Genomic DNA, 144,179 nt, shown 5'->3' on the forward strand with positions numbered 1-144,179 from the left:
AATGTAATGCTTGGGGTATACAATGTTTTTAGCTCACCTGGCCCAAAGGGCCAAGTGAGCTTTTCCTATCACTTTGCGTCCGTCGTCGTTAACTTTTACAAAAATCTTCTCCTCTGAAACTACTGGGCCAAATTAAACCAAACTTGGCCACAATCATCATTGGGGTATCTAGTTTAAAAAATGTGTCCGGTGACCCGGCCAACCAACCAAGATGGCCGCCATGGCTAAAAATAGAACATAGGGGTAAAATGCCGTTTTTGGCTTATAACTCAAAAACCAAAGCATTTAGAGCAAATCTGACAGGGTAAAATTGTTTATCAGGTCAAGATCTATCTGCCCTAAAATTTTCAGATGAATCGGACAACCCGTTGTTGGGTTGCTGCCCCTAAATTGGTAATTTTAAGGAAATTTTACTGTTTTGGGTTATTATCTTGAATATTATTATAGATAGAGATAAACTGTTTGCAGCAATAATGTTCAGAAAAGTTAGATTTACAAATAAGTCAACATGACCGAAATGGTCTGTTGACCCCTTTAGGAGTTATTGCCCTTTATAGTCAATTTTTTAACCATTTTTCGTAAATCTTAGTAATCTTTTACAAAAATCTTCTCCTCTGAAACTACTGGGCCAAATTAATCCAAACTTGGCCACAATCATCTTTGGGGTATCTAGTTTAAAAAATGTGTCCGATGACCCGGCCATCCAACGAAGATGGCCGCCATGGCTAAAAATAGAACATAGGGGTAAAATGCAGTTTTTGGCTTATAACTCAAAAACCAAAGCATTTAGAGCAAATCTGACAGTGGTAAAATTGTTTATTAGGTCAAAATCTATCAGCCCTGAAATTTTCAGATGAATCGGACAACCCGTTGTTGGGTTGCTGCCCCTGAATTGGTAATTTTAAGGAAATTTTACTGTTTTGGGTTATTATCTTGAATATTATTATAGATAGAGATAAACTTTAAACAGCAATAATGTACAGCAAAGTAAGATTTACAAATAAGTCAACATGACTGAAATGGTCAATTGACCCCCTAAGGAGTTATTGTCCTTTATAGTCAATTTTTAACAATTTTTATAAAATTTGTAAATTTTTACTAACATTTTCCACTGAAACTAATGGACCAAGTTCATTATAGATAGAGATAACTATAAGCAGCAAGAATGTTCAGTAAAATAAGACGTACAAACACATCACCATCACCAAAACACAATTTTGTCATGAATCCATCTGCTTCCTTTGTTTAATATTCACAGAGACCAAGGTGAGCGACACAGGCTCTTTAGAGCCTCTAGTTTTATACTTTCATCATAAATTATATTATGAACACGAGACAAACGACACATTTCAGTGTGTCCACTCTTGTTTTTGCTTTTGAAGAAGATATGACAGAATCGAAGAACCATTTATATAAATTGAAAACCCAAAATAATCATTTATGGAAGATTTAAGCAAAAAATTTAAGGTGAGCGATTCAGGCTCTTGAGAGCCTCTTGTTTTTATTTCTGTGAAAATAATTTAAGTTCTTGGATAATCCAGAAATGTCAAAGTTTTTATTTTACTAATATTTACAAAAATGTTCTCATACGACATTTTGGAAGCATGCATTTTGCCAAAATTTTCAAAGCCTGTTTGTGAAAATTTTTTTTCTTGAAAAATGTGTAATTTACAACATTTTAGAAGCCCAGCGACGATATATAGGTTCTTATTATGTTTGTCTTAATTTTTAGTGTAGCAGTCAGCCTATAATTTTTTTCATTTTTCATCAAAAGTTTTAAATGTGCATTGTATATATTATTTCTTGAATTACAAAAAAAAAATGTAGACCATAATGCAGCAGTCAAAAAACATTTGTGGAAAATAAGGGAGAATATTTCTGAAATATTACCAAAATATAGTAGAAAGTGACCATTTATTTAAAGAAGAGTTCTGTAATTTGTGTTAAAGGCCATATGGTTATAGATTATAATATGTTCCTTTTCCCTTTTGGTACTGGTAACATCCCCAGACTCAATCCTATATGCTAGCTAAAGACTTTATATGTTGAGGGCTGCTACCAGGGCCTATATGGAAGGAATTGCAATAATCTATCACACATTTAACATAATTTAACAAGTGGAGAATATAGGTTTTGTTGCAAGATACATGTATATACATGTTTATTTCATGTGCTGAAATATTTGCATTATCACAAAGCTCCAGACTGTAGTACTTGAATTTTATTATAAATGTAAGACTTTCTATAAGTGTTCGTGTTCTTATTCTCTTCTTGTTCTAATTCCGTTGTCATTTTGCTTGAAGTTAACATTATCGTCCTTTTCAGCCACTGTGTTTAGGAACACTTATGACATAATTAAGAACAGGCCACAAATAATCGCACAGTGGCTTTTTTATGTGCAATTAGCCAGACCTTATTGCTGTCAGAGAAAAATGCCCTTAAAAAGGGGCTTATTTGATTTATATACACTATATAACACATTGTTTGCTTTGTTTCAGAACACAAACCATTAATTGAACCAAAATCCCATGTTCCATCAGAGACAACTAAGAAAAAATCTGTTTCCCAGGAAGATCAAGAGAGTTTTAATCAACTTGTTCAAACAGCTAAACTATACACTGATGAAGGCAACTTAAAAGAAGCTTTAGAGTTATATCGAGAGGCCATGAAAATATATAGCAGTGAAAAGTTGGCAAAGAAAATAGAAAAGATTGAGGTAATTGTCTAAAAGTGGTTGAAAATGACATTACTACATGTTAACATAAGGGGTCTGAAGATTACAAGAATTTCACCAATAAAATGAACATCAGTTTTGAAATCGTTCATATGTAGAGTAGAGGGACTATGAGATGTCAAACATCTTATTTGAATATGATTTTATTCTCTCTTGACACCAGTATTTAGATATACATTAATCATTTACATACTTTAATTTCCAGGCTTATATCAAAGAAAATTATGAAAATGAAGCAGATGTAGATAGCAGAGGTAAGTGACAGAGTTATAAATAGATTGGACAAAAGATCACATAATCTTAATATTAAAAATGGAAAAGGGGAATGTGTTAAAGAGACATCAACCCCTCCAAAGGACAGAAAACAGCCTAAGGCCACTAATGGGTTTTCAACACAGTGAGAAATTCATGCTGTACTATGTTATTGATTGCTTATTTGACAATGGCATATAAGATATTACAAATGTACTGACAGATAAACTTCTTAGGGATAAATTTAAATTTTTTTCGATTAAAAATTTATAGTAATTTTTATATATTTTTTCTGGAAAAATGTATATCATTTTATTAACATGCTTAAATGTTCTTATTAAAGGATTTATTAGGGCCCCGCCAAAGGCGGGTCCCCTATAGTGATCAGTCTGTCCGTCCGTCCGTCCGTCCGTCCGTCCATCCGTCCGTCCGTCCGTCCGTCCGTCCATCCGTCCGTCCGTCCGTCCGTCCGTCCGTCCGTAACACTTTGTGTCCGCTCCATATCTAGAGAACCATTATGATTTCATACTTTATACTTTACATGTTTATTAACCACCACCAGAGGGTGTGTCATAATTTATGAACGACTGCCTAGGGCAAAGTTCAAGGTCAAAAACTTTGGTTTCAGTTGACAACCCCATGTCCTATGGTAAAGATTGTGTCCGCTCTATATCTTGAGAACCGTTATGATTTCAAAGTTTATATTTGACATGTATATGAACCAACACCAGAGGGTGTGTCATAATTTATGAACGACTGCCTAGGGCAAAGTTCAAGGTCAAAAACTTTGGTTTCAGTTGACAACCCCATGTCCTATGGTAAAGATTGTGTCCGCTCTATATCTTGAGAACCGTTATCATTTCAAAGTTTATACTTGACATGTATATAAACCAACACCAAAGGGTGTGTCATAATTTATGTGCAACTTCCCAGGTCAAAGGTCAAGGTCAAAAACTGGTTTCAGTTGACAACCCCATGTCCTATGGTAAAGATCGTGTCCGCTCTATATCTTGAGAACCGTTATCATTTCAAAGTTTATACTTGACATGTTTATAAACCAACACCAAAGGGTGTGTCATAATTTATTTACAACTTCCTAGGTCAAAGGTCAAGGTCAAAAACTTTGATTTCAGTTGACAAACCCATGTCCTATGGTAAAGATACAATTTTTTAATGCACATTATTCACAGCGGGGCCCACAGAGATGGCTCCCATCTCAATGATATCTAGTTGAATTTGAAAAGTTTGAGGGGAAAAAAATAGGATATGTTGTGGATGTACATAAGATAATATTTTCAGATAAATTGGGGAATGTTACTTCTTTATTGAGATCAAAATGTTTTTGACTTATTGTAGAACATGAATCAAATGAAGATGTTAAACCAAGTGCCCTGAAGACACCTGGAAAATCACAGAATAATCAGAATGACCAGGAGAAATTTAATAAACTAGTAATGGAGGCCAAACAGCTGATTGGTGATGGAAAAGTCAAAGCTGCTTTGGATTTAAATAGACAAGCTTTAACCATCTGTCACAGTGAAAAATTAGCAAAGAAAGTAGCTAAAATGGAGGTAAGATTGATTTTAAACAAAATATATCCACTATATTATAATATTCATAATGCAACCTTTACAGGATATTATTTAAATAAAGATATGAAAATAAAATTTGTACAAATCTTATCTTTCTTGTCATAATTTCCTGTCAATTCAACAAACATGAATTTACAGTAGTCATGTAATAAAAATCTAATGAAAACGATCTTACCACATTTAAGAAATGATGGTGATATCACAAGTGATATTTGAATATCTTTACACAGGACAAAATTCTTTTTCAAGTTATGTTTTTTTTTTTTAATTTAAATGTTTGGCTAATACAAATAAGTCTGCTTCTTTAACCTGTATTGACCTGAATATCATTGACAGACATATCATATCATCAGTATTCAAAGGTTTTGTTTTCAGTTGAGTAGCCTTATTTGTGTTCGAATTCTTACATTGTGTATACTCTTTTGATACACTGTTCGTATAGATTTTCAAGAAATTTGGACATGAAAATGATGTCCTGCACGAAAGACCACATTTTACATCAAATTTTATTTTTTGTATGTCACCATTTTCCCATGGTAATGAAAGTGATGGTAAAAACATTGTTGACAATTACCTGATTGTTAAACATTGCAACAAATCTAAGATGTAAAAAAGACAGTAAACCAGTCCTAAAATATAAAGTTTTTACACTTACTAAATTTTTCTTCTTTCAGCAATACCTGAAAGAACATGGCAATGAAGAAGAAGGAAATGATGAGGAGAATAATGGAATGGTGCATGTTGGGAATGGTTACTTCATGTACAAAGAGTTGTTTGAAAAGTTGTATGATCATCAGAAAGAGGCTGTATTATGGATGTGGGGTTTACATAAGAAACGAAAGGGAGGAATTCTTGGTGATGATATGGGGTATATTTGTTATGGGATTATTTTTATAGAAAAGATTTTTAAATTGAAATTTAATTTCCATTCTCAATTTTATTGATTAAGAGCAATGATAAACTTGTGTAATTAGAAGCAATGCAGATTTTCAGATTCCAATACAAATGAACACAAACAGATATTGAATGTGGAATTGTACACATACAAAATGTTACAAAAGATGTATACAAAGAGAAAATTTTACTGATGAAAACAAACAAATATGTTTGATATATTTGATGTGTTTTACTGAAATTTAGTTTTTGCCTGAATTTAATAAAAAAAAATCTTAAGAAAGTTACTAAATAATTACTTAATATAACCCGATGCATTTGAAAATTGCACAATTGTAAGGAGTGGTCTCAGTAATGTTTGTTATACAGAGTATCAATGCAATTTGTTTGTGAATTTTTGTTCGTTTACCTATTCCAATTAAATAAAAGTCTTTGGTTCAATGACTTTATGCAAATAATTTCATCTAAAAATAACCAGAAAAAAAAACAGAAAATATACACAGACAGGGATTTGTCACATAGTTCACTTTAATTAGAAGTCCACTGATGCTTACACAATGTAAAGAATGATTGTTTGTTTTTCAGACTTGGTAAGACTATACAAGTGATATCGTTCCTGTCAGGATTGTTTGATATGGACAAAGTCAAGTCAGTACTCATTGTGATGCCAGTCTCACTTATTGTTAACTGGGAAAAAGAATTCCAAAAATGGTAAAGTTTTAATAAAGGTTTTTCTAGGATTAATTGTAAGGGGGGGGGGGGGATCAGATGGCACTTTTATTAAAGTTTTATGGGTAGTGGTTATTGCTTTAACATTTAAAGTAAATGTCTAATTAAAAATTTATGCATGGTGGGGTCAATGAAAAGTGCCATCTGTCTGTCTGTCTGCTTCAGGTAAAAGGTTTTTGGTCAAGGTAGTTTTTCGATGAAGCTGAAGTCCAATCAGCTTGAAACTTGGTACACATGTTCCCTATGATATGATCTTTATAATTTTAAAGCTGAAATGTAAATGAATGCCAGATAGGCAATACTATAGGGTTATTGCATGAATATTGGGGAATATTGTCCTGAGTAGAATTTTATATTGCACGAGCTTGCGAGTGCAATATATGTTCTACGAGGGACAATATTCCCCAATATTCATGCAATAACCCTTTTATTGTATATCAATATAATATTTGAAAGTAAAAATTGGTTTAAACTAAGATTTTGTCGTTAATGACGTCATGAATTTTAAAGATTTATTGCACTAGTGCAATATTAGAATTTATTGCACGCTAACTTTTGGTTACGTTCTGTGGAAAATATCATATTGCTATACAATAAAATATTATTTTAACCCCTACATTTATTTTATTTAATTGATATTTTCATTATGCACTCTAGGCGACTTAGACCTTGTCATTTTGCTGAGGATCCTCTGTTGACCACTAGATTTCCACTCATATTTCTGTTGTTGAGTTGCTGCCTCTTTGAAATACGCATCTCCTTTTATTCATGTTAATAACTGTTTTAGGGCACCAGGTATAAGAGTAGAAGCTTACCATGGAAGCAGTAAGAAGGAGAAGGAACGAGCTCTTGGTAAAGTACAAAGAAGGGGAGGGGTTCTCCTGACATCTTATGGACTAGTAGTCACTAGCTCGGAAGTTATAGGAAAACAAGATGGAAGAGAATTTGTTTGGGTAAATACTCTGTTGATATCTTTAGAATTTTTTGTCTTGTCATCTAAAATAATAGAAAACCAAAGTATTATCTGCTATGGCATATCCATCCCTGACACAAAATCAGTAAATGCACAACTAAAAAACAACATACAAACAGGACATTAAATCAAATTCAGATGACTATAAATTCTTGTTTAAGAATAAGTATTCCAAATATTATTTACTCAGGTACTGTGGTTTTATTTATTTTCAAAGATTAATGAAAACTTACATATTCATGAATATTTAATTCTCGTTGTTTTGTCTAAGTCTGCATACAAGCCTATAGAAAATTTGTTATTAGTTGAAAATTTGATTTTTAGGGTTATCTTTTTATGTGTAATGTAAATAGATATAAGAAGATGTGGTATGAGTGCCAATGAGACAGCTCTCCATCCAGGTCTCAGTTTGTAACAGGAAACCATTATAGTTCAAAGTATGGTCTAACCTGTTTAAATAGAAACTTGTGTTTGTGTCATCTTAATGTTTAAAAAATTGTTTGATTGGCAGTTGAAATGAAAACAGCTGCTGGATTTTTTTCAGGACTATGTGGCCCTTGATGAAGGACACAAGATAAAGAATCCAACAAAAACTACTAAAGGTGTCCATGCAATCCCTGCCAGGAATAGAATTATACTAACAGGGACACCTATACAAAATAATCTTAAGGTCAGTTACTATCTTATAAGTTGTATATGATTTCAGTTCCTCATCAGTCAAAATTCACTTATGATGTAAAATTTTAACCTTTCCTCTAAATATCTCATTGTTAAGTTATGAAAAAAGCAAACATACTTGATGACATCACATATTAAGGGAACTTCTTTTAGTCAATAATTTTAAAAGAAGGGAGAAATCTAACGTTGTAGAATTTTTTTTTCTTAAAGTTATAACTTGTCAGTATCAAAGAATTTTTCATAACGACCCTCATACCTGAGTTATCCACCTTGGGGACACTTTCCGTCTACAGATTCATCAGGAGTTTGTTCACTTTCGTTTGTGAAGAATATTGTTGTTGTAAATATATAAATATTCCACACCTTGATTGTTTTGGTTTCCTCACTTCAAAAGTAGAAAATGAGTTTTATACATAAACTAAGCCAGTTTCACAGTCTGATAAACAGGAAGTTTATTTTCAGGAACTTTGGGCATTGTTTGATTTTGTACACCAAGGTGCATTGTTAGGAACAGCCAGAACATTTAAAATGGAGTATGAAAATCCCATTACAAGGGTAAGATTAACATGGTAGAAAATTTAAACAGAAATATAACATATTGCTCAAAAACATGATGACAAGTGCAACAGTAACATTTCATAGTATTTACAAGAAACATTAAAATTATCTGGGAGAGCAAATTGAATAGTCATAATCAATTTAAGTGATTCTTGCTTAATTGCAAGGAAATAAAAGTCATTTTGTTATAAAAGAAATTTGTATTTTAATGACCATGAATTTTCTTCAAATTTAGTGGTAATATTTTGCTGATTTTGATAAGACAGTGACAACGTAAATATTGTGTTCATGTGAGCTGATTGGCACTACTTTTACTTTATCAGGTGTAATATCACCATTGATTTTCCTGTATTAGTCGTTGTTAAATTTGCACTTTTCAAAAAAATGTGCAGAATTTATCTTTGTTTCAAATAAAGAAATACTTGCCATGAGTAAACTTTTATCCTGTCCAGTTTTATAGAAAAAAATTCACATAACATTTCATTGCATATAAGAAAATAACCATCACTGGAAGTTAACAAATCAAATTTCTCCCCCTATTTAAAATGTGTACAAGATTTAGTAACCATGTAACCTCAAGTTTACAAAATATTCTATGGAAACCCCAAATAAAAAAATAATGGTGCTTTGAAATACCCAAGACATATACATGTATTAAAGACACAGAAATGTTTTACTGCAATAAAATTGTCAAATTCAAGGGAATATTTTTTTTAGACCTATTTTCGTATACAACATGATTTGACGTACCATGATTTGGTGGTATTAAACCTAAATAATTTATCCAAGAAAGCTTATGCCAAAGTGAAAACAGGATGCGAAAAAAACACAGTGCTGGTTAACTTGAGCAATTTTTCTCTACAGTACTTAGTTTACTCTCATTGGAGAAATTAGATGGCATTCACAAAATTTATAGAATTAAGAATGGAAAGGAGAATATGTTAAAGAGACAACAACCCAACAAAAGAGCAAACAACAGCCGAAGGCCACCAATGGGTCTTCATCACAGCAAGAAAATCCTGCACCTGGAGGTGGTCCTCAACTGGCCCCTAAATAAATTTGTCTACTAGTTCAGTGAAAATGAAAGTCACACTAAAGACAAAGCATATAAATGAACTAGAATTAAAAAAACATACAAGACTAACATTTGTTTGTATGTAGATTTGAGTTTATAAGTTTGGTATCTATAATTAGGCCAGAGAAAGGGATGCTACTGTTGGTGAGAGAAAATTGGGTCAAGAAATGGCAATTAGTTTAAAGAAGATTATTGCTCCTTATTTTTTACGAAGAACTAAAGCGGAAGTGACAGATACCAAAGATGGTGTAAAAGTAGATAAATCTGAAGATGGTGTTGGGAAGTGAGTACTATTCATACTATCTATGGGAGACCAAAAAAGGATGTCATTTAAATGGTTTACATTGTGATTTCATCATATTTTTCATATAAAGGATGCCCTTATAACTTTTTGGTCTTGATAAAAAAAGATTTATACCAATCAATTTAGGGACCATCTCTGTTCGACTCAAATATTGAGTTTACCCTGAAATTTAAAAAAAGCCCCGAAATTACATGTATTTTTACATCGCTCAGATGTAGTGACTTTAAATGCCTTTTCAAACATCTTACTTTTAATGGGTATATTGCTGCAATTCCATTAACTCATGGCTTTTAATCCTAGCACACACAGTTTGTTTCATATTTTTATACCCCATTTAAGGGCATTATGTTTTCTGGTCTGAGCGTTTGTTCGTCCTTCTGTTTGTTCGTTCGTCCGTACATAATTTCGTCCTGCTTCAGGTTAAAGTTTTTGGTCGAGGTAGTTTTTGATGAAGTTAGTCCAATCAACTTGAAACTTAGTACACATGTTTCCTATGACATGATCTTTCTAATTTCAATGCCAAAGTAGAAATTTTACCCCATTTTCACGGTCCACTGAAGATAGAAAATGATAGTGCAGATAGGGTGTCCATGTTCTATGGATATATTCTTGTTTTTTAAAGTATGTAACCATTGAATGTAGGCTGGTTTATATTATTTAGGTACAAGAACAGGTAATGCATAATTTCTTGTTTTGCTTCAGTATTTATTCATCGTTTTATTATAGCTTTTTTCTTTTTTTTCTGCTTATGTATTTAGAATCTATAAAAGTTTTCCATGTTTCTCAGGTTTAAGGTGCAGTTTGGCCCAAATACAAACTTTTAAAATTGAAATCAGACAAAATTGTATTTCTGGAAGGATGGGCTTCCCTTCCGTATCTATGACTCGCATTACAGAGTAATACATCTCTCAAAGATCATGTGAACCAAGGGGCATATAATTAATGATCTGATCTTATTTATTATTGAAATATGCTTAGGGAGCAACTACTTCTGGTTGCAGGTTCTGATGAAACCAAAATTCAAGATAATCAGATTTTTTAAAGTTTTGGGTGGAAATGAACTTCTTTAGATATTTATATATTTATTGTGATAACTGGGGTCCGTTCTACATGCAGAAAACAATGAGATACATCTATCATTATCCCTCTGTCTTCCAGGTCATGGATAGGACTAACAAATTCATGAATTGTCAAAATTGATGCTTTTGGCACCTGATGTCAGAAGACCAACTATAGGAACTTTTCTCCCCTCACTTTTTTCTATTAAAAATATTTCAAAAACAGGGCAAAGTCGCTAGTACATGTACAATGAATATTAGTTAGTTTTCAAATATGTTGGAACATGATTTTTGTAACCAGATGGTAGGTAGCACAGTAAGCAACAGCATATAACTAACCTTCTTTGATACCCTCAAACAATAGCAAATTTAAATTTATTATAAATATAGTTTGGAGCTACTATGGAGCTTTGTTACAATACACAAATATTTTAGTATAAAAAATAACCATGCGTGTTGGGGCATTTTATAGCTTGCTTTGCGCTATGGGTTGTACTCATTGTTGAAGGTCATACGGCCAATATGGTGACCTATAGATAGACATCTACATTGTTTGGTCTGGTGCAGACTGTCTCATTGGCTACTGTGGAGTCATTTATTTTCGTGGGTACCAATTTTCGTTGATTAAACAAAACTTGCACTTTCGTGGACATTTAATTTCATGGTTCTTCCAAAGTCTGCATAGAAGCCTATAGAAAATTTGTAATTCGTTGAACATTTATATTTGTGGTTCACAAAATCAACGAAAATTGGTGTCCATGAAAAATAATGAATCCACAGTATCATACCACATATTCATATATGCTCAAGTATAGGTGGGAATGTAATGTGTGTTATTTTACAGCTTATACTCTATAGATTAATCATACCAAATGCTATATTTCATTAGTTTGAAAATTCAAGAAACATTTCTTAATCATCAGTAAAATGACTAGTTTGTATAATGCAAATACTGTCAATAGACAATATTGATATTAGATCGAACATTTCAGCTTAGATTAGATTAAATAAACTAATGAAAGTGGTGTTGAAAACTTCATACAGACTGGTATACCGTATAGCATTTTTTTTTGCAGGGTGTAAATTTTTGCTTATTTTCGCGGTAAGAACAAATTCGCCAAAATAAATTTCACCAATTTTAAAGTGCACATGCAAAGGTATTGATAAATGTTTAGAATCCGTGAAAATAATAACTGCCAAAATATTTCGTATACCTTATTTAATGAAAAATGTGAAAATAACCCGCTATACGGTATTTTATTACATGGACAATTGTTTTTCAATTCTGAAAATTCCATGGTGGATTAAATTTAATAAGTCAGAAATGATCTCCTAAAACCACAAAGATTTGTAATGATTTGTTATTTGTTAAGATTGAAACAATACAACTGATATCAATGACTTTTCCCCACCACTATAAAACATTACATCTTCATGATCTTTAACTTGCACTTATTTCGCAATTCATGCTACAATTCTAAAAGTTTTCAAAATTTTATTGTATTTATTAATTTAAAAAGAGAAGGGATCATTTGATGTAATGGATAATTTCATCTTGGAAAAAATAAAAAAGTAAACATATTATCTGCATTGTCATTATTATTATCAAGTCAAATATGCTCTTTTCTTTACAGAATGCCATCTTTAACCAGAAAGAATGATTTGATATTATGGGTATTCCTTACTCAGACACAACAGAAAATTTACCATGATTTCTTGTCTTTGGATACTGTAAAAGAGGTAAAGCTATTATGCCTTTCTATAAACGGCTTGTTGAAGGTCACAAGGTTACCTGTGATTGTTCACATCATTGTCCTTTGATCCTATGGATCAATTGCTTCATTGTTTAACTTACCACATCTCCTTTTAGCACTGTAGATTTGTTTAAGGATTTCTAAAAGAATAAATTAAGAAACAGTTATGTCCCCTTCGGTAATATAACATACTTTTGCAAATCCTCCTTTTAAAAAAAACTTTTATTTGAAACTTGTTTTTTTCAAATTATATTCTTTTTATGCCCCACCTAGGATAGTAGGGGGGCATTATGTTTTCTGGTCTGTGTGTCCGTCCGTCCGTCCGTCCTTCCGTCCATCCGTCCGTTCGTTCGTTCGTTCGTTCAGGTTAAAGTTTTTGGTCAAGGTAGTTTTTGATTAAGTTGAAGTCCAATCAACTTCAAACTTAGTAAACATGTTCCCTATGATATGATCTTTCTAATTTAATTGCCAAATTAGACTTTTGACCCCAATTTCACGGTCCACTGAACATAGAATATGATAGTGCAAGTTTCAGGTTAAAGTTTTTGGTCAAGGTAGTTTTTGATGAAGTTGAAGTCCAATCAACTTCAAACTTAGTACACATGTTCCCTATGATATGATCTTTCTAATTTAATTGCCAAATTAGACTTTTGACCCCAATTTCACGGTCCACTGAACATAGAAAATGATAGTGCAAGTTTCAGGTTAAAGTTTTCGGTCAAGGTAGTTTTTGATGAAGTTGAAGTCCAATCAACTTCAAACTTAGTACACATGTTCCCTATGATATGATCTTTCTAATTTAATTGCCAAATTAGACTTTTGACCCCAATTTTACGGTCCACTGAACATAGAAAAGGATATTGCAAGTTTCAGGTTAAAGTTTTCGGTCAAGGTAGTTTTTGATGAAGTTGAAGTCCAATCAACTTCAAACTTAGTACACATGTTCCTTATGATATGATCTTTCTAATTTAATTGCCAAATTAGACTTTTGACCCCAATTTCACGGTCCACTGAACATAGAAAATGATTATGCGAGTGGGGCATCCGTGTACTATGGACACATTCTTGTTTCTTTCAAATGTAATGTTAGTTTTCACCAGGATGATACCTGGGTTGATCAATGATATAAACTGATCAATTAGATTGGTCAATTGAGCTCCTTCAGAATGTTACAATGAATATTTATAATTTTCAGTTACTGATGACAAAGAAATCACCACTGGTTGCATTGACTGTTCTTAAGAAAATAACAGACCACCCAAGATTACTGTCTACGAGAGCTGTAGCTCAACTAGGACTAGAGGATCATGGGTAAAATCAAAACAATAGTTTCTGACAAAACAATTTAAATAATAATGAGCACAATGATTATTTAAGGATCCCAACTAACATTTTATGAAGAATTCTATAGCATTTCAAATTTTAAAGGATGTTGACTTTGATAAATGCATTGTCCCCCCCTTTCTTTCTAAGGAAAACACTGTTTCCTATAATAGTAATCAACTGTATCAATTTCTTTTATTTGCAGTCTTGATGAGGACCAGTTAGAATCAGAGGAGGCGTACCTTAGTGCTGTCAATCAAATTAAAAATGTTGATGATCAGATACTCATTAATGAATCTGGGAAACTCATAGTGCTGGTGGAGTTACTGGACAAATTAAAAGCAGAGGGGCATAGGACATTAGTATTCTCCCAGTCCAGGAAACTATTAGATATTATTTATAAAGTTATTTCAAATAGGGTATGTATAACTTAAATTGTCTGCATCACAATGTTAAGGGAGGGATGTATTGTTTTGAAATTATGGTCTTGTCTATATAAATCTTTTCCTTTGAATTTTACAAATTTATGTGCAGTTCATACTGAAATAATAGGGTTAAGAATATAGTATAACAATAATCAGTCTTGTATACTTTGTAAAGGTGTAAATGTTGGATGGCTTTAACATCCATTGGCAATTATTACATGCATATTCAGGATACCCTCCAGGTAGACCAAGGGGTAAAGAAATTGGTTCAAGTTTATGGTTCCTCCTCAAAGTGTGTTTAGTTTGACTGTGTGTGATGGATAAATACTCAGCCACTCAGTGGAATGGGCATGTTAAATCTAGTGCCTTTTGTAGGGAAAGTGTGACACCCTTCACTGTAAAGAACCCTTGTAACGAATAAGACATTCATCATTCCGTGTTTCTCCTGACAGCAACAATAGCTGGTGAGACACAGGGTTGTGTGAAACTCTTTATATCAGCTATTAACAGTTGATTTCAAGAGTTTCACAGAACCCTGTGTCTCACCAGCTATTGCTGCTGTCTGGGTAAACATTTGTTTTGGGACACATGGTGTTTAGATTGATGATAAGCAACACATGCATATTTTTTAATCCCGCCGCTTTGAAAAAAGGGGGTATACTGTTTTACCTCTGTCTGTCCTTCCGTCAGTCCGTCAGTCCCATGAATATTTTTCGTCGCATTTTTCTCAGGAACTACAATATAAGGATTTCTGAAATTTGGTTTCAGGGTTTATATAAGTCTGCTACACCGTTTGATGCCTTTTCAGATTCATCACTCGACAACTTCCTGTTTACCGAACACTTGTATTATTTTACACATGATAACCAAGTTGAAAATTTTCGTCACATTTTTCTCAGGAACTACAGTACAAGGATTTCTGAAATTTTGTTTCAAGGTTTATATAAGTATGCTATACCGTGTGATGCGTTTTCAGATTCATCACTCAACAACTTCCTGTTTACCGAACACTTGTACTATTTTACACATGATAACCAAGTTGAAAATTTCCGTCACATTTTTCCCAGGAACTACAATACAAGGATTTCTGAAATTTGGTTTCAGGATTTATACAAGTCAGCTATACCGTGTGATGCGTTTTCAGATTCATCACTCAACAACTTCGTGTTTACCGAACACTTGTATTATTTTACACATGATAACCAAGTTGAAAATTTCCGTCACATTTTTCTCAGGAACTACAATACAAGGATTTCTGAAATTTTGTTTCAAGGTTTATATAAGTATGCTATACTGTGTGATGCGTTTTCAGATTCATCACTCAACAACTTCCTGTTTACCGAACACTTGTACTATTTTACACATGATAACCAAGTTGAAAATTTCCATCACATTTTTCTCAGGAACTACAATACAAGGATTTCTGAACACTTGCATATTTTTACACTATTAAAATTATCCACTTGCGGCGGGGGTATCATCAGTGAGCAGTAGCTCACAGTTTCACTTGTTATTTTGGTAGGAACACATATTGTTGAGTTAAGATGGGACTTTACACATTTGTAATCTCTTCTCATTGTGAGGATACTTGGTATTGATAAAAGACATGACATTATATTGTAGGGTCAAATGGTGTTGAGATTATAGATCGGACAGTAACTCATGTGTAATCTTTGTTAATTGTAGGGAAACATGGTGTTGTGAGTAGATGAGACAGTAACTCATGTGTAATCTTTGTTCATTGTAGGGACACATGGTGTTGAGATTAGATGGGACAGTTACACATGTGTTATCTTTTCTCGTTGTAGGAACACATGGTGTTGAGATTAGATGGAACAGTTACACATTTGTAATCTTTGTTCATTGTAGGGACACATGGTGTTGAGATTAGATTGGACAGTTACATATGTGTAATTCTTGTTCACTGTAGGGACACATGGTGTTAAGATTAGATGGGACAGTTACACATTTGTAATCTTCGTTCATTGTAGGGACACATGGTGTTGAGATTAGATGAGACAGTTACATATGTGTAATTCTTGTTCATTGTAGGGACACATGGTGTTAAGATTAGATGGGACAGTTACACATTTGTCTGAGAGAGATCAAAGAATGCAGAAGTTTCAGACTGATGACAGATACTCTGTATTTCTATTGACAACACAAGTAAGATATAATGGATAAGGTTGCAACATGTCTTAAACTTAGAAAATCGAAAAGGGATTATTTTTTTACCAGAAAGTGAATATTTTATTTATTCATCTTTTTCCTTTTTTAACCACTTTGATAGAGTAATATAGATCTAAAGAAATAAATGAACATGCAACTTGATTCAGATTCTATTTAAAACAAAATCCCAATTGTATTCTGATATCATATTATTATGTGATGTCTGTCTTAAGTCATATCTCATTTTGTCACCATGAACAAGATTTTATATTTTTTTCTAACTCACAAATCCCACCTTGCAAGGACTAACGTATGACTAATTTTTGCCTGTTAATTTTTTTTAATAGGTTGGAGGTGTTGGGTTGACACTAACAGCAGCAGACAGAGTGGTTATTTGTGAGTAGATAGTACAGTTGTGACATTAAAATTGTCTCCCTTTGATACATTTTTATTTCATGTTCTGTTTAGAAAGAAAACTACTGTAACATTATAACAGTATGACTACATTAATAAATGGAGATGAAAGACAAATGTGTGGTCTATTTTTATCAATGACCGCCAATTTGTAAAGAGTGTTTATATAAATTCTAAATATAAAATAAGGAGGCGTGGTAGGACTGAGAATGAATCAACATGTCATGATACAGATGTTAGCAGATGTTAGCAACTGATCACTGTATGACCTTCAATAATGAATAAATCCAATACCATAAAGCAAACATAGCAAAATGTTAAATCAATTCAAAAAAGAAAACCAAAGGTCTGATTTTGGTCATAACATTATAAACAAATATAAAGTATGACAACCCCTAGATTAAAGGCTTCTGACTTGGGAAAGTAATAATGTGGAAGGGTTAAACAATTGTGGGTCCATCCCTTCCTCCAACCTGGTACAGTGGAGTATTTTTGAAAAAAACAGCAAAAGAATTATCTATAAAAATCAGTTGAAAAAAGGTTCGACACATCAAATGACTACAAAGCACATACCCCAATAAAAAAGAAAATGAGTACAGAACAAATATGATATCAGTATAAATTGAAAGCGACTTTTTTAAAAATCCAATAACAACATACAAAAAGTTAACGTGTGCATTTTTTAGATGACCCAAGTTGGAACCCTGCGACTGATGCACAAGCTGTAGACCGAGCCTTTAGAATAGGACAGGAGAAGAATGTGGTCATCTACAGGTTGATCACTTGTGGGACTGTAGAGGAGAAGATCTATAGAAGGCAGATATTCAAAGATTCCATCACTAGACAGACAACAGGAAACAGTACAAACCCATACAGGTATTACAAACCCTACTGATATTTAAGTCCCTTGCACCAAGGTGATGCTAAATGAAATTAGAGACCATGCATTTTTCATGTTTTTCAATAAAATATGAACTAAATGCTTAAAGATCCCCTCTTAAATTATTGAAAATTATCATTCAGCAAACAATAATGGATGTATCTTATTGGAATTAGAGACACTCCATCAGACTATGGATGCCTTATAGTGTATGTATCTTAGTGGAATTAGAGACACTCCATCAGACTATGGATGCCTTATAGTGTATGTATCTTAGTGGAATTAGAGACACTCCATCAGACTATGGATGCCTTATAGTGTATGTATCTTAGTGGAATTAGAGACATTCCATCAGACTATGGATGCCTTATAGTGTATGTAATACTTACAGGTACAATTTATAATGTGTGGACCTTGAATAGCTTGCTATGATAAGGGTTTTATGCTCTTTGATGATATATATAGTGTATGTAATACTTACAGGTACAAGTTATAATGTGTGGACCTTGAATAGCTGACTATGATAAGGGTTTTATGTTCTTTGATGTTATTATACCTTACATATATTTTAAACAATTCTATTGGGTGAAACGTTATCACGTGACATGGAATAATTCAGTTGTTTTTCATTCAATTGCTATGTGTTTTTTTTTATTAAATTAGACATCAACTTATGTCTTCAATTTAATGTAGCTTTAACAGAAGCTTTTGTTTTGCCTTGACGGAGTCAAAAAGCGAGACATAGGTATGCTATTTCCGGCGGCGATGGGGTCAATCAGCTGGGGTCAATAATGTATTAGTTTGTGATTAGGTCTAGTTTATGGTGACCACAAGTGGTAGGTCAATCATATTTGGTATGCAGTTGTATAAGCATTGGCACATCTCCTTTCCATGGAGATTATTTGGCCCTGCCCCCTCAGTCATGGTCTATTGACTTTGAAACTTTTGCTTATTTTACATGTATTAGTTTGTGATTAGGTCAGTTTATGGGGAACCACAAGTGGTAGGTCAATGATATTTGGTATGCAGTTGTATAAGTATTGGCATATCTCATTTCCATGTAGATAATTTGACTCCCCCCCCCCCCCCCCCCTTAGTCATGGTCTATTGACTGAAAATTTTTCTAAGTTATCATGTATTAGTTTGTGATTATGTCAGTTGAAGGGAAACCGTTAGTGGTAGGCCAATGCTAATAAGTATTCAGTTGTATAAGCATTGGCACATCTCATTTCCATGGAAAATATTTAGCCTTGCCCCTCAGTCACAGTCTTATGACTTTGAAACTTATCTTAGTTTACATGTATTAGTTTGTAATTAGATCAGTTTAAGATGAACTTCTAATGGAAAGTCAATGATATTTGGTATGCATTTTTTTTGAATTTGCAAGTATCGTTTCCATGGAGATTATATTGTCCAACCCCTCTTCATGGTTCATTCATTGACTTTGAAACTTTTACATAGTTAACAAGTTAATGTTTGTATTTAGGTTTGGGAACGACTTATAATAAGTCAATGGTATTTGGTATGCAATTGTATTAGCATTGGCACATCTCATTTACATGGAGATTGTTTAGCCATGTAACTCAGTCATGGTTCATTGACTTTGAATATTTGCATAACTTGTGTAAGACGTTAAAGTATTGCTATTTTGATTTCAACATTTGCACAATCAAAATTACAAAAAGGCGAGACATATCTTTGTGATAACAGTTTATTATGATTTATTAGAGAATTTCTAAAGCAATATTTTGAAAATGTTTTTTTTAATTTTTAGTATTTTTTGTTATTTAAGAGTCTGGGTTAATATTTTTTAGACAACATAAATTTGTGAGGTCTGTGAATATTTATGAGACATAGATTTCATTAAGTTCGTGAAATAGCATCAAAGGTCCTCTTCAAATTGTGTCAAACAAAACTGGCTAAGACATGGTCAAAGGTTATTTTTATGCCCCACCTACGATAGTAGAGGGGCATTATGTTTTCTGGTCTGTGCGTCCGTTCGTCCGTCCGTTCGTTCGTCCGTTCGTCCGTCTGTCCCGCTTCAGGTTAAAGTTTTTGGTCAAGGTAGTTTTTGATGAAGTTGAAGTCCAATCAACTTGAAACTTAGTACACATGTTCCTTATGATATGATCTTTCTAATTTTAAAGCCAAATTAAACTTTTGACCCCAATTTCACGGTCCACTGAACATAGAAAATGAAAGTGCATGTTTCAGGTTAAAGTTTTTGGTCAAGGTAGTTTTTGATGAAGTTTAAGTCCAATCAACTTGAAACTTAGTACACATGTTCCTTATGATATGATCTTTCTAATTTTAAAGACAAATTAAACTTTTGACCCCAATTTCACGGTCCACTGAACATAGAAAATGAAAGTGCATGTTTCAGGTTAAAGTTTTTGGTCAAGGTAGTTTTTGATGAAGTTGAAGTCCAATCAACTTGAAACTTAGTACACATGTTCCCTATGATATTAGCTTTCTAATTTTAATGCCTAATTATATTTTTTATCCAATTTCGTGGTCCATTAAACATGGAAAATGATAGTGCGAGTGGGGCATCCGTGTACTTTGGACACATTCTTGTTATACCTTATCTTAATTTAAAAAAGGTATTTGTTTTGATACCAGATATATTTGTGAGTTGTAATTATATAACATGTAAAACCTAGTAACTTCATTGTGTTTTATACATTGTGATTTACATTAATTTCACACACCTGCAGACTTTAATTATAGGACATTTAACTGATGTAAAGTTGTAATGTTACCTTCAAATTTTCACAGAATTTTATATTAAATTTAGAAAATGTAATAAAATTAATGTTTATGTCACTTAAAATAGATATGTAATTGAAGGACTTTAAAATAAAATATGATAAGACAGTCTTATAAAATGAAAATTAGATATCTGTTTTTTTCTCCTAACTTAAGAGGCTTGTGTTAAAAAAAATCAACAGCATTTTTTTCTGTTTTGGTAAGAAAAGTCTTGATAAAAAGATGAAATTACATTAATAGAAATGAAAAGCTTCACAGATCATTTTTTTTTAAATTAAAATTTGATCATGTCTTGATATTATGGCAGTGTTTTCCAAGATGGTTTTAACAATTATTACATTAATAAAAGGTCCATCCTTCAAAATTATGAATTCCCAATTGATAGAACTCGATCTTTCAAGAATCATCCACAAGATTGTGATTTAGTACCATTTGTGACTCGAATCTTAATTGACTAGGATTGTCAGTTTTCCTATTGAAGGTCTGTGGTTTTTTCCAGGCACTCCATCGTCCTCCACTAATAAAAACAGGCTGCCACGAAATAGCCAAAATACATTGCTTAAAAGTGGTGTTAAAACACCAAATATCAAACATCAAACATCATAACCAGAAGCCTTCAAGTCTGCTTTGTAGAAACAAAAGGACTGCAATGATATGCAACCAATAAATTTCCATTAGAAGCAATCTATGCATTTGATACTTTATTGATGTTAAGTCCAGTCTATCCCCAGCATTAGTAAGTGCTAGTTGATATTACACACCAGCACATTATAAATACTAGGAAAATTAGGACAACTCTTCTTTACACCAGCACATTACCATAGTAACTGGCCAGCTCTTCATAAATCCACCATAGGCTAATTAAAACATAAGCACAATTAAAACAAATATCTGGTTCCTGTGTGAATGATGTATATGGTATCCCTCTTCCCCAGCATCAACAAGTGCTAATTAATATTTGACACACCAGCACTGTATTGATACAGGAAAGAAAGATAACTCTTATTTCCCAAAAGACAACTGGCAAGGTTCACAAAAGAATTGAAAACAACTCCTAAACACTGAAATCTTAATTATCTTAGAGACATTTTTTGTGATAAGTTGAAAATATCAATAAACAACCAACATTAAAGAATTTAAGTTCAGAATAACAATTAAAAAATATAAACAAATTTCTTACCCTTATTACAGCAGTTTGTAAATGTTTAAATATGATTTTTTTTTAAATTATTTATTTTTCTTTAACTTTCAATGAATACAATGTTTTTTTTTTCTAAAATGTCAGCATTATAATAAGTATGAGAAACCAAAATGTATTGATTTTCCTTTTTCTAAAATTGAGAATGGAAATTTTCTAAGAAACTACTACTTAATAAACTATTATTTTGCAGGTGTCAAAGTTAATCCTGGATTACAAAGTGATAATCTCTAAGCAAAAGAAATGCCACTGTAACTTTATCTTAATTACCTCCCTTTATATCTATATCCTGCTGTTGTATAACTCTTATCTAAAGCTAATTGTCATTCACAATCTTTTGTTAATTGTAAAAAATCTTAATGGAATTTCACAAGTTTTTTTATTCTTTTCAAGGTATAAGGAGATCAATGGTGAGATAAAGGGGATCAAATAAAGTGGTTTTTTGATATCAATGGAAGTTTGCCTCCAGGTGTTAATTCATACCTTTGTTATAGAACCTGAGATCAAGGGAGACAACTTAACACATTTGTTTGAATTGATTACAAAGCAAACATGTCAAATACATTGTACAAACGACAATGTTTTTATCAAGAAAAAATATTTCCCCAAGGGCATTACAAGAAAGTAATTATTACATCAAAATAATCAATATTTGTATTCACATGATCTCTTTGAAGTGTTTTGATTAAATTAAAGATTAAATTCTTCAAATTTTTAAGTTTAAAAATTACTTTTACAGCATTATAGGTTTTTTTAATTTTATTTAACTTTTTCCTTCCTTTGCTTAGATTTCAAAAAAGGCAATAATAATATAGCTGTAACGATTCATACTATCATGACATTTTTCAAGAAAACTGGAACTTGTATTTTAGCATTTCTCGTTTTTTACCTAAACCCCATAAGAGAATCATAATAATTTCATGGATGCACAGTTTGAATTCAACATTTTTAGAGCTTTGATTAGAATAATGGTCAATTTAAAAATAAAATGAATACCGTTACTGGTAATTAAATGGAACTATAAATAGCAATCAAATTGAGACAAAAAAAATCTTTTAAAATTTAGAAATTTCAGGCTTTTTCAAATACAAAGTCAGAATGTGTTTTTAAAACCCTTTTGTAGCTTGCATCAAATATAAAATCTATTGATATTAAGTGATACCCCTTAGTACCTGACTTCAATGAAGGACTTAGTATATATTTTTGATTGCACCTTCTTGTACCAAATACAACTCTGGTGCTGTTTATTGATACCCCTTGGTACCTGGCATCAAATTGGTGCAGAAAGTTATATATCTCAGCACCGAACGTGATGTCAGGACTAATAGATATCTGTCTGTTCTTATAGTCGCAGAAGAGAATAAACTATAGAAAGGTAAAGAGAATATAATCATCAACTGGTTCCTCAAAAAGTCTTATTTAATTGACTTCAAAGAGCAAAATCCAATTACAACTCTCATGTTGAGCATTTTAAGATTTCAAAAGGAACATTGAAAAATTCAAGAAGGTAAACCATAAGAAAAATTCAAGATAGCAAAACATAAGAAAAATTTAAGATAGTAAAACATAAGAAAAATTTAAGGCAGCAAAACTTATGCAAATGGAAGAAAGCAAAGAAAAAATCCAAAATAGTAAACCAGAAGAAAAAACCAAAATAGCAACATAAGAAAATTGTCAATAGTTTACCACAAAAGAATCTAAAATACCAAAGCATAAAATTAATCATAGAAAGCAAAACATGAGAAAAAATCAATGATTACAAAACACAAGAAAACTGCTAGATAGCCGAAAAATAAACTGAAGATAAAAAAAGCATAAGAAAAATCCAACACAAAATAATGTAAGAAAATCCATGATAGCATTTAACTTTGTATTTATGCAATCATTCATGTTAGAAACAAAATCAACCTCCTGTGATTGTTCTCCAGAAGTAAACTGGTGTGTATCTGTGATGTTTATCTCAATCTGTCCCTCCCTCTGGCATCATATTGGTGCAGGCAGTAATTAGACCCTTCACACAACATGATACCAGGGAGGAACCAGATGGTTTCTCTCTGACAAACAGTCCACAACAAGAGGCTGACTATTGTTCAGGTTAATAAATAATGACAAATCATGTTCTAGAAGTATATACATGTTTTCCCCAGCATCAGTAAGTGCTTGTTGTCATGGTTACACATGCACATAACTGTTACTAGGAAATTAATGTACTTTATTTATGTTTTTTATTCTTAAAAATTACTAAAATAACATAAGTGTTGACACATTTCTGTTCATTTATGAATTAGTGATAAATTTCTTTGATAAAAAAATTCATGCAATTAAGGAAATTTTAGAGTGATCAAATATTAGAAGAACCAAATCATAAACTTAAATGAGATTCAAAATAATAAAATATTTAGTGCTTTAAATTTAAAATCAAAATGTTTACAAACTCACCAAACCATGTAGCTGTTATCAACACAAGTGTCCATGTCTAAATGAGTGTGTACAACAGTAGTGACCTATAACTGACCATTTAGTGGACACTTGTTAATTGTAATAACAACTGTGACATATGTCAGTCTGGTTACATGTTAATTACTGAATAAACATTGTCATGCCAAACATTTTAATTGTCAAAAAATTCAATGCATTTAAAAAAGTTTTTTTTTTAACTTCTATTTTTAACAAAGCATTTCTATTTTGAAAAAAAAAAGCATTTATTTCCATTTTTTCTCAAATACTAGTAAAGAAATGATGTTTTTCTACATGTGGATGGAATTAAACAATATGAAATTGTTTAAATTTTGTCTTTTCTTTTAACAAAGACATAACAGAGAATGATATATTATATTTAGACCTTCTGATTTAGACAATATTGTAAACTTTAAAGTATTTTAGAAAAGTTAAATTAAAAAATATATAACTTAAGTCCACTTACCTTAAGAGCTTCTATTCTGTTTGACTGTTTACCTTTCAACTGACCACTACATGTTGACCAACAAGAATGACCACTGGAACACCCTAGGGTGGGCTTTTTGTTATTACATAAATTTGCATGTCCAAACAACTGAGCCTCTTATCTTCTTATCTGAACAATACATCTAAATTGCTGTGGTCACCTCAGAACAAAGAAAAACAAATTAGTCACCTAGCCCTACAACCAACATTCCTGCACACACATGTAAACATTTAAAAATATAATTTGATTGAATTAACTAACTTGTTGTGACCAAATTAAGAAGAAAAACCTAATTAACTTACTATGTGGATGGATATAGAGGAAATTTATTACCCTAGAGCATGTGGATTTTTGTTGTTTACAAACAAACTTACTGGGTCACCATAAGGAGAAATTAATAATTTCATGTTGGTTATTAATAAAAATTAGCCTTCATTGCAAATAATTAATTCAGAAATAAACTTTATTAACTTAAAATTGTCATTTGAGCCACTAGAAGCAGAAACCAGATGCATGATTTGCATAATTTATTAGCATTTATTTTTTGTTAACCTTGTTGGATGTAAGCTCCGCCCACATCCCTGGCCAGTTTGTCACATGTCTGCTATTTTGTCATGTGACAATAAAGATGTCAGTATCAGTGCATTGTCCAACCACACTGGAAATTCAATTTCATCTCCTGTAGTGACAATACATATGTCAATTACATGTTTATTTATTTTTTTACTGTCAGGAATAATTCTAATTTTTATTTCAAATAATTTAAATCTTGAATTAAATTTTCTGGAATTTGAAAAGGTTTTGCATTATAAAAAACTTTATTAAATAGATATATTTGTGTTTTTATCAAGCATTTTAAGAATAGTAATGCAATTTTAAATTACATTTTTAATAATTAGAAAGTGGTTGATTCATGTATTTGTCCCAGTAACTATTAAAAAAGAGTTGCATATAAACGGTTATTATTTATGTCAATAAAAAAAACACAGACTAAGTCAAGCCATCTTATGTACAAAAATAATTGTTATATAAAAGCATATTTAAGCCATAGTTATGTAAGGTTTATTCCCATGTTAACCATTACTAACAATAAACCTATTGGTCGATATTTACATCTAGAGTAAATGGGAAAGACAAAAGTTAAAATTTTAAGCAAACAACATAATTTAGACATTGAGAAAGTTTTATGGAAAAAAGCTCATAAATAATTGATTATTATAGATTTTATATGACCTTTTTATTTCTTTGCACAATATAGTCAGTTTGACAGCCTTCTTATTAAAATTTTATCATTTACATAAAATTGTTGAATGATGTATTGAAGTTTTTTGTTTTGTTTTTTTTTTGGGGGGGGGGGGGGGTGAATTAATAATTGTTTATAAAACTTAATTGTGACTTATTGTCATTTGAGTTTCTGTGCTTCATTTGTTTATAAAAAAAAAGATTTTTGTATTTTTCTTGAACAATTATATGCAAAGTAACTTTTTAATTATTTTTTTAAAGGTTTGACAATGAGATAACGAGGCCATTTGATGTGAGAAGAATCTTTTTTACACAAGTCATCTTGTGGGGCCCTTTATAGCTTGCTGTTTCGGATAAGCCAAGGCTCTGTGTTGAAGGCCGTACTTTGACCTATAAGGGTTTACTTTTGCAAATTGTGATTTGGATGGAGAGTTGTCTTATTGGTACTCATACCACATCTTCCTATATCTATATATCTGAAATAAAAGTTTCAGGTAAAACTATATTTCCCAATCCTATTTTGAAAGCCAACAATTGTAAGGATATAAGGTAAAAGCAGTTACACAAATTCATTTTGATATAATGTTTATGGTTTATAATAAGTTCTATTTTTTTGGGAACATCTTATTAGCTTTTAGATTTTATTGAAGTTCATCATACAATTCAATTTATTTGAAATGTGTAAGTTACATAAAAAATGTTTTATATGAAAGTATGATGAGATGATTTGATTTAACAAAACTCCTTGCAATATTTAAACATTAAAAAAATACACACCAATGAAACCTTCAATTTGGACTGGGTAATCTGTAGGAATGTAGGACAGAAAGTCACAGGACAAAAAGTCACAGACAAAAAGTCACGGACAAAAAGTCACAGGACAAAAAGTCACAATACATTTTTTCTGAATATTTTCTTTGAATAAAAAACACTTATTTCTACAAAAATATTTATGCATTTTTCTTGAACTATTGTATATAAACCAACATTGTAAACAAAATTTACCAAAAAATATCAAAGATGATCAAATAATTGTTAAAAAAACAAAATGTCAACGTGGCTTTGCACTTAAATGGCTTCATGGTGCCAAGAAATATACCATTTGCATGATTAAAATTAAATAAATCTTCTTTTTTCAAGTATAATGACACATTTCCTACACTTTAATATGAATATTTGTATTAAACAGTAAAGATTTCAAGATATTTCTCTTATATATTCAAATAATTGTCAACAAACTATTTGTGACTTTTTGTCCTGTGACTTTTTGTCCTATCAAATTTGTGACTTTATGTCCTGTGACTTTTTGTCCTGTGACTTTCTGTCCGTTTACCATCTGTAAAACATTTTTCTACATTTTTTATGAACTATTTAGAGACAATTAATTTTAAATTATTTATTTGCCATATGATGCCAAATGAAAACTATATATGTGGTTATTATTTTATAAGCAAAAAAATGTTATAGAATAATTTAAGACAGACTATGTAATTGATTGTAGAATTTTGTCATATAAATTCAGTCAGGGGGTGGTATTTGTTTGTAGGAACATATTTATATTTAATCTTATTAATATATAAGTATTTTATCTTAATTAACATCATTGTATACAGGTAATTATCTAGGAATGTAGGGGATTTTTACAAAGATTATACCTGTATTAATGATGTAACAGATTAGCACCAAAAATCTTATTAATGGGGGTCTAGGATTAACTTATAAAATTGCTTTTTTGTTGTTGAGTGAAACACTTTGTTTAGCTTTGTTCTTATGGATTTTATGTATGAGAATAAAAGTTATCTGGAATTAACAACTAACCAACAATGCAATTACACACAATATGACCCAAACACTCAGATATATTATTTTTTAGACAATAAATGAAAATTTTAAAAATCCCAACAGTGCTTTCTCAATAATAGTCTTACAGTGTGATGTACTAATTTTTAACCAATTTATATCAAAATTATAGAACGTTCATCGAATGTAACTCAAAATATGGACAATTTTATGTTACTTAAGGAGAACTTGAGTTCTTTTCACTAATATTTAACCTTTTTCAGCTACTTCACTTCAAAATTCAGGACCAATTTCTTTTACAATGAAATTTAAGAATGTAGGACAGAAAGTCACAGACAAAAAGTCACGGACAAAAAATCACAGGACAAATAGTCACAATTATTTTTTTCTGACAATTTTCTTTCAGGTATCTAGCATTACTAACCTATATTGATACCACGATAATACATTGATAATACTGCCTTGTTAAATATATCTTAGAGTCAAAGAATGCAGCAATAGTTCTGTCGTCGACGGCCAAAGAAAAAAATCGTGATGATAAAGCATGCAATTCCAGAAATTGACCGTCTCCAAAAATATTTAATTCTAAAATTGAGTTATCGTCCTTTTCACGCCAGACAACTATTGAAAAGGCTACTCCTTGTTAAAGTAATTGCCTTTGAATGATAACTTTAACCCATTATTTGTATATTGGAAAAACACTAAATCTTAAACATAGAAATGTGATCAGCAATACTAGATCGACAATAAAGAGATCATAATACTGAATTATATTCTCGTCTTTAATGTAAGAGAGTGGTTATTGTTGAAAATGCACTTAGATACTGGTGAGCAACACAGGTTCTATATTTTTTAAGTTTTAATTGAAGTTGTAGAACTTGTTGCTAAATTGCATTTATTTCCATTTTAGAACAGGTTAAATGTGCATATAGAATGGTTATGTATTACAGTAAATTACACATTGGACATTTGAAAGCCAATTATTAAGTTTTATTTTTATTCTTAGATATTTCACCAAACAAGAATTAAAGGAGCTGTTTGAGCTAAATAATCCACGGGTATCATCAACACAACAACAGTTAGAAGAAATGCATAGTGGCTTCAGGAAGACAGACCAGTCGTTAGATGCTCATATAGCATATTTATACTCTCTAGGTTAGTATAATGGTACATTATGGGTTTATATAGACACAGGTTGATAGATGCTCATATAGCATATTTATACTCTCTAGGTAAATATTATGATACATTATGGGTTTATATAGACACATAGGTTGATAGGTGATCATATAGCATATCTATACTCTCTAGTTTAATAAAATGGTACATTGTGGGTTTATGCTCTCTTGGTAAAAATTACATATTTAAATGTTTAAAGTTATCATGTAATTTATATATAATTTTGTGCAAGTATATACTTTAACTTTACTTATTATTATCCCTAGATATATTTGGTATATCTGACCATGACCTTATGTTTGGTAAGGTCAAGGACAATGTAGATGACATTGATGAGGACAATCAAGAAGAAGTTCAAGGCAATGATTATATTCAAGCCAGGGTAAGATCAGTGTCATTTTGTTATATAGGAAAAACATCTTTATTTAAAAATATCTAAAGCCCATGGCCTTAGACACACTTAAGCACATTTAGTGCTTAGAGAAACAGGACAGCCCATTTAACTTTTTCTTTGTGTGTTTGAATCAAATCAAATCTGTGTGCAAAAGTTTTGTGTCAAACTTGCTTGTAATATTGTAATAAGTATTCATTTTTTGATATAACGGCCTCAGTGGCCAAGTGGTCTATATATGTAATTCTACTACTGTAATTACTGGTGAGTTAATACTCAGGTCAAACCCCACTCTTGTGGTTGCACTAAACTCCAATCTTTATTGACTGTGATTGTCAGTTTTCCTATAGAAGGTTGGTGGCTTTTTCTGGGCACACTGGCTTCCACAATTAAAAACTGGCTGCCACAAAATAGCCCAAAATTGGCACTAAATTTGGTGTTAAAATACCAAAAATCAATCAATCCTTCCTTTTTAAAAGTTTTCTTTTTATGAAAACTTTCCAGATTTACAAAAAAAGAGTCATTGTTTATTGAAATCATGTTCTTCTCTTGTTTAATTTTTTCCTTGTAATTTTTTAATTCTGGTATCAGATTTAAAAAAACATTTTTTTGTTTCAAAAATATTTTTTATTTTTTGAAGAAAGCTATCACTTATTGCAATTGCAGGTTCAGAAAGCTCAGGAGCTTTTAAAGATGGAGTCTGATCTGTCTCAGCCAATGTCACAATATCCATCAGAGGGCCAATCAAACAGACCCAGAGTACAAGCTGAATGGAACATGCCTACAGGTTTGTACATAAAAGGGTTAGTTTAACAGACACAACTACAAAGAAATAGAACCCCAAGGGTGACTGGGGTATAGAAATGAGGTCACTTGGTCTTCTCCCAACTGGCAGTAAAACGCTTGCTGAAGACCTGTTGGTGACCCTCTGCTGTTGTTTTTTATTTGGTCGGGTTGTTGTCTCTTTGACACATTCCCCATTTCCATTCTCAATTTTATGATATGCAGCAACCAACAAACAACTACTACTGAATTACAGACTTGGGACAGGCATGTATAGAATTTGGCAGGGTTTAATAAATCTGCCAAGGCCCAATCCTCTCTTAACCATAAGGGACATAATAAGGGACAAATCAAGCAAACTCAAGAAGACCCTGGAAGGTCAATCATCAGGTTGGTAGACATACTGGTATTTGTAATTAAGGGAAACATCATTTGTATGCAGAGATTGTGATAAAAGCACAAAATCCATTATCCATGAAAATGCATGAATCCACATAAACTGATACCCAGGAAAATAAATGAATCCACAGTTTTTGCATATCACAAATACAAAAAAGGCATATCAAAACTAAACATATCATATCAATATTTTTCAATATTTAAAGCACATGTAACCATTTTGTTTCTTCCAGCGACATCCCCAGTAACTTCTGTTCAAGATGGAGGTCCAGACGATGTTATTGACCTAAATGAAGAAGATGATGATACAGAGGATTCTGACACAGAAATGGTTGATCTGACAGAATCACCACAGAAAAAGGTGAAAATAAATCATTGTTTACATTAATAAAAGAAACAAGAAAGTAATTTATTGAGGGGAATATGCACCTGAAAGAACTATATAAAATTATAAAGTCTTAAGTTCAGCATGGAAGTATTATATTGACAGGAACTACAACGATTAATTAGCATTTATTTATAACCTGGGTAGCCCTGTAGAAAGTATATGGAGACTGTCTAATTAGTACGCTGTCGTTAATTTCTTTTGTGACTATCTGCGATGCCGCGGTCATAAATTGACCAGAGATACTTCTTATCAATCACATGGTTTTAATCAAGACAGCTTAACAATATTACCTGTCGGAAAACACCTTTACTTATTTCAATCTCGTCGGTAGACCTTTATTCCTGAACATCTTTTTTAAACAAATCGACTGATGCATAAAAAATTAAAATCGGCCCAGAATTAATTATTCTACAACGATTTGAAATAGTAAGTGACATTATTTTATTAGTTTGTGGGTGAGGTTTAAATCGTGATTAAGGTGTGTTCCGGTTACCGCCGGTTAACAATAAATATATTTGATAAATATATTAAAACTGTGAAGTTTAGAGTAATATATATGGTTAAGTTACTGGATAATCCTGGAAAGTGGAAATTTCCAGTTTACAATACGAAAATTGATCGAGCAAGTACCAATCAACAAAATACAGCAGAAGAAAACAGAGATCTAACTACGTTATATAGCTATTTATTTAATACATTTCTGTCCTCTAAAATATGTTATCACTATCCGACCAAATGATAGCGGTAAATATTATTGAACAGTCGCACAAGAATTTGTATAATGTCACTATACAAATCCTTGAGTCGCAGTACTAAAAAAATTCAACACATCGGGGTTCAGCTGAACATTCGTATATACCAACCACTGATCTTACCCTGGATTTAGAGCAAAGCTTAATAATTCCTACATTTATCTAAAATCTTTGATCTTTTGATTTTATCAGAATGATCATTTAAAATCGTCTTAAATATGCAGGAAATGTGTGCCACTCAGTGGAGTAAACAGTAGTTATTATATAATCACAACTTGCGATATATATTACATATAGTCCAATTTCTATAGAAAAATAAATCAATAAAAATGTGGCATTTATTCAATAAATTTGGTACTTTCCATCGTCGATGTGTTTTTCTATAGAATTAATGATGACTCGCATTAATCCATCAATCACTCAATCGGCACCCATATGCAGATGTAAGGTAACGGAATCTGCCAAGGTTTGCCGATTGCTGTTTCCTAAGAATTTATCTCAACTTTCGATTTCTCCGTTTATTTCCGTAATCCCGAAAGCAACCGAGAATGACAATATTGTAGGGTACCACACGCTGGTATGTAAATAACGTGCCATGTTTCAAGCTAATTAACAGTCATTAAATTGCGCGCGGCATCGCAGATGAAACGTTTGAAGTCGGGTCGTAGTAGTTCCTGTCAATATAATACTTCCATGAGTTCAGAGACTTCTTATTTTCATTTTTTTTGTGAAGACACTAAAGTCTCTGTCAAGAGTTTAGATTTTTAATCTTCACCACAACTGAAATTGTCCATCTTGGTTCTTACAATCTATAAGTCCAATGTCTTCTTACAATCTATAAGTCCAATGTCATACTTTACCAACTAAATCCATGAAATAAGTACCTCAATAACATGAATAATGGTGTGTTAACCATGAATAATGAATTTGTGTGTTAACCATGAATAATGAATTTGTGTGTTAACCATGAATAATGAATCTGTGTGTTAACCATGAATAATGAATCTGTGTGTTAACCATGAATAAAAAACTGTGCATTCTGTATGAATTATAAGATCATCTGGGTAGATTTGAACAATATTACACTGTTGTTGGGGAAGGATACACATATGTTGATCTGGATACAGATGATATTGTCCCATTGCTGTGGTAATAAGAAATGTTTCAGAGAAATTGCCATATTGGCATACATCTTGACAATCAGCTAATTCCATATGGTGACCACAACATTTCTGTCCCAATGACGAAAGAAAGTAAAAGTTTAAAATTATGCAATTTGTTACAAGTGAAAATAACTTTTAATAGATTAGTTGCATCCAAAGTTCTTTTCTGGATTTATTGTGGCCAGGGACACTCATAGCTTAAATTTGAAAGACAAGGATGTTAAATATTTGAAAACATCTTGGGTCAACTTTGACTTATAGGAGTCTATTGGAACCTAAGTTTTTTTTAACTTCTGTATTTTTTAACAGAATTAAAAAAAGGTATGTTATATGTGATGTCATCACCTGACTATAGAACTGATGATACCATCAGAGACTAACAGTCCACCAGAAGTGGTATTTACTCAGCTATTACATGTTGGTTTTTTCATTTTAGACTCCTAAAGAGGAAAGACAGATAGTGCCACCTGTTGGTCAAATCAAACAAGAAATTACTCAGGAGACAGATGATGATTTACCTACTCTAAGTTCCAGAAACACGAAAGAAGAAGAATCAAACCCAAGGATCAAAACAGAACCATCTGGTCCTACAGTAAAACAGGAACCAGAAAGTCCGGGAATAAAATCAGGAAATATTCACACTGAGTTTATTGAGGTAGAAATTAAGTCCGAACCCAGAAATGACTTACAGCAATCTGAACCTATTTGTTTGGACTCTGATGAAGAAATTCAAGACAGTAATGAAAAGAATGATAGTCTTTCGAAGGGAAATGACAAAATAGAAGAAATTCTTATTGAAAATAACCAAGAAAATAGTGTACATGAAAACCAGGAAAATATAAATATAAATATGGGAAATGAAATTGATATTCAGAATTTAGAAACCAGTTTGTCAAATATTCATTGTGATGATGATGTCATGATGACATCACCATCAAAAACACCAATGAAAAAGCAGCCTGTAGAAATGATGGTGGACTCTCCCATGAAAGTAGATTCAAGTGATATAAAGAATTTGTCTATACACAAATCACCTTTGAGAAGTATTGAAAATTTACCATTGAATTCTGAAGAGGATATGAATACCTCTGTACAAAAAACACCATTGAAAAGTAGGGTAAATTTAAATACTGAATCTGATGATGCAGAAATGGCATCTCCTGCACTGAAATCTCCTGTGAAAACAATTGAAAATATGACTAAGGGGTTAGGATCAGCTGTTAAATTGTTTGGAAGCCAGATTTCAAATACTGTTTCAAGCATTGTTAATATGGTGACTCCAGAGAAACAGAGAACACCTGCAAAGAATAAAAGAAGGAGTGTATGTGCAAGTCCATGGTTGGCTAAAACACCCAAAGCAGGAAAATCAAATGTTATTAATGAAGAACTGCTTATCTCCCCTGATGCAAATCGGCCATTGATGTCAGTTGGTAGAAAGTTTAATATCCCTTTAACATCACAAGCATTAACTGAAGCTAGAATGAACTCCACAATAATGTCAGCATTTGTTGATAGTCCTGCCCTTGACAATAGATCTGCAGACAGTTCACATAGTAGTAGTGGATCTCACAGTGAAAACTTTGTCGAGGAGTCACCATCACCAAAGAAACGACTACATGGAGCATTGGTTCAAGATTCTCCTTTCAATAGTTGTGATACTTCAAGGACAGATAACTCTGCCAGTATTGTTGTTGATTCTGAACAAAATACACCTGCTGTGATTGGTAACAAGTCTGTGATAAGTGACCTTGGCATTGAAAATACTCCAAAACGTCCTTTAAACTCTCCACAAAATACAGACTGTATTGATGATTCAATGAATAATGAATCAGATGAAAGTGGTAAGTCACCTGACATTAAATCAAGGGTTGATGAATCTAATTCAGATGAAAATGAGAACTCTAATCAAAATAGTGACAGTCCTCTCAGTGATAGGTCTAATGATAACATTAATGACAGTCCTATAGCTACTGTCAACAGGAAAAAGAGGAAAGCTGTCATTGACAGTTCTGATGAAGATGAAAGTGAGGAGGAAAATGTAGATGAAGAAGAAGAAGATTCAGAAAAAGGTGGGAAAGGTCAAAAACCTTCAAGGTCAAGAAACAATGTTGTAAGTGATGACAGTGATAGTGATTCTATAAATGGTGCTAAACAAACTTCTAAAGCAACAAAAAAGAATTTCGTTGAGGATGAAAGTGAATCAGAAAATGAGTATGATGATGATGACAGTTTTATTGATGATGATGATGAAATGTCAGACGAAGAAGTTTCTGAGAGTGAGGCAGATGAATCAGAGGAAGAAGGTAGGTCATTATAATGTATAGGCTTTATAAAAGAATCATGGTAGGTCAGATTATTGATGAACATCAATGAGTAATCCAGTGACAAGAATAACCAAAAACATTTACAACTTTTGTTAATTTCAAAAGTGTACAAATACTGCAAAAAAGGAAAGCCAAAATAGAACTTTATATATAATTCTAATGCAACAACGTTTGTTACGTTAATTTTGCTGGATAACGTCAGAAATTTTCCTGGCATCAATTGATGCTATGGAATGAACGCACAAGCGCAGATGATATATGACAGATTTTAAACAAATGTTTTAACGTTTTTTGTCAGTTTCATTAGAATGGAGATAACAAAATATTGCAATTTAAGCTCCGACAGCATCAATTTGTGATTTGATGGTCGCAAATACCCATTTACTGTCTCATCTAACGTGTCGCCAGTAAACTTAATTTGTGACCATCAAATCACCAATTGATGCAGTCGGAGCTTGAAATACAATACAGTTATCTCCTATTATTTTAAGATATGATTACCAGGATATTTTATCACCCAGCCAAACGAGTATAGTGGCAATGAAAATAAATATAAAATGGTGATTTCTAAGTCTTGAATGATCATTTTTGTACATCGGGTACAACATAAAATAAAATAAAAATGTTTCAAGCATAAGGAATTGATCCATAGATTACTATATCTGAAGCAAGAAATTGAAGAAATTCATCTTTCTCATGTTTCTGTAGATCTGCTATTTAATTTTTGTATTAAAGGAAGTTTGGGTTTACCATACAAAAACATCACTGTCATTTCTGTCTATCTAATTTGAAAACTAAAGGGTACAAATGTTCTCTGGACAAACTCACATGTTATTGTAAAAAAATGAATTTGTATTCAAGAGCAATACACACAGATGATGTTTTGATTTTTTTTTCTCGGAAGATATTTTTTTTTTTATCATAGGTAGTTTGTGTTACTCTTTATCATTCTAATATTTGTACAACTTCTGTTTTAGATTTTGACAGTCTTTCAGAAGATCTTCAGACAAAGTTTAGCAGCTTTGTAAAGAAAGGAAGGTAATAATTACTATGTAAACAAATATGAATAGGTAGGGACAGTCATCATCTTACATCCAATATCATGTACAAAGGAAAAAGTATAAAAAAACAAGTCCATAAGCAAGACATAAAAAAACTAAATATTGATGGTGAATCAATAAACAATCAGGGGTAAAGTATTACAAAAATACAGAAGCCAATTAAAACTGACAACAGAAAAAGAGAACAACATAAAAACAACTGTCTTATTCCTAACTTGGTACAGGCATTTTCAGAAAAAAATTATGGGATAAACCTAGTTTTATAGCTAGCTAAACCTCTCACTTGTTGACAGTTGTTTATAATTCCCTTATATTAACAAAATTAGTTGAGAAACAGGCATGATAGGTTAAAATGACAGTAAATAGAATTCACCAGTCAAAACTATGTAAACATACATTACAGACATACAACACAACTGAATAAATAATGCAAACTAACCTTTAATGGTTTACTTTTTATTCACAAATTGAGACTTGGATGGAGAGTTGTCTCATTGGCACTCATACCTCATCTTATATCTATAAAAAATAAATCTTAACAAAGACACAAGCCAAGTAAAAAGTAATGAATTTCCTAGTTTCACTATATTAGCCACACTGTAAACCTATGACAGTATAACCAATGGCATTAATGAACTCAATCTGAATTCTCAGCAAAAAACCCACCATTTAACTATTAAAAGAGGGACGAAAGATACCAAAGGGACAGTCAAACTCATAAATCCAAAACAAACTGACAACACCATGGCCAAAAATGAAAAAGACAAACAGAAAAACAATAGTACACATGACACAACATAAAAAACTAAAGAATAAACAACACGAACCCCTCCAAAAACTAGGGGTGATCTCAGGTGCTCCGGAAGGGTAAGCAGATCCTGCTCCACATGTGGCACCCGTCGTGTTGCTTATGTGATTACAAATCCGGTAAATTGTCTAATTCGGTAGGTCACATTCATGAAAGGGAAGGGGATTGTAGTTACGACGTAAGGAACATATCCGATATCATTTGTGAAACGGTTATTCCATAATGGTCAACCAACTCGTGATGGCGTCCGTAAAATTTACGAAGGGATGATTTCAACTTCACCATTGAACTCTTGGTTTAATTGCTTCCTTGTGAGCAGTAACCCTCTATCATGAAAATCATGATAGGAAATGCAAGCACGGGAATATCGTATCAATTGGGAGATATATACCCCGTATGCAGGTGCTGCTGGAATGTTGCTACTTAGAAATGGAAAGTTCACAATTGGAAAGCTGAAATCATCTCTTTTGTCGTAAAGTTTTGTTTTCAACCGACCCTCATTGTCAATTTCTAGATGTAAGTCATGATATGAAGCCGACTTAACTGTATCTGTAGTATCCTTTATTATTAAGCTGCAGCAAAAACATAAAAATTTTCAAATGTTTTTTTTTGTAAGCCGTTTGAATAGTTTGTATATAGTGTGTTCTCATATTTGTAATTATATTTTAGGTCAATGTACAAGAATGGTAATTATAATGAGGCTCTGATGAACATTCTACAAGCTCTGGAAATCTTTCCCCACAAGGAAGTTCAAGCTCTGGCTATTAAGATCAACAAGAAAATTGATGGATCATAAGTCAATGTAATCAGGAGAACAGTTGCTGTGCCAAAAAAATAAACTCAGACTAAATATTATCTTAGACATGTTAGCTGTCCTGGAATTGTACTAGATATATTTATGAACATATTGTAAAAGTAAAACGACATGATATATTTATAACTTTTCTTTTTTGGTACTACATATCTTTTGAAAAGATAATTATTTTGAGGAACTTCTGAAGATATATTATTGATCATTTGTTAGGTTAGATTTATGGTTTTTATTGAAATTTTTATAACGAAAATAACTTTTCTAATATCATGAGAATATTTTGTTCTACAATGGTCACTTTTGGACCATGGTGTCACAGTGCTATATTGTTCAACATGGTGCTATAAATACATTTTGTAACCTTTTGAATTTTTGTTCTGTGCCATGTTTAACATTAAAACAAAGCACAAGAGAAGAATCTGAAATATCTTATCCACAACATACATTTCAAGTTTTATCATTTATAGAAGATATAATGGTTTTTTTTTCACATATGAATATTTGTTTGTTGTTTATATTTAACAAGTGGTCATTTATTTCTATTTTGAAAAAGCCCAAATTTAAACTGATTTCACCAATTAAGTGGTCCAAGCAGATGATACATACCTCTCATAGGCTCTGATACATTTACACCAGATAAGGTTTGAAAACAGATATATAATTGAGCTTTGTCAGATGATACATACCTCTCATAGGCTCTGATACATTTACACCAGATAAGGTTTGAAAACAGATATATAATTGAGCTTTGTCAGATGATACATACCTCTCATAGGCTCTGATACATTTACACCAGATAAGGTTTGAAAACAGATATATAATTGAGCTTTGTCAGATGATACATACCTCTCATAGGCTCTGATACATTTACACCAGATAAGGTTAGAAAACAGATATATAATTGAGCTTTGTCAGATGATACATACCTCTCATAGGCTCTGATACATTTACACCAGATAAGGTTAGAAAACAGATATATAATTGAGCTTTGTCAGATGATACATACCTCTCATAGGCTCTGATACATTTACACCAGATAAGGTTTGAAAACAGATATATAATTGAGCTTTGTCAGATGATACATACCTCTCATAGGCTCTGATACATTTACACCAGATAAGGTTAGAAAACAGATATATAATTGAGCTTTGTCAGATGATACATACCTCTCATAGGCTCTGGTACATTTACACCAGATAAGGCTTGAAAACAGATATATAATTGAGCTTTATCAGACAGAAATCAACCTTATCAAGTGACTGTATACATGTATAAGACTTAGACAAATTTTTGTCTGTTTTGTATGGTTCTTGTAAAAACTTAATAACATTTTCAACCCCGAAAAAGCTTTTCATTTGCATAAGGTTGATTTTTTTTCCCCGAAGAAGGGTTTGAAAAGCGTTGGTTGTGCACACATTTTTATAATGAAACGCTTCAACGCTTATACTTGGGTCAACTTTTTTTCGCCCTAATGAATTTACAAAAAGAGGCATTCAATTCTTAATTGAAATTTGAACATGGATATAGTGGCATGTAATGTTAAAATTTCAAAACAATCTTGTCAGAAAAAACTTTTTATCACGTTATTAGCTTTTTGTTGTTCATGAATTGACTGTATTATAGAACACATCTTTTATATATTTACCTTTTTGATGGGTGACAATAAAGATTACTGGTAATTATAATAATGAATATTCAGGGTTAGTTGCTTCAATGACAATGAAATCAGATCTTTTTTTATACCTTTTGTTTTTTGTATAATAATGAATCTAATAACAATTGGTCATTTGTAATAAAAGAAATACAATCATGAAGTTTGACTTTTAATATAAAATTATTTTATGTACTGTTAATTCAGAAATTATTGCCAGCAACTGAGAGATGATTGCTATAATAAGAACATGTGTTTTGGTATTAGGTACATATATCTGTATGCAGACTTTCCAGAAATTGCAATAATTAATCTCGCATATTTGTCAATTTGAAATAATTATTGCACACAATATTTTCTAACTTTACAGTAATTATTGGAGGACAACATTTCAAATGGTAAAATAGCAACAAAAAATATATATTGAAATAAAAAATCCAACCATAGAATAAATTCTGTTTTTGTGTTATTGGGATGCTTATTAAGCAACATATCAGATGGCTGAAGAGATAGATTATCCATATCTTGTAAACAGATACCTGATAGTTTCTGTGAAATGTCTCTTGTCTTTGAGATCCTTTGTATTGTCATGTCTGGAAAACCTATGAGTGCCAATCAAGCCACATCTGGTTCAGAGACTGATTAAAAAAACATTTTTTATCACATAAATTTCTTGTTAATTAAACATACCGGTATATGTAATAGGATATAAACTATATTTGTTATACTCTATTCTGTCTAAGTCTGCTATGGTTGTCAGACATGGTTAACGGTGGTCTCATGAAAGCTTGTTTAGTTGAGTGCTGAAAGTCATGGTTTTTTTTTTAACCCTGGACAGGTCAAACCATAGACCAGATAATTTTTTGCTGAATTTCCGCTAAGCACTTGACATTAAGGATGTACTTAGGTGAGGTTTTGAAATGTGTGTCAAATGTTCGGACTCCTTGGTGTTTTTCCATACAATACAATGTAAAATATTTTGCCCCATAACACCCATTTATTTTTTCATATAAGACTAAATAGCTCATGAAAGGTCATTTACCAAAATTTTAGAAGATTCTTAATTTTTTTTCTTTTGTTTTGAGACCCAAAGAATACCAATGCAAATATAAGGTAAAAGTCCGAATCAGCCTTTTCCCGCCATATTTTAAATCTCAAATATCTCCAAAAGGAAGTCCATGACCTATCAATATTTTTAGCTTATCTTTATCCTTAATTGATGCTCTACCAGCTTATAGTATCCTTTTTAATTTCTTCATTTTTTCTTAACCTCACCTAAGTACATCCTTAAGATATCATAGCAAACACTAGTTGTTTTGGAGGTACAAATAGTTTGTCCAGGTTTCTAAGGACTGTTGCATTGTGAACTAGTACATTAAAAACAGGGTTAGTATTATATTGAAGTAACATCTCATTTCATAGGTCAGTGATCAAGGTATAGTTTTTGTTTGAAAGTTCATATCTCAGATACTTTAAGCAATAGATTAGCTATATTTATTGATTGTCTACTAATATATACTAAATGCAATAGGTCAACTATATTTGGTGAATAGAAATATATGACCATATGCATGAAAGTCTTGACAGATTTTATTTGTCTTTGACCTCATTGCTTTCCTGTTCAGTTTTTGTGTTGTCTGTTTTTCTTAAACTATAAGCAATAGGTCAGCTATATTTGGTGTACCAAATGATTGTAAGGTGTACATGTTCCAACTGGTAGGTGCTATCTGACCTTGACCTCATTTTCATATTTCAGTGGTTAAAAGTTAAGTTTTTTTGCCCCATTTATGGGCATTACATTTTCTGGTCTGTGGGTCCATTCGTTCGTCTATCCCGCTTCAGGTTAAAGTTTTTGGTCGAGGTAGTTTTTGATGAAGTTGAAGTCCAATCAACTTGAAACTCAGTACACATGTTATATATAATATAATCCTCATAATTTTAATGCCAAATTAGAGATTTTGCCCCATTTTCACGGTCCACTGAAAATAGAAAATGATAGTGCGAATGGGCCTCCGTGTACTGGGGACACATTTTTGGTCTTATTTTCTGATACTATTTGCAATAGGTCAACCATATTTAGCGGATAGAAATATTTGATGATGTACATGTTAGTCTGGCAGGTTTTATTTGACCTTTAACTCATTTTCCCAGTTCATTGCTCAGAGTGAAGTTTTTGTGTTTAGGTCTGTTTTTCTTGAAACTTTAAGCAATAAGTGAACTATATTTGATTGTAAGGTGTATATGTCTGTCTGGCAGGTATCATCTGACCTTGACCTCATATTACACTTCATGGTTCATTGGTCAATGTTAAATTTTCATGGTTAAGTTTGTTTCTTAGAAACTATAAGTATAAGATCAACTATATTTTGTGTATAGAATGGTTGTAAAGTATGCATATATTTCCTGTTTTGTTTATCTGTCCTTGGATCATGTTATGTTTATGTGATACTTGTATGGTCAGGAGCCTGTAAATTAGTGGTTGTCGTTTGTTTATGAGTTTAATACATTTTTTTTTTCATTCATTTTTGTCGAGCCTGCAACTTTTGTTGCAGAAAGCTTGACATAGGGATAGTGATCCGGCGGCGGCCGTTTTAGCTAACTTCTTAAAGGCTTTATTTTTTAGAAGGTGAAAGACCTGGGTGCTTCATACTTTGTATATAGATGCCTCATGTTACGAAGTTTCCGTCAGTCACATGTCCAATGTCTTTGACCTAATTTTCATGGTTCAGTGACCACTTGAAAAAAAGTTAAGATTTTTCGTAATGTTGAATTCTCTCTTATTATAAGTAATAGGATAACTATATTTGGTATGTGCGTACCTTGCAAGGTCCTCATGCCCGTCAGACAGTTTTCACTTGACCTCGACCTCATTTCATGGATCAGTGAACAAGGTTAAGTTTTGGTGGTCAAGTCCATATCTCAGATACTATAAGCAATAGGTCTAGTATATTCGGTGTATGGAAGGACTGTAAGGTGTACATGTCCAACTGGCAGGTGTCATCTGACCTTGACCTCATTTTCATGGTTCCATGGTTATAGTTAAGTTTTTGTGTTTTGGTCTGTTTTTCTCATACTTTATGCAATAGGTCTACTATATTTGTTGTATGGAACGATTGTAAGGTGTACATGTCTAGCGGGCAGATGTCATCTGACCTTGACCTCATTTTCATGGTTCAGTGGTCAAAGTTAAGTTTTTGTCTTTTTATCTAAAACTATATTTGGTGTATGGAAATATTTTATGATCTATATGTCAGTCGCACAGGTTTTATTTGACCATGACCTCATTTTCAAGGTTCATTGCTCAGTGTTTAGATTTTGTGTTTTGGTCTATTTTTCTTAAACTATAAGCAACTATATTTGTTGTATGGAAGCTTGTTAGATGTACATGTCTGCCTGACATGGTTCATCTGACCTTGACCTCATTTTCATGGTTCATTGGTCTTTGTTTAGTTATCTTGCTTAATGTTAAGTTTATGTGACAGTAAAGTAATAAAGCTTTATATTTAGGACTATCAACATAATATCAATGATTAGTAAAGAAGGCGAGACATTTCAGCGTGTGCACTCTTGTTTAACATAAATTAGGCCGTTAGTTTTCTCGTTTGAATTGTTTTACATTGTCATTTCGGGGCCTTTTATAGCAGACTATGCGTAATGGGCTTTGCTCATTGTTGAATGCCATATGGTGACCTAAAGTTGTTAATTTCTGTGTCATTTTGGTCTCTTGTGGAGAGTTGTATCATTGACAAACATAACACATCTTCTTATTTTATATAGCTTTATGTTTAAGACTATCAATATAAAATCGATGATCAGTAAAGGCATGTGTGCACTCTTGTCATGATTAAGGAGAAAACTAACAAGCTATGGATAAAACATATTCTAGTCAAACGCACCTGCCATGCGCTTGTTTTCAAACTCACAAATTCAGTGTTGACAGGCTGGTGATCCAAGTAGATATACTACTAAGACCACTTGACTTGAGGCCCGTCCATTCAATTTCAATGCAAAAGAGAATTTTACAGTAAATATTCTGATGAACAAATACCATATCAAGCAGACAAAAAAAATTAATGTTATGTTGAGGTATTCCTATAAGATATTGTCCTTGTTATTTGGTTTCTGGTGGAGTGTTGTCTCATTTGCAATCTTCTCTCATATCATTCTTATCTCAATGTGTTTTTGTAGTGGGTATTTAATGCTAAAATTGTGTAATGTGAATTACAGATTATAGGGAGCAACCATATAACTTCAAGGGGGAGTTATGAATTTTCCATCTGAGTCAGAATTAGTTTTTGTGCAAAGCGAAAGTGTGAAATTTTTTTTTCTACGCTATTATTTTTTTGTCCTCTGCTTGACTGCAACATTTTTTCTTCATCACAATCAGGATCTCCCCCCTTGAAGTTGAATGCTTGTTCTATAATGTTTAAACATCTCAAAATAAAATTGAAATTGAAATGACCAATTGCATGAATAGATTTTAATAAATGAAGGTATCACATGGTTTTAATAGATTTAATTTGTTTCAATGTTAACAGTAAAGTTTGATAAGTTCATCACTGACAGCTGACGGTGTTAATACTCCTAAGTCTGTAAATAACAACGTGATGTATGCTGGGGGAGTGTAGTCAACCAATGGATGTTCTCGAAATAAATCTGTTGTTGTTTTCAGGGTACTGGCTTTGTACTGAAATAAATAGGTATAGATATATATTCACTGGGGTAAAGCTGATGACCGTAACTGCATTCACGGTCATCCCAAGATGCATTCACGGTCATCCCAAGATGTTGGATGAAAAATTAGGTCAGTATTTGTATTGTCTGTTTATGTGTTTGTATATCATTTTCTTTACAAAGCATACATTGGTACTATGTAAAGTTATAAAAGAAAATGATATAGAAACACTTAAACAGACAATACAAATACTGACCTAATTATTCATTCAACATCTTGGGATGACCGTGAATGCAGTTACAGTCATCAGCTTTACCCCAGTGTATATTGATTTTGTTAATCAAGGTGTACCCATCATTGTTAACAATATCCAAACATACATCATATATTTACATTTAAGGTATTATGGTGTGAAAAATGAACATTCTCAAAGCATTCTCTAAAAGTTATATGCTCTTATCTTATTACACAATTCTATCATTTAGCTTAGCTTCTAATCACATAATGGTGTTTCGCTAATGCGGAGTAAAGCAAACAACAATCAATCAGCATAATGATGTTTTTTCCTGTATAATCCATACAAAATTTTTCAGCTTAAGAAAATGCTTGGTCACATTTATCTTTATTATATTTTTAATCATATCAAAATAAATACTACGTTTTGACAAAGTAAGAACAAATTCTATCATTTTTAATTCATACTCCCATACCATCTTAAATAATCATGTTCTTAAAAAGAAATAAAATGAAATTAACTATCAAATCCTAAAATCTCCCTTATTTGATGCCAATTTAATTTCATCATAATTTGTTCCCCTGGAAGTTGATATGAATGAACTTGATAACAACTATATCTGCCTTTTAGACGATGTTCAAGGTCATTTCCTACTGGTTAAGGGTAAAAGGCACAGAATTAACCACCAAGCTTTGACAAGTGACTGAAAAACATCATTGATTTTAGCTATGTACGTATTTTTTTTAATCTTTAGTTTTCTTCCTTGTGACTCTTTAATAGGGATTCTGAGAAAAAATGAAGATAAGAAGAGACTTCCAAAATTACTCAACAACCATCATACTTTCTAATACTGTGGATTCATTTATTTTCGTGGGTATCAATTTTCATGGATTGAGGAAAACTCGCAATTTCGTTGATATTTGATTTCGTGGTTTTGTCAATCTCTGCATGCAACACTTGTATAAAATTGGTATTTCGTTTAACATTTAAATTCATGGTTAATCTGTACCCATGAAAATTGATATCCAACGAATAATAATGAATCCACAGTAGTATTTTTCAAATATTTAAAAACATAAATTTGTATTACTACAGACCTTGAAATCATCAGGAAGGTCATGCTGGTTCAAAGGATATAATCTTGTAAACTTGAAGCTTTCTGCCACTACATAAAATGGTTTATTCATTGCTTTAGCTGATAATCCAATGGAAAATGTACCAATCTGAAAGGGAAACAAAATTGTAATAATCTTATCTAACTTTCAATTGGAATTCTACAATGGTGCTTTTTCAAAGTCATTTTTTGAAAGTAAATGATTTCAACTATACTTCTGACCTAAGGCACTAGTTTGGAAATGGAATAATCATTTTGTATTGGTTGTAACAAAAGTAAAACTCGATAACATTTAAACATTTTGGTGTGTATGAAAGATGATACATAATTTTTTGCACATGGTACTGTTTATGATTTTGTATATTAAATTTCTCTAATTCTTCGTCAAATTATCACTTTCTGCACCCATTGTATAAAAAAAATTTAATCAACGTGAAGTTTGTTTGATCTCAGTTCTTCATTGGTTAAAATCCGATTATGACGTTGAATTTTCTTGTTTTCCTCTGAATTTCCTATTGTGAGGGCATGAAAAAAGGCGACCATGCCTGATGACGTCACATAGAAAGAACACATCTTTTTGCAGATCAGTCGCAAAGAAGGAATAAGTTTGCCTCTTTATTGTTTGAAAATCATAAGAGAAACAGATTCCACCACCAAATCTTGTGTAATACGATATTTATCCACTCTCGACAGTTAAATTTTAAATATTTAAAACGCTCGGCGAGTCTTGCGGTTTAAATTTGAAAATTTAACTGTCTCGAGTGGATAAATATCGTATCACACTCGATGCAGTGGTAGAATCTATATATATCCAACACAAATCTTTAATTAATAACCTTTAGAGAAACATATTCCACCACCAAATCTTGTGCAATACCATATTTCTCCACTCTTGACATTTAAATTTTAAATATTAAAAAATTGGTAATTTAACTGTCTGGAGTGGTTACATATTGTATCACACTCGATGCAGTGGTAGAATCTATATTTTAATCAACCACAAAGTTCTAAGTAACTAACCTTATTAATGATGCCACCACTCTCGACCACACCTTCAGCGCCTACTAACACAAGATCTATTTTCTCCATCACATACCTACAAAATGTACAGTACATCTTTAGTGCAAAATCTCATAATTGAATACAAAACATATAATGTTAACTTCAGTAGAAATAATCAATGGGGAATGTGTCCATGGGACACAGATGATGCCCAGGCTAGCATATAACCTTATAAAGAGTCATAACTCAAGCACTGTAAAAGTGACGCTACTCAAATTTATACTTGATCTGAGTTTTGTGGTAATAAGCATTGTCTATAAATTTTATAATATTTAGTTGAGGCAAACTTGAGTAAGAGAACGGAAATGATAAATTCAGCATTTTTTCCATTTGTAAAGGGGCATAACCCTAGAACTGTAAAAATGATGCCACCAAAGTTCAAACTTGATCCAAGTTTAGTGGTATTAAACATTGTGTATAAGTTTCATAACATTTTGTTGAGGCAAACTAAAGGTAGAGAATGGAAACCAAAATTTCATCAATTTAATATTTGTAAAGGGGAATAACTCTATAATGGTGAAAGTGATGCCACCAAAATTCAATTTTGATCTGTGTATTGTTATCACCCCCAATAATTCAGTGTATACAAACACGTACAACACTTACCCAACAGCGGAGTCAAGTATAATGGTAGATGGTATACCAAGTTTTTGTAATTCTTCATGTGTTTTGTGTCTGAAAAAACAAACTGCTGCATTAATAACTTCTATGTATAATTCTAATAAACCCAACTTTATGTCTTATATATAGACATTTATCTGCTTCTCTGTAACATCTTTATCCCTTTGATAATAAAGAAATTGTCTGCAAACACTCCTGTTCTTTTTTAATAATCCATAACAATACTTCTTTATACTTTTTTCTACCATTAAATAATCAAGAATCATTTAAACCTGTTTTCTAAAAAATAGCTCAAAAGACTTATATACTGGATTTTGCTTTTTCCACCAGCCCACCCGTGCCCACTCCAGGTTTAATCTCTTTTTTGGTAAAAATATTGATTATAATTGCTTATCTGCTTTTTTCAATTGATTGTTCTTGCAAGTCTTTTGATTAAACAAAAGAAATTTGCATGCCCACTCCTATGGGTGGGCAGAGTGGACAAGCTAGAAATTTTGCCCACCCGGTGCCCACTCCCACTGTGGACGGGTGGACAAAGCAAAATCCACCTGAGCTGTAGTGTATTTTCCCGCATTCCTTAATTTTTGATACAATTTCAATACCTATGAAGGTACTGTAAATATAGCCCCAAAAAGAACCTTAAAATAAATCAAAATATTAATGAAATGTATAATATAGTTGTACCATGCATCAGGTACAACACAATCTACATTCTCACACAAGGGCTGTTCCAAATTTTAATGCTTAGTTGTGTGGTGGGGGTTAGGAGACAATTGTTTTAGACCTCAACCACCCATTAAATAAAATTTTCATTCAACTTACAAGTCTAACAAAATTATTTACAAAAATACAAACACCAGTACACAATTTATTATTTTGAGTGTCCCCCCCCCCCCCAAAAAAAAAAATGTGTTTATATTATGAACAGTCCTGACATGGAACAAGATAAATTATAGATACCCAGACTTGTTAGGCTGTGATTCAGCTACAAATACATTAAATCTTTTCTTGGCTTCTGCAGCCTCCTTCAGTACTTGTAATACAACCCTCGACTTGGAATTCGTTAAAATTGTCTACAATTGAAACAAATGTTATACAATAATGAGAAATTCTAAGCAAATGAAACGATGATGGTACTTGGAAAGTTTAAACTTGTTCCATTTAAAACTACCTTTAGCTGAAAATTGATTTTTAAATATCCCCCCCCCCCCCCCTGAAATTTTACATTCATGTTTTTGGTTATAATAACTGATACGACTTTTCTGCAATTTGTTGTATGTCTTATTGGTTAAAAATTAACCCCTAATAAAGTAATGAATTTTCTAGCTGTGTTAAGGACCTATTGGTGGCCTTTGGCTATTTTCTGCTTCATAGTCAGGTTGTTGTCTTTTCGACACATTTCCTGTTTCCATTCTCAATTTAATTTTTTCAGTCAGAGGAGACAAAAACCTTTAATGGAAGAAAAAATATTTTAGGGAGGTTACATAAATTGAAACCTACAGTTCCATCTCTGATGAATGGATGTGTCACTTTGCCAATCTTTTGTCTTGACCCTGCTACTTTATCCAAGAACAAATTTCCTCTTTCAACCAACAGCTTCTTTAATTCTTGAATATTCTGGAATAAAATCATATAAATTGAGAATAAACAAAAACAAAGTACAATTAACCAACTGATTTTTGTCAGAGATTTATTTTGTGACTAAAAAAATACAAATATATTGTGAATATATGCATATATGTATTTCAACACAAAAAAAAAATCAAACTTGGGTCATTTCTTAATACATTAAGAAAAAGAAAGAGAGTTGTCTCTTTAACAATCCTACCACATCTTCTTACTCTTATAGAAAAAATATTTTCAATTTTTTTTTAAATTAAATATGGGCAGGAATTCACTAATGCTACTTTAGTGTGACATTGTAAGAAAAAAATAAAAATCATTATAAACTTCTAAATTTTTTACAAATTATTGCTACAAATGGTGTCCTTCTATTTGTAACCAAAAAAATCATTTTTAAACTTGCGTCAGTTTGGAACCAAAGCAAATAATGAATTTGGAGCATGTAACATGGACTCTTTTTCCAAATTGAGATTAATGATTCCTTAACTTATTCAACATTCAATATCATATATATTGATCACAAAACATTGTCTATCATCAAAACTCTAAAATGTATATTTTCATTTCTTTCAGAAATTTTGTGAAAACAAGTTTCCTCTACTTTTCTGTCAATGTTACATGCAATGTTTAAGAGATAAATACAGTAAGAATCATTTTTTTTCTGAACATGTAAAGGCTCTTTTTCATTGTGTTACCCTCACATTAAAAAATTGTATTAATATTTTTGCAATTATCTCATTTCTGTCAAAAAATAGTGACTTAAATGTTGCATGTAACGTGGACACAAAAAATATGAATAATGAACCATGCCAGAATTGACCTTAAAAGATATAAAAAGCCTCCAAACAACCATCTGAATGTAAATTATACAATTATACTGCCACATTTCTCATATATGATATTATTTAAATAGTGGTTAATACCAAAACCATTCACCTAAATTTCAGACAGCAGACATATTTTTTAACTATACCAGTAGTTATGCTTGTTCATGGTGGTACACTATGGAAGGCTAAATTAAAAGATATTCAAATGTCAAAATAACCAGAAAAATAAAATTAAGACCAAAGATAGATCAATTGATGAAGGAGTCATCCAAAATTTCCACAACATGAAACATTTTTATATCAGTAAGTATTAAGCAACCCGTTTTTTTATGCACAGGGATGAGATTGATAAGAAGACAACCACACAACCATCAGCATCCACAAGTTTCTCACTCAATAACTAGTACTGACAAAGTAAGGGTACAAAATGATTACATGTATCCCTCATTCATGTGACACAGTTACACTTAAAACTAATAGTATGAAAAACCAAGACAAAATATGGACAAATCTACGAGAGGTTGATACAGCTGCATTTATTGAGAATCTCATTTTCAATCGTTTACATAACTTCTATAAAGAACAATTTGGGTTTCATCTTTGAGGTTGTTGTCTGATAGACATATTACCCCATATCTCGTTTTATTTCTGCTGGTTAATCTTACATTTATGATAACTTTTTAAGGTTTAAACAATAAATTTTATTTCAAACATTCAAAACAAGTTTCTTGTTTCTTGTTTTCTGTCTCCAACATCTTCAACTATCTATCTGAAAAAATAAAAAAACAAAACAACAATTAATCTACCCTCAATCAGAACCAAAATCCATGCATAGATTATAAAATCTACAATAATATTATAGAAACTCTCAAATATCTTGTTTCGATTTTTCAATGTCATTTCATCTTGAAAACTTGTTACCTAAACTACTGGAAGCCACAATTTAAAGGGCCCCATAATGACCAGTGTAAAACAATTCAGAAGAGAAAACCAACACCCACTAGACCATAGTCCTGTTTTCATCTTTATTTGGCCTTCTTTTACTTTTTTGTTTCATTAGCGTCACTGAAGAGTCTTTTGTAAACGAAAAGCGTTTCTGGCCTACAAAATTTCAATTCTGGTATCCATGATGAGTTTATTATTATTATTTTGAAATCAGAAGGAGCCTGAACCTCTTATAATGCAAAAGATATTCTGGAATGTCAATTATTGGCATAACAATTAAAAAAAAATGTTACAAATTGAATTCCTCATGATTTCTATAATGAGCATCAGTAAATACACATGATACATGTGTTGACTGGTGATTGAAAAGGGATAAATAAACAAGATTTTGAAATAACTATCTTCTACACTGCTGTAGAATGGTCAAATTGGAGATCACTAGTATGTCTGCATACACAGTCACCATCATCTGGTTTTCTGACACAGACAAACACTACTATCTGACTGGCTGAAAGGACCGTCACCACCTGACTCACTAACAGGGACCTTATCAGACTGGCTAACACAGACATCATAATCTGCCAGGCTGATAGGGTTATCACCATCTGACAGGCTGAAAGGGATATCACCATCTGACTGGCTGACAGGGACATCACCATCTGACTGGCTGACAGGGACATCACCATCTGACTGGCTGACAGGAACATCACCATATGACTGACTGACAGGAACATCACCAACTGACTGACTAATATGAACATCACCATCTGCCAGGCTGACTAGGACATCACCATCTGTTGGCTGACAGGGACATTAACCTCTGACTGGCTTACAAGAACATCACAGACTGACTGACTGACAGGAACATCACCAACTAACTGATTGACTGATATGTACATCACCATCTTCCAGGCTGACAGGGACATCACCATCTGTCTGGCTGCCAGGGACATCACCATCTGACTGGTTGACAGGGACAGTATCTTTTTGCAGCATCTTCCTGAGAGTTTTCTTCATCACATTTATTGCTGATCATCTTTTTCTTTCTTAGGTTTATATTGCCTGTAGATTTTTTTTTTTTTAAATTGCATGTAAATTTTCAAGACTGACACCAATTTTGTTGTCAATGAAGAAAACACACTTCTAAAAAGAATATCTATATTTAGAAATAAAGATGAAGTTTGATGGTGGTAAAACAAGTTAAATTATCAATAATCTCTTTATAGAGCAAAGGAGTTAGTAAATGTTATCAGTTCTGTTCATGCGTGTAACATTGACAGAAAGTAAAAGGTTGTGTGTCAATGTTACATACATGAAGACCAGAAGATGAAAGTGGTGTGCTTAATAGTCAACTTTGGAGAAATAATAAAATTGCTGCCCAGTAATATCTTATTAATCATTTAGGTTATAAAATGTTATATAAATGTCTGACTTTAAGGAAGTAATACCTTTGCATGTAACATAAAAAAATCTTGACACAAAATATTGTTGTCAATGTTACTAACTAGTGTTAAAAGAAAAATTAAACAGGAAAACATGAAAACGCTTTAATTTTGTAAAATAAAAATAAGATAATAGTTCCATATGGCAGTAAGTTTTGTTTACGCATGTAACACTGGCCTGAACATGTAAAAGTCTAAATAATAGACTCTGTCAATGTTACATACACAATTTCTTAATGAAAATAAAGTTTAATTTGGGTTTACTTTATACAATATTTTTTAAAATAAGTATCATAATAATAACTTTGAATATTAAAAATTAGATTAACTGTTGATTTCAACACAGTAAAATCTTCTCATGTAACACAAAAAAGACCTGATACAAAAATCGTAGTCCATGTTACTCATAAAGTTATCATAGGAGCATCAAAGAAATTGTGTGATGACAATATTTCAGATGTTAGTCATTTATAAACTCAGATAAACTCATTTTAAAGCTCATAACAGAGGTTTGGAAATCAATGCTTTTAAAACATTATAATTCTGGGTTATGTATGTAACATTGACAGGAACACCAACAAATGATGAGGAAAAATTGCTAGTCAATCAGGAAAAAAATAAACACAAATAATTAAAACTCATTTATTTCTTTAATATCATTTTAATGAAGCAAATTTAAATTTCAACAAGATTTTATTGATTGAATAATTGTATGCACATTTATTAGGTTGTAGCATGTAACCTGGACGCAGAAGATGTGTCAATGTTACATGCCTTTAAACGATAAGAATTACAAGTAAATATTGTAAAGTCTAGAAATCAAGAAAGATCAACAACTTCTCTGTTAAGAATTCAGCATAAATTTACATTTGATTTAATATTATGCACTGGCCAATTATGCTTTAAGTGTAATAAAGTAATATTGTTTTTATTCTGGTGTCAATGTTACATTTTATGTTTTCAAATTAAGTGGCCAGTTATCTTTATAATGCTGAGAATGAATACAAGTACTAGTTAATCAAATTGGCAATTAATCTGTGGTATTTCATGTAAAAAATTAGATTGATAAGGCAAACCGTACAAAAAAAAGCTTTTGCATGTATCATAGACACCTTTCCTTGGTAAATATTTTCGTGTCAATGTTATGTACAGAAATCTCTCCAGCAATAAAATGAATATCGTAAGGGTCAAACCTGTTTAAATACAAGATAAACTTATTTTTTTTGACAAAATTGCAAAGCAAGTCACACATCATTATCAAAGAACCTAATTTACACAAAAAGTGCATGTAACACTTCATTGTGAGGTCAAATTAACCTGGTCCCACTCTCTTATCATCTGCTTGATCACTGGTAGATGCCAAGTGTGAAAGATGACAAAGCCACATTTTAATGTAATTGTCAGTGGGTTGAAATGTGAAAAAAATAATTAGGTTAATGCTTACTATAAAAAGTATACAACTGTTATAAAAAGATGAGTATTATTGGGCAGTATTGACACGAAAATGAAATAAATTTTCTTACCTTCTATATTTTTCAAACTTCAGTTGATTGATAAAAATCATGAAATCCAAATTGTAACCATTGTTGACACCTTTCAAAATTTGCCATGCTGGACCAATAACTTGTTTCCAAAGCTAATCAGCTAATGAAAAGGTGCATGTAACATTTGTTGACGGGAAAAGTTACATGCACTTGTCCATTTTCAAACATATTTTATTTGCAGCAATATTCGGATTCTGTACAAAATGGGGTTTCTAAATGATAGACCGATCATTTTGCAGTTGATTTTGAACTATTATAGTAGCACAATTCTTCAGGCATATTCTAAATATGACTAGGGGTTTTGCCACTGCAGAAATGTCACACTTTTTGTCTACAGTTTTCAACTGCCAGCACATAACAAGTGCTGATTTTTTGTTGAATTTTTTAATTGGATCCATTTTTTTTGCATGTGGCAATAAAGACTAACCCACTTTGATATTTAAACAATGTTTATTCTCCATATTTGCATGATTTCTTTATTTTTTAATTGGATAAACACTATTGACACTAAAATTTCACTAGCGAATTCCTGCCCATATCCAATTAATTGAGAAAAAAAAATATAATGGCAAAGCTTCTGTTTAATTATTAAAAAAAACCACACATCACCTTTGAAGAAGTCCTAGTATATAGTTATTTGGTAGTGCATTTCTTTTAGACAATAAATGGAAATAATAAAAATCCCACCTGCACTTTCTCTATACTATTTTTAGTGTGGTGTACTACTTTTGAGACAAATTATATCAAAATTATAGAAAACTTCATCAGCTCTAACTCAAAATATGGACAATTTTATGTTCAGGGGGTCTTGAAATCTTTTGACAGCTTCCGAAATGCTTATTTTTAACCTTTTTCAGCTGGACCAAATCACTACTTTACTTTAAAATTCATGAATCAAATTTTTCCCCAGTGTAATTTTATCCCCCTACTTGCTATTTGAGGCATAAAACATGAAGAAATAAATTTGGAAGGGGTATACCAAAGATTGGCAAGTAACACACTGTCCACACTAGGGACTATATTTGTGGACAACGAAAATCAAGAAACGATAACTGTGTACTCATCAATTTTGCTCATTTTCTAATTTTACATGGGCATAACTTTTTGTATTTTTTTCTTAAAAAGATGAGAAACTGTGTATAGTTACATACTGAGTATTCTAGTGAAGTAAGTTTGAGTGATATAAATCTTAGGAAGAGTTCTCCAGCTGATGATATAGATGTTGTACTACTGTCGGTCTCAGTTAATATATTTATAGCTTCCTTCAAACTTTCTCTCATTTCCTGCACAGTTTCAACTGCAAAAGAAAACAAGAAGATAATGCAAATGTGTAATGTTATTACAGTAAAACAATGAGTCAGTGTTCTTGTTTTATTTAATTGAATAGATCAATTTGAAGTAAAATGTTTTAAAGATACACTTTTTTCAAAATTATATTTAACACATTGAAGTTTCTCTGCCATACTCATACATGGACATATTTATTCTGGAATGAGAACTGAACAAATTTCAGAGCAATTTTCAAAATCTTAGTGATCTGCATTTATTAAATATCATCTTCATATCCTGGGCATAAATTTGAATCCATAAAAGTTTTAAAAAAATATATAATTGGCTATTAATTTTCCATAATTGAATAATGTCTGTTTGTAAATTCTTATTCATGTTCAGTTCTTGTGATACTAATGTAACACACATTACCTTTATATAATTATGGTATGTCCATGCTTCATCAGATCTGAACACACTTTTAATTGACATAGAGGAAGTCCAGTGATTTCTTTAATTACATGTAAGTATGAAACTTTGGTGGATAGTTATCCATTGTCAATCAATCAAAAGAGGGTTTTTCAGGGAGCCTAGGCTCCCTCTTTTGTGGGAAAAAAATGGTTGATTATATAGAGAATCACTCAAGCATGACTGGAGTGGATCCCCTCTTAGGCAGTCAGTCCCCCCCCCCCCAAATATGAATGTGGTTTAATAAACTTTTCCCCTCCCCCACTAGAGTGCAAACCTAAATTCTCCTTCTACTTCGTTGGTAGGGGAAGGGGGACTAAAAACACACACAAAAGCAAAAGAACAGCTGTTGTATTGCAATTCATTTTCTCAGAGTCATTTATGTTCTTTTAACAAGATATGATTAAAACTTACCTTTACTGATTTCAAGGAGGTGAATTAATGTTTTGATTGCTGCTACAGCTGCTGCCAAATCTGGTTCATTATTAGTAAGATTGGTGAAATATGTCAGTATATCTGTAATATAACAGGTAAACAGTTAAAAATACAAATAAATCTTATATAGTGTTACTTAGGTTTGTAAATTATGTCAATATAGTCCACTTCCAACTTCCAAACAAGAATTATAATAGTCATTACTGCCTCTAAGTCTAAGTCTAGAGGCAGTAATGACAGTAAGGTTAAACTCAACCGCCGGTTACCATATCTATATAAATAGGGTGCAAACATTAATCCATCATTCTGCCTCTGATGAAGGTCCTTTTCGGACCGAAACCGGTCAGGCTATAAAACATCACCAGGCGCTGTTAATTATGTGTATTGGTATATATACTATATTTTTATGCCTCTAAGTCTACCAGACAAAAATCAATCTGACCTCATAATAATATGATGAATAATCATGATCAGATGATAATTACTGAAAATTTTGGTTATTACCGGAAGAATATTTTTAGGAAACAATACTAGAGATAAACGACAACAGGTGAAAAACATTTTTAATTATGAAATCCGTAATTATCAAACAACAATATCACTTTTATCCCTGGTAGATATTTTTCATTTCATAGATAAAGATTTCAGATATATATATAGCAGCTACATTGACTTTACATATGGGCCAGATCAACTAGGCTGGAATCCACTTGGAACAACATATAACCACTATAAACACCCATAATCTATGCAAACATATGCAGTCTCGAGCTCTTGACATACACGTATTATAACAGATTGTCAGAGTTACTTGTGTTCTGTGTTTTTAATATATTTTAGGCACTGGCTACGGTTACATGGAAATGTAACAATAATAAAAATATTATTGTTACATTGGAGACTAATTGCCGGAATGCATGGTTGTGTAAGGACCTGACTTATTACGAATGTAACAATAACTATTGAGGCTACGGTTACATTGCGTTATTGTTACATGAAAAACAGCAATATACGATGGGACTAGTAATATGTACTAAATAATAAAAGTTTAAGACATTTATTTTATATTTACAATACATACAGTTATAAATACAATTTCTTTATTTTTTTATTTACAATGACAGTTTCTACAAATGTATCCAGTGTTTACATTTTTGATGATCTTTGATGAACTAACTAACGTCCTCCATGGATACATGTATACAGAAGTTCCCAGTATTTAAGTTCACAGTTAGCAAACTTTGCTTTTGATGTATATATTTTTTTAGAACTGCGTTTGTATAGCTGTGTCAAAGATTTGTATAGTAAGAAGGCTTCTTACTATACAAATCCTTGGCTGTGTGAAGTTTGTGTCTTGGTATTGTTTTAGTTTCGTTTCAAACGCATCCCAAGTTTTTAATTTTTCACCCTAAACAAAATTGGTAATAGGAATTTCTTCATTCATTGCTAAAAGCTTAAGTATAATGACAGTAATAAGAGTATGTGTGCAGTTAAATACTTAAAAAGTGAAACCATTGCACTATAGTTTTTGCCTTTGGGCCCTCCTAATCTGGAGTAGTATCGTGAAGAACATCAAAACCATGAATACATAAAACTATTTACACACCATTTGTTGAATAATAATATTTATTATTTTTCATTATTTAATACCAGTATTATTTAGTACATATGAAAGAATTAAGCAATAAAACTATAGAAGATTTAAGTTTAACTCTAGCGTACATACATTGCTGTTTTTCATGTAACAATAACTCAATGTAACCGTAGCCTCAATAATTATTGTTACATTCGTAATTTATCAGTTCCTTACCCAACTTTGCATTCCGGCAATTAGACTCCAATGTAACAATAATATTTTTACTATTGTTACATTTCCATGTAACCGTAGCCAGTGCCTATATTTTAATTCATTTCTCATCAAATAAGGTTTCCCTGTGCCTGCCTGTCCGGTACACTTCAAATTGTGACCATCTCTGGCAAGGGAAAACCAAAATAATTAGAAATTAATTAAAAATATATAAACAACAACAAAGCACCTGTCATATAATTTTCATTACCATATGTACATCGAATATGGTAACAGTGAGTAGGAAAATATCGCCTCTGATACTTTAACTATAATGGGATTAGCACAATTGATACTTTTAGATTCTATATCATTAAAAAGAGGGTTTAGTCACAACCTTGTTTTTCCATCTTTTTCTGTTGCAATGATCTGTTCGGTACTTATAATTTTTTTGATCTTCAGAAGATGCGTCTAGAAATTTTCCGAAAGCTCAATTTCATCGGTACCAAACCCTCCTTTCATTGGTCAATTTTCTACTTTCATTTTAATTTTACCAAATCAAAATTATCGTTATGTTAGTGTCTTGGAATCTTTCATCAAATGGAAACATATCATTGATTTCTTTCCCCCTTACGTATGTTCTCCTGAAACAACATGTGAAAAAATTATCTTTGTCCAAGTGTATTTGAAATGGCAGGTAATTGTCTCATTGTCAACCCCTTGTTTTATTAACATGAAAAAAATGTTACCTGTGAAAAGAGACGAAATACGAATTAGTACATATTTCCAATGTGTCCCCCTGTTTACTAAACAAAGGCCAAAGGACAAAGCCATGTTCTATTAGACCTTATCCATATTTTGAAATATGTGACAATGAACTATTAACGTTTTACAACTATGTCTTCTCTTTTGTTGTGTCATTTTTAAATGCAGTAACAGATTAACTCCACACCCATCATTTTTCCCATACTAAAATATGAATATCCCCGAGGAACCAGTAATGACGCACCTAACGTTGTGTTTGTCTCTACATTTAATCTACCATTTAAAAGAATTAGAAAAACGGAACAGAATGAAAGATTGATCACTTGTTAAAATATTTCAATCATTAAACAGTTTATTTTTGAAACAGTAATAGCAATAAAAATCATGTTTGCTAACATTACAAACGGACTGTCAACCTTATGATGGGTACCAGTAATGACGCACTGTAAACAAACCAGTAAAAAACACTTGCACGTACCTGATGTTCGAATAAATGCTTCAATCCGGATAATTTAAAGTTAACACTATTAAAAAAAATCAATTTTATTAACAAATTTTGACATTTACAGTCACTTTTATGATCATGTTGATAGCAACACATTTTTTTACATTAATTTGATTGTAAGTTGTATTTTATTTCAAATCTTATATTAAATTGTTCAAAATTTATCAAAGTGACATATATATTCCAAATACTTGAAAATATGAAGTAATTGCATTCATAAATCAACATTGACAATAATACATTTATCAATGTATACTTCATACAATGAATGAAAAAAATCGATAAACCATAGAAAATTATATAAGCGATGATCATTTGTTTTACAGTGATTTGCGCTTAAATGTAAAACCATGTCTCATGACAGTCACATGGTTTGAAAAACACAAACTGGGGAAGCATGCGCCTACATACTTTTACCGATAAAAGTGGAGTTAGGACTGATAATCATTTGGGGAAGGGTAGATGGTTTTTGACCTTAATAAAATGGCGGAAATTGCACTATCTTTTATAATTCAAGCAATAATAACATTTCTGGACAGAGTTTTAGGCATCTATGTTGTAGTCATATGACCTTCACCATCATGTTATGAATAGTAATTATCAATGACGTCACAGCTTTTGTTTAGAAATATAAAACCCAAAACTAAATTGGTGCGTCATTTCTGGTCCGCGTCAAAACAGGTACCAAGACGATATATAAAATTGATTTATTATGTAATTTTCAGCTACTGTAAGTTTCAAATTAATTGGATAAAATTTATAGTAAAGTAAAAGTAAAGTAAAGTAATCTTTATTTAAAGTCGGGTTGCATATATACATAATAACAATGAACATGAGCTCTTAAGAGCTCTTTAACCGACTGATATTAATAAACAAAACATACATGTAATAACATCAGATACACATACAACACAAACATACAGACATCACATATATATATTAATACATAGATAGCACATGCAGAATAAAAGCTAAGCAAGATAGATTAGAACAAATGTCTAATATCAGCACATATACAGTAGCACATAGTATTTATATAACAGTAGCACATGCAAACTTAAACACTTTAAGCACAAACAAAAGACTGCATGCAGCTACAGCAAAGGTAATGCATAAGCAAAAGAAATAAATGGCTAAATAAAAAATAAAAATAACTGCAAAAAAATAAAACATAAAAAAAACCAAACAAACAGCAGGATTCATCAAAGCCAAAGGTCTGAGATAATTAGTAAGAACTTTATGAAGAACGTCACATTAGAGTCTCCTGTAATATTACATTTATAGACATTTGAAGATCTAAATCTGTGCAGCCCATTGCTTGTTGAAAAGGGTAGAAAAGCACTTTTTAAAATAAAAAAAATTAATTGCATACCTGTAAACCTGTGACAATTATGCAGGCCATGACCTGCATTGAAGAATCAAATCTCAGGTCATAACGCGTACAAACTTTTCCGAGCTGAATTTCAGTATTTATGGTACATTTTCTTATAATGTATATCAAAGATACCAAAACATCAATGCATGTTCAGTTTGTTAAGTCATTTTAAATCTTATTAAATAATATGAGGCAGGCATTACCTGTGAATGGGGACGAAGTTTGTTTAAATTATTTTTTTTGTAACTTTTAAAAATATTTGTTAAAAAAAAGAAATGGAAATACTGTAACGTTTCCGATTTTGGTTCTGTTGTTAGGGATTTTACTTGTGACGTTATTTAAGTTATGACGTCATGTTCAATGTAAACAAAGAAACGCAATGCATCAGGTAACGTTTATTCATAGACAAAGAATGATTAAAAATGAAATATTAGTATTGTGTTCCTTGAGTTCCTATATTTTACTAGACTAATCAAAGTCTCACGACAACAAGACCGGAAGAAGGAAGCAGAGTTATGTGTTCTGTGCAGATCCGGAAATTAAAAAACCTGACAAAAAAAAATTGAAAGATTTTGAGTTCATTAGTACAATGAAAAATTCGGGAAATTTTCCCGATTTTTTTTTTTTTTTTTTTTTTATTGGATTTTCTACTGTAATAGGGGACTTCGTCCCCATATTATTTCATTGCACTTTTAATGATTTATATAAATTTGTGTAACTCAGTCTTATGTGCTTTACTTTTTGAGAAAACACTAGAATTTAATGTAATTCTTAAATGTTTGAGACTATTGACTATGTAGCCTTGAACCTTAATATTTCTCACTTATTAAGGAAATTAGACTATGATAAAATATAGTAATACAGTTAAAGGAAGTATAAATGTAAAAATTAATTTTCAACTTTTTTTTAAAAATTGTATAAAGGTATAAAAATAATGAAGTCAAGTAAAGCCATGCACTTAATGGGTCACTTAATTTGACAGTTTACATAGCTAGATGAACTTCCTGTTCATGAAAGAATTACGAATTTTCCGGTATTTCAAAGGAATATTACTTATGAAATCAATCTCAAGGCTAAGAAATACGGGTGAAATCGGGTCATTTTCGGAATTCCCGGGTTAATTCAATGACCCGGCGGGTGTTCCGGGTGATCCCTCAGACATGTGAAAATCTCGGGTCACAACCGCAGAATACGGGTCAGTTGACAGGTATGTAATTGGACTGAATAACCAATGCAAGCTGTTAGAAAATTATTTGACTCCCTAGTTGTGCCTATTGCTCTATACGGTAGTGAAGTATGGGGAATAGGCAAACAACACAGGGATTCAGATCCCTTTGAACACTTGCAGTATAAATTTAGCCGAGCTGAATAGATTGCCTTTATCTACCAGAATAGAAATATTGGCTTCATATACTAGAGTTAAATAATTCACTTGCCCTAAAAATATATTTATAAAGCAACTGAAAAAATAACTCTTGGATAATAAATATGAAAAATCTTATTTCAAGACTTGGATTTCATTTTATTAATTAATCTAAATCCTATTGATATTAAAATGTATTTAAAACCCATTCAAGAGAGAATCAACAATATAGCCTTCAAGAAGCAAAAGACTGACATAACCATTTATTGTCAATGTTTTAGTGCAAATAAAGTTATCTTATCTTATTAAATGAAAACATTTTAGAAAATTAAAATGATGGTAAAGTGTATCAAGCAGATAGCAATTTCTAAAAACCATATCTTTACCTTAATTATCTTTATCAGTGTAATAATAAATGAGAGAGAAAAAAATTACAATGAAATTAGTCCAGAAAAAACAAATACATGAACTGTACATCACCTCTACAATATATAGGTATTACTGACAAAGAAAACATGTCTTCTAGTAAAACAATACTAGCTATTTACATGTAGTGCTGGAAATATATTATATAGACACATTAATAATATTAACATGATATATTTAAGCCTTATTAAAGCATATATCCTCTTTGGTTGTATGATATTGTCAGGTTGTTGTCTCTGACATTATACTGACATTTCATATGGTTTTCTTATGGGATAATAATTTATCAAAGAATGCATTGCTACAATATATAGTGTTTTTTTTGTGTTTTTTTATAACATAGAGTCAATTAAATATATATTTTGTATTAATAAAGTTTGACATCCAGATCGCATAAATTTATTTTTCAACTTCTTTTTTGTTTTTAGAAGAAACTGGAACATCCATAAGTAGTCAGTTGGTCATTATTTTGGACACCAATCCAGTATGGTGGGGCAAATGTGGATCTCTTGGAGATGGACAAGGTGTAAGTAAAACCTTAGAATATAGTCAGATGGACAAGGTGTAAGTAAAACCTTAGAATATAGTCAGATGGACAAGGTGTAAGTAAAACCTTAAGATATAGTAAAGAGCAATTATAACATTGTATAAAGTTATGTTGTCAATTTTATTAGTCCGAGATTACTCTGACCTCCAACAGCTGTTTTACCAGACAAGCTGGGGCCGAGGGACCATTGCAGCCCCAGCTTGTCTGGTGAAACAACCGTTGGACGTCAGAGTAATCTTGGACTAGAATTTTATATGTTAGTCAGTAAAAAGTATTTAGTTCAGAGTTACAAATAAAACATTTTGGTGAATGTTGGATGGTTCACTGACAAAGACTGATCTGTTCATGTGTATAAATCAAATTTTCTAACTAGATTGTCTTGTAATATTTTTGAAGACTGTATAGTCTTTAGCTTTGATAAAATACAGAATTCCAGACTTCCAGTATGGATGCAAAAGAGTCGTTTTACAGCAATAAAAAAAATCTGCCTTTGAAAATACAGATGTCAGACTCAGAAATGATACATTTTCACACATTGTTATTCATCATCTTTACTTCTTAAAGGGGTATTTCCCTTTTAAATTAGTTTACAATTAACTAGTTTTCACATTATGGGTGCAAAATAGTTTTCAAAAGTCTTCATTTTACATATATGTTTATCTCAGAAATCACACATATAAATCAAATATTTATTAATTCTGTGCAATTTTACACATTCATTGAATTTCTTACCATTTGAATTTTAGATAAGTCTAACAAAGTGTTTGGAAAGTGTTATGGTATTTGCCAACTCACATTTGATGATGAGCAGCTTGAATGATTTATCAGTTATTGCAGCACATACAAATAAAAGGTTGGAAAAAAATTCAGACACAGAATTATGTACAGGAAATATTGCAACGTATGCTTTTCCTTTGTTTCTCATATATGTTTTCAAACATATCAAAAACATATGGAAGCAAATTTTGTCTGGGTTTCTCAGTTAAGCTCTCTGTTGAGTGTCATTCCAGAGCACCTAAGTCTCCCCCACCCTAGACTTTGTCTGGCTGTTTGACAATCTCGGACTAATTTCCATTTACAATTGTTCTTAAATATTTCTGAATTAAAGAAAGTTTAAAAGAAATATACTCATGTAATTAAATGTATAAACACCAAATAAAGTACCGTACCTCACTCAGAATATTTACAGAAAATTAGGGAAAACAGTTATACAACTGTTGTTCTTTCGCTTTTAATTTTTCAAGTGGATTTTGCGTCATAACTAAAGGCAATAGTAGTATACTGCTGTTCGAAACTCATAAATCGATAGATAAAAAAACAAATCTGGGTTACAAACTAAAACTGAGGGAAACGCATCAAATATAAGAGGAGAACAACAACACAACATTAAAATGTAACACACATAGAATTGAACTACAACATAACAATGGCCATTTTCCTGACTTGGTACAGGACATTTTAAGAAAAAAATGGTGGGTTGCATAAAAAGTGATAAAAATTCACCTTATCTTTTTTTCCATCTCAGTTTCTGAATCTTATTTGATTATTAAATATAAAACTACTGAGGTTTGGTATGTATACCAATGAGAAAATTATCTACCAGAGACTAAGTTATGAGGATTTTAACAATTACAGTATTGACTTCAATTATAAAACCAAAGCAATTACAGATATTCATTATATATTGGCCGATTTTTCTTTGAAAATGATATCATTCAAAGTACATCCAAAATGATTGTATATGAATATATTATTAAAAGTTTCAAAAGGGAGATATGGTTCGATTTGGGAGAAATATGTTTAGAATGATAAATCAAATCTTACTTTTATGTTTCAGTGTTATGTTATACCCTAACAGAACTAATACATCAACAGAATCGTCATCAAATGATGGAAGATATGAATTATTCTGTAGAATGAATGAACAAATAAAAGACGAAGTGAAAACAATTGTATTACAAAATATGGAAGGAGCTTTTTATTCAGACTCATTAATAGCTGGTGCTATGGCCATTGGTCTTTGCTATTTAAATAGAATTGAAAAAGAAAATGAATTTAAAGAAGGGACTACATCTTCAAGGATATTGGTCATAAAAGGTTCGGAAGATAATCCTGAACAGTATATGAATCTTATGAATGCCGTATTTACAGCACAGAAACAAAATGTCGTTATAGACGCCTGTATATTAGACAATGACTCAGGACTGTTACAGCAGGCTTGTGATATTACTGGTGGTATATATCTAAAAATACCACAAATTACAGGATTACTGCAATATTTACTGGTAAGGTTAGATTTAGAAATACATGTAAAAGTGTTTTTATTTTTAAATTCTAAGCTTCTGAACTTTTTACATGTTTAAGGGGCACTAGCTGTCAAATTCATGTTCACCAATATGACTCAAATTCTAATATTTGATTTATAACAATGTTAAATATGTATCCAAATTATAAAAAAGTCTTAAAACAAACAATTTACAGGGCATGGGTTCGATAAAATGTAGCTTCAGTTTGTGTGTTTTTTAGTCTATACGCCATCTAATTAACTATCGAGGTGAATTCCAATGGCCAAATAAGCAATATAAACATAAACATAGATATAAATAGATATAGAAACTCGTGCAATTGGATTTTACTAGGTCTGTTTAATTTCATACAATAAAAATATATAGTAATCATCCTTTTTTTCCTATATAAGAATATTATTTTTTGTGGATCGAACCACTAAGTCATCAAATGATTTACCTTTGTTTCACTTTCAATGTTGACATTCTTTTCCTTTAAAAAACAGAACAAAGACAGTTCATGAGTTATTCTCCTGTAGCTAAGGGGTTAAATTGAAGTTCACATTAATACTGATTCCATGAGATTGAATTATTCACTTGCAAGTGAATAATTCATCATCAAAGTTTCTTAGCTTATTTTGACAAAATTGAACTGGCTGCTAAAAGCAAATGATTATTTCACTTTTTTACAATCATAAATGATTGAACAAAAAAAAAATGTATTTTCGATTTTTTCTATAACTCGTAGTTAGTGCCCCTTTAATGGTCATATGGTAGGTGCCTGAAAGTTTTAAATCATGATTTTGCAATAATGTTTATTGTTTAGGGTTATAAAGAAAATCTACATTAAATAAAATCAACTTAAAGAAAATTTAACTAAACCAAGCACTGATTTAAGAAAGAGCATACATGTATTGGTCTTCACAAACGTATCAGACAAACATTGATTTAAGGAAGAGCATACATGTATTGGTCTTGACAAATGTATCAGACAAGCATTGATTTAAGGAAGAGCATACATGTATTGGTCTTCACAAACGTATCAGACAAACATTGATTTAAGGAAGAGCATACATGTATTGGTCTTGACAAATGTATCAGACAAGCATTGATTTAAGGAAGAGCATACATGTATTGGTCTTCACAAACGTATCAGACAAACATTGATTTAAGGAAGAGCATACATGTATTGGTCTTGACAAACGTATCAGACATGTGTCTTTTAGTCATTCAATCAGATATTCCTTTGAAAAATGTAATCATCCTGGCCCTGCATGTACATGATGTTTAAGTACTGAGTATTTTTCCACCTTAAATTAGAATAAAAGAGCTCAAGTTTCTACAAGTATATTTTATTTGAAATTTGAAGCTTAAAAAATCATATTGCCCAGTATTACCCAGTATTACCCATTTCTGGGAGTATTGCCCAGCCCGGGAATACCCGGGTTTTTCCGCCCAGTAAAATCCAGGCGGGTAATACTTTGCCAACCCTGCAAATTTCCGTACCAATTAAATTCAATACATTTGTTTATGTATATTTTGAGAATTACATTTGATATCGAAGACGGATTATTTCAATAAGCTTCAGAAAACAACAAAGTAAACTCATTCAAAATGAAAGTAGATTAAATAATTGGTTGTAAAGTAAAGGTACAGTCAGAACTATAATATATTAGTCAACCAATTTAGCAAGTCCAATTCTTTTGAGCTTCTTTTACAGGAAACTATACATGGTATTTTAGAATATGTTTGGACTTTTTTTCAGTGGGTATTTTTACCAGACCCCCTAGAAAGACCAAAACTGTCATTGCCACCTAAAGTACAAGTGGACTATAGAGCAGCATGTTTCTGTCACAGGAATCTCATTGATATAGGCTATGTCTGCTCAGTATGCTTATCAAGTAAGTAAAATATGTCTGCTAAGTATGCTTATCAAGTAAGTAAAATATGTCTGCTCAGTATGTTTATCAAGTATGTAAAATATGTCTGCTCAGTATGCTCATCAAGTAAATAAAATATGTCTGCTCAGTATGTTTATCAAGTATGTAAAATATGTCTACTCAGTCTGTTTATCAAGTAAGTAAAATATGTCTGCTCAGTATGTTTATCAAGTATGTAAAATATGTCTGCTCAGTATGCTCATCAAGTAAATAAAATATGTCTGCTCAGTATGTTTATCAAGTAAGTAAAATATGTCTGCTCAGTATGTTTATCAAGTATGTAAAATATGTCTACTCAGTCTGTTTATCAAGTATGTAAAATATGTCTGCTCAGTATGTTTATCAAGTATGTAAAATGTGTCTGCTCAGTATGCTCATCAAGTATGTAAAATGTGTCTGCTCAGTATGCTTATCAAGTAAGTAAAATATGTCTGCTCAGTCTGTTTATCAAGTAAGTAAAATTTGTCTGCTCAGTCTGTTTATCAAGTATGTAAAATATGTCTGCTCAGTATGTTTATCAAGTATGTAAAATATGTCTGCTCAGTATGTTTATCAAGTATGTAAAATGTGTCTGCTCAGTATGCTTATCAAGTAAGTAAAATATGTCTGCTCAGTATGTTTATCAAGTATGTAAAATATGTCTGCTCAGTATGCTTATCAAGTAAGTAAAATATGTCTGCTAAGTATGCTTATCAAGTAAGTAAAATATGTCTGCTCAGTATGTTTATCAAGTATGTAAAATATGTCTGCTCAGTATGCTCATCAAGTAAATAAAATATGTCTGCTCAGTATGTTTATCAAGTATGTAAAATATGTCTGCTCAGTATGCTCATCAAGTAAATAAAATATGTCTGCTCAGTATGTTTATCAAGTATGTAAAATATGTCTACTCAGTCTGTTTATCAAGTAAGTAAAATATGTCTGCTCAGTATGTTTATCAAGTATGTAAAATATGTCTGCTCAGTATGCTCATCAAGTAAATAAAATATGTCTGCTCTGTATGTTTATCAAGTAAGTAAAATATGTCTGCTCAGTATGTTTATCAAGTATGTAAAATATGTCTACTCAGTCTGTTTATCAAGTATGTAAAATATGTCTGCTCAGTATGTTTATCAATTATGTAAAATGTGTCTGCTCAGTATGCTTATCAAGTAAGTAAAATGTGTCTGCTCAGTATGCTTATCAAGTAAGTAAAATATGTCTGCTCAGTCTGTTTATCAAGTAAGTAAAATATGTCTGCTCAGTCTGTTTATCAAGTATGTAAAATATGTCTGCTCAGTATGTTTATCAAGTATGTAAAATATGTCTGCTCAGTATGTTTATCAAGTATGTAAAATGTGTCTGCTCAGTATGCTTATCAAGTAAGTAAAATATGTCTGCTCAGTATGTTTATCAAGTATGTAAAATATGTCTGCTCAGTATGCTTATCAAGTAAGTAAAATATGTCTGCTAAGTATGCTTATCAAGTAAGTAAATTATGTCTGCTCAGTATGTTTATCAAGTATGTAAAATATGACTGCTCAGTATGCTCATCAAGTAATTAAAATATGTCTGCTCAGTATGTTTATCAAGTATGTAAAATATGTCTACTCAGTCTGTTAATCAAGTAAGTAAAATATGTCTGCTCAGTCTGTTTATCAAGTATGTAAAATATGTCTGCTCAGTATGTTTATCAAGTATGTAAAATATGTCTGCTCAGTATGTTTATCAAGTATGTAAAATGTGTTTGCTCAGTATGCTTATCAAGTAAGTAAAATATGTCTGCTCAGTATGTTTATCAAGTATGTAAAATATGTCTGCTCAGTCTGTCTATCAAGTATGTAAAATGTGTCTGCTCAGTATGTTTATCAAGTATGTAAAATATGTCTGCTCAATATGTTTATCAAGTAAGACAATATTTATGGCATTTATATAGACAGTGTACAGCATGTAAAGTGTTGGATTTCCTGTAAATAAAGCCATTTATGAAACAAGCAATTATAACAACCACTGTCAGAAAGAGTTGTTGCTTTTTTGAACCATGCTTAATTGAAGCATTCAAAAAGCCTAAAAATGTTATGTTTTTCAGCCTAAAGTGGAGTTATGTGAAGCCAAACTATTCAGGTGTGAAGGGCAAGAACAATGTTTTATAGAATTTTCTTGTTTATATTAACATAAAGATGATATTTACATTAATAAGAGTAATGGAAGAAACAACTTATTTGAATTAATTACCATATTGAAATTTTATTTCACAAATACCTAGACCTATAAGCATGATAAGTATCAACATTGAATTTATTATTTTATATTTCAGTATTCTGTACCTTTAGTCCAATCTGTCCGACATGCCAGTAAGTAACAGGTTTTTCTCTCTATCTGTTTTCCCTGTATCTTTATATAACTGTCATTAGATATTAGAAGATGTGGTATAAGTGCCAATGAGACAACTCTCCATCCATGTCACATTTGTAAAAAGAAACCATAATAGGTCAAAAAACAGTCTTCAACATGGAGTATTAACTCACACTGAACAGCAGGCTAATAAGGGCCCCAACAATGACAAGTGTAAAACCATTCAAAATGACTGTATCTGTTTGATGCTATGAAAACACCTTTATTGATTAGTTTATGCTCCTGATATAGGGTACCAGTAGGGATCACACCCTGGATTTCAAGTCTTCTATTTTAATAATACCTACTTTTCATATCAGAGGACAATAAAATTTGAAACAAATTAAGTGGGTGATTTATTATTTATACTGCAATTGTGCAATCTTTGCAGTCAAATTGCATTGACTTTTTATATTTGTGATGAACAGACACTGACTGTATAGTGCCTTGTTTTTGTCGAGCCTGCAACTTTTGTTGCAGAAAGCTCGACATAGGGATAGTGATCCGGCTGCTGCGGCTACGGCAGCGGTGTTAGCTAACTTCTTAAAAGGTTAATATTTTAGAAGGGGAAAGACCTGGATGCTTCATACTTTGTATATAGATGCCTCATGTTACGAAGTTTCCGTCAGTCACATGTCCAATGTCCTTGACCTCATTTTCATGGTTCAGTGACCACTTGAAAAAAAAGTTCAGAATTTTTGTTATGTTGAATTCTCTCTTATTATAAGTAATAGGATAACTATATTTGGTATGTGCGTACCTTGCAAGGTCCTCATTCCCGTCAGACAGTTTTCACTTGACCTCGACCTCATTTCATGGATCAGTGAACAAGGTTAAGTTTTGGTGGTCAAGTCCATATCTCAGATACTATAAGCAATAGGGCTAGTATATTTGGTGTATGGAAGGACTGGAAGGTGTACTTGTCCAACTGGCAGCTGTCATCTGACCTTGACCCCATTTTCATGGTTCAGTGGTTATACTCAACTGTTATAGTTAAGTTTTTGTGTTCTGGTCTGTTTTTCTCATACTTTATGCAATAGGTCTACTATATTTGTTGTATGAAATGATTGTAAGGTGTACATGTCTAGCGGGCAGATGTCATCTGACTTTGCCTCATTTTCATGGTTCAGTGGTCAAAGTTAAGTTTTTAAGTTTTGGTCTTTTTATCTAATATTATATGCCAAAGGTCAACTATATTTGGTGTATGGAAATATATTATGATCTATATGTCAGTCCGGCAGGTTTTATTTGACCATGACCTCAATTGCATGGTTCATTGCACAGTGTTAAGTTTTTGTGTTTTGGTCTATTTTTCTTAAACTATAAGTAATAGGTCAACTATATTTGTTGTATGGAAGCTTTGTTAGCTGTACATGTCTGCCTGGCATGGTTCATCTGACCTTGACCTCATTTTCATGGTTCATTGGTCTTTGTTTAGCTATCTTGGTTAATGTTAAGTTTATGTGACAGTTGTAATAAAGCTTTATACTTAGGACTATCAACATAATATCAATGATTAGTAAAGAAGGCGAGACATTTCAGTGTGTGCACTCTTGTGTTTATTACATATCATTAAGTGTAAGGTTTTCAGTTGTAAATACAAAGGAGTAGGTTCGGTAAGGGCCGATTTTGGCCTCAAATTTCAGGTTTATCTGACGAAAGATTTTGGACACTTTTTAAACTCTGAAGTGTCTATTTCAGTTGATTCAATTAGTTTATGTGAAAGATTTTAACTGATTTACTCATTAAAAACGCTCCGTTTCAAGCTTAAATATGAAAAATCTATCAAATATGCAAACCAATGGCACTTTTCAGATGGTTTTTGTCAAACATGAAAGTGGCCGAATCCGTGTTCATCTTCAATCTTTATATATGTAGTGTATTATCATCGAATACAACTGACATTTTAATATTAAAAATGAACACAATGTGGTCACTTTCATTTAATACGGAAAACGTCTTAAATTCAACTAAAATGTTAAACTGTGAAGATTTCAGTAATTTAGCATGACTTAATGATGCTAGTGCCCGATATATGTACATTGTATTGTCAAAAACAGCCCATATTTATGTAGCAGAAGCATTCTACTTTCCAATAAATAACTAAAAGTTTACATTTTAACAATTTTGTAAAACTGCTATATTTTGGGGCCAAAAAGGGGTCTTACTGGACCTACTCCTTTAAAACTCAAGTGTTAACTGCCAACTTCACAGTTCTGTTTGAAGATAAACAATTTCATCAATTTATTTAAATGAAGATTTCTGCACTTTTAAATTGATTGATATTTATTTTTCATTTTTTTATTTCAGAACATCATTTAAATTCCTTGCCCCACCAAAGATGTTAAAGAAAAGGAGTAAGAAACCACCAACCTAAGAAATCAAGATTAGACAGTTTATAACAGGACATGAAATCTTATTAACAAAACCAGATCTGAATCAATGAATAGTACTGATATTGTCTTGCCTAATAAAATTAAAATGACTCTTCATTAGTGTTTCTTTATTTAAGACTTATTTACATTACTGTATTGTAATTTACTTATGGCCCAATGCAATATCACTAGAAGGTACTTTTTTATAGAGTTTGCTTTCTTTTAAATACTTAAAATGCTATTAAAAATAGATACATTAGAGGCCGTCTCATCTAAAAGTACATGAGAGACACAAACAAGCAAAAGCTTTATTTCTGTCAGCAACACACTTACACTTTGTCTGATTTTTAGTGATCTCCTATTATATTCTCAAAATCTTTGAAATCATGGGAGTTATTTATTAATGCAAATGGGATTGCATTCCTGAGGTTTCTGTACAATTGATTGGATGACGAATCAGGTCTTGTAAACATATGCAGGTCACTGGGTCATATGCATTAATCAACTCCCAAAATTATATGCACAGAGAATGCAATAATGCAGTCACTTGAAAATTGTTTTAAGGTAGATCATAAGTATAGACTTTTTGAGACAGAATGTTATTACATTGTATAATTTGCCAAAATGAAGATTTTACTATGCTTTTTTCAAAAATATAATAAAAAGTATGGGTCACTGTGCTATTTTTCTAGCTAAGAGTCGTTGAAAATTGCCTAACTTTGATTAGATTGTTAATGAAAAAGCACATTTGTGTGCATAAAAAAATTCTATTAGATAGAATTTTGAAATAAAGTGTGAGAAGATAGGTTTTATTATGTGCATAAAAAAAATTTATTAGATAGAATTTTGAAATAAAGTGTGAGAAGATAGGTTTTATTATGTGCATAAAAAAAATTTATTAGATAGAATTTTGAAATAAAGTGTGAGAAGATAGGTTTTATTATATGTTTTAAAAAAAATAAAAATAAAAAATGGTGTCACCAAGTTTGTTTTCTTGCTACAAGTAAAAATAAAAAACATCCCTATTAGTCCATTATAACTTTTTTACTAAAAGAGTCATTTCCCCTTAAATGACTCATTTGAAAAAAATATTCGAAAAACAAGAAAAAATATGTTTTTTTTATATATTTTTGAAAAATACAACAAATCACCAAGTTTTGAAATATAAACAGTCTAAGCATTAAATTACAAATCTGTCTCCAAATTTGCAGTTTTGGGCTTATAACTAGACCGATTTTGTACTGCGACCGTACAATCAGAAATGGCGATATACCATCAATCATAGTTACTTTTAAGTGAAAGGATTTGAAAGAAGTAACAAAAAAAGAAGGTATGGGGGAAATAAAGTTTTCAATAATGTTACAGTGGGATTGTATGTAAAAGAAATCGTGGAGTAAAATTACAAAGAGGATAGGGATTAATATAAGTTACAAAACTTGTTTCACAATCCACTATAAATAAATATGTTTCAACTAAAAGGGAATCTATTGATTTTTATGATTTATCTTCTGAAAATCGACATATTAAGATACCTAAGCAAAAATATCTTTGACCCTAGTCTAAGTTAAGTAGTTATCAAAGGTACTAGGATCAAGGATATCCATGTTTTCTATATTGAGCTCATGTTCCACTACGCAGGCAGTCCTAAACGAGTCAGTCAGACGTCAGAACAATATCTAAATATCTAAAACTTTAAGTTAAAAGAAAGGTAAACAGTGCAAAGAGACCAGAGGAGTACAGAAAGAACATTATTACATACAAATTTAATGGATAAAAATTCCTCAAACCTTTCTGACCGTGCGAGTGATGTATATCCAGTCAAGGTCGTTAAACACCTCCATCATCAAACCTTTCTGATATATTATTTGGACATCATCAACATGAAATCAAAAGCCTTTCGTATGACCTTTACTGCTGTGGTGAATTTAGGAGCTTTTTTGTCAAAAGGAGCTAACACCAATATTTCCAGTTCCAAACAACTAGACAAACTGTCCTGGTGAAGTCATTTATTTGATTTCCAGTCAGTTTTTTAGGAGAATTTGTGAAACAAGATATGCTTCCTTTTGTAGACAGGACAAAAGGTTCATGTCAGACAAGATGTGGTGTGATTGTTAATGAGACAAAAGGTTCATGTCAGACAAGATGTGGTGTGATTGTTAATGAGACAAAAGGTTCATGTCAGACAAGATGTGGTGTGATTGTTAATGAGACAAAAGGTTCATGTCCGACAAGATGTGGTGTGATTGTTAATGAGACAAAAGGTTCATGTCCGACAAGATGTGGTGTGATTGTTAATGAGACAAAAGGTTCATGTCCGACAAGATGTGGTGTGATTGTTAATGAGACAAAAGGTTCATGTCAGACAAGATGTGGTGTGATTGTTAATGAGACAAAAGGTTCATGTCAGACAAGATGTGGTGTGATTGTTAATGAGACAAAAGGTTCATGTCCGACAAGATGTGGTGTGATTGTTAATGAGACAAAAGGTTCATGTCAGACAAGATGTGGTGTGATTGTTAATGAGACAAAAGGTTCATGTCAGACAAGATGTGGTGTGATTGTTAATGAGACAAAAGGTTCATGTCCGACAAGATGTGGTGTGATTGTTAATGAGACAAAAGGTTCATGTCAGACAAGATGTGGTGTGATTGTTAATGAGACAAAAGGTTCATGTCCGACAAGATGTGGTGTGATTGTTAATGAGACAAAAGGTTCATGTCAGACAAGATGTGGTGTGATTGTTAATGAGACAAAAGGTTCATGTCAGACAAGATGTGGTGTGATTGTTAATGAGACAAAAGGTTCATGTCCGACAAGATGTGGTGTGATTGTTAATGAGACAAAAGGTTCATGTCAGACAAGATGTGGTGTGATTGTTAATGAGACAAAAGGTTCATGTCAGACAAGATGTGGTGTGACTGTTAATGAGACAAAAGGTTCATGTCAGACAAGATGTGGTGTGACTGTTAATGAGACAAAAGGTTCATGTCAGACAAGATGTGGTGTGATTGTTAATGAGACAAAAGGTTCATGTCAGACAAGATGTGGTGTGACTGTTAATGAGACAAAAGGTTCATGTCAGACAAGATGTGGTGTGATTGTTAATGAGACAAAAGGTTCATGTCCGACAAGATGTGGTGTGACTGTTAATGAGACAAAAGGTTCATGTCAGACAAGATGTGGTGTGATTGTTAATGAGACAAAAGGTTCATGTCCGACAAGATGTGGTGTGATTGTTAATGAGACAAAAGGTTCATGTCAGACAAGATGTGGTGTGATTGTTAATGAGACAAAAGGTTCATGTCAGACAAGATGTGGTGTGATTGTTAATGAGACAAAAGGTTCATGTCCGACAAGATGTGGTGTGATTGTTAATGAGACAAAAGGTTCATGTCAGACAAGATGTGGTGTGATTGTTAATGAGACAAAAGGTTCATGTCAGACAAGATGTGGTGTGACTGTTAATGAGACAAAAGGTTCATGTCAGACAAGATGTGGTGTGACTGTTAATGAGACAAAAGGTTCATGTCAGACAAGATGTGGTGTGATTGTTAATGAGACAAAAGGTTCATGTCAGACAAGATGTGGTGTGACTGTTAATGAGACAAAAGGTTCATGTCAGACAAGATGTGGTGTGATTGTTAATGAGACAAAAGGTTCATGTCCGACAAGATGTGGTGTGACTGTTAATGAGACAAAAGGTTCATGTCAGACAAGATGTGGTGTGATTGTTAATGAGACAAAAGGTTCATGTCCGACAAGATGTGGTGTGATTGTTAATGAGACAAAAGGTTCATGTCAGACAAGATGTGGTGTGACTGTTAATGAGACAAAAGGTTCATGTCAGACAAGATGTGGTGTGATTGTTAATGAGACAACTACCAGTTAGAGTTCAAATGATGTGGATTGACAATGTGCACAACCCATGCCGTATAGTCCACCATAGAAGGCTTTAGCATGATAAAATGTTCAAACAATTCCAAAGAGGGCTAATAACAAAGTATGGATTTTGCCATTTTTAAACTTGTTTAGTTACAGCATCTTGCTTACACAATTGTAAGCTTTGTATCTATGATGAGTTCATATGTAGTTACTTAATTCCCCTTTGTTGATATGGCAAAGCCATTGAAAGCACATACATTCTTTGGACCAAGGTATAGAATAAGAGGTACAAGGTGCTCAAAGGCAATACTTAACAAATTTTCTATAAAAAGTATTCAGTTGATGGTCGAAGAGAAGTTCTGTTTAATATGAAACCCCTCAGTTCTCCCAGACATGACGAGAAAGACCAGATATACAAACAAATCAAATTTGGACGAAAAAGTTAGCAGACTTAAATAACGATTTTTAAAACTAAGAAACATCAAGAGAAACTGTAAAAGATATTTTTTTCATGCTTTTATTATTGTTTGTCTGCAATGTTTGGGAGTGTCCAATGTTGAAAATGAACAAGACCTATAAGAGCTTTGGATTTTCAAATATTTTAGGTCTCAACTGACAAGCATCACTGAAGAAATATTTACTGCAGAAATGCGGATCTGGTGCAGAAACATTAGTACCAATAGTGTGATTTATGGACAGACACAAAACTAATAGTTGGTTCAGTGGTTGTCTTCAGTCATTGTCTGCCACTATTATTTTTCTCTAATTTGAAACTAGGGTCAAATATGCTGGTTGTTACTTTTGAGTTGCTTCGTTTTTTTTTTGTTGGTCTTTGGTGTTATTTTAAGCATGCTGTATGACAAGGGTTTTGCTCATCTTTGGCTTTTATTTAGATGTTAAAACATCTGTTAATAGTTCTGTGATGGGTAGTTGTTTCATTGCATTGACAACCAAAATGTATTCAAATATATGTCTCGGAACATATGAGGAACGGATCAAGTCAAACGAATTTAAACATTCCAGGACCGTAATAAATCAGTAGGGAACTGCTGAAATGTTTCACGATATACTGAAAACATTTCCTCAAGTATTTAATTATTCTGAAATACATTTTGTAGTTCCGGGCGCTTTAAGGCAATGTTAAATATAACACTTAAATGACAACAATAAAGGACAGGACTACAGTTCAATAAATGTAAGATCATTCAGGACAGAGAAATATACAAATAAACAATACAATAGTACATTTAGACATACTAGTAGTTTTCAAAGGTACCAGGCTTATAACTCAATACGTCAGACGCGCGTTTCCTTCATATATGAAGCAGAAATTATTCAAGGGCTTGTACAAAAAGAGAAAAGAATTAAATTAGCCCGGTCTTTTAATTTCACCTTTCGGTATATTGATGATGCACTTTCTCTAAATAAAAATAGATTCAGTAATCACTTACATTTAATATATCCAAGTGAACTTGAAATTAAAGATACTACCGACACAGATAAATCTGCTTCATATTTAGACTTTTTTCTCGAAATGACTACTGATGGTAGGTTGAATTTCAAAATTTATGACAAACGTGATGATTTTTAATTTTCCATAGTCAACTTTCCATTTCTGTGTATACCAGTGGCACCAGCATATGGAGTATATGTGTCTCAATTGATACGTAACTCTAGAGCTAGCCAAAAGTACGTTGATTTTGTTGAACGAGGAATACTGCTTTCTCAAAAGTTGCTAAGACAGGGCTATGAAACAATCAAATTAAGGTTATCACTCAAGATATTTTACGGTCGCCATCATGAGCTGATTGGCCAATATGACAAAAGTGTGTCAGAAATCATATCTGATATTCTTCCTCAGTCATAATAACCTTCCATCATTACCGAACTGAAGAAATATTTACTGCAGAAATGCGGATCTGGTGCAGAAACATTAGTACCAATAGTGTGATTTATGGACAGACACAAAACTAATAGTTGGTTCAGTGGTTGTCTTCAGTCATTGTCTGCCACTATTATTTTTCTCTAATTTGAAACTAGGGTCAAATATGCTGGTTGTTACTTTTGAGTTGCTTCGTTTTTTTTTGTTGGTCTTTGGTGTTATTTTAAGCATGCTGTATGACAAGGGTTTTGCTCATCTTTGGCTTTTATTTAGATGTTAAAACATCTGTTAATAGTTCTGTGATGGGTAGTTGTTTCATTGCATTGACAACCAAAATGTATTCAAATATATGTCTCGGAACATATGAGGAACGGATCAAGTCAAACGAATTTAAACATTCCAGGACCGTAATAAATCAGTAGGGAACTGCTGAAATGTTTCACGATATACTGAAAACATTTCCTCAAGTATTTAATTATTCTGAAATACATTTTGTAGTTCCGGGCGCTTTAAGGCAATGTTAAATATAACACTTAAATGACAACAATAAAGGACAGGACTACAGTTCAATAAATGTAAGATCATTCAGGACAGAGAAATATACAAATAAACAATACAATAGTACATTTAGACATACTAGTAGTTTTCAAAGGTACCAGGCTTATAACTCAATACGTCAGACGCGCGTTTCCTTCATATATGAAGCAGAAATTATTCAAGGGCTTGTACAAAAAGAGAAAAGAATTAAATTAGCCCGGTCTTTTAATTTCACCTTTCGGTATATTGATGATGCACTTTCTCTAAATAAAAATAGATTCAGTAATCACTTACATTTAATATATCCAAGTGAACTTGAAATTAAAGATACTACCGACACAGATAAATCTGCTTCATATTTAGACTTTTTTCTCGAAATGACTACTGATGGTAGGTTGAATTTCAAAATTTATGACAAACGTGATGATTTTTAATTTTCCATAGTCAACTTTCCATTTCTGTGTATACCAGTGGCACCAGCATATGGAGTATATGTGTCTCAATTGATACGTAACTCTAGAGCTAGCCAAAAGTACGTTGATTTTGTTGAACGAGGAATACTGCTTTCTCAAAAGTTGCTAAGACAGGGCTATGAAACAATCAAATTAAGGTTATCACTCAAGATATTTTACGGTCGCCATCATGAGCTGATTGGCCAATATGACAAAAGTGTGTCAGAAATCATATCTGATATTCTTCCTCAGTCATAATAACCTTCCATCATTACCGAACTGAAGAAATATTTACTGCAGAAATGCGGATCTGGTGCAGAAACATTAGTACCAATAGTGTGATTTATGGACAGACACAAAACTAATAGTTGGTTCAGTGGTTGTCTTCAGTCATTGTCTGCCACTATTATTTTTCTCTAATTTGAAACTAGGGTCAAATATGCTGGTTGTTACTTTTGAGTTGCTTCGTTTTTTTTTGTTGGTCTTTGGTGTTATTTTAAGCATGCTGTATGACAAGGGTTTTGCTCATCTTTGGCTTTTATTTAGATGTTAAAACATCTGTTAATAGTTCTGTGATGGGTAGTTGTTTCATTGCATTGACAACCAAAATGTATTCAAATATATGTCTCGGAACATATGAGGAACGGATCAAGTCAAACGAATTTAAACATTCCAGGACCGTAATAAATCAGTAGGGAACTGCTGAAATGTTTCACGATATACTGAAAACATTTCCTCAAGTATTTAATTATTCTGAAATACATTTTGTAGTTCCGGGCGCTTTAAGGCAATGTTAAATATAACACTTAAATGACAACAATAAAGGACAGGACTACAGTTCAATAAATGTAAGATCATTCAGGACAGAGAAATATACAAATAAACAATACAATAGTACATTTAGACATACTAGTAGTTTTCAAAGGTACCAGGCTTATAACTCAATACGTCAGACGCGCGTTTCCTTCATATATGAAGCAGAAATTATTCAAGGGCTTGTACAAAAAGAGAAAAGAATTAAATTAGCCCGGTCTTTTAATTTCACCTTTCGGTATATTGATGATGCACTTTCTCTAAATAAAAATAGATTCAGTAATCACTTACATTTAATATATCCAAGTGAACTTGAAATTAAAGATACTACCGACACAGATAAATCTGCTTCATATTTAGACTTTTTTCTCGAAATGACTACTGATGGTAGGTTGAATTTCAAAATTTATGACAAACGTGATGATTTTTAATTTTCCTATAGTCAACTTTCCATTTCTGTGTATACCAGTGGCACCAGCATATGGAGTATATGTGTCTCAATTGATACGTAACTCTAGAGCTAGCCAAAAGTACGTTGATTTTGTTGAACGAGGAATACTGCTTTCTCAAAAGTTGCTAAGACAGGGCTATGAAACAATCAAATTAAGGTTATCACTCAAGATATTTTACGGTCGCCATCATGAGCTGATTGGCCAATATGACAAAAGTGTGTCAGAAATCATATCTGATATTCTTCCTCAGTCATAATAACCTTCCATCATTACCGAACTGAACAAAGAAATAACACGACGGGTGTCGTATACGGTGCAGGAAATGCTTACCCTTCCGGAGCATCTGATTTCACTCCCGGTTTTTAGTGGAGTTCGTGTTGTTTCTTATTTATTATTTATAACTGTTGAGGTAAATGTCCAAACTCTTAGATGGAAAACATGAAACAGCTTTTATTTCTAACTTGACTATTTTTAGCGTACCTTGAGCAAATAACATCTAAAGATAATTTTAATAGCAATAGTGTTCGATAATACAAGATCTATATATCTACATAAATCAACATGGTCTAAATCGTCTGAAGGATCTTGCGTCTTCCGCAAGACAAGATCTAAAGGGGTACAATTTTGCTGAAATCGTTTGAAGACCTTTAATTGCCTACAGAAAAAATATCAGCACTACAATATAAAAAAAATAAATCGTGATTTTATATTATATTTCAATTCTAGTCTACAATGTTGGATAGTGTCCATTATTGCACATGCAATTAGACATATGTGAGCGACACAAGCTACTCATGGAGCCCTTTATATATATATATATAATGAATAAAACATAAGTAGAGCAAAAAAAAAGATACAAAATTATTTTGATGTGTTTGAGCCTTTGATTTTGCCTTTTAATATATAAATTCTTTATTCCAAAAGCAATACTGCTTATAGGTTTCAAGTATAATAAATATAACTTTAAATATAATTAGCAACAAATATTACAATAAGGTAATTCATTAATATGCAATAAATACAATTAAAAACAAATGTAGGAGCATGATATTAATTAACATTATTTAACAATCTTAGTTAAAGTATGATATACACATTCAACGATTACGAATTTTTTCGGCAATACATAAAAGCTTTCCAAAATAAGGGACTCTGTGTTTTGAATTTATAAGTAGTTTTGTAATTTTCCTTTCAGGATTAGGTATTTTTGGTTTGTTTTCATTTTCATTCATCAGTTAAAAAGCAATAATCAAGATTTTTATCATTGCATACTGTTTTTTTTTATATTCAAGACAGCTATTTTACTTTTTTTTTTGAAAATTGATAAATTGATTTCTCAGTAAAAATTGATTTGATTTGAATTTTTGTGTTTTAATACCACTTTTAAGCTCCACTTTAGGGCTAATTCGTAGTTGCCAGTTTGTATTGATGGAGGAAGCTGGAGTGCCCGGAGAAAAACCACCGATCGTCGATAGGAAAACTGAGAATCCTATTCAATTAAGGTTGAAATCGAGTTCACTTGCACGAGCGGTGTTCAGACTCACAAACTCAGTGTTGACTTGCTAGAGATTACAGTAGTAACTACTTAGACCACTCTGCCACCGAGGTTCCCCAGTATAATTTAAAGTCATGGCTTAATAATAAATAAAAATTGTATACAATATGACATTAAATTACAGTTTAGCTGGTTGTTCTTTCATATTTGCATACATTTTACGTACTCCATATATAATCTTGTGGGCTTCGTCAAATTGGGGCTGTAAACTATCTTTCACTCTTTCCATCCAAGATTTTACAACCGGACTTTTTTCGTATAGTTTTTCTTCATACACAGCAGACAATTGAATTAATTCACAAACTCCAAGAATATCAGCAACAGAAATCTCTTTCCCACAGAGAAAAGGTCGGTCTTTTAACCAAACCTGCTCAAAATAATTGACAGTCTTTTCAACTTCTGCTCTCATTAGGTCAACTGTATCAGAATCTTCTGATTTATTATTCATTCTTCTAAATAACTATAAAACAAGAAATAACAATTGTAATTACAGCAAGGATATTTTAACAATTAATAAAACTGAACTGCTTATTACGTCTGTTACCCCACCGCATCATCATTAAGTAGTTTATCATCTTACTATCAAATGAATCGATGAACACAAATAAAAATAACACTGTATAATTTTGGTTCGTCCGAAGAGCTTTTTTTGTATTTACTTTTACCTGAAAGATTAAATACCAAATACCTATATCAAATGATGTTTAAATAAGAATACTTTTGGAGTTATATGACTAAACAGGGGCTGTTGTAGACAAATGTTTTTACTTATACTTATATAAGAGTTTATTTGTTTTGTACGCTCATACTCAGTTTAATGTAATATTATTACATTTCATACAAGAGCAGACTACATAAGATGGTGTCTGAATCTATTTTAATAATTGTTTGAATAAAAAGTAAAATCATTAAAACAATGAACTCCAAGGAAAATTCAAAACGAAAAGTCCCTAATCAAATTTCAAAATCAAAAGCTCAAGCACATCAAACGAATAGATAACAACTGTCATATTCCTATGGCGTATCATAAGAGTCAAAAGTATATTTTGTTGCAAATGCTATATCTTCAATTGCAAATGCTATATTAAATACTGCAAATGCTATATAATTAGTGCAAATACTATAATAAATACTGCAAATGCTGTAATTATTATAGCAAAAGGTAGTTTACCTTAATTTGTAGCAAATGCTGTATGCCTACGTATCAAAAGGCTCAAAAGTATATAATGGTGCATTTGCCATCACAAATGTAGCATTTGGACTAATAAGTATAGCATTTGCACCAATAGTTTTAGCATTTGCCATCATAAATGTAGCATTTGGACTAATAAGTATAGCATTTGCACTAATAGTTATAGCATTTGCACTAATTAAAATTCAGTTACCATTTCAAGTTATAAATAAAGCGTTTGCAATAGTTTAAATTATTTAAATTTTCAAGAATTATGGAAACGCCTTGTTATTTCTTTTTACTTGAGTCTCCACCCATTTCTAAAATTATTTCAACCACTTTTAACTACATGCTAGACATGGCAGAATAAGAACTCTTCTGACATTATTCCTGTAAACTTGGTAAACTTCTACAACATGTGCAGCGTTTTTCGTTAACTGTTTTCAAAATGGCGTATAACAATAATTTGCACGGATTTCTGAGCGTATTTCAAAACATTGTAAATGACAAAGAACGTGCTTTAAAAATGACGATGGTTCCTTTAATTTTATGGATGTTGCATTGAACCGGCTGAATGCATTGAAAATAAAATTTTCAAAACATCTGTTCGAGCAAGTAAAATACATACAAACTACTCATTGAAGTATAATTACTACGAAAATGAGTTATAACAGCTAGAATTTTTAAATTAAAAGGTCTATAGTAGGGGGTTCAATATGGGGGATTTTTTAAAATTTAACGTCCATAGTAGGGGGTTCAATGTAAAATACGGGGGTCGCCCCGATATGTTCCGATACCCCATTAGTCCGACACTCCAATAGTCCGACAAAGTTTAATAACTGCAGTAATTGAAAATCTACTTCATGAGGGTGTGGATGGGGTTTACAGAACAGAGAACATAATGGGCGAATATATACAGAATAGAGAAAAAAGGACCAAGAAATAAAGAAAAGCGTATAATAAGATGCTAAAATATAAATACATACAAATTAATGTATACAGAAATGTATGCCCCCCCTCAAATCCAGACCCTCCTTCGTAGAATCGTTGTTGACGTGGTATTTGAACTACTCTTTTTTTGTAAGTATATCACAGAACAGATAATACCATACCACCTATCTGGTATTACTATTAAAGAAATACCATGACTCGAAAACCTTGCAAGTTTTGGTAAACATATACAAAATGTGATCTATATGGGAACACGTTGTACTAAGAAGGACATGTCATCAGATGTGGAGATGTCTCTCATCATAAAGAATAATGTTCACATGATTAGGTCTCGGATACAGTCAAAACTGTAAAAACTTAAAGTGTCATTTTACCATAAAGTGGGACTATTGTATCGAAACATTATTATTTACATTCATCAGCTATACTGTACACGAAACAAAGATCAAAAACTTTTAAAACAAACAGAGAGTTATCGAATTGTTAATTGAAAATACACTCAAAAATTGGCGAGTTTAAGTTTAAACTGTGACATCGATAGTAAAATTGTTCAATCGGTGACAATTTTTCTATACAAACAAATGTGAACACAGATCAGTGTCAATAGTACGTTTTGATGTTTGACAGTGTTTTCTGACAAAAAGAGTTTTCTGGTTTTCTGCATAGGGTTCTATGTTGAACTGTTGTCCCCAGTGACAGTCAACCTGTACCACTGAAAATAACAGTCTTATATTCAATATTGTGTTTTACTGATCAATATATATAAGAAGATTTGGTATGAGTGTCAATGAGACAACTCTCCATCCAAGTCACACTTTGTAAAAGTAAACCATTATCAGGTAAATCAAGACTGGCATGAAGGAGACACTACTTTAAATCAGTGCTGACCGTTTATAGATTTTATTTAGCTAGACATTGCTTTGAATATTAAATCTACATATTTGGGAGAGATATATAGCTGCGTTTCTTCACGTTAGTCATTCGACAAAACTTCACAAATAGATATAGGAAAATGTGGTATGAGTGCCAATGAGACAACTCTCCATACAAGTAACAATTTGTAAAAGTAAACAGTTATAGCTCAAGGGACGGCCTTCAACACGGAGCCTTGGCTCACACCGAACAGCAAGCTATAAAGGGCCCCACAAATTACTAGTGTAAAACCAAAAACAAAAACCAGAAACGAGAAACACTTATGAACCACATAAAGAGACGACAACCATTGATTCACAGAGTATATTTAGTTTGACAAAATGTTCGCTACTCCGCGTCTCAATTATTCCAAATCATACTTTAAACGTTGTTTGGGTAAATATATCCCACTATTTTCACTAAAGCATATCTACCAACCAACCTTGATAAATTGCATTATCTGTTCTTAGTCATTCGATGGACAAGGTCGAGTGATTTTAATATATATTTACAATGCAAGTGGGTATAGAAATATGATCACTTTGGTCTTTTTCCGAATGGTAGTAAACCCTTGCCAAAGTTGGACGTCCGTTTGGTTGTGCGGGATGCAACAAATGTCATGCAGAGTGGTGACGTGGTATCCCATGCATTGTGTATATCTCTCACTGCAGGTTAAGAACCATTGCAACAACTCCTTGAGGGGCTGTCGGTGGCTTTTGTCTGAGCCCGTTGCAAGCCAATTTCCTGTCCATATTCAATATTCTGAGTGTCCAGTCGCAATCCAAGTTTTTATTGACCTTTTTTCATTGCGGATAGCATCTGTTACAGGACCTACCTATTCTATTTATTATTACATTGTTTTCAACCAGAGCATGCATGTGTTATATGGTACGTTATAGTGTTTATTACGTTATCAGACTAGATCGGTGATTAGTCAGGCCGGAAGTGAGAGATTGTCGTCAGGACGAAAGAGTGTGGCAGATTCTGGAGGAGTCCAGTCCTTAACAGCTTTGATTTTTGCTTCATCGGGTTCAATACCTTTTTCTGAAATTACATGACCTAAACAATTAATTCTTGATTTCAAAAGATGACATTTGGAAGGTTTTAACTTCAAGTTCGCTCCTCGAATTCTTTCGAATACCTCCTTGAGTCTGACTAAATGTTCATCGAAAGTGTGACTAAAGATGATGATGTCATCAAGGTAAACTAAACACAGGTCCCACTGTAATCCCGCCAGAACGGTTTCCATCAGTCTCTGAAAAGTGCTAGGTGCCCCACAGAGACCAAAAGGCATGACATTAAACTCGTAGAGTCCCCAGTTGGTTGTAAACGCACTCTTCTCTCTGCTTTGAGCATCTAATTCTATCTGCCAGTAACCACTAACTAAATCAAGAGAAGAGAATAATTTTGCCCCTGCAAGAGCATCCAACGTCTGGTCTATCCGTGGTAAGGGGTATGCATCCTTTTTAGTGACTGAATTTATCCGGCGATAATCAATACAAAACCTGGTACTACCATCCTTCTTAGGCACTAAAATCACAGGAGCTGCCCAAGGGCTACATGATGGCTGAATAATCCCTTCCTGTAACATGTTGTCGACGTGATCTTTGATTTCTTTCTGCTTGTGTATAGGTACACGTCTTACCCCTTGTCGCAGGGGACAACTACTCCCTGTCTCAATGTGGTGTTTCACCAACGAGGTTCGACCAAGATCAGCTGGTCCTTTTGAAAAAATGCTGCTATATTCCTCTAACAGGGAATTGAGTCTTCCTTTTTGTTCAAGATTTAATGAACAATCAACATGCATATTATCAATTGTGTTCCTGATGCCAGTACAAACCGTAGAACTGTTTACCGCACCACAAACACCCTTGTCTTTATCAAAGTCCTCATCAATCGTAGAGAAAATCCCTAGAGTAGTGTTTTTGTAGATTGTCACATCTTCACTTGAAAAATTCGCTACCCTTAATGGTACGGTCAAGTTTTGGGACGTTACAAGGCTTCGCGCTAACAGTACAGGTTTCTCATTTGTTTGCCTTAATTTTGATTCAATTATACCGACATAATTTGTCGTCATAATCTCTCCTCTGCCCTTAGCAACAAGTTTTCCGTCAATAATCTTTTCATGTCCAGCAGGAATTATTTCTGTTTTTGCAGATTTTATGTTACACGCAAGATTAGCGTTTCCTTTTTTTAAGCAAATATTTGTTGTTTTAGTTTTCAATGCCATGGTATCAAAATCAATTATCAATTTATGGGCCCTCATAAAATCAACCCCAAGGATGCACTCCTGTGCCAGGTCCCTAGCTACTAAAACTGACTGTATTCCCACTTCCTGTCCTATACAAATACTTAGTTGTGTTTTCCCTAGTATATCAATAGGTTCACCATTTGCTGATACGACCTTGTGCTGTTCCCTTACTAACTCGAGTGTACTAGGTACATTAGTGCTACTACCTGCTGCACACCTGTACCTATCACTCGTGCACAAGTTACTCCGTAAGGTCTCCCACAAAGCTTCGCTTATCAGTGTATAAACTGAGCCGGTATCGACTAACATATCCACAAGTCTTCCTTCAATCTTCCCACTACAAACAATTGACAGTCCCGTGCTAAAACAGTCAGTTTCTACCTTGTCTTCATCCAAAGGGTAATTTCTATCAGGGTCCAATATTTTGGCTGATGTGCGACCCTTCACATCAGCCTGTTTTAGTTTCCCGGATTCTGGCTGCAATCTCTGCTCATGTGCCCAGGTCTCCCACATGTCCAGCATACACCAGGTTTCCCGCGCTGTCCCGTCTGTCTATTTTTATGGCATTCTCTGCTTGTATGGCCAAAATCATTACAAGTCCAACATTGCAAGTCCTTTTGATTTCCTCCTAGCTGCCCTCGACCATAGCCTCCTCTTCCACGTGGCTGATATCTAGAAGAAACTGTTGTTCTTTCTTTATCCTCTTTCATCAGTTTCATCATTTCTGTCATCAGACCAATAAGCTCGTCTGTTTTAGACGGGTTGATACTTGCACATGCACCTGTTTCTTCTGTCATCGTTGCCAAAATTTTCTGTTCTGGTGCAGTATTTGTATCCTTAACGTCTTTCTCCACTGCTTCCCACTCTAACGTCATTCTTATAGCTTCATCAAGCGTTTTCGGATTGGCATGTCTTACTTTCAAAGCTAATTCTGTCTTATCTAGGCCCCTTAAAAACTGATCCTTGGCCAATTCGTCTCGGACATTATTTGACAAAGATGGATATGCCTTACGTGCCAGAGTTCTAATTGAATTACCCATTTCCAAATATGTTTCCGAAGGTTTCTTCCTTCTTCCCATAAACTCTGATTTATAAAGATCTGGCCTTGTAGTTGTGTCAAACCTTGCAGTTAGTTCTGCTTTTAATTTAGTCCAATCTTTCTTAGTGTCATCATCCAGATCGCTTAAAACCTTACCTGCCGTTCCTTTCAATCTAACTATAATGAATTTACATTTTAAGCCATCATTCCAGTCGTTCAATGATGAGCAGCTTTCAAACTGAAATAGCCAATCTGTCCATTCTTCTTCACCAGTAAAGACATCTGGCATAACAATTGGTCGTTTTGTTTTTGCGCCCTGCTGTACTTCGTCTCCATTCTCCGCCATTATTATAATGCTTCAAAAAATATCTAGGTTAAGTTTGTCTTTAGAACAATATAAAATAACAAATTATGGTTCAGATATATTTATAATGAAATTCTTTTTATATAAATATATATGTATAATCACAAGGTTCTATTCAACAAAACTTGACTACAATGCATGAGCTACCGCCTGCTGCTCAACATGTATCAAGAAAACAAACAATAATTCTTAATACCTTAACTGAACATAAAAACTTATTACCAAAAGGATACAAAATAGCATTTATAGTTTTACATTAATTGTCCTCTCTTAAAATCCCAGGAGTCTTCCCTGTCACTATCCTCTGACTGTGAATGTTCTACAACCGAGCTGCCAGCTATTATGTCATCTGACGATTGTGCAGCCTCCGCTTTTGTATAACCAATTTCAGCTCTGATAGCTATAATGAACTGTGAAAACCACTTTTGTTTAATAGCCGAAGTTCCATGTATTCCGTCATACAATTCTCGAAAATCGTTTTTATATACTTTTTGATACTTTTTACCTCGTTTTACTTTTCCAAGCCTGCAAACTGATCTGTGCCAAGAAATTGTGCGACAGCCTTTTAAATGTCCTGACTGTTTTTCACAATTTCCAAAAATTATTTTTTCATTTAATAGTTCAACTTCCTTTTCTAAATCCGTTTGAAACTTCAGCAGATCATCGTCCGATATCTCTGAAACTGTCAACTTCTTATTCTCAAAACAGTGTTCCTTATATTTCTTAAAACTTATTGGTGGCACAGTTATAAAACCAACTAGAGCATTTGGTATTTTCTCTTTAACAGCTGCTTTAAATTCTAATATCTTCTCGTATATTTCAAGACCTTTAGCACCTGAATATACTAGCTCACGTTCCCTGTTTTATTTTTAATAAATTTTGTGAAGTCGTTTATCCCAACTGCAACTTTTACGATTATTGGGAGACATCTATTTGTGTCCACACTATTTAGTCTTTGTAAGAAAACGTCCTTTAATTCATTTACTGTGGCTCCACGGACAATACAATATTCTATTTTAAAGTCAGGTGGCTGTTCAAATATTCTGTTACTGTCAAAATTGTTACCACGTGAATCAGTCACAATAAACGCTAGTGGCCCGATTGGCGCTCCATCCCACCGCTGCCACCACTGTAACACACAAGATGTAAACCAAGGCCGTAGCTAGGCATCTTATTTTAGTGAGGCAAAATAATTGAGCCGAGCGAAGCGAGGCGAAGCGAGGCGAAAATTTGTTTTGGAGGGTATGAAATGAATGGTGCAAAGTCCTGCATTCTAGGCATTTTTAGAGAGTTTGATAATGTTTTGAATTTGGACACTTTTTATATATATTTTTTTTATATTTTAAGACTTTTACTAACACCAAATGTTTAACAACTTTATTTAAATTTATATGTAAGATAATCATCCAAATATCACTGATTTGAGTCTGCTGCCAGAACAAACATCGATTCAGTAGAGTTTGGCAAATTTTTCTATGGCCGGTTCAGTCAACTCGTTTGTGAATCATAATTTGGTCTGCTGATATCCTTATCGCGAGGAACATGGCAAGCCCGCACAATCTCTCGCCACTCATGCATGCTCTTTTCCAAGTTTTCAGTCGTTTCAGGACAGTCTGTGTTTCTAAAGGAAGCACATTATCATCAACACAATGATCAATGTCTTCTTCCAATTCCTTCTCCATCAGCAATTTTGGTAGCAGCATCGGTTAACAGTTTTGTTTGCAAAAGGGAATTAAGCTTTCCTGTAAGCACCATCATACAGTTGCAGTTACAAAATATTAAACTCGCTTTTATGCTGACAAAGAGTAGACAAACTAGGGATAGAATGAGATAAGATAAATGTATATGATTCTATCTATAGAGTATATATGATATGGGTACAGTGGAATTGGAATGGAGTTTTTCGCATTTACATGTAGCCTGTAGGTCCATAATTTCAAATTATTTCTGGAAATAGTTGGTGGTATTTTAGTTCCAGAATCTATAAATTTAGGGGTTAGTGGTATGGGGTGTCCGATTCCGAAACCCCGAATATAAAGAAACGAAATTCCGTAGTCCCGAATAAGAAAAGACAAAATCCTGTGTTAAAGGTTCTACCATTCCTCAATAATATCAAATTGGAATATGGGATATTCTTTCAATTTATAAGGTTAAAGAAACATGGATAGAAACTAATCCATGCATGTTTCATATTATTTATATTTTATTTATCTGTAAAGAGAAAGATTAAAGTTCGTGAAATGAATACAAAGACAGGACTGCCCCCTTCCGATGACTTGATTTGTCAAAAGTTGGTTAAACGGATAAATGAATACGCAGACAGAACTGCCCCCTTCCGAATACCAGTACTTGATTTGTCAGTCTACTTATCGTTTTTAGATTTTTCTAATGAAGATATATACAATACTCAGACTCTGTTCACAAAAAAAAAATAGTTTACTAGAATTATTCCTTCTTTACCTTCAGTGTCGCTTTTCCTTTTCTGCAAGAGCCTGTTTTTAACTAGAGATCCATGATGATTATCATTACGTACTAGGTTAATGTTATCGAGAAACATCACCCGTTGAGATGCTGAGTTATATCCAGGAAGAATAGTTTAAAAGGAATGATGACAAGTTATATAGAAATTAAGGTTGAGACAGAACAACAAATGACTATTATATTGATATATATGTATTAAAAAAATAATCAGTGTCGAAATTTTAATTGCCTCACTTGCCTCAAGGGTAGCTACGGCCTTGTAAACGTATCAATCAGTTTATTATTTACATTGGTAATTGAATATGTACAACAAATAACAGTTCAGAATGTTAGTAAATGTTCAACTTAACTCATCTGGTTCAGTAACAACTAATCGTCCTTTTGAATCTGCCACACTCTTTCGTCCTGACGACAATCTCTCACTTCCGGCCTGACTAATCACCGATCTAGTCTGATAACGTAATAAACACTATAACGTACCATATAACATTGCCCTCCTCTACGTAAGACACGTCCTCGTGTCTATATGAATAAAACAATTTCTTGACACAACAAAAATATATACACATGTTCAAAATATTTCAATTGTCATAACATATAACTGTCCTTAAGTTAATCAATTCCATCGCCAAGCACAAAGTCTTCAAAGTATTTTGATTTTTTCCGATTCCTTGATGAACGTCGCAAAGCAGTTCCGGTTGTCTCTTCTGTATCATCCATATGAGTTTCTTCAACGATTGGTGTTGTTTCGTTTGCTAAATTCCCATTGTCTGTAACGGCGTCTTCCCTCTCCTCTTCGGATAAATCCTCAACCTGCTTTTCTCTTAAACTATTGTTTGTTTCATCCTCATCTTCTTTTGAAACATCTTCATCCAATCTTTCCTCCCTGTTGTTGGTAATCGGAGATGCTTGGGGAGTAGGTTGAAAGTTTATATCTAATCCTCTAAACGGCTGACGGTTTGCCGGTTGTTCTTCTTCGTCAACATCCGTACAGATATCATCTCCTGTTGTGGTTATCTCATCTTGGTTATTTCTCTTTTGTATTGCACACTTTTTCAGTTTGTTAAAATGAACAACTTTTCTCATTCTAGTGTTGTCTAACTGTATTCTATACACTAGGTCTGAAATCTTCTTTTTTATTGTATATGGACCTTTCCACGGACGATTTAACTTGGGCGATCGCCCCTTCTTAACTCGAGGATCATAGTACCAAACTTTGTCACCCACATCAAACGCTTCACCGAATGCCTTCCTGTCATAGTGATCTTTCATTGTTTTTTGTGACAGTCCTAGATTTTCCCTTACTACATCGTATGCCTGTAAAAATCTCTCCTTAGTCCTTGTTACATATTCACTGGCATTTTTTGCAGTGCTGCCATCAGGCAACTGATACTGCACATCCAGTGGAAGTCTTAGTTCCCTTCCAAAAAGAACATAAGCCGGGGAAAACTTTGTAGATTCATGTTCACTGGTTCTATACCCCATCATCACTTTTTGTAGGTGAACATCCCAGTCTCTTTGATTTTCTTTGACGTACTTGCTGAGCATAGAGAGCAGTGTTCTATTGAATCTCTCAACTTGACCGTCTGATTGAGGGTGGTAAGTAGTCGTCCTCGTTTTATCAATTCCTAGTAACTTACATAGTTCGGATATCAGTCGAGACTCAAATTCAGGCCCCTGGTCACTATGCAACTGGAATGGTGCACCAAATCTACTTATAAACTGATCAATGAGGATTTCGGCGATCACAGGAGCTGTGTGATTCTTTAAAGGGAAAGCCTCTGCCCACTTAGAGAAATAATCTCCAATTACCACAATAAATCTGTTCCCTTGATCCGACATAGGCACTTCCAATATGTCTATTGCTATTTTCTCAAATGGAGCTCCAGAATAATGTGGTTGTAACGGAGCTTTAGCTGTTCTACTCGGATTCTTCCTTGTTACACATATTTACATCTTGTGTGTTACACATGTAATATTTGCCACTGGACATAAAGCAAAATTTTGATATCTTAAATACTTATGAATATTTTATTATCATTTCAAGGGATTAGCTCTTAACTAATGGGGTTATTCTCTTGAAATAAAGATTATTTATATAAAATATTGTTCAATTATTCAATGTCGGACTACTGGGGTGTCGCACTAATGGAGCGTTGGACTATGTCGGACCAATGGTGTATCGGACTAATGGGGCGTCGGAATAACAGGGCTGCCCCATCATTCCGACAGCCCATTACTACAACAGACCATTATTCCGAAATCCCTTTATTCCGACAGCTCATTATTCCGACAATGCATCTTTCATAACATCTTTGCTTGCCAAGGTTTACGATCCATTCCCCTCTCTCTGGAGGGTACGATCCATTTCCCTCTCTCTGGAGAGGAGGGGAGTGGATCGTAACCCTTGGCTAGCGAAGATGGTTTCATAAGTGTATGGATAAATTTTTCTCTTAAAAGACCAACTCCGTTCTCTATAATATGTATGGTTGTCCGTTTAGATTCCGATTGTTCTTCTCATGCGGGGTATTTGTCTCAGCATATTGGAGTTGATACACATACTTATTGCAACTGCTCAGTTATCCTCGTTCTTCTTTCGTTGTTTGTGTGTCCACTGTCCTTCTGTGGTGTTCTAGTTCGCTGTTTTTTTTTTATCTTGATCTATTTTCTTTTTACTAGATCTTCGGTTTCCCCCTTTCGTTTCAACGGATTGATTCACCACTATTTACTACACAAATAAAAATATAAGAGTTTGATAACCCTATGTACCCGCCTTCTTTGGTCGTAACACTTTCTACCCCTTGTACATGTATCACTCATCTGAGTTTTATCTAATTTTGTAGCGAAAATTAGCGACTAATGTAACTCAGCGAAAAATGAGAAAATCAGGAGACAAATTCAAACCCAGGTCCTTAAAAAATAAGATGACAAATAGGATGAAATATGTGCTCCAAAAAGATGAGCAATTCCAGATTCTATCAATTTATTAAGACACCCAACCGTGCGATTTGATGAATATCGTGGTGACCAATCAGACATAGATGATGACACTCAATATAGGGGTACCGATTTTATATCGCGAGCTTATTTTAAAATCCCGAAAAACATGCTACTTTTATACTGGTTGGGGGAGGGGCAAGCATTATGAATTATAATAAAACAAGTTACGAAAAACAAATATGACAGCCATGAACCAACGACAACCACCTAACTACCAGATATACTGACTTGGGCAATTCCTGACTTGGGACAGGCACATTAAGAATGTGGCGGGGTTAAATATTTGAAGGCACCAACCCTCCCTAAACCTGGGACAATGGTGTAACAGCACAACAACCTGAAAAACAAACTATAACAAGAATGAGTCCATAGTACAAGGATGCCGAAATCGCACTATCACTTTTAACTTGATAAAAAAACTACCTTAACCAAAAACTTGAACCTGAAGCGGGACAGACGGACGGATGGACGGACAGAGGTAAAACAGTATACCCACACGGAGGGTATAGATTGGGTCAACATTAAGATATTACAATACTAGTACAATATAGTTATTATTATATCACCATAAGCCTCAGTCAGAGTCGGAGCCAAAACAAAATAGAAATAACAACTAACACATTGATATCAAATAACAGTATCAAGACCCGTTCTTTACATAAACCAAAAGAACAACCAATACAATCATCATTTTGTTTCCATTATAGTTAAGTTTTTTTGTGTTAATATCAAAACAAATTTTGAAGATTTAACATGTTTATCTTAATTCTTTAAATTTTAACAATATACACGGCCTTTTCATAAAATCAATGATATCAAAATAATTCTCTTCATGGAACCAATCTTTGAATGAAAAATAAGTGTGTATTTGTGTTAAAAGTTTGTGTGCTTTTTATCGATATGATGAGTTCAGTCCTTTTCGACCTATTTTTATGCCCCATTTGTGGGTATAATGGTTTTTTGGTCTGTGCGTCCGTTCGTACAGCAGCACAGAAGTACGGATGGATGAACGGACGCACAGACCGGGAAACATAATGTCCCTCTACTATTGTAGGTGGGGCATACTTTCTTTGTTCAGTGGACCGTGATATTGGGGTCAAAAATAAAGGAGACACATCTGACCCGAACAGCTCTTATAGACCCATTACGCTAGTTTCGCTGTACTTTTGTAGACTTTTCTAAGGTTTTGGCACTCTATCACGGTCCGAATTGTGGATCAAATTACGAACATCAGAAACCACAGGTAAAGTGTTTAAAATCACCCATAATTTGTATAGCGATGTCAAATCTTGAATCAAAGACGGTGACGAAATGTCATCATTTTTTAATTGCGATAATGGAGTTCGGCAAGGAGAACACATTTTACCCTTTCTTTTTGCAGTGTACTTAAATGATCTTGAAGACTTCGTCTTAGAGGACGATGTTTCCCACTTGCAAAGCCTCGAGATCAAATGTCATAAGCATTTGTCTATGATCTATCAAAGCTCTGTTAGCGTTTGAAAAGTTTTGTCTACAATGGAAATTAAAAATAAATCAGTTGAAAACGAAGGTTGTTACCTTTTGTAAGAGGAAAACCGAATTATTTGCCATTATCATAAACTTTCTTCCATTTTGTACCATACAATGTTCAAATCGAACGAATCCGAATTGCATAAGTTTAAATGGATTGAACATATTTAATCCATATTTGACGGTAAACGGACAGAAAGTCACAGGACAAAAAGTCACAGGACATAAAGTCACAAATTTGATAGGACAAAAAGTCACAGGACAAAAAGTCACAAATAGTTTGTTGACAATTATTTGAATATATAAGAGAAATATCTTGAAATATTTACTTTTTAATACATATATTCATATTAAAGTGTAGGAAATGTGTCAATATACTTGAAAAATGAAGGTTAATTTAATTTTAATCATGAAAAGGGTATATTTTTTTGCACCATGAAGCCATTTACGTGCAAAGCCACGTTGACATTTTGTTTTTTTAACAATTATTTGATAATCTTTGATATTTTTTGGATAAATTTTGTTTACAATGTTGGTTTATATACAATAGTTCAAGAAAAATACAAAAATATTTTTTTAGAAACAAGTGTTTTTTATTCAAAGAAAATATTCAGAAAAAATGTATTGTGACTTTTTGTCCTGTGACTTTTTGTCCGTGACTTTTTGTCTGTGACTTTTTGTCCTGTGACTTTCTGTCCTACATTCTATTTGACAACACTGGATTTAGATTTATATGGAATATTCAATCAATTTTGTAAAGTTTTGACGGCCGTTGTTCTTATAACTTGAAAAAAATACATCATTTTAAACTGAAAACTATCCCCTTTTTGTAAAGTCGCATACGTGTAGTCGAAAAAACTCATTTAATGATCTAATAGATTTCCACTTTGTAGATGAAAATTGAATAAGGAAGAAAATAGATTCAATTTGTCGATCGTTCTTCTGTAAAAAGGGTATTTATTCAAATTGGCATTAGATATTCAATTTTGTTTTTCCTTGAAAACGGCATGCGACCTTTGACCTTGATTTTTGAAATACTGCACCATATTTTCTATTGACGACCAAAATAATCTCAAAGTGTTTTTATTATCAGATGTAAATATGGTACGTGTGTGCGCCAAAACCGCGGTCATTTGATTTTAAAAAGGCGTAAAACTTTATATATTAATGGAATTGCGAAAATAAAGTACATTGGTCAATAATTATATATATTGATATATCTAGGGCTATATGTATCATAAATATATGAACCATAAGATTTATCGTTGACTATTTATTCAGTCATTTTATATATATATAATTATTTTTTATTATCAACTTTAATAATCATGTATTGTATGTTTCTTGTTATTAAAGATTTTCTTTATATATTGTAAATATTATTTTATTTCATATTATTTAGTATAATTTTTTATTTTAAATTTTAAAATGTTTAAAAGTGAGTTCTCACTCAAAAAATGTCTTATCGTCTCGACTAAAATCAATATTTGTCAAAAGAATATTTTCAAATAACTACACGACTGATTTATAATATCTTATGGTACTTATTTCATATAATATAAATAAATACCATAAGATGTAGAAATGTTTAAAGTTTAATTGACCTGACGGGTTAAAATGCAAACATAATATACACATGTTACAAGAAACATAAATACATGTACATGTTAAAATGATTATATCGTTGTGAATCTTCAGTTAAAATAGATAATAAACAATCTGAATTTTTTGAAATAAATAAAGGGGTCAAACAAGGGGACAGTTTGAGCCCCACATTGTTTAATTGTTTTATTAATGATCTCCATTCAATTTTTGATGGGACATGTGATCCTGTGTCCTTAGATAAAACAACAATAAGTAGTCTTAGTTTTGCTGATGATCTTTTAATATTATCAAAATCACAAAACGGTTTACCATCTGCTTTGAATAAACTGGAAAAATATTGCTAAAAATGGCAACTGACTGTAAATACAAATGAAACAAAAATTATGATTTTTCATTCTAGAAATTCTTTTGAGTCAAATTTTTTTTATAAACAAAATCAGTTAACTGAAGTTTAAGAGTATAATTTTCTTGGGAACATTATTGATAATAAAGGAAAATTTAAGAGATCTACACATGAACTATCCAAGAAAGCGCTTAAAGCGTTATTTTCATTAAAAAAATATATGTCTAATTTTCATCATGTCCCTGTTGATTTATCATGTAAATTATTTGATTCACTAATTAAACCCATAATTTTATATAATAGCGAGATCTGGTTTATGGAAGATTATTACTCAATTTTTAGAGCCATAAATAAAGCCACTTTGCATGGAACTAACTGTGATATTTTATCATTGACAGATAGATTCAGCTTTGAGAAAGTGCATCATAAATTTTGTAAAACTGTTCTTGGAATTAAAAAAACCTCATGTAATATAGCTGCAAAGTCTGAGTTAGGACGATTTCCACTCGACTCCTTTATTAAAACTCAAGTTTTATTATATTTTTGTAGAATAAACTGCCATGAAATAAACCCTCTTGTTAAAGAAGCTTTTGCAGTAAATAAGTCTATGTCTGAAGATGGAATATATACTTGGTACACTTTTGCCAAGCATATTTTTAAAGAATTTAATATTGATGAAGAAGAATATGTTGATTTTGATAAACCTTTTAAACTTATAAAAAATTCACTCAAAAAAACTTTCAAACATATTGTGCAGGAAAAGTATCATAACATCACTCTTGAAAAACTTTATCTTTATAGTAAACTTAAAAATGAAATTAAATTCGAGGACTACTTGCACAATCTAAACAATTTTAATAGTCGTCAACTTTTAACAAAATTACGTGTAAGTGATCATAATTTGGAAATTGAATTAGGACGTTATAAAAAAATTCAAAGAGAACACAGACTGTGCAAAGTTTGTAAAATTTTAGATGATGAGGAACACTTTTTCCTTCATTGCCAAATTAACAGTAATGTAAGACATTCCCTTATAAATGCAATTAAAACCCATTATCCTAATTTTAACCAGCTTGACTCAAACTCTAAACTTAAAACTATTCTAGATCCCAATAAAGATATTTTGTCTAGTGTTGTAGACTATATAAAGCAATCTATGGAACAGCGAAAATAAGGTCCACATTGGTCAATATATATAGATATATGTTATTAATATCAACTTCACTTTATAAAACATTTATCATGTATTATGTTTCTTGTCACTTGTGTATACAATGTACTATGTTTACATTTTAACCCGTCAGGGTTTCATGTTTTTTTGACAAATATACGGCAACTAAAAAAAATCACTAAGGACTACGCATCTGCTAATATTATCCTAAGATTGTCTTAAGATACCTTGGATGCACAGTCTGAGATACATCATAAGACTGTCTTAGGTCTGTCCTATAATTTATCCCAAGATATATTTTAAGACAAATCTTAGGACACTTTTGATGTCAGGGCCCAGGCCCTATTTCTCAGTCCCAGTTTAACTGTATATTATGTTTCATAAATAAAGATTGTGTTTATTACTGAAATATTTTTTCCTTCATCAATAACTAATATCCAAATTTATTAAATCGAGAAAAGGGTTAAAAATCCCCCCCCCCCCACCACCGCCCCTAAACCAACCCGGTAAAAAAGAAGAACATAAATGGTCGGTGCCTGATATTAACAAAGTGTTAAAAAATTTCTTGAATCCCTTGATCTTTGGCTAGTTTCGGGTATCATTCTGCAATAATTGACACTGCATAGATGACTGACTAACACACCTGCATTATAGTATTTTATAATTGGCATGAATGTTTAATAAATGATTCATTGTAATATTTATTATTCATTCATGCCATATTTCACCATTTCATAAAATAAGGTGGATTACATATTCAAATTTATTCTAATAAGATATAATCATTTAGCAAAAAGTAGGCGGACTATTGAAGATTAATCAATTTATTCTAAATGTATTTGCGAAATGAAATTGCAAATGGTGCAAATGCTACAATTTGTTGTTTTTGCAGTAATTTACTTTTGACCCTTTTGATACGTGAGAGAATAGCAAATGCTACAATTAAAACAAAAATAGCATTTGCAGCTTTAATTTTTGCATTTGCATTTACAATTGTCGCATTTGCATTTACAATTGTCGCATTTGCATTTACAATTGTCGCATTTGCAGTTACAATTTGTCGCATTTGCAGTTACAATTACCGCATTTGCAGTATTATTTATAGCATTTGCTATATCTATTAGAGCATTTGCGGTATTTAATATAGCATTTGCAACAAAATATACTTTTGACCCTAATGATACGCCATATATTCCTCCCTTGGTACAGTCATTTTCTGATGTAGAACCAACCTAGTTTTATCCAACAAAATGGCAATGTTGTTAACACGAAAACAAATCAATCATAATGGAAGATTGATAATGTGGACATGTGAATCTACGACATTTTTGTGTAGACTATGGAATTTTAATAATGCTTATTTAAGTTCAAGAAAGTTTTGTTTCTTATAGTGATTAAGATTATAACACAATGTTGACTGCTGTACCCTTATTTTGACATATTTACCTTTTATGTCTGTTTGTTTTGTTTACGCATCGTTGTCAATATAATGGACTTTGATGCGAATGTCCTACAAGTGAGATTTTTAGCTAGCCAAAACCAAGTTCTACATAAGAAAATGCCTCTTGGGTGAAATTTTATACGATATTTATTCTAATGGACCGATTTATACAAATCAAATCATTATTATATTTTCATTAGGAAAAATCAAAACCATTTTCCAATTTACAAATATTTGATAATGCTTGCTACACAGTCTTAATATATAACATGCGGTATTGTTTTAGATTTGAAAGTCATAAAAACCATTTACCATCTATTGAAATAAACTTGCTACACTAGACTTTCGGCAATGATTAAACCAATTATGCAGATTTGATACAACCATATGTGTTGTACGTTTTGCATTTTTTAAACGACAGAACTGTTTAAAGCATGGAGTGCTTCTGTGTGATGTCTTTAACATATTAGATTACGCGTCACTGCGTTCAATAAAGACAACAGTAGTTCAAAAGTCATAAAAAATATGCTGTGTTTATATATAGGAAAAAAGTATAACAAAAAATATAGAGCTCAAAGATAGATTTAAAAAGGGGGGAGTCCATAAAAGTTGACAAAATCAAACGTTGTAAATCTACGGAACCAATAAAACAACTGTCATATTTATACATGCACTTTAGCAGCGCCACTAACGATACCCCCCCCCGGATATTTTTACAATAAAGTTTGTCATAATGACATTAACAAATTAACAATAATAAAATAAAATTGAGAATGGAAATGGGGAATGTGTCAAAGCGACAACAACCATGCTTACCACTGTATGTAGTGCCGAAAAGAAATTCGCAGAGAAAGTCAGCAGACATGCAATTTGTTCTACCAGACATGCGTTTCGTGTAAATTAGATTAATAATTTTGCGCTCGATTACAAAAAATTCTAAGGCCAAAAATAAAGAGCAGAAGAGAATTATTTGGCAAAGATATAAAAAAAAAAGTTGTGTCAAATATGATTGAAGGAGTTACGAATATTTAGAAAAATTCTCAAAAGAAAATTAACTAAAATTCATATTTATTACATTTCGTGACAACACGAAGTACTGACTACTGGGCTGGTGAAACCTTCGGGAACGAAAGTTTGGCAACTGTGGCATGAATCGGTTAAAATATAGAAAAAAACGAAAAACGAAATGGCTAAAAGAGAACATTACCAAACTCTGGAAAAGTTTAGCTGACTTTAATCTGGTATTCCAATGCTGCCAGTTCATGTATTCATCTATTCTTGCATGGGCTTGTATGTCAGCCCTGGGATACCAGTTTTCAGGAGCATTATATTTTTCTGCCAAATATTTCAATATTGCAACGCTGAAAATAAAAACACCATCAAAGCATCAACGAAGATAGTTTTTGTATCCGTCTACAGAATTTAACGACTAATGTTTTTGCTGATTCCTTTGACGTTTTTCTTTTTGGGGATAGGAGAGTAAACAAAGAAATCACTGTTATTAAAGAAATCTTATTATCTTGTGTGTTGTCAGCAGGAAAACAAATGTGTATCGAGGTCAATGTTCAATGATACAAACACTTCAAAATGAGTAAGCAATTTTTTTGTATTTTGAAATGTTTGTGTTTAGTTAATTATATGTGGTCGAAATTAACGAAGTCCTAATTAGGACTATGAAAAGACGTTGAGGCATTTTTTCAAGCTACTTCTATTAAGTTCGATATTTAGTCGGAATTTCATTTAATATTGTTGAATGATAATTGGTTTCCCATTTCCCATTCTATATATTGTTATATATATATATTTATTACATTTAAGGTATGTCATGTCATGTTCCAGAAGATTTAAGTATGATAGACCACTTGAATCAATCTTTTTCTAAACTTGAACAATAAATAGAAGAAATTGTCCAACGAAATTTGGAAAACTTGATAAAAGTTTATAATATCATAATGAATACCTTTCTGTTAAAATAAATCCATCATCATCTAGAACGGGTACCAGACTGAAGGGATTTACTTTCTTGTATTCATCTGAACGATGCTCTCCTGTAAAGATAATTACATTTCTGAAAATCATCTATTTCATTTAGGTTTTCAAAAAGTGTTTGGGAAATTTACAGAATTTATGATTCATTAATACCACTAGTTGAATAGACTTTTCTTACAGCATATTCATAAATCTTGTTTGCCTGCAAAAGTATTTCAGATTATATCAATGCCAATCTTGAGAGCAGCCGAAAATGTTTCGTCAAACACACTGTATACAAAATTCGCGTCTGACATTGAAAATTATAAACATTGTATCTTCGATTTCCAATTGCAAACACTGAGTCGTTCAAACAGCTCTCAGACAAACACTGAGTCGTTCAAACAGCTCTCAGACAAACACTGAGTCGTTCAAACAGCTCTCAGACAAACATTGAGTCGTTCAAACAGCTCTCAGACTATTGCAAACACTGAGTCGTTCAAACAGCTCTCAGACAAACACTGAGTCGTCCAAACAGCTCTCAGACACTGAGTCGTTCAAACAGCTTTCAGACTATTGCAAACACTGAGTCGTTCAAACAGCTCTCAGACTATTGCAAACACTGAGTCGTTCAAACAGCTCTCAGGCTATTGCAAATTTTGAGTCGTTCAAACAGCTCCAAGACTATTCGTTTCAAAGTGCATCACCAGTAGATTTGCTAGCACTCATGTGCTGCATATCCAATAGCGCTGCTGTTTTTTATTTATCACTCCTGTAATACACTATTCTACTAATCTTTCTATCGTGTTTCCTGGATTTTTGTGTTATTCGTTTCATTATAAATTTAATTTTAAGTTGCAGTTAAGAAGTACTTCAATAAAGAACGTTATGCTCTTTGGTGGGTTTTGTGTCTCTTTGAAATCACTGAAGTCCCTATTGTTTCTTTGTTCTTCCATACGAAAAAGACTTGGTAAGAGCCATAACTTGATAGACAAGGACATTTGATGTTTCATTATTCCCATATAAACTTGTATTTGTGTTAAAATTTAATTTGAGTTAAAACATAAAACATGTTTGCCATTATGTATCTATACATACTTGAAAAATAAAGTTCTATTTAAAGGAAATAATGATATAAACTGTACTGACCTTTTCTAAGTGCAATCGGTTTCGGTTCAAACGGAATTTTATTAATTTTTAGAAATATATAGATTGCTCTACACGGCTGTGACATCAAATCGTAGTAATATCTTAAAACCATGTTGCAGTAATCATGAACACAACAGCAGTCTGGTCCGCTAGCAATTGCAAATCTAAGCAAGCATGGAGATTGAATAAATGTTTAAATATGCATTTTTGTTTGATTAAGATACCAAATTTGTCAACAGTTTGTACATTGGAGATTGTCATACACGGTGAAAATGTAGAACGTTATAAGGCAAAACAAAATACGTTCTACATTTTGACCTTCATGTAAATTTTACTTATTTAAAAAAACAGGTGACATTAAATAGAAGTGTACTGATTCTCAAATGATATGATTACTACAATGTGTTTACACTGACTAATTAGTAAGCAAAAGATATGATTTCTACGGCTTGCAACCCAAGTTAACACTGACTAATTGGTTAGAGAAAGAAATTGTTTATTTCGGCTTGTTAACCAAGTAAACGCTGACTTATTAGTAAGAGAAAGATATGATTTCTTCAGCCTGTTATATATCTAAGTTAACGCTGACTTATTAGTTGAGGACGATGTGATATGTTCCACTTGTAATCATGGTTAACGCTGACTTATTAGTCAGAGTAAGATAAGATTTCTTCAGCTTGTAATCTAAGTTAACGCTGACTTATTAGTCAGAGTAAGATAAGATTTCTTCAGCTTGTAATCTAAGTTAACAATGACTTATTAGTCAGAGTAAGATAAGATTTCTTCAGCTTGTAATCTAAGTTAACGCTGACTTATTAGTCAGAGTAAGATAAGATTTCTTCAGCTTGTAATCTAAGTTAACGCTGACTTATTAGTCAGAGTAAGATAAGATTTCTTCAGCTTGTAATCTAAGTTAACGCTGACTTATTAGTCAGAGTAAGATAAGATTTCTTCAGCTTGTAACCTAAGTTAACACTGACTTATTAGTCAGAGTAAGATAAGATTTCTTCAGCTTGTAACCTAAGTTAACACTGACTTATTAGTCAGAGTAAGATAAGATTTCTTCAGCTTGTAACCTAAGTTAACGCTGACTTATTAGTCAGAGTAAGATAAGATTTCTTCAGCTTGTAATCTAAGTTAACGCTGACTTATTAGTCAGAGTAAGATAAGATTTCTTCAGCTTGTAACCTAAGTTAACACTGACTTATTAGTCAGAGTAAGATAAGGTTTCTTCAGCTTGTAATCTAAGTTAACGCTGACTTATTAGTCAGAGTAAGATAAGATTTCTTCAGCTTGTAACCTAAGTTAACGCTGACTTATTAGTCAGAGTAAGATAAGATTTCTTCAGCTTGTAATCTAAGTTAACGCTGACTTATTAGTCAGAGTAAGATAAGATTTCTTCAGCTTGTAATCTAAGTTAACGCTGACTTATTAGTCAGAGTAAGATAAGATTTCTTCAGCTTGTAACCTAAGTTAACGCTGACTTATTAGTCAGAGTAAGATAAGATTTCTTCAGCTTGTAATCTAAGTTAACGCTGAATAATTAGTTAGGGGAAGAAATGATTTCGTAAGCTTGTAACCTAAGTTAACGCTGACTTATTAGTCAGAGTAAGATAAGATTTCTTCAGCTTGTAATCTAAGTTAACGCTGACTTATTAGTCAGAGTAAGATAAGGTTTCTTCAGCTTGTAATCTAAGTTAACGCTGACTTATTAGTCAGAGTAAGATAAGATTTCTTCAGCTTGTAATCTAAGTTAACGCTGACTTATTAGTCAGATTAAGATAAGATTTCTTCAGCTTGTAACCTAAGTTAACGCTGACTTATTAGTCAGAGTAAGATAAGATTTCTTCAGCTTGTAATCTAAGTTAACGCTGACTTATTAGTCAGAGTAAGATAAGATTTCTTCAGCTTGTAATCTAAGTTAACGCTGACTTATTAGTCAGAGTAAGATAAGATTTCTTCAGCTTGTAATCTAAGTTAACGCTGACTTATTTGTTAGAGTAAGATAAGATTTCTTCAGCTTGTAATCTAAGTTAACGCTGACTTATTAGTCAGAGTAAGATAAGATTTCTTCAGCTTGTAACCTAAGTTAACGCTGACTTATTAGTCAGAGTAAGATAAGATTTCTTCAGCTTGTAATCTAAGTTAACGCTGACTTATTAGTCAGAGTAAGATAAGATTTCTTCAGCTTGTAACCTAAGTTAACGCTGACTTATTAGTCAGAGTAAGATAAGATTTCTTCAGCTTGTAATCTAAGTTAACGCTGACTTATTAGTCAGAGTAAGATAAGATTTCTTCAGCTTGTAATCTAAGTTAACGCTGACTTATTAGTCAGAGTAAGATAAGATTTCTTCAGCTTGTAATCTAAGTTAACGCTGACTTATTAGTCAGAGTAAGATAAGATTTCTTCAGCTTGTAACCTAAGTTAACGCTGACTTATTAGTCAGAGTAAGATAAGATTTCTTCAGCTTGTAATCTAAGTTAACGCTGACTTATTAGTCAGATTAAGATAAGATTTCTACAGCTTGTAATCTAAGTTAACGCTGACTTATTAGTCAGAGTAAGATAAGATTTCTTCAGCTTGTAACCTAAGTTAACGCTGACTTATTAGTCAGAGTAAGATAAGATTTCTTCAGCTTGTAATCTAAGTTAACGCTGACTTATTAGTCAGAGTAAGATAAGATTTCTTCAGCTTGTAATCTAAGTCAGAGTAAGATAAGATTTCTTCAGCTTGTAATCTATGTTAACGCTGACTTATTAGTCAGAGTAAGATAAGATTTCTTCAGCTTGTAATCTAAGTTAACGCTGACTTATTAGTCAGAGTAAGATAAGATTTCTTCAGCTTGTAATCTAAGTTATCGCTGACTTATTAGTCAGAGTAAGATAAGATTTCTTCAGCTTGTAACCTAAGTTAACACTGACGTATTAGTCAGAGTAAGATAAGATTTCTTCAGCTTGTAACCTAAGTTAACACTGACTTATTAGTCAGAGTAAGATAAGATTTCTTCAGCTTGTAACCTAAGTTAACGCTGACTTATTAGTCAGAGTAAGATAAGATTTCTTCAGCTTGTAATCTAAGTTATCGCTGACTTATTAGTCAGAGTAAGATAAGATTTCTTCAGCTTGTAATCTAAGTTAACGCTGACTTATTAGTCAGAGTAAGATAAGATTTCTTCAGCTTGTAATCTAAGTTAACGCTGACTTATTAGTCAGAGTAAGATAAGATTTCTTCAGCTTGTAATCTAAGTTAACGCTGACTTATTAGTCAGAGTAAGATAAGATTTCTTCAGCTTGTAACCTAAGTTAACGCTGACTTATTAGTCAGAGTAAGATAAGGTTTCTTCAGCTTGTAATCTAAGTTAACGCTGACTTATTAGTCAGAGTAAGATAAGATTTCTTCAGCTTGTAATCTAAGTTAACGCTGACTTATTAGTCAGAGTAAGATAAGATTTCTTCAGCTTGTAATCTAAGTTAACGCTGACTTATTAGTCAGAGTAAGATAAGATTTCTTCAGCTTGTAATCTAAGTTAACACTGACTTATTAGTCAGAGTAAGATAAGATTTCTTCAGCTTGTAATCTAAGTTAACGCTGACTTATTAGTCAGAGTAAGATAAGGTTTCTTCAGCTTGTAATCTAAGTTAACGCTGACTTATTAGTCAGAGTAAGATAAGATTTCTTCAGCTTGTAATCTAAGTTATCGCTGACTTATTAGTCAGAGTAAGATAAGATTTGTTCAGCTTGTAATCTAAGTTAACGCTGACTTATTAGTCAGAGTAAGATAAGATTTCTTCAGCTTGTAACCTAGGTTAACGCTGACTTATTAGTCAGAGTAAGATAAGATTTCTTCAGCTTGTAATCTAAGTTAACGCTGACTTATTAGTCAGAGTAAGATAAGATCTCTTCAGCTTGTAATCTAAGTTAACGCTGACTTATTAGTCAGAGTAAGATAAGATTTCTTCAGCTTGTAATCTAAGTTAACGCTGACTTATTAGTCAGAGTAAGATAAGATTTCTTCAGCTTGTAATCTAAGTTAACGCTGACTTATTAGTCAGAGTAAGATAAGATTTCTTCAGCTTGTAACCTAAGTTAACGCTGACTTATCAGTCAGAGTAAGATAAGATTTCTTCAGCTTGTAACCTAAGTTAACGCTGACTTATTAGTCAGAGTAAGATAAGATTTCTTCAGCTTGTAACCTAAGTTAACGCTGATTTATTAGTCAGAGTAAGATAAGATTTCTTCAGCTTGTAACCTAAGTTAACGCTGACTTATTAGTCAGAGTAAGATAAGATTTCTTCAGCTTGTAACCTAAGTTAACGCTGACTTATTAGTCAGAGTAAGATAAGATTTCTTCAGCTTGTAATCTAAGTTAACGCTGACTTATTAGTCAGAGTAAGATAAGATTTCTTCAGCTTGTAATCTAAGTTAACGCTGACTTATTAGTCAGAGTAAGATAAGATTTCTTCAGCTTGTAACCTAAGTTAACGCTGACTTATTAGTCAGAGTAAGATAAGATTTCTTCAGCTTGTAATCTAAGTTAACGCTGACTTATTAGTCAGAGTAAGATAAGATTTCTTCAGCTTGTAATCTAAGTTAACGCTGACTTATTAGTCAGAGTAAGATAAGATTTCTTCAGCTTGTAACCTAAGTTAACGCTGACTTATTAGTCAGAGTAAGATAAGATTTCTAACACTGACTTATTAGTCAGAGTAAGATAAGGTTTCTTCAGCTTGTAATCTAAGTTAACGCTGACTTATTAGTCAGAGTAAGATAAGATTTCTTCAGCTTGTAATCTAAGTTAACGCTGACTTATTAGTCAGAGTAAGATAAGATTTCTTCAGCTTGTAATCTAAGTTAACGCTGACTTATTAGTCAGAGTAAGATAAGATTTCTTCAGATTGTAATCTAAGTTAACGCTGACTTATTAGTCAGAGTAAGATAAGATTTCTTCAGCTTGTAACCTAAGTTAACGCTGACTTATTAGTCAGAGTAAGATAAGATTTCTTCAGCTTGTAACCTAAGTTAACGCTGACTTATTAGTCAGAGTAAGATAAGATTTCTTCAGCTTGTAAGCTAAGTTAACGCTGACTTATTAGTCAGAGTAAGATAAGATTTCTTCAGCTTGTAACCTAAGTTAACGCTGACTTATTAGTCAGAGTAAGATAAGATTTCTTCAGCTTGTAATCTAAGTTAACGCTGACTTATTAGTCAGAGTAAGATAAGATTTCTTCAGCTTGTAACCTAAGTTAACGCTGACTTATTAGTCAGAGTAAGATAAGATTTCTTCAGCTTGTAATCTAAGTTAACGCTGACTTATTAGTCAGAGTAAGATAAGATTTCTTCAGCTTGTAACCTAAGTCAACACTGACTTAGTCAGAGTAAGATAAGATTTCTTCAGCTTGTAACCTAAGTTAACACTGACTAAGTCAGATAAAGATAAGATTTCTTCAGCTTGTAATCTAAGTTAACGCTGACTTATTAGTCAGAGTAAGATAATATTTCTTCAGCTTGTAATCAAAGTTAACACTGACTTATTAGTCAGAGTAAGATAAGATTTCTTCAGCTTGTAATCAAAGTTAACACTGACTTATTAGTCAGAGTAAGATAAGATTTCTTCAGCTTGTAATCTAAGTTAACGCTGACTTATTAGTCAGAGTAAGATAAGATTTCTTCAGCTTGTAATCTAAGTTAACAATGACTTATTAGTCAGAGTAAGATAATATTTCTTCAGCTTGTAATCTAAGTTAACACTGACTTATTTGTCAGAGTAAGATACATTTCTTCAGCTTGTAATCTAAGTTAACACTGACTTATTAGTCAGAGTAAGATAAGATTTCTTCAGCTTGTAATCTAAGTTAACGCTGACTTATTAGTCAGAGTAAGATAAGATTTCTTCAGCTTGTAATCTAAGTTAACGCTGACTTATTAGTCAGAGTAAGATAAGATTTCTTCAGCTTGTAATCTAAGTTAACGCTGACTTATTAGTCAGAGTAAGATAAGATTTCTTCAGCTTGTAACCTAAGTTAACGCTGACTTATTAGTCAGAGTAAGATAAGATTTCTTCAGCTTGTAACCTAAGTTAATGCTGACTTATTAGTCAGAGTAAGATAAGATTTCTTCAGCTTGTAATCTAAGTTAACGCTGACTTATTAGTCAGAGTAAGATAAGATTTCTTCAGCTTGTAACCTAAGTTAACGCTGACTTATTAGTCAGAGTAAGATAAGATTTCTTCAGCTTGTAACCTAAGTTAACGCTGACTTATTAGTCAGAGTAAGATAAGGTTTCTTCAGCTTGTAATCTAAGTTAACGCTGACTTATTAGTCAGAGTAAGATAAGGTTTCTTCAGCTTGTAATCTAAGTTAACGCTGACTTATTAGTCAGAGTAAGATAAGATTTCTTCAGCTTGTAACCTAAGTTAACGCTGACTTATTAGTCAGAGTAAGATAAGATTTCTTCAGCTTGTAATCTAAGTTAACGCTGACGTATTAGTCAGAGTAAGATAAGATTTCTACAGCTTGTAATCTAAGTTAACGCTGACTTAGTCAGAGTAAGATAAGATTTCTTCAGCTTGTAACCTAAGTTAACGCTGACTTATTAGTCAGAGTAAGATAAGATTTCTTCAGCTTGTAACCTAAGTCAACACTGACTTAGTCAGAGTAAGATAAGATTTCTTCAGCTTGTAACCTAAGTTAACACTGACTTAGTCAGAGTAAGATAAGATTTCTTCAGCTTGTAATCTAAGTTAACACTGACTTATTTGTCAGAGTAAGATACATTTCTTCAGCTTGTAATCTAAGTTAACACTGACTTATTAGTCAGAGTAAGATAAGATTTCTTCAGCTTGTAATCTAAGTTAACACTGACTTATTTGTCAGAGTAAGATACATTTCTTCAGCTTGTAATCTAAGTTAACACTGACTTATTAGTCAGAGTAAGATCAGATTTCTTCAGCTTGTAATCTAAGTTAACACTGACTTATTTGTCAGAGTAAGATACATTTCTTCAGCTTGTAATCTAAGTTAACACTGACTTATTAGTCAGAGTAAGATAAGATTTCTTCAGCTTGTAATCTAAGTTAATGCTGACTTATTAGTCAGAGCAAGATAAGATTTCTTCAGCTTGTAATCTAAGTTAACGCTGACTTATTAGTCAGAGTAAGATAAGATTTCTTCAGCTTGTATTCTAAGTTAACGCTGACTTATTAGTCAGAGCAAGATAAGATTTCTTCAGCTTGTAATCTAAGTCAACGCTGACTTATTAGTCAGAGTAAGATAAGATTTCTTCAGCTTGTAATCTAAGTTAACGCTGACTTATTAGTCAGAGTAAGATAAGATTTCTTCAGCTTGTAATCTAAGTTTACACTGACTTATTAGTCAGAGTAAGATAAGATTTCTTCAGCTTGTAACCTAAGTTAACACTGACGTATTAGTCAGAGTAAGATAAGATTTCTTCAGCTTGTAACCTAAGTTAACGCTGACTTATTAGTCAGAGTAAGATAAGATTTCTTCAGCTTGTAACCTAAGTTAACGCTGACTTATTAGTCAGAGTAAGATAAGGTTTCTTCAGCTTGTAACCTAAGTTAACGCTGACTTATTAGTCAGAGTAAGATAAGATTTCTTCAGCTTGTAATCTAAGTTAACGCTGACTTATTAGTCAGAGTAAGATAAGATTTCTTCAGCTTGTAATCTAAGTTAACACTGACTTATTAGTCAGAGTAAGATAAGATTTCTTCAGCTTGTAATCTAAGTTAACGCTGACTTATTAGTCAGAGTAAGATAAGATTTCTTCAGCTTGTAACCTAAGTTAACGCTGACTTATTAGTCAGAGTAAGATAAGATTTCTTCAGCTTGTAACCTAAGTTAACGCTGACTTATTAGTCAGAGTAAGATAAGATTTCTTCAGCTTGTAATCTAAGTTAACGCTGACTTATTAGTCAGAGTAAGATAAGATTTCTTCAGCTTGTAACCTAAGTCAACGCTGACTTATTAGTCAGAGTAAGATAAGGTTTCTTCAGCTTGTAATCTAAGTCAACGCTGACTTATTAGTCAGAGTAAGATAAGATTTCTTCAGCTTGTAACCTAAGTTAACACTGACGTATTAGTCAGAGTAAGATAAGATTTCTTCAGCTTGTAATCTAAGTTAACGCTGACTTATTAGTCAGAGTAAGATAAGATTTCTTCAGCTTGTAACCTAAGTTAACGCTGACTTATTAGTCAGAGTAAGATAAGATTTCTTCAGCTTGTAATCTAAGTTAACGCTGACTTATTAGTCAGATTAAGATAAGATTTCTTCAGCTTGTAACCTAAGTTAACACTGACTTATTAGTCAGAGTAAGATAAGATTTCTTCAGCTTGTAACCTAAGTTAACACTGACTTATTAGTCAGAGTAAGATAAGATTTCTTCAGCTTGTAATCTAAGTTAACGCTGACTTATTAGTCAGAGTAAGATAAGATTTCTTCAGCTTGTAACCTAAGTTAACGCTGACTTATTAGTCAGAGTAAGATAAGATTTCTTCAGCTTGTAATCTAAGTTAACGCTGACTTATTAGTCAGAGTAAGATAAGATTTCTTCAGCTTGTAACCTAAGTTAACGCTGACTTATTAGTCAGAGTAAGATAAGATTTCTTCAGCTTGTAACCTAAGTTAACACTGACTTATTAGTCAGAGTAAGATAAGATTTCTTCAGCTTGTAATCTAAGTTAACGCTGACTTATTAGTCAGAGTAAGATAAGATTTCTTCAGCTTGTAATATAAGTTAACACTGACTTATTAGTCAGAGTAAGATAAGATTTCTTCAGCTTGTAACCTAAGTTAACGCTGACTTATTAGTCAGAGTAAGATAAGATTTCTTCAGCTTGTAACATAAGTTAACACTGACTTATTAGTCAGAGTAAGATAAGATTTCTTCAGCTTGTAATCTAAGTTAACGCTGACTTATTAGTCAGAGTAAGATAAGATTTCTTCAGCTTGTAATCTAAGTTAACGCTGACTTATTAGTCAGAGTAAGATAAGATTTCTTCAGCTTGTAACCTAAGTTAACGCTGACTTATTAGTCAGAGTAAGATAAGATTTCTTCAGCTTGTAACCTAAGTTAACGCTGACTTATTAGTCAGAGTAAGATAAGATTTCTTCAGCTTGTAACCTAAGTTAACACTGACTTATTAGTCAGAGTAAGATAAGATTTCTTCAGCTTGTAACCTAAGTTAACGCTGACTTATTAGTCAGAGTAAGATAAGATTTCTTCAGCTTGTAATATAAGTTAACGCTGACTTATTAGTCAGAGTAAGATAAGATTTCTTCAGCTTGTAATCTAAGTTAACGCTGACTTATTAGTCAGAGTAAGATAAGATTTCTTCAGCTTGTAATCTAAGTTAACGCTGACTTATTAGTCAGAGTAAGATAAGATTTCTTCAGCTTGTAACCTAAGTTAACGCTGACTTATTAGTCAGAGTAAGATAAGATTTCTTCAGCTTGTAACCTAAGTTAACACTGACTTATTAGTCAGAGTAAGATAAGATTTCTTCAGCTTGTAATCTAAGTTAACGCTGACTTATTAGTCAGAGTAAGATAAGATTTCTTCAGCTTGTAATATAAGTTAACACTGACTTATTAGTCAGAGTAAGATAAGATTTCTTCAGCTTGTAACCTAAGTTAACGCTGACTTATTAGTCAGAGTAAGATAAGATTTCTTCAGCTTGTAATATAAGTTAACACTGACTTATTAGTCAGAGTAAGATAAGATTTCTTCAGCTTGTAATCTAAGTTATCGCTGACTTATTAGTCAGAGTAAGATAAGATTTCTTCAGCTTGTAATCTAAGTCAGAGTAAGATAAGATTTCTTCAGCTTGTAACCTAAGTTAACGCTGACTTATTAGTCAGAGTAAGATAAGATTTCTTCAGCTTGTAATCTAAGTTAACGCTGACTTATTAGTCAGAGTAAGATAAGATTTCTTCAGCTTGTAACCTAAGTTAACGCTGACTTATTAGTCAGAGTAAGATAAGATTTCTTCAGCTTGTAACCTAAGTTAACGCTGACTTATTAGTCAGAGTAAGATAAGATTTCTTCAGCTTGTAACCTAAGTTAACACTGACTTATTAGTCAGAGTAAGATAAGATTTCTTCAGCTTGTAACCTAAGTTAACGCTGACTTATTAGTCAGAGTAAGATAAGATTTCTTCAGCTTGTAATATAAGTTAACACTGACTTATTAGTCAGAGTAAGATAAGATTTCTTCAGCTTGTAACCTAAGTTAACGCTGACTTATTAGTCAGAGTAAGATAAGGTTTCTTCAGCTTGTAATCTAAGTTAACGCTGACTTATTAGTCAGAGTAAGATAAGATTTCTTCAGCTTGTAATCTAAGTTAACGCTGACTTATTAGTCAGAGTAAGATAAGGTTTCTTCAGCTTGTAATCTAAGTTAACGCTGACTTATTAGTCAGAGTAAGATAAGATTTCTTCAGCTTGTAATCTAAGTTAACGCTGACTTATTAGTCAGAGTAAGATAAGATTTCTTCAGCTTGTAATCTAAGTTAACGCTGACTTATTAGTCAGAGTAAGATAAGATTTGTTCAGCTTGTAACCTAAGTTAACGCTGACTTATTAGTCAGAGTAAGATAAGATTTCTTCAGCTTGTAACCTAAGTTAACGCTGACTTATTAGTCAGAGTAAGATAAGATTTCTTCAGCTTGTAATCTAAGTTAACACTGACTTATTAGTCAGAGTAAGATAAGATTTCTTCAGCTTGTAACCTAAGTTAACGCTGACTTATTAGTCAGAGTAAGATAAGATTTCTTCAGCTTGTAATCTAAGTTAACACTGACTTATTTGTCAGAGTAAGATAAGATTTCTTCAGCTTGTAACCTAAGTTAACGCTGACTTATTAGTCAGAGTAAGATAAGATTTCTTCAGCTTGTAACCTAAGTTAACGCTGACTTATTAGTCAGAGTAAGATAAGATTTCTTCAGCTTGTAACCTAAGTTAACGCTGACTTATTAGTCAGAGTAAGATAAGATTTCTTCAGCTTGTAACCTAAGTTAACGCTGACTTATTAGTCAGAGTAAGATAAGATTTCTTCAGCTTGTAATCTAAGTTAACACTGACTTATTAGTCAGAGTAAGATAAGATTTCTTCAGATTGTAATCTAAGTTAACGCTGACTTATTAGTCAGAGTAAGATAAGATTTCTTCAGCTTGTAATCTAAGTTAACGCTGACGTATTAGTCAGAGTAAGATAAGATTTCTACAGCTTGTAATCTAAGTTAACGCTGACTTAGTCAGAGTAAGATAAGATTTCTTCAGCTTGTAACCTAAGTTAACACTGACTTATTAGTCAGAGTAAGATAAGATTTCTTCAGCTTGTGATTTAAGTTAACGCTGAATAATTAGTCAGGGGAAGAAATGATTTCGTAAGCTTGTAAACCAAGTTTGCACTGACTAATTACTAGAATTAAAATGAAGATATGATTTCTTAGGTTTGTAATCTTAGTTGAAATTCAAATTCTTTATTAACCTTGAGCCTTACGGCTCATCAGTATAATCAAGTACATAAAGTTTGGAAAGGCAATGGGGAATGTGTCAAAGCGACAACAACCCGACCGTGTATACATATGGCATATTACAAACAATATAAACAATATGCATAATAAACAATATGTGACGTCAGAAGTTTCATCAATACAAAAATCTTTTATTCAATAAACTGTTTCTTAATTTAAAAGAGAAATGTATATACTTTCCCAAGCTACAAAGCTGTTTTGTGTTTTCACCTGACAATAATTCTATTAATTTAAAAGTTGATGGCCTAGACCAGTAATTTTTTATATATTTATTTTCGCAAATCAGTATATCTACTACCTTGAAGGATGAAATGAAATTCATCCTCGTTTACTCCTAAATCACAAAAAAAAAATACAATTTCTTTCATTTCTATTAGTACCAACATAACGTCCAGTTTCAATACAAAGGTTATGTGAAGACAAACGAATCCTTGTTATACATTTACGAAAAAGTACAGGAATGCATTTGTTGCCACATACTTATATAATCTACACTCGAAGAAGAATCTAATAAAAATTGTAACTCTTGGTTAGCTTGATCAAACAAACTCTGTCTTATCAAAGGTAAATATGAGCTGTCTACATTAAACAACCACTGATTACTCCCCAAATTATTCATGCCAAGACTTATATATCAATCTTTATACATATGTTGGCCAATTCATACATTTTGAACAATTTAACATAAGTTCTTTATAACAAGACCTTAATATATAATTGTTACTTATTAAAATTTTGAACCAAAATTTAAGTATTCTATAATTACGCTCATATTGCAGTGGAAATCTACCTAATTCAAAATAGACCATCACATTTGAGGTCGTTCTTTTGACACTTAATAACATTTTGCAGTAGTCCAAATGGACCTTTTCTATCATAGGAGATTTGTGTACTCCCCATATTTCACACACATACATTAATATACTACAAACATAAGTATCAAAAAGACTAAGCATTGTAAATACATTTAAACATAATGATGATGTAGTTCTTCTCATACTGAACATAGCTTTTCTACCTTGTTCTGCACAATGTTTCTGTGTATTAAGAAATTTACAATTATACGGTATTAATACACCTAAATAACAAAATTGATCCACAATATCCATTTTTTGACCGTTATAGACCCATGTCTCATTAGGCCGTACAATTCCATCCTTTCTGAATCAAACAAATTTTGTTATTTTGTATTAACAGACAAGCCCCATTTTTCTGTGTAAATTGACAAAGTATATAACATTTCCTGTAAACCTTCTACTGTTTCAGACATCAAAATCATGTCATCAGCATACATTAACAAAAATAATGTTATATCTTGAAACTCTAAGGAACAATTGCCATTAGCAATAAATTCATTTTAAAAATCATTCACATAGAAAGAACTTTCCCTTGCATTAAACCAAGGTTGTTACAAAAGTAATCAGAGTTTAGCCCATTGAATCTAATATTATTATACGTAGATTTTAAAACAGTTAATAGTCTCCCCGAATACCTAATTTGGCCATTTTGTACAATAACCATTAGCGATCAATTGAATCAGAAGCTTTCAAGTAGTCTTCAAAGCAACAATATAATCTTTTATTTTTACAGAGTGTATTTTGAATAAGAGAGTATAAACAAAAAAACCCAGCATCAACTGTACTATAATCGTTTCGAAAACCAAACTGTGCATCAGATAATATATCATTAACAGTTGCCCAATTTAACAATCTTTTATTGAGTATTGTGGTGAAAAATTTACCTAGATTGCTGACAAGGCTTATGCCACGATAGTTTGCTGTATCACTAGCATCACCAGATTTGAAAATTGGTACCAGGATGGCATCTGACTAGATGACGGAAAATATCCACTATTCAATACGGCGTTAAAAATAGTACATAGATGTGGTATAATAAAATCCTTGTATTCAATGAAAAATTCATTCAGCCATCAGTCTGAACCATGGCTTTTGTCCTTTTTAAGTTCATAAATTGCCTTTATAATCTCATCAGCAGTAATATCTGCCTCTAACTCACCAAAAACACATTTATTATTAATCACTTCGGGTCTCTTATTGCTATTCGGCACACTTGATAAAATTTCTTTGTAATATTCAAAAAAATCAGTAATGTTTAAATCACATTTCCTCTGATTTTTTTCCCTAAATAATGAATAAAATTTTCTTGGATTGTCTTTCTTTAGTTTACACAACATATAGCATTCATGTCGTATGTAACTACGTTTGAGGTTGCATTCATACTTCTTGTAAACTTTTTTGGCACTGTTTAAATCTATATGACTATTAAATGTTTTTTTTTACCATTAAAAGTATGTATTTTTTTTTTACAATAATCGGCATATAGCTCTTTACATTTCTGGTCAAACCATGGTTTATCAGTATTTACTCTCTGATTTTTGGAATTTCGCTTTAATTTCGATGTTGACTTTTGGCATTTGTTTGAAAAAAGGAGCTGTCACATTCGTTAAGCACTGAGTGAAGTTATTTATGCACACAAGTCCAAACCATCCTGAGACGCTTTGTCCATATTAGCTATCTTTGAACTTAAATCATCAGCATTAACTAGTAGGGCATTATAACATAAGTCTCTAAATTCTTTATTCCATTTGAAAAATTGAGATTCTTTACCATACATTAAATTTGAATTTATATCATTGCACTGCATAGTAAAGTCAGTTTTAAATTGAACATGCATGGGAGCATGGTCACTGTAAGTTGTAAAATTACTTGTTATACATTTTAAAACTTTTTCAATGTTATTTGGCTTAACTAACAAGTAGTCACACTCATACCTCTTGGACCACAGTATGTAAAATCATTTGAAAGTTCATCAGGGTGGAGCCCATTTATAATTCTAAGTCCACTGCTCTTGCACAAATTAAGTAGTTTTGTTCCATAGTCGTTGGTTCCTGCATCTGGGTTATTACGGCAAGACAAAGCCTTATCAGCAACACTTGTAAACAGGTTACCAACCCTATCTAAAATACTATCATGTAATTTATCATTTTGTACAAAATCATTCATATTAACTGTTCTAGCATTTAAATCACCACTAACAAAAATATTTGGAAATTCAGCTGAGAAATGTATCATTTGAGACTCAAGCTCATAAAATAAATCACAATTATGAATCCTATAAAAGGATGAGTTCTATGGTGGTATATACAGATTTGCAATTAATAGTCACTTTCACATCCAGTCAGTTCTTTAGCTATCCTTATCCAAATCAATGTCTCATATGAAATGTCAATTATCTTAATATAGGGTGATAATATTTTTCTTATCATTACATACATACCACACCCTTGTTTACACTTTTTTCTAGATAAAGGGATAGATTTACACACAAAATCATCAATTTCAATATTACATGTATTATTGATCTAACATTCTGATAAAAACACAATATCATAAGTACAAATAAAATTCTTAAATTTCTCATCTTTGATTTTTTCTTCAAACCACCATTTATATTCGAAGATAAACACTTTAAATTATTAAAACTTCCGACGATTCCTATGATACTTGCATACCATTTTCATTCATGAAATCAGCACCATAATAATTGTGACTTTTATGTAAAACATTTTCTGAATCACTAAATTTCCTTTTTTCCTTTTTTTGCGTTTGCATTAGCAACATCAAGTGGGCCACCTGAATATAAAACACCCCCAATAAACAATTTATCTTTAAAAAGCACTGCTTTCACATCTTCATCACGAGCTTTTTTAAGATAGGGAATTATTGATTTCCTCTTTTCCACAACAGATTTCGGATATTGATCGGTTAATAGAAATTCTCGAACTTTTCAACTTGTAACTCCTTTTACGAACACTGTCACGTTTCTGCCTGTCACTGAATTTCACCAATATAGGCCGTATACGTTCCTGACCTTCATTTTGACTCAATACTGCTACCTCACTTTGTTTTACCAAGACGACAGGCAGTTTTTATGTTTAATTCATCCTCAATTTCTAGGTTAATTTCACATATACTTTTAATAAAGAGAGCACAATCTTCCCCTTCACTTTCCTTTATTCCATGAAAAAGCAAACTATCACACATGGATTCACACTTGATAGATTCAAGATCATTGTTGAGCTTTTCATTTGCTTTGAAAATTTTCTGAAAGTTGACTTTGAATCTGACAAGTTTTTAGAGTAACGCTTAATAAATGACATATCATTGCGCAAGGCTTCACACTCTGATGAAAGTTTTTAATATCTGATTCTATCTTTTTGCTTGTTTTTTTTATACATTTTAATGTTTTCATCGAACGATTTGGCTATGAAGTTTTGGCTTGTTTCTACATCAAGTATACGTTTGGATAGTTTATTCATATCACCTTTCATTTCTCAATTTAAAATCAACACTGCTAACTGCACTTTTTATTTCATCAATTCTGTTCATTTTAAATGACAAAGCTTCGAATTTCGATAACAGTTCGGTTGCCCATTGTAGCGGGCTCGCTTGCGTTGGTGTGGGGCAGGGTTTCTTGTCTTCCTTCCTCAGAAGTTCTTGTATGAAGGCAGCCGTAAAATAATAAAGAAACAAATCGACAAGAAGAAAAGTGTATGCTTTATAAGGTATGCACTATCAACTACAGAAACTTTTTGCACTTTTTTAGTCAGCTGTGATCTATATTTAACAGAACTATAAACAAATGTCATACAAGAGGAAGGCCAGTTTAGAAAAAATTTAAAACCAGGTTTAACCAACCATCTTCTTCATAAAATACTTCTACCAAGTCAGGAACATGACAGTTGTTTTCACTCGTTCCGTTGACGGATACTATTATTCTTAATAATAAGCACATTTCATGTAAATATAGATGCTGTTTATACCAGATCATAGCCAGTAGCTAGGCTTCTCTAATAGCTTTTGTGCCGCTAACTTTATTAACACCTGTTATTTATTACTGTTTTATTGATAAAACATTTTTATATACAAATTGAAAATGCATTGACAGAATAAGATATAACATAGAAAAACATCATCATCTTAACAGAAAAAGGACGATGCAAAATTATCTCATTAAAGAATATTACAGGAAGCCTTAAACTAACTATATTGTGAACAAAGAAATCGTCCTATTGAACTAACTTTAAAATAAATAAAGTTAATACTAGCAATGACCACTGCCCTTTCCTTGATCTTAATATATATATTTATACTGCACTTGTTCTATTTGAGCAGTCAAAATGCGTTGTTTGTATATTTTTATGTCATAAACAGTCACTGACCCAATATCACGTTTCCTCATGAATATTTAAATAGAAGTTGCCGAAACTATATTTAATTATTCATACGACACATCTTCAACTTGTTCTTGTTTTCAATGTATACAACGATGCGTGTAACGACTCAAACGTATTTCTTTTACGACTTTTGGAAAAACCTATTTCCCTTGTTAATATTTTTTGTTTGAAATCTATAAATCATTATGTTTTATGCTTATTGTTGATACTTTAGTTCATTCTCAAACAAATTCGTTCACAATCAATTGCGGGTTTCAAAAGGTACTGTATATTTCATTGTGTTGTATATTTCTCTGCCTGAGAAATGCATGAGGCCTTTTTAAAGGGGGAGTTTCCCAATATTTAAATCAAATAAATAACATTAAAACAATAAACAAAAATTGAAAATGTTTTTTTTCTAGATTGCAGTATAACGACAATAATAGTACATTGACTTGGCATATCAACGATATAAGGTTTCGGCCACTCATCCTTATATCGTTGATATGTCAAGTCAATACATCATTATTGTCTATATATATCATGAACGGGAAGCTTAATACAAAAATTTATGATAAAAGAGATGACTTTTCAATTCCTATCGTTAATTTTTAGATGGTGATGTTCCCTTGTCACCATCTTATGATGTTTAAATATATCTCAACTTATACGATTCGCTCGTGTATGTAACAACGTATTAGATTTTAGAGAGAGAAAATATGTATTACTGTAAAATTATTACACCAGGTTTTCGATACTAGTCAAAACATTTACTAAATTTTATCATCTGTACAAGGACAGCATTCGTAAATATAATTCAACGTGCAGACATCCTATACGTTCAGGTATTTCCCATTCAATCTTTTTGGTAATATTCTTTACAAAGCACAAACATGTCAGTGTTCGCCTCAAAAACGTACAAAACCTTTAAAACAGACTTATTAAGAAGTGGTATAGTTACAATACTGTTGTCAAGTCATTAAAGATTGTATATTTTGGCTTTAACATTGATTCACTAATAGGGTCTTTGCATCGGAATTAAACACATTTATTCTAAAACCAGTTGTTGGCATGATACGGGTTATGTTCTTCTCATATATATTATGATGGCATAATACTAAACTCTAACGTTAGGGATTGTGCTTGACATTCATATTGTGAAGACATAATATTTCAATCAGTTTAATTGAGGTCTGGAGCTGGCATGTCCGTTAACTGCTAGGAGTCCTTTGTTAATTTATGTACTATTGTCATTTTGTTTAGTTTCTTTTGTTACATATTCTGACATCGGACTCGGACTTCTCGTAAACTTATAGTATTACTGTGCGTATAGTTGTGTCTTTGTTTTATCTACATTGGCTAGAGGTATAGGGGGAGGGTGGAGATCTAAGCCAAATAAAGTACGAAGTTGAAGAGCATAGAGATCCAAATTCCTCAAAGTGTTTCCAAATACAGCTAAGGTAATCTAATAAAAAATCAAATTAATTCAGCGTTTAATATAGTAATTTAAAAAATATATCCCCATAGGAAATTAAATAGCGGATATTAAAAAAGGCAATTGATATTCTCTTGCAGCTGTCATAACTGGAAAGATATAAAAGGGAGTTCAAATACGAAAACATTCATCCATTGCATTTAGAAGAACACATTTGTAGTAAACAAGTAAGTAGAGTATTATTGTTATAGAGGGAGGGATCTTTGCCTAAAAAATGTTAATTGCCATTCCATTTAACGATAAACATCTCTCATTCAGAGTAACATGGTATTTATTAAGTATGATCAAACACGTTATTTTGGGGCTGTGAACATTTTGTTCTAAATTAGTAAGATTCTTATCTTCCGTAATATTTTACAAAAACATCATAAAAGGTCCGAGTACACAGTTATTTCGTAGTGCATTTCTTTTAGAAAATCCCTCCTGCGCTTTCTCAATATATTTTTACAGTGTTTTGGGACAAATTATATCAAAATTATAGAAAACTTCATCGGCTCTAACTCAAAATATGGACAATTTTATGTTCAGGGGGTCTTTTGACAGCTTCCGAAATACTTATTTTTAACGTTTTTCAGCTGGATCAAATCACTACTTTACTTTAAAATTCACGAATCAAAGTTTTTAACACTGTTATTTTATCCCCTTACTTGGTATTTGAGGTATAATACATGAAAAAAATAAATTTTGAAGGGGTATAAAAAAGATTGGCAAGTAACACACTGTCCACACTAGGGACTATATTCGTGGACAACGAAAATCAAGGGACGATAACTGTGTACTCGGACCAAAAGAGATGCATAATTATATTGGAATCTGTCGTTGATAGAATATGTTCGTTCTTGTTCTGCGGTTTACATGTTGCGACTATTATATTTTTGTGTGTGTGCGATTCCCTGTAATAAATGTTTTTGTGTGTGTTTGTTCTATATTTCTGTCAGGTAATGTTGTCATTTAGCGATAATTTTCAACATTATCATCAACCATGAGGTTTGACTATCAATTTAACCAGGATAAACCAATCATTTTTTCTTAAAATGTCCTGAACCAAGCAGTTGTTTTCAAATAGTTCGTTTCTATGCATGTACGCGTTGGTTTTTGTTGCACTTCAGTGTTTCTGTTGTTTCTTTGTTTTCCTCTATTTGATGAGTTTTCTTCGGTTTCAGTTTGTAACCTAAATTTGTTTTCTCTCCATCAATTTATGTCTTTTGAACACAGTATACTACTGTTGCCTTTATTTATGTCAGTGAGATTGCAACACAAGAAGTTAATACGTCATGTTACGGTTGTCGTCACGCCTCGATATTAGAAAGTTAGGAGTACAGACACAATCAAATGTCGTTCAACAAAATTGATTTAGACACAACCTTGAAAATGCTCCAGACTTTAACGTGTTATTGAGGCGGGTTTGAAATATTGTTGTAGCACCTACTTTAATTTCCTTTAACATCAGTTTCTCTTATTTTTCAGATTTTTTAGAATTCAAAGATGAAGTACGCAGTAATTGCATTGATCGTTATTCTTGGTGTCTTGAGTGAGTATGATCAAATACTGAAGCGACCCTGAAAATATAAACATATTTATACCCCACTCCGCGTTCGGAAATATTTTAAGCAAAGTCGTTTGCTGTGGAAAATACAAAAAATAATTTAGATAAAAGACGAGACTGGAACGCTATGATAAGGAGATAAGATAAGATCAGAATTTCATTCATCTATTAAACAAGAACCCATAAAAGGCATAATTTTACAACAATAAAAGAAGGACGAAAGATACCAAAGGGACACTCATAAATCTAAAACAAACTGACAACGCCATGGCTAAAAATAAAAAAGACAAACAGAAAAACAATAGTACACACGACACAACATAGAAAACTAAAGAATAAACAACACGAACCCCACCAAAAACTAGGGGTGATCTCAGGTGCTCCGGAAGGGTAAGCAGATCCTGCTCCACATGTGGCACCCGTCGTGTTGCTTAAGTGATTACAAATCCGGTAAATAGTCTAATTCGGTAGGTCATATTCATGAAAGGGAAGGGGATTGTAGTTACGACGTAAGGAACATATCCGATATCATTTGTGAAACGGTTATTCCATAACGGTATGCACAATATAATTGGAAAAAGAAAAACAAGAACCAAATATAATACTAGTATGTTATGGACAGGATCAGAGCCTAACACATCATGTGTCTTACATAACTTTAACAACATATTTCATAATAATCAAATATTATTGCATATATTATGTTTGAAACTGTATCTTATTTCTAAATGTGTGACTTGGATGGATAGTTGTCTCATTGGCAGTTATACCACATCTTCCTATATCTAATTAATCACCATATAGCAAATAATTATTTCAACAAAGAAAAACAAAATGGCATGCAGACACTCTTTAAACAAGGTCTCGACATGACAAACGTTTCATCCATCGTAATATGTGCTGTTAAAATAATCTCACTAGTAGGTCTGTTTTTATAAAAATCTACATGCAAGTTTTTAACTTAGTCTCTTATCATTATAAGTACTTTGAATTTATAATATTTTTAACAGTTATCTCCGAAAGGACAACTGCAGATGATGTGTCGGCTTTTAAAACCGAAAATTATTGCAATAAAAATGTTGCGAACTGTCCAAGCAATAAAGCTGATAAAAACTGCAATAAATGTTGTCGTCAAGCAGGATGTCAACGTGGTGACTGTGGACAGAAAAAGTGCAAATGCACCAAATGTAAGTCTATTTCCAGTATAAATGTAACCATTTTAATAAACATCTCCATATGATTACGTTTAATTGCAACGTGCAACAAATTTGTAAAATACCTACCTTTTCATTTAATGATCTTTTTTGCATCTAAAAAGAGTCTAAATATTTCCAAAATGTATTATATCAGGAATATAATGTGATCGATACATCATTTTAACGTCAAGTGTAAATCCTTTTTTTTTTTTTGGAAAAGGATAAAAAAAAAAAATAACACGGATTTTGGTTATAGTGTATAAAGACGCAAAGACGCAAAACTTAAAAGAAAATAACCCTATTTACAGAGGTATGGTTCATTTTAAAAAAAATACATAAAACATGAGTTTTGCTTTCGCGCGTTATCTATTTGTAAAAAGAATTCACAAAAATAATGAACTCCGAGGAAAATTTGAAAAGGAAAGTCCCAAACCAAATGGACAAATCAAAAGCTCAAACACATAAACCCTGATAATGTTGTGTGTAAAATCTTTTTTTTCTAAATGAAATTAATGTTGACATTATTCGTCATCAAGATTTCTTTATATTTTCAACTCATATGTTCACCTTTGTATTTTAACAAGCTTAATAAACTTCTCATTTATACTGGGATTGAAATTACTTTCTTGCATCAGACGCGCGTTTGTAATATATGTTTGCTGAAGCACTTTATTAATTTTAAAATTGTTTTGAAATTAATATAATATAATTACCATTTTTGTCGAAAAACTGAAGAAAAAATGTTTTGAAAAGGATCTTGCACCGTTGTCTGAATGTGATACGAATGTGTGTTTATTCTTCAATAATTTTCGTTATATTCCAGGTTGATCTGTTTAAGGTTATATCAGCCTGAAACTCTTGATGCAGATTTGATTTCAAATAAAAACATTCATTGTTATCATTGTTTCTTCTTCATGTCTTTGACAACGTGTTGATATTGGAAAATTAAGATTCGGGGTATACGTCCTTGACAGCAACCTAACGACACATAAAGTCAAAAGACTAAAATGGTACCAAAGTTTTATCTGTTAAGGGCAACAATTTATGTAAGTAGCTGACCTACAATCTCAACACTATTGACACTTTTGTAGACCTGGTCTTACTAAATATGGTTGCTGTTTACAGTTGCTCTTTATCGTTTATATTTTCCTTCAACACGTTAAAAGGGTAAAAATCTACTGCAGATTAGGAGTCAATTGACAATTCTTTCCATGTCAACTTCTGTCTAGCATTCGTCCTGCACACTATTTTACCTGCTATAGGATTTGCATAAAAGAAGGTCAAAGGATACCAGAGGGACATTCAATCTCATTGATCGAAAATAAACTGACAACGCCATGGCTAAAAAGAAAAAGAAATGTACAGACACATAATGGTATACAAGACTACACAACATAGAAAACTATAAGCTTATAAAGACTAAGCAACACGAACTCCACCAAAATGTGGGGCTATTTATTTGCTCCGGAAGGGTAAGCAGATCCTACTCCATATTACATCATATGACATAACTGGGTGAAATCATGACCAAATGAAGATAACTTAAGGAGTCGATTACAATGTTGGTCTCGTTTGACAAACTTGAAGATCTCGTCTTGTTGATCATTTTGCTCTTTACAGTTTCTCTTTATCTACTGTAAAATGACAAAAATAAAAACACAAAAGATTAACATGTAAGGACATAATTAATGACTCCTAAGCAGTGTTTACTAATGCTTTTGGCTTTGTTGACTTAGATGTTGTCACGTTTGGTTTTACATTTGTTTTGTATTCATATTTATGGCTAAATTAATCAAAAGCAATAAAACTCATCATCATAGGGTAATACCTCATATTGGAGTCCATGGACAATAACTGCCTTCTAGACAAGTCTGTACAACTTATCTTAATGATCCCCTTGCACCATACGAAACATGCAAATTGGTAAAAATAGTCAATGACTGACTTTTTTGACCGACATTGTTTTGCTATTAAGAGTTTCTCCTTACATTTGTCAAGATTTTAAGCAAAAACAGGAAAATTAAAAACCAATTGTTCAGAGAACAATTAAAGGTTTTTCCACCAAAAACCCTGTATATGAAAGTAGTAAAATTTGGTTGAAAATGTCATTCTAATCGTCAAATGATATCTTAGTGTACGCTCATTCCAAAAATATTTGGTTTCTATCCAATGTTTTTTTGATAAGGGAGGTTGTTTGTTACTTCCGGTTTGAAAAATGTTACTTCCGCTACTATTTGAATATTTACAATTTATTTATATTGCAAAAAGTATCATAGCTTTATCATGTATACATATGAAGTTAAAGCAAAGGTCAAAATCTAGAACGTCAAAATAAGCTATGACCTTGAAATCAATTTATAGGTGATAAACCAAGGACCTTAAATCAAAAGACCATAGGTCTTATTTATATTTGGTTGATGAGTTATATCACCATACGCATATTTTCAAATACAAGATCCAAATTCTAAGTTGACAGTTGCTTTCTAGATGGAATCTATTACTGAGGATCAGAAATTAAAAAAAAAACAAACTTAAAAGGTTTTACTTTCAACATATATGAGCGATGACATCACATTTCATCAAGTACTTATTTATATTATAGTTTTTTGGAAAATTTTGCTTTCATACTAACTTGCTTATTGTTGTTACTCATTAAAACAGGTACATTTTAGCAGAGTTAATTACATTGAAAAAAATATAAAAAAGTAGAATAATTTATTTGTTCAGCTAATTTTGAAGATTTTTTTTAATAAGATGCTCTCCCGTTTAATAAGACATACAGTAATTGAAGTAAAAACAAAGTCTGTATATTATTGATAGTTAGAAGAGATAGATCATCTAATTAGTAAAGACATGAAGTTTGTTAAGTTTTTTTGTATTCTCTAATCAATTTATAAATAAGATATATTAATAGTGGCATTGATTCATTGTGAAAAAGATTTTGTGTACCTTCTCAATTTATATATATACTAGAACACACCCGCGAAATCGCGGACATTCAGAGCGTAGTTAAAAGTATGTAAAGTCTTGCTGGAAGAATTTTGTAAAATATTAAATAACTGAAGAATTTCAGCAAATGTATCATAAGTCATGGGTTATTGGGGACAGGAACATGTTTTTTTTTATCCCTCCTCCTTCATTTCTAAAATTCCCAATTTTTGGTTTTCTATCAATTTCAATATGAACATACATTTAGTATGTTATGAACATTTAAGTAAGGAACCTGTAATTCAGTGGTTGTCGTTTGTTTATGTACGTGTTACATATTTGTTTTTCGTTCATTTTTTGTACATAGATATGGCCGCTAGTTTTCTCGTTTGAATTGTTTTACATCGTCATTTCGGGGCCTTTTAAAGCTGAGTATGCGGTATGGGATTTGCTCGTTGATGAAGGCCGTACGATGACCTATAGTTGTTAATTTCTGTGTCATTTTGGTCTCTTGTGGAGAGATGTCTCAATATGGCAATCATACCACATCTTTTTCTGTTGTTTAATGATAATAAATGAATTTTGTAAAAGATTTAATGACTGGAGAATTTCAGAAAAGGTATCAAAAGTTCACATGAATAATTTTAGCGCTTATCTGTATATTATGAACATTCATTACTATATAAATAAATTGTATTTACTTTAAATTCCAAGTTTACTAATCGATGCATGGTGGTCAATTGATATAGTATACAGACCCTCTCCATTTAATAAACTCTGTGACTGCCGTGGATAGTAAACTTGAAAATGATAGCAGATAGAATTAAAATACATTTTATTCGTAGTATATGTACGTTCAAAGTATACAGAAAAACGAATTAAAATACACTTTATTCGTAGTATATGTATGTTATAAATAAATTGTATTTACTTTAAATTCCAAGTTTACTAATCGATGCATGGTGGTCAATTGATATAGTATACAGACCCTCTCCATTTAATAAACTCTGTGACTGCCGTGGATAGTAAACTTGAAAATGATAGCAGATAGAATTAAAATACACTTTATTCGTAGTATATGTACGTTCAAAGTATACAGAAAAACGAATTAAAATACACTTTATTCGTAGTATATGTATGTTCAAAGTATACAGAAAAACGCAAACCGGAAGTCTAATCTGACTTAAAATTTCGTCCAATGACGGGACAATATCCGGATGCCTTTTTCTCGTTTTTCTCCCAAAATAACTCAATCTGAATAATCATATAAATGGATGACAAATGCGACTATGCACTGTACCTATAGGACACAGAGCCGTGTTGATTAATTTATTGTGGAAAGAAGAGAAGCGACACCCAAAATGAGGTCTTCTCGTTTAATAGTATAGATATCATAAAATTATAAGAAATCAACTGTGTATCAGTTCTAAGCTTACATTTGGACTATGATAAAAAATTATGCTTTAAGGAATTTTAATAGAAATAAGTGTACTACCGTACTACTTTCGTGTCGTAAAGAACTTAACTTAAGACAAATTTCTTATTTTAAATCTATTTTCTTATCTTAATCTTTAAGGTGATGAATTATTGACAAGAACATGGATCCATTTGTTTAAAAAGCTAGATATATATAAAGTTAATTTTTAAAATCAGGTTGAACATAATGCAGCTTGAGAGAATAAATAAAAATAAGGCAGTTGATAAACTCTTTAAGTCATATCAATACATTCGTTTTTATATATGTACTACAAAGTGATGAAGATTGCATACATATACATATTTTCATTTAAAATGGGTTATATTTCATTAAACTATTTTATCAAAGTAATCGAAATGTAATCAAAAAGTAATCGATGATTACATCATAATTTTTGCTGCATTCGATTAAATTACGATTACATGTAATCGAAAATGTCTTCGATTACAGATTACTGTCGATTACTGGAAAAAATGTAATCAATTACAATCTATTACGATTACAGATTACGATTACCCCATCCCTGGATCCTAGGTCTCCATTACTTATTACATCCCAGCTCCTTTGTTCTAACAGGGGTGATCTGAGCCGGATCACCCCTACCAGATCACACCAGTTTGAGTTTCTTTGTTATACATGCTTTCCTTTGTTCTGTAACATTTTGGCGGGAATGTCAAATCCACTATAAAACTTATAATTAATTATACGGAAAAGACTATCTATCAAAATTCACGTCGAAAAAATCCAGTGTATATGCTGGGATTCGAACTCAAGACCTTTAGCATATCAAGCCACAACACATACCACTACACCAGGACGACTGGATACGAATTAAATTTCATTTTGAATACTTAAAGGAAGCAAGATCTTTTTATAAGTGGGGCGAGTTGTCAAACCTTTATTCAGTGGGGTTTAAACCTTTTTCGTTAATAACATTAATAAGTGAGTTTTCAGACTGTTTAATTTGAATTTACACTTTTTCAAAAGTGGTGCGAGTCGGTAAACAAGAGTGGGGCGATTTTTTTATAAAGTGGCGATATAGTGTGGACCGATTGGCAAGTGGGGCGAAATGACATTATTTGATATCCACTTATCGTGTCTGAGGGTCATTAAGGGTATACATCATATAGTAATATATAAAGTATATTATAATGGTTGTGTGGCATTCTAAACTCGATTTTATTAATTGTAAATGGTTTTCCGTCTAATCTAAAACAGCTGGGATGTAAAATAGTTATCCCATTCGGACTTGGTGTGTCAGTGTAAGATCACCCTCTGGCCTCCGGCCATCGGGATGATCTTATACTGACACACCGCGTCCTTGTGGGATAACTATTAATGGTTTACAAAATAGAACTGATTATTTATTTTATATCACATGTATCAGGGGAAATAACTCTCATATGGAGTGTTCATATCATTTCTGTTAAAATAGGACAAATCATGCAAAGGATGTAACGAGTAATTTTATCAATTAAATTTGTCGCTTTATTTAACGGTAACGAAGGAGATGCAGTCACAAGAAAACAGTGTTCTGGAAAATAACTCCTACAAAGAAAAGTATTTTGTTATGCAGTGTAAATTTCAAAGGCGCATAAACTGATCAATATCATATATCAAATATCAAAGCGACATATTGCAAAACAAATATTTAGCGCAAAAACAAAATTATTTGGAATTAAAAAATAAAAAAATAAAAACCAATTGTTCTCTGATTTCACTCATAAAGATCCATTTTGATATAGAACTATGAAAATTCAGTTTGAAACATCATATCCAGCGTCAAATGATAGCTAATGGTACACTAATTCCAAAAACAAATGGTTTCTATACATTTTTTTCTTACTACGTTAGATAAATTGTTACTTCCGGTTTGATATATGTCACTTCCGGTTTTATATGATGGTTTACTTAATACTGATTCCAAAATTATATTGTTCAATAAACTTTTACATTAAATAAGTTCAAAAAATAGTTATTTCCGGTTCACCCAAGATCAATTCCGGTTGGCTTTTCCATGGTCAAGTGCCTTGAAACGTAATGCAAAAGTCCCATGGCTTTATCATGTATTCATATGAGGTAAAATCAAAGGTCATAATGTAGAACGGCAATTTAACCTATGACCTTGAGTTAAATTTCAAGGTCTTAAACCAAGGGCTTTAAATCAAAAGATCATAGGTCTTAATTATATATGGTTAAAGAGTTATATCACTATATGCCTAATTTTTGATATAAGAGGGGAGAAACTCCTCTTTAATGTAAGCGTACACTTTGAACCGAAATTCATGTCGCAACTTACAATTTAGTAAAAATATGTTGTCGATATCTTATACAGTTTTTGAAAAATATTTAAAATAAGGCATAATCAAAATTTGAAATAGTTATCAAAGGTACCAGGATTATAATTTAGTACGCCAGACTCGCGTTTCGTCTACATAAGACTCATCAGTGACGCTCATATCAAAATATTTATAAAGCCAAACAAGTCAAAGTTGAAGAACATTGAGGATCCAAAATTCCTAAAAGTTGTGCCAAATACGACTAGGGTAATCTATGCCTGGGATAAGTAAATCCATAGTTTTTCAAACATTCAAAGTTAGAATATGACCTTGACCTTTGACCTTGACCTATTTTTCATTTTTTGGACCAAGGACCTCAAATCAAAAAATCCTAGGTCTCTATCACTTATGGTTTACCAGTTAAAAATGTTAAGAATTTTGGACCTCAATGCCTTTCAACCTCTTACTATATTTGGCCTTTTATAACAATTTTTGATTCGAGTGTCACTGATTGTAGAAGAAACGCACGTCTGGCGTAAATATAAAATTTTAATCCTAGTATCTATGATGAGTTTATATGCATATCACTTATATCCCATGCATAAGGGGAAATAACTCTCATATGGAGTGTTCATATTGCTTTGGTCACAGTAGGACAAATCATGCGATGGATATAACGAGCAATTTTATAAAATAAATTTGTCGCTTTCTTGTACTATTACGGAGATATAGTCACAAGGAAAACAATGTTCAGGGAGATAACTCTTACAAAGAAAATTGTTTGTCTTAGCAGGGTGAAATTTAAAAGCGCATGAACTATACGATATCGTATGAGAAATATCTAAGCGACATATGATCACATATTGCGAAACAAATATTTACCACAAGAACAAAATTAGGCGAAAGAAAAAAAATATAATCAGAACAAATACAATATGTCTATCCACAGAAAAGTGGAAAAACCTAACAAAAAGGTAACACTCGTCATTTAAGGAGTCAACAGACAATAGAGTCAATATTGATGGATTTGCAGATATGGTCGTGCTCAACAGTTTTCTTTTATAGGTTTCTTTTACTGCTTTTCACAATATGTCATACAGTCATTCCCAAAAAATGGGTACAATTACAAAATTTCAGTGTATAATATGTATACTAAAATGAAATTATATTCTTTTGTGATGTATATCGTAAATATACTTGTGTGATTTTCTATTCAATATACGGAAATCACACGAATTCCGAATGTCGCCAAGAAAAACTCCAAATATCGGTGTGAATTAAAATACTTTATTTCATCTAAATCATGATTAGATTTGCTTTTTTTATTTGACACTATATTGATTTTTATCCACAAAAATATTTTAGAATCAAAAGTTATAATATACACTTTGATTTACCCATTAAACCAATGTCGCCGATAAACGTATAACCTACCGTAACGTGTCTTTAGGTACAGTCAAAACATATTTATATGATTGGAATCATGCCCAAAGTGACTTTAAGCAAAGTTGATACATCAAATTTTAAAATCCTGCCTTTAACTTTTATTGCAATGAAACGAAAAATAAAAAAAAAATCTTCTCTTTCTCTTTTTTTCGATTGTCGCATAGAATCCAACCTACGTAACGCGTATTTTGGAACGCACTAACCAAGAACAAATCAAAATGATGATTATTTCATTGAAAGCACCCATAAAGCTTCTCAAAAATCAGTTTTGAGAAAGCAACTCAACAATATTGTTACATATTTCCATGTATAATGTAAATAAAACTAACCTCCGTTTAAATAACCTCCGTGACGCAGTTATTTGTCATTTAATTCCAATATTTACATTCATTTATATGTTTGCTGTTGGTAAGAACTGGAATTGTCCGTTATGGAGGTTTTAAATGTCGTTACGGAGGATAGAAATTTTCGAAATGAAACTATTTTGACTCCAAAACTTCATAGTTGAGTATAATACATACATTATGGTGTGAAGGAAGATGACATTATCTGTATAGAGCTAATAAAATTAAGTTGAACAGTATTCGGTTTAGGTAAAACATATTTTTGAGTGAAAGTTCATGAATCGTTACGGAGATTTTGACAAGAACAAGTCCATTTGACTAAAAGAAACATATAACCTGATAGAAAACAGTTTTTTAGTTTGTAATGTCAATAAATTGTTTAGAAAAGCTAGCATTAAAGAGTTAAGTGTTACTATGTATCAGCATTCAGATACTGGTTTGATATCAACCTCCGTAACAAAGATGGGGGTGTGGATTAATACAAGCATAAAAAATACATACAAGTGATTCAAAACATAAATAATAGGGTTTTTCCTGGAAAGCTGTACTATGAAACTAAAATATTATACAGCATAACATTTCATTAGTTTAAATTCATTACTAAATAAGTTGTGAAAACTACTTATTTGAATTATTTTTTAAACACTATATTAATTCAGACCTTCAAATGGGTATTTGCTTTCAATATATACAGAATAATACGTATAAATCAGTTTGCTATGGTGGTAAATGTAACCCATTTCATTTGAGCCTGGATTTAAATCTTGTGTTTTTCTCTAATGCAATTTTTAATATGACTTTATACAACACTAACCTCCGATACGTTCATACTTACCTTGTCTTACAAAAAATGCTAAAACTAGAAAACAACTAAAATGGTGTAAGTAAAAATTTAAAAAATGACAGACTAGATATAGACACAGAAGAAAACAACACTCTCTCTCTGCTCAGTTGAAATTTATTTTTTAACAGTGTCTACATTCGAATTGTACCCATTTTTTGGGAATGACTGATAATCGAGTAGAAATCATAAGAGCAATAACGCCTATCAGGAGTTATCTATCAACAACAATTTTTTCTGAAATTAGTTCTATCAAAGCTTTTGATTTTTCAACCCTGTATACCACCATTCCCCATTTGAAATTGAAAAATTGCCTGAAAGAAATAATCCACAATGCCTTTAAATAAAATAGTCAAAATATGGGTACATCAGTCATCATCGTATAACAATTTTAAAAGGAACAATTTAACAGAACACAAAAACATCTATCTACAAACTAATTCATTGATTTGTGTGTCTGACGTCAGAAAATTTTATATGTCACATATATTTGTCGTTCAATGTGCATACAAACAATTTTAAAATTTACATAGGCAATGTTAGCATATAGGGTTAAAAAATCTATAGTATGTAAGAATAAAATTCAGACATAGAAAGCATGCTACACAGAAGAACAAGTGATCAGTATGCTGGAGTTTCTTATCGACAACATATCTGTAGAGTTTGGAGGTAGACTTTTTCAACAAATTGTCGGCGTTCCTATGGGAACAAACTGTGCGCCTCTCCTTGCCGACCTCTTCTTATTTTCATATGAAATGACGTTCCTTCAGACATTTGTCAAAAATAAGAAGATCAAACAAGCCATATTATTTAATTTCACTTTCAGATATATTGATGATGTTCTTTCCATAAACAATCCGAACTTTTCTGATTACGTGTGCATGTAAAATTTCATTATAGAAGGGACTAAATGCAGCACAAACAACATTTTTCAAAAGACCAAAAAAGTGAAAAAGTATATTTAAACAAAACGCATTTGACTAAAAGGTCGAACAACTGATGTTCTTAAACCCTGCTGACTGCCATTGGCGATTGCCAAATAAAATCGATCACGAGATGAAATAAAATGGATCTTAATATAAATTTAATACTAAACAGAAAACGATACACTTGTGGCCAAGATGTTATGCCACAAACACAAGGTGTCAATATTTCTTTTGTACACCAGATCTAGATTTCGACAATAAATGTCTCTTCAGTGATGTTAGGGATCGAAACGGTATTTGGAAGGCCATTAAATTTACCCTCAATTTCAGATAGACTCATATATATATATTTATATATATATACTAGAACACACCCGTGATATCGCGGGTCTGTGACTGAATTAAAGTATATAACTATGCGCAAGCCTTATTTTAGTATTAGTATTGTCATCTGATAAAGTCATGCCGATTATAAGATACACAGTTTTCTCTGCTTTCAAATCTTTATGTATGAACCCGTCGAACTGGAACTTATCAATTATTGATAATATTAATTATTTGGAAACCAAAAGGTCCTGGAATTGAGTATTTTTTAATCAACAGCATTGTTCTATATTAGTTATAAATAAAGTTGAATTCTTTGATTCGCTGTTTTACGTCATGCCCGCTAACAAATTGAAAACTGTACCTATACGCCTTATTTTAGTCCAGATTTTTAGTAAATGTAGTTCGTATTGTTATCTTAGAAAGTCTAACTGATTAAAATACTACAATAGGTAACAATTTGACAATTAAGCAGTGTCAACCCTGTGATTATGACCCGTGTAATACTATATGGCATATTAATCCTGAATACACCGTTTGGTGGTGCGACTGTCAGATGCGGAACGTACATATAAGGTAATCGGTAACAGGTGAATATACTATTGGTATCGGTATCGGACTCGACCCGGAACTTCTTAATTATTGGCAATATTAATTACGTGGAAAACAAAAGGGCCTGGAGTGGTGTAATTTTTAATCTACAGCTTTGTACTATATTAGTTATATATAAAGTTGAATTTTTTGATTCGTCGTTTTTACGTGATGACGGCTGACAAATTGGTCCTCGTAATTTTAGTATTATAGATATGTATATAACAAGTCTAAAAGGGTACAACATCACCAAAAACACAATAAAACGAACAATATGTTAGATATTTTGGATACCAGATATCCTTCCTCGATAATCGCACGATGACAAATGAATCATGTCAATTCAAATTAATACTCTATCAAAATCTTGAAATTTATACAATTTGAGCAAACGCTGGAACAATTTTAAAATTGCCAAACACGGCGCAAAGACTACAAAGATATGCCAAAATAAAAATAGTTATTTATGATGTGAACTGGCACAACTCTAAAGGTGGTGACAGTTGAGATGTTAAACAACTGCGTGGAAATACAGTCCCAATAAACAGTCCTGACAGATCTAAGCTGGTATAATATTTAAAATATGACAACGGTAGAGCATTTGCAACAGAGACTGCGTTTTTAAACATCCCAAAAATATAGTAATTAGATGATAAGAAAAATGAGTAATAAATTTTTACTAAGGTTAAGTAATATACACATCTTTGCCAACTGTAATGCCCGCGTCACACTGTCCCGATTTTTACGCCGATGGCAACACGATAATGGAAATTTTCAAAATCGGGACTGATCGTATCCAGATCGGGCTATTCGTAGTGCCATCTTTAACCATCGTAGAACGATCGGCCACTTTTTCTAGCCTTCGGGGACAACTTCGGGAAGGGTTCTAAATTTTTTAACATGTTAAAAAATCCCCGAAGGTGCGTCCGATGTTGAGGGTTCGTATTGAGTTCGTATCACCATCCTCACCATCGTAATCTCACCGGGAATGCATCTTTGTACATCGTATTGCATTCGTGTTTCCATCGTTTCCATCGGGCAGTTTTGACATTACGATGTCTACACGAATGAATCACGAAGATACCCGAAGGTCTTACCATGGCAACACGACTTCGTGAATACCTCGTAATCCCGTCGTGTTGCCATCGAATAAAAGTACGAAAGCGACAAGATGGAACTACGACGGCAATAAATCCAGCTAAATGTAAGTTAATTTTCGCGATAAAATACAATTAAAGTGCCATGCGCGATATGCACTGGTCAGTCAAATACAACAGTTAAGAAAGACGTTCACAAAACATGGAGCTCATATCATATGATTCTATGAGAACAAGAAAGGCGACAGCGTTGTTTCTATTAATTCAAATGGAACAAGAAGAGCAGCTGCTATAGGCTCAGGATTTACTTTTACAAGCAAAATATTATTTTTTGTCAATTTTTCATATCAAGTAACATAATGAAAATCATAAACGCGCCTCGTACACCAACACTGCAGGTACACGTATATAGGGGAATCAACTTTTTCTTCATTATTCTGTTTTTTTATGTATATATCGTCTGAGTTGTTGTCACACGAATGTTTACTCCATAACCATTTTGATTTCTATATGTCATATTTTTCCGCATTTGTTGCTTTCCCCACATCCTTCCTTTTGTCTATATTATTATGATATTCTCCTGGAAAGAGCTCTTTTTGAATAAAAGGGATCAACGAACCCATTACCTTACCTTTAAGATAGATCAGTAAACATGGGCATAATTATGGGTGATTATTTAGACTAGTGCACACATTTTACAGTTCAAACAAGACAATGCCGAGCGTGGCATCCCCTCGTATGTAACATATTGGGGACAAAATATGGACTATATTTGTATATGACACATGCAGAAAATGGTAAATTGATTTGCATATTTGATCAGAACTATTTTTTTTAGAAATCAACCAAAACATTCAGTAACTGGAAATACTTTTAACATTGTCTTTAGAACCAGCATGACCTTGACCTTTGGCCTTGAACGCAAAAAATGTCAGATCATTACAAGGAGGACCAATATACCAAATGTGGTTAAAATCTTTTGAAGCATATTGGTTTTAGAGTGTCCACAAGTGTGATATTGCCTTGTATTACAACTGCCACTGTGACCTTGACCTTTGAACTTTAAAGTCAATAGCGCTTAAGATTTTCTTAACGAGTAACACCATACCAAGTTTTGAGCATTTTGGTTCTAGAGTGTCCATAACAATTTTATCTCACGCAACTTACATGTAGTAGGCGAGGGGATAATAAACTAAGTTTTATAAGAATTAGACAAAAAGATCGATTTCCCGCCATGCATGGCAGACTTGTACAGAAACGATATGTTGTCAAAATTCTGTTCGTATCTTTTAGACATCGTATGGCCATTGCGCCATCATCGTAATCCATCGTATAGCCTTCGTAATCCATCGTGTAGCCTTCGTGATCCATCGTGTAGGCTTCGGCTGAGATATGAAGCTTAAATACCCGTCTTCGGTTAACCTTCGTATGTCCATCTTTTGCTATCGTATATAATTTCAGCACCATCGTATAGACTTCGTTATTCATCGTTCTTGCTTCGGTCACTTTTTGGTATTTTAACGAGATCGGGACCAACTTCGTACGAACTTACAATTTTCGCATTCGGGTGTCCATCGTATATAAAAATCGGGACAGTGTGACGCGGGCATAATTAAAACTAGTATAATTCAAAAATTCCTGAAAAGTGTAAGAGTCCAGTACGGAAGCCGGAGTTACTGGACACAAGTGATGGCAGGAAATTAGTGATGGTAGGGAAAATGAGTGACTCTTCTATGTTTTTTCATTAATGCCCTCTGGGGAAACTGTCCTGAGTTTTCTTATCCAAAAACTTTCCCGAGCAAGTCTGTCGGCCTTTGGCCAGTCCTCGTTGTGATCTATGATGGTGATAGTAAGTTTTTTAAGATCAGCTTGGGCGTGCCCATGTGATCTTAAATGACGACTTACGGGGAGGTCGAGCTTGCAGGTGTAGTCACTACGATGACCATTCATGCGTTTGTTGAATGGCTGTTCCGTCTCGCCAACATACTGCATGCCACATCGACACTGTCATCGTGCAATTACCGAGGAAGGATATCTGTTATCCGAAATATCTAACATGTTGTTCGTTTTATTGTGTTTTTGGTGATATTGTACCCTTTTAGACATTATACATAATATGTTTTGTAGTGTACTGAATCGTTTTTTAATGATCCATCGCCCCGTAAGATTTATCGTTGACTATTTATTCAATCATTTAATATATATATGTATATATATATAATATATATCGACGTACACAAATATTTCCACTCTGACGGAAATGTGGTATAGATGCATTTAGCCCTTTTCTGGAAACTTGAATATTGTCTGATAGTATCAACTTGTCTCCGAATTCAGCAATGTTTTGGCAGATCTTCTCACGAATGTAAACTTGTGAATAAAAATTGAAATAAGGGCAAATTTGCAATTTGGGAACAAATGTTAATTCCGGTCTTATATGATAGCTTCAGTCACATATTGCAAATATAAAAGGGTTATTTTAACTATTGTTGTATTTGGAGTTAATCATTCTCGCTCCTCATTTAACATGATTGTCCCTCTACATTAGGAAATTATAGAAACGTTGTTCTATCTTTTGAGCTTTTTATGTGTTCTGTTTTCAACAAGATCTTTCGAAGAGCAAAATTTTTAACTCTACAACAGAAAGATCCATCTTTTAGCAAGCCGCAATAACACTAATATATTTTCTCCAATATTTTCGTTTAAATATTGTATTGCTTATACGTTTCTCATTTGTTCCAATTCGATTGGAACTAGATCCGTCACTTTCTACCGTTAGCTTTGGACCTTGCTCGTAATGAAGGTTTTTTAAATGTCATATGAACTGTTTTTTCACTATTATTTTCTGCTAGATCAATGAAATAAAATTCTTTAATGAATCGAGCAGCTGACTAAGCAAAACTTTATGACTCATTATTACTGAGTTAAAATATTTTACGACAAAATTAATAAACATACCAACATGTCTATCCTGTATAAGTATAAACTGTATTTTACAAAAATTGCACTTATAATAGGATTAAACACATTTTTTCTAGAGGTTATTGATGTGTAAACCGGTGCGATTAACTCACAAACTGAATAAAAGGACTTTTATGTTGAGTTTGTGAGTAAGAGCCCCGGTTTACACATCAATAACCTCTAGAAAAAATGTGTTTAATCCTTATAATTCTTCAGCCAAACATTTTTTTGTTGTTGGCTACTATATATATTTACCAATCAAAAGCAAAATGGCAAGTCGTAACTAAGGAACACGCCGCCATCTTGACTTTCTAAAAACCATAAATGTCCGATAAATACAACGGAATCTTAAATGAAATAGCACCTACCTCAAAAACTTCATTTTAATTAAATTTTATCCGAATTTGAAGCGTACACGTAACGAAATAATCTTTCTCTTGTAAATTTTCATTCGTATGACGTCGTGTTTTGCCATGACGTAAATTCGCCAAATCCTTCATGAAATTTCGCGGAATTTTATTAAATTTAATTTTTGTACATTTTCGAAGCTTTAGAGCAATGAATTTATTTCTTTTTTTGTTATATATGCACTAGAATAGTCACAACTGTTATGCAATTTGCTGAAAATCCCGGGATGACTGCAAGCTTGTGTATCGCGCATGAATAGATTACAAAAGTAGTTTCGGAAACATGGTTTATCGAAGTGTAAACTTTGAGAAAAATTCTAATTGACCAATCCAATTCAAGTATTTATAGATATGCAAATCATATAAGAATTATGAGAATGTTAATTGATTTTGTTTAATGTTTTGATTGAAGATATTCCTAAACGTAACTCTTCTGGAAACATTCTACCGTATTTGGCTTTTCATCGGAGGCCCATATTACCTCCTTGCTCTTCAAGTAAAAATATTCTGTTTAGTTTTAATATTGATTACGTATAATGCAGTCCATGAAACAAGACAATAGAGTGCTGCTCAGGTTTCTATCAAGTTTTTATCTCGAGTATTTATAAATGAAAGCTAATAACCTTTGTTAATAATCAGCACTTTTATTATCAGATAGTAATTAAGTAATACACGGATAATTAATTACAAATGAAATATGAGTATTGTTTATCGTTTATGCAGGCACAGATAAATTATTATATTTAAGGTTTCTAGGAAGATCAAATAAAATTCTACAGTGTTGTTTTCTTAAATTTATTTTATTTTTTCTCATCCATATGCATACTGTTGAATAATTAGTGTAGGGATTTTAGAAAATGTTCTCACATCAAACAATTAAAAGGAGGTACTGGTCAAATGAACCCTGTAAGACAAACATGTACATTTTTGCTTGTCATCACGGTGCGAAGCTATAAGGTTCAGTCGACATACACGCCATCGTGAATTAATTACTAATCACTTTAATATATTGTGGTTGGTTGGATTATGATGAGGCTAAGACACAGCATAAGTGCAAACTTTTCTCGTCTAAGGATAAATAAAGGCAACAGTAGTATACCGCTGTTCAAAACTCATAAATCCAGGGACAAAAAACAAAATCGGGGTAACAAACTAAAACCGAGGGAACCGCATTAAATATAAGAGGAGAACAACGACATAACACCGAAACGTAACACACACAGAAACGGACCAAGCATCAGACAAAACACCACGAGAATAACAAATATAACATGAAAACCAAATACATGAATTAGGGATAGACAAGTACCGAGCCACGTCTGATCTCAATATCTCAAAAATAAGAGAAAACACAAACGACTCAACGTTAAAATGCAACACACACAGAAACGAACAATAATATAACAATGGCCATCTTCCTGACTTGGTACAGGACACTTTTAAAGAGGAATAAAAGTGGTGGGTTGAACCTGGTTTTGTGGCATGCCAAACCTCGCACTTTAATGGCAAAGTTAAATATAACATTGAAATGACAACATAATATTATAGGACTACAATACAAATAAATAGGAGAACATATTAGACAAAGAAAAACATGATTAATAGATAACAAAAAGCATCAGGTTTAAAATTCAATACGCCAAAAACGCGCCTTGTCCACACAGGACTTACAAGTGACGCCCAGATATAAAAGATCGAAAGAGAAAAAAGTACAAAGTTGTACAGCACTGGAGATAAAAAGTTGAAAAGGTTTCGCCAAATACGGCATTGTTTTTATGCCCGGGATAAGAACATTCTTATTATATAGAACAATTCATGCTATTGCAAACAGTAAATTTTATCAAATGAATATGAAAGAGATATACATAAAGAAACTGAAGTATTAACTAATTACAGAAAACTAAACCCGAATACATAACGCCCAGATATAAAAGATCGAAAGTGAAAAAGGCACAAAGCCGTACAGCACTGAAGATCAAAAGTTGAAAAGGTCCTGCCAAATACGGCACTGTATCTATGCCCGGGATAAGAACATCCTTATTATATAGAACAATTCATGCCACCGCAAACAGTAAATTCCAACAAACGAACATGAAAGAGATATACACAATGAAACTGAAGTACCAACTAATTACAGAAAACTAAACCCGAATACATAATGCTATTAAAGTTTAACACAGAATAGACACACCCGAATCAGTCCAGGCGTCAACGTAATTACAAAATTGTGACGTCACATACGATGGCGAAAAGGTACAAACGTTATGCCACATTTGAATTTATGAAATTTAGAAACAGCATGACGTCACATATGAAAAACTATCAAAGTGAGATAGAATTAGGATAAGCCATTAAATGCCGGAAAATTAACTAATATGTGTATTTTAGTTCCGATCAACTGTCATTAATTCCATGTTCGTTTTATTATGCATATATTTCACAGATAAATTTAATATTGAAAAATAATTTATTAATACGTGTTTATTTGCTTTGTTAATCTGCAGTATGCACGATTTACTTCTCATTAATGTTCAAATACAATGTTTACAAAAATGCTTTATCAGTATTTTATAACTTTTAATAATCTACTAGGCAATCCTCTTAAGAGGCACACAATAAGACTCGTGTCTATTTGTAATTGTTTTAATTTTCAACTGGTATACGTAGTTATATAATTTTTGAAAAATTAAAAGCATTGGTGTATAAAGCACACACTTATTATTATCATAGTAATTAAATTTTATATAAATCAATATCTAAAAATATCACATTACCAATACCAAATCAACAACCAAATGCACACAAATTACCTTTAATTAAGATAGAGCGAAGCAGTCCATAGCTTTTTGGAACGCTCAAACTGGTACTATTGAGATGTATTCATTTGAAGAATAAATCAGGTTATCGGAAGAAAGTGGGCTTAAGTATTGCGAGTTGTCCCGCTTTATACTTGGTGGAATTAATGTATTATGTGTGACGTTGATTATTTCAACCTTGATAACAGTGACGTAATTCCTTCTTTCCCAAGCTACAGCCATGAGAAGAAGACTTAAAAAAGTGGGTTTCCGTATGAATTAACAAATGTTGTTTCAAAAGATAAAATTTGGTTGAATATTGAAATTTATTTCTTCAACTTGGTATATTAAATGAATGTCTTTCAAAAACTTACAATTTCATTGAAAAAGTTTGGAAAGTTTGGAAGACAGAAAAGCACATGGTCTTGATCCAGTAATTAGTGTTAAAGATTTTATATTTTTTTCTTCTGTTCAGATTATCGAGAATTACTAATTCAATTTGAAAACTATCGTTATCTGAAATGTTTCCATAAGCTACAAAGCAAGCAACATAAAGTAAAACCAATAATGAATAAATGTATGAAGTTTGTAAAAATAATAATAAGTCACACCACACTTAACCGATCCGGTTTTTTTTAACATGTATGACTGGTATTTTTTAAACCAATATAACTTTTCAAGGGTCAATTCACTAATATTAGTGTATTAATTTCAGTTTAGGAAAACAAACATCTTAGAGAAATGGGTGTAACAGTGCGTATGTCACAGAGGTCCTCTAAAAGTCCTTATGTAACACAATTGTGTTCCATATCAAAGTGTAATTAAATATAGCATGAACGAAACAACTACATGTACCCTTTAGACACTTAATAGTAATGTATACGAATATTATACACATATACCCTGCAGCCAATAAATGACCATGAGGACAGATTGGTACAAGAGATTCGGACAGATTGGTACCGGAGTTTCCGCCAAGGTCTCCCCCCTCGTGGGTAGGCTGGAACTCATGCGCTTAATATCCGAAGTACTCCAACAGGAACGAACAGTTATACCACTATACGATCACGTGCCCGTGTGAGATATTGAACATTCGAACAATTCAACTTTAAAGACAGTTTGTGAACATTCGAACATTTGAACTTTAGAAACATTCTTGACTTTGTAATTACATAATAAAATATTTAATCATTACTGACTTCGTCACATAAGTCACGATTTGATGCCGTGTAACCAGGATCGACTTGGATTGACTAAAATAACGCAAAGGAATGTAAAAGGTAAGAACTAAGTTACTCTCATTTTTCTTAATGGACAATCAAAATATTTCTATGTCAGTACAAAAAGTAGAAATGGCTTTTCAAGGGATGGCATACATGTTAAGTAAAAAAAAGTAAATATGTCTGATACTATAGCATTTGTCTTGATGTATTCTATGATGGGTTTTTGTTTTGTTAATATTATGTGTTATTTCTTTGACGATACGTTCAATTATTCTAAAATATATGTATTTTAAGTAAAATTAGTAGAGCACCGGTGTAAATGAAGGTTGAATTAGGACCTTTGGTAGATGAAGTTAAGTGTACACTGAGGATACATTGTTTTCGTGTTATTGCCATTGATGATTATGGGTTAACGCAGTTGGGTAGTGTTTACGCACATTTGTTTAGAGAAAACAAATAGTCTATAATTTTAGATTGCAACCCCTTCTTCGGATGATTAACATAAGTGATGTTAGTAATTAAATGGTGCAAGTTGTTTATGGTGTTAGATTACGCCATATTTACATATTGTTATTAGGAAAAGAGATGTGTTCTTCAGAAAATAGCACATAACAGATAAACATTGATATGTTTTGCCCTAAGGCATTTATTTACTTGTATTGCTGTAGTAGATTAATATTTGTAAAAAAAAATTGAGAGACATATGAACTCCAGAACTAATGACAAAAATGTAAATGAAATATATAATTGATATAAAAGGAAAACTAACTTTAAAGTAAAAATTCTTTTTTTCATAAGCAATCATAAGGACTATTATTATAAATTAAGATAAGAATAAGGAAACAATTTATTAAGGAGTTGAAAAAAGAATCTTAACGATGTGTCAGTTTGTTCATAAGTTGGCATAGATTTATTTTAATTGTTTTAGTTTTTAAGATGTTAGTTAAGTTTTAAAATCAGATTTCAACTTATACCCTAATACTGAGCCGTATTGAAATGTATACATAGGATAGGCAGTAGGCATGAAATTTTAAAACAAATGAAAAAAAATAGATATATAAAAAAGAAAGGGATTATTATGATGAGGAAACTTTATACTATTTTTGGAAAAA

The 144,179-nt window shown here is 32.3% G+C and overlaps 4 protein-coding genes across 6 annotated transcripts; 2 read left to right on the top strand and 2 right to left on the bottom strand.

The window, feature by feature from the left end:
* Nucleotides 1–2,543: 2,543 nt before the first annotated feature.
* On the top strand, nucleotides 2,544–39,638 carry LOC143075100 (uncharacterized). The gene is made up of 23 exons (XM_076250399.1): nucleotides 2,544–2,716; nucleotides 2,940–2,988; nucleotides 4,343–4,557; nucleotides 5,253–5,446; nucleotides 6,058–6,183; nucleotides 6,989–7,154; nucleotides 7,719–7,844; nucleotides 8,315–8,407; nucleotides 9,605–9,768; nucleotides 12,482–12,587; nucleotides 13,797–13,912; nucleotides 14,130–14,343; nucleotides 16,402–16,515; nucleotides 16,866–16,914; nucleotides 17,619–17,808; nucleotides 28,772–28,920; nucleotides 29,211–29,326; nucleotides 30,002–30,122; nucleotides 30,751–30,878; nucleotides 33,257–35,123; nucleotides 36,122–36,182; nucleotides 37,683–38,465; nucleotides 39,026–39,638. Exons 1-22 carry the CDS (start codon nucleotides 2,666–2,668, stop codon nucleotides 37,807–37,809), a joined length of 4,542 nt encoding a protein of 1,513 aa, XP_076106514.1. The 5' UTR covers nucleotides 2,544–2,665; the 3' UTR covers nucleotides 37,810–38,465; nucleotides 39,026–39,638.
* Nucleotides 39,639–43,976: 4,338 nt separating this feature from the next.
* Nucleotides 43,977–58,067, bottom strand: LOC143075106 (translation initiation factor eIF2B subunit alpha-like). Of its 2 annotated transcripts, none has more exons than XM_076250404.1 (9): nucleotides 57,919–58,067; nucleotides 55,715–55,816; nucleotides 54,715–54,860; nucleotides 48,683–48,799; nucleotides 48,143–48,255; nucleotides 47,168–47,236; nucleotides 46,520–46,595; nucleotides 45,483–45,608; nucleotides 43,977–44,162 (listed from the first exon to the last, which is right to left on the bottom strand). In XM_076250404.1, the coding sequence occupies exons 1-9, from the start codon at nucleotides 57,929–57,931 to the stop codon at nucleotides 44,007–44,009; spliced, it is 918 nt and encodes a 305-aa protein (XP_076106519.1). In that variant the 5' UTR covers nucleotides 57,932–58,067; the 3' UTR covers nucleotides 43,977–44,006. The 2 variants fall into 2 exon arrangements, with proteins under 2 accessions (XP_076106519.1, XP_076106520.1); XM_076250405.1 differs by lacking the exon at nucleotides 57,919–58,067 and adding an exon at nucleotides 57,772–57,793.
* Nucleotides 58,068–58,087: 20 nt separating this feature from the next.
* Nucleotides 58,088–71,590, top strand: LOC143075108 (general transcription factor IIH subunit 3-like). 2 transcript variants are annotated; one of them, XM_076250406.1, is made up of 7 exons: nucleotides 58,088–58,218; nucleotides 62,384–62,481; nucleotides 63,249–63,355; nucleotides 64,340–64,787; nucleotides 66,553–66,688; nucleotides 69,024–69,060; nucleotides 71,411–71,590. In XM_076250406.1, exons 1-7 carry the CDS (start codon nucleotides 58,212–58,214, stop codon nucleotides 71,475–71,477), a joined length of 900 nt encoding a protein of 299 aa, XP_076106521.1. In that variant the 5' UTR covers nucleotides 58,088–58,211; the 3' UTR covers nucleotides 71,478–71,590. The 2 variants fall into 2 exon arrangements, with proteins under 2 accessions (XP_076106521.1, XP_076106522.1); XM_076250407.1 differs by lacking the exons at nucleotides 58,088–58,218; nucleotides 62,384–62,481 and adding an exon at nucleotides 62,522–62,557.
* A 9,110-nt stretch (nucleotides 71,591–80,700) lies between these two features.
* LOC143075109 (glutathione S-transferase theta-1-like) lies at nucleotides 80,701–102,624 on the bottom strand. Its single transcript, XM_076250408.1, has 4 exons — nucleotides 102,404–102,624; nucleotides 101,247–101,334; nucleotides 100,494–100,647; nucleotides 80,701–81,508 (listed from the first exon to the last, which is right to left on the bottom strand). Exons 1-4 carry the CDS (start codon nucleotides 102,513–102,515, stop codon nucleotides 81,167–81,169), a joined length of 696 nt encoding a protein of 231 aa, XP_076106523.1. The 5' UTR covers nucleotides 102,516–102,624; the 3' UTR covers nucleotides 80,701–81,166.
* Nucleotides 102,625–144,179: the final 41,555 nt, after the last annotated feature.

This window comes from Mytilus galloprovincialis, chromosome 5 (assembly GCF_965363235.1).
Source record: "Mytilus galloprovincialis chromosome 5, xbMytGall1.hap1.1, whole genome shotgun sequence".
NCBI lineage: Eukaryota > Metazoa > Mollusca > Bivalvia > Mytilida > Mytilidae > Mytilus > Mytilus galloprovincialis.

Excerpts from the sequence above, each read along its gene's own strand:
- LOC143075106 (XM_076250404.1), bottom strand. Across the intron at positions 48,256-48,682 it reads CATTCATCAGAGATGGAACT|ACAATTTTAACGAATTCCAA; the intron begins GTAGGTTTCAAT and ends TTTCAATTGTAG. Across the intron at positions 44,163-45,482 it reads ACCTTCCTGATGATTTCAAG|TACAAAGCCAGTACCCTGAA; the intron begins GTCTGTAGTAAT and ends TATTTATTTCAG.
- LOC143075109 (XM_076250408.1), bottom strand. The coding sequence starts at position 102,515 with ATGGTTTTAAGATATTACTACGATTTGATGTCACAGCCGTGTAGAGCA. Across the intron at positions 101,335-102,403 it reads ACCGATTGCACTTAGAAAAG|GAGAGCATCGTTCAGATGAA; the intron begins GTCAGTACAGTT and ends TTATCTTTACAG. Across the intron at positions 100,648-101,246 it reads GGATTTATTTTAACAGAAAG|CGTTGCAATATTGAAATATT; the intron begins GTATTCATTATG and ends TTTTATTTTCAG.
- LOC143075100 (XM_076250399.1), top strand. The coding sequence starts at position 2,666 with ATGAAAATATATAGCAGTGAAAAGTTGGCAAAGAAAATAGAAAAGATT. Across the intron at positions 6,184-6,988 it reads GAAAAAGAATTCCAAAAATG|GGCACCAGGTATAAGAGTAG; the intron begins GTAAAGTTTTAA and ends TAACTGTTTTAG. Across the intron at positions 16,516-16,865 it reads TATTTCTATTGACAACACAA|GTTGGAGGTGTTGGGTTGAC; the intron begins GTAAGATATAAT and ends TTTTTTTAATAG.
- LOC143075108 (XM_076250406.1), top strand. Across the intron at positions 62,482-63,248 it reads CTCTTGGAGATGGACAAGGT|ATAAGTCTAACAAAGTGTTT; the intron begins GTAAGTAAAACC and ends TTTGAATTTTAG. Across the intron at positions 63,356-64,339 it reads GCAGCACATACAAATAAAAG|TGTTATGTTATACCCTAACA; the intron begins GTTGGAAAAAAA and ends TTTATGTTTCAG.